Genomic DNA, 104,058 nt, shown 5'->3' on the forward strand with positions numbered 1-104,058 from the left:
ATCTCTCCTTGTTTTTTTTTTGGGGGGGGAGTGGAAGTTTCCTCTTAGGTTTATTTAGATTATTCTGTATTTCTGCAAAAATTGGGGTAATGACATTTAGAGATAACAAAATCTAATTTTATTCAAGCACTGTGTTGAAGGCTGATCCATTAAATGCCTGAGGGATGCATTAAAAACCTGATCCATTAAAAGCTAGCGCATGTAGGTTATGAATCAAAATAGATTTTTTTTTGTCAAACAGAGTAAGCCTTGGATACTGTTTACTGGCTGGAAAATAATGGGAGTTTTATCCTGTTGTTTCTTTCTTTTTTCCTTAGAATGGTTCTGTTTTGATGATAAATCCCCCCCCCCAGCTCTTATCAAAACTCATGTACAGAGATATCTGTGGGATAGTGCAGTGATTAATAGACCATGTTCAAACAGTCATCACACATATCGTAGTCCTTTTTATTGTTTTCATAAGAAAAACCTGTATCAAGTCTTAGCTATTATCATATCCAGATAAAGCTACAGTGCAAATCTATACATAATTGTTGAGAAGTTCATAAAAATCACAGGCCTAGCTCATACATAATGCTAGACATTTTTTTTTGTTAAACCATGGCTGAGTGTTATGTGAAAATTCTGCCCAGCGGCTTAATTATAATTTGTTTACTGCTAACAAAGCACAATCTTAAGCCATGATTTGTTATTAGCTTATAAATCTTGGTTTGTTAAACTGTGGCTTGATCATATGTATGAAACCAGCACTTCCTAGAATCATGGGTTGTTTTTTTTCTAACCATCACCCTCAAATGTTTACCCCACTACAAAGGCACAAGGCAAGAGTAACTGGAAAACAATTCAAACTCTTGAAACAGCCATGGCTTGTTTAATAATCTGTGGGACAATTTATGGTTAAACAAACCATGGCTTAGTGTTATGGTAAACCAGATCACAGTGTAATAATCCAGTGTTATCGCCATTTCTAGTGGTATAGGCTTCAATGAGTCACATTTTATTCCAGAAAGACTAGGGAAGAATACCGTTATAAATCAGACCCTCAAATTTGCACGTAAACATCCCTGAGAAATTCAGCCTTTAAGACAAGTTCTTTCTTTCTTTCTTCTTTCCATAACCTGTATATTACTTTACACAAACGGCACATTTAATCTTCTATACAGGAGCAGATGAATCAAGTCCTCTTTTTCTGAGCAATTATGTAATCAAATTTAAAGTGACAAGTTTCAAGATTAATAGAAAATGAAAAGCAGCACTAGGGACTGTCCTATTGCAACATCTCTCTTGGGGACTATAGATGAGAGTAGCAGCGAAGACACAAGATCCCTGGCTCCTATCAGGATTCAAATTAAGCTGCTTCTTCCTGTCAAGTGTACACCCATTGAAGGAAGAGAGAATTGATAGGACATCCAGAAAACAATGCACTTCAGAAGTGAAAATGAAGAGGCACGTAAATCAGGCTGTGAGTAGAACAAAAGAACTTTAATCCAGTGAAATACATCTCTCTAAGGGTGCTTCCAGGCTGGGACAAGGCCTCTCCTCATTTCAGAGGGGAGGAGTTGTGAGCCGTTTCCCGTGCTTGCAGGGGGCGTGTTCGGCCCCCTGCCTTAGCCCCTCCTTCTGGCTGTGCCAAGCCCCATAGCCAGCCAATAGGCCTGGATGGGGGGCGGTGTCTGGCTGCATTCAAGCAGCTCAGAAACACCATCTTGCTCATTCTTCTCCCTGCTCGCAATCATTGCTGTTCTGCTTTAGGCTGGAAGTGGAACAGCAACTCTGCTTCTAGACTTCTAACACTCTTTAGCTAACTGGTCCCCCCCTTTCCCCAGACCCAAATGTTTGGAACACCATTGTGTAGGGGAATGGTAAATTAACTCCTTCACTGCACTCTGGATCATAGCCCCCTGTTCCACAGCTGCCATTTAGGGCAGGCATAGGCAACCTTGGCCCTCCAGATGTTTTGGGACTACAATTCCCATCATCCCTAACCACTGGTTCTGTTAGCTAGGGATCATGGGAGTTGTAGGCCAAAAACATCAGGAGGGCCAAGGCTGCCTATGCCTGATTTAGGGAAATGGAAGGAAAAAAGGATATAAAGGCAATGGTATTTGGAAGGGGGAGGGTTAAAGTGATTCCTTTTTCACAGAAGCAAGGGACAGGCAGGCAGAGATTGACAGGAATAGCAGCACAATATTACTCTGCAAAAGAATCTCCATAGAATCTCTCAAGATTGATAACTCACTTAGAATCGCAGAACTGTAGAGTTGGAAGGTACTATTAGGATGATCTAGTCCAACCCCCTGCGATGCAGGAATCTTTTGCCCTCTTTACAGAGAACAGCTCTACCTTCCATTTAAGGGAACAGTGCAATAATCTTTAGGATGTAAACTTTATACAACAATAAGATTTTCTGGGCTCCAATACCTGCAGTAGTGGCCTGCAGGTGGCAACAGTGAGGCTGCATTGCTCTCCTGGCTTCCCAACGGCATGGATTGCTGCTGCTTACTGACAGGAAAAGGGGTGAGGCATGGAGAGATTGGTGTGCGGCAGCTAAGCCAATCTGATGCTCCTGCCACCATACTCTGCTTCCCTCTTCCCTTTGGTAAGTGGCAGTGCCCCATGCTGTTGGGAAGCTGGGGAAGCAACACAATACCACCCACACAGCCCACTACTGAATACAACATAGCATAAATTCAATATGTTCATTTTGAGCCAAAGTGATTTGTTCTACGCTTGCTTTTATATTTCACAACTGCTTGGAGTGTGGTACAATAGTCATGCGACTTTAAATTTGTATGCCATGTTTCAAAACTGACAGCAACATGGAACGTTGCGTTTTTGTGCAATTCTGATTCCTAGTAATGCTCACAGAAGCCTTCCTATTTTGTTTTTACAACTCATGGTTTGCATGTGTCTCTGTGGATTGGCTGATATCCGAATTTTGAATCAGTTGGAAGATAAATTGCACTTGCTTTTCATAACCTTCAATAGATATCCGTTCATTCAACCCGTGGAACCTGATTGGGGGGGGGGGAAAGAGAGAAGCAGCTATGGGGTTAAGGTTACAATAGGTAAATACCGTAATTGTGTAACAGGGATATTGTATTATGCTCTACAAAAGACTGAAACATGCTACAATCCCTTACAAGGTCTTTTCTAGCCACAAAGTTATATGTGATATGACTCCTGTTCATCAGAAGGATGCTTACTCCAAGATATTAGATGGTCCATAAGTCAGCTGGACTTAGACTGGTAGCTTTTGAAAAACAAACAAGAGAGTAGAAAGTTGGAATGCATATCAGCCCACGGACCAGGAATCCTAGCCAAGAAGCCAAGGAGATATGTTTGGGTTTACTAAAGCATATAGATGAAACTGATTTGTTACTTCATTCCCTTTTACCGTGTACCTATGAAGTATGGCTGAAATGAACTAACCACATATAAAACTTGTTGTGAGAGATTAGAAAAACAAATATTTTAATACTTTATACCTGTCTAGTCTTGAGTTTCTACATTATTAATAAAAGACTCGATCGCAGCTCAGTTCTGAATATTACCTATTAGGGGAGTTCTAAAGGAAATCCTAACATGATTGGGATATTCATTCATTCATGCATTCAATCAATCATTCATTCATTCATAAATAAATGGTTGCCTATTATATAGGAGCCCTATTTCCAACTACAGCCAGGAAGTGTTACATATCTGCAGCCCAGGCAATGTCATAACAGAAATGAGGTCTTAAAGAGATGCTTCAATTCCAACCTGCTTTTTATAAGGACAGGTACAGGATCTAGCCCTCCCTCTATTTGTTCTGACTAGTAGGAAAACACTATGGGCATCATCCAAAGCTTTTAGAAGTACTGCTCTCTGTCAAGTTTCAGTTGCCATGTCTATTCATTTTGCTAGTTCTCATCTGGTGTTTTCACTAGGAAGAAATTGTCAAGTAGAATACAGTACTGTACCTTGGCAAATCTTTGGGTTTAAAGATCACTGGGTTAAATCGATAAATAGCATTTGTAAGGCTGCCATAGTGTCTGCTGTCAGTGTTACCAACACATATACCTAGAGGAGAAATCAGTATTTTGAAAAATTAAAACTGGTAGTGTTGAAGTTAATATTGCATTAGCATCACAGACTTCAGGAATTAGATTCCTAGCTTCCTTTGAGTGGCACTGGAAGCTACCTGCCTTACTTTTCCTTAGGAGGTTTTGAAAATTCCGCCTTTTATTTATTGGAGCAATGGAAGACAGCTCAATATTTCAGAAAAACTGTGCCCATTGTCATGTTTAAATGTTAACTCTTTACACAAGCAGTCATTTTGAAACAGACTGGAAGGCTAATTAGTAGCTTTGAATTGGATCAGAATGAAGTTATTAAGGACAGTCCAACAACTGAGCTGCTCTAAATGAAGAAAATATATAGCCTGGTTTCAGCTCTATGTAAACCTGAAAAACTGCATGCATGAACTGAGAGATTAAACTCGAGGTACACTGATTACCAGTTTCCTGTTGACTTTTTTTTTTTTTAATGACCACCATCTTAGGTCAGAAAGAGAAGAAAACAACCGTTTCCAGTCATTAATAGTGAGTGTGTGTACGCACGTACCTGGTGACGGGGATAAGATAGAAAGAGAATACTCAGAAAATGGAAACAAAGTAGAGGTTGCTGGGTGGAAACAGAAGGGGAAAACAGTAATAATGCATTTGCCAGTACCTGGAGCTACACTGCCAACATCTGGGAAAACATCCTGGATGGTCTGGCGGAAAACCTGCACTCCAAAGGTCTGGTCGTCCCAGGGGCTCACTGGGAGTGGATCAAAGGCACTTTCCATTTCTATCTTTACTCTCTTGTCATCAATTGTTTTGTCTATTATGCCCAGGACCTAAGAACACACCCAAAGGAACAAAGAAGCTAATGTAGCAAGGTGACTTCCATTATGGTTCCAGTTACAGGTGGGTAGCCGTGTTGGTCTGCCATAGTCGAAACAAAATAGGAAACAAAATAGGAAATTCTTTCCAGTAGCACCTTAGAGACCAACTGAGTTTGTTCTTGGTATGAGCTTTCGTGTGCATGCACACGAAAGCTCATACCAAGAACAAACTCAGTTGGTCTCTAAGGTGCTACTGGAAAGAATTTCCTATTTTGTTTCCTATTTTGTTTCCATTATGGTATTAGCACAGATTGCAAACTCTTAAGCAACACATTGCAAACCAACTAAAGATGCACAATCAAGACAGGAGCCTTTTGGGACCTCATTGTGGAGGTTTGCTTTCCTGTTACACAATGGGATAGGTAGAGATACAAAGCATTCAGTTTGGGGTTACTGCCTCAAAAGACCTTCCTTTAGGCCGCTTCAACAAAGGTACACCCCCAATCTACCAATCACTTTTGAGGTATTAAATAAATCCAGAAAAAAGATGACAAGCCAGTTCAGAAGTTTCTTGAATGGGAAACCAGGTTTAACTGCAAAAAGGAACACAACCACGGACACACCAATTATTAAACCTTCTGAAGTCCCCTGGCCAAACATGAGGGCCAGGGTGGGGGTAGGAAGAGAAACAATAACCTGTTAATTTAACAAACTTTTCAGAATAAATAAAATACCTCATCAACTGTTTGTGACGAATGGATGCGGAAATTCACAGTTGCATTTGCAGATGGGGGAATAACGTTTGACTGGAGAGGGGAGAAAAAGAGAGGGCTTCAACATGTGACAACAAACCACAATCTAAAATATGAGCTTCAGAACCAAAGTAATTTCACCAGTAATTTCTGAAGCCAATGCACAGTCCTCAATATGAATTCATCCTTGAAAAATTATATTTATGGGAATGTAATTGTTGCCTGAAGTGTCACTGTTCATGTTCTTTGCTTAAGCCACTGTGCTGACACTGAATGAAGGTCTGCTTTTCCTCCTTGGCAACCTAGGGATCCATTAGAGATGCATGCATTTGTTGCAGCACTGACCTATGATGTGTGGCAGTGAAAGGCTCACTTATTTTTGAAAAAGGTGGGCAGGCCCGAGCTTTACTCAGTTCATCCATGCATGGACCCAAGTGCCTGCTGAAATGAGTACAGCTTGCCGATCAGGTCAGCAGTTCGAATCCCTGCAGATCTGTCTCTTTAAACATGGGTCTGATCTAATCATGCATAAAATAGGGGAGATGTGGTTTTAAGGTGCACATGCAGGTGCACTTTCCTCCTCAGTTCACCCCTCCACCACCCAAAGTTATTATTTTCCACCTTCCAGATTCCAATATCACAAGTGAGCCCACCTGAGAGTAAAGCAGTTGGGAAGAAGGGATTTGGGTTCAGCCACATCCTCATGCACCCCTTTGTGATTTAACAAAAACACCCACATTCCACACATGATTGAGCCAGACCTCCATTTAAAGACACAGCTTTGTCACCAACATGTGTTGTTTGGGAGACAGTTTTAAAGCAACAGAAAAATGATAAAAGCAAAGCCTACTGTATCTCAGTCTACCTCTGGGTGTCACTCTTTAACTATCACACCAAGTAAAAGCCACTAACAAACCACTTTCACTGTTCTGGCAAGCTCAGGAGCTCTTCCTATGCTACATTTTTGTAGGCCTCATGTGCAAGTTTTTTAAGGTTACACCTATTAATGCTAAGTGTGAATGTTACAAATAACAGTTTCAATTACAGTACAGAAACATTTTTAAAGAGAACATTGACTGGCTGGGCGATGTGCACCCAACAGCTAACCAGGGTCTCTTGCTATGAAATGTATGGAATGGCTCTCTCACCAACTTGCCATAGGAGCTAAAATACTGTGATCATGAAATTCTATTTTAGTAATACTCTCCTCTTGCAGGGACTGACTGAAGCGAAAGCTTTCTGTTCTACTAGTTCTAGAAACTATGTTCATAGAAACTATGTTAAACAACAGATCGACAGAGCCAGACTGATACCCAGAGAGAACTTGCTGCAAGACAGACCCAAAAAAGAAAATAACAGAACAACACTAGTCATCACATACAGCTCCCAAGTTAAAACAGTACAACGCATCATCAGAGATCTACAACCTCTCCTAGACAATGACAGTTCTCTTTCTCAAGCTCTGGGAGGAAGACCCTTCATCGCATACAAACAGCCACCCAATTTCAAACAGCTCCTCACCCACAATAATACAAAAACAGGACTCAACATGGACACTGGTACCAGAGCCTGCAATAAACCCAGATGCCAACTTTGCTGCCACATAAACCCGGATAACACCATTACTGGTCCCAACAACATCAAACACACCATCTCAGGACTATTTAATTGCTCATCTTCCAACATTGTGTATGCAATCAAATGCCAACAGTGCCCTTCAGCTCTCTATATTGGACAAACAGGCCAAACCCTACGCCAAAGGATAAATGGACATAAATCTGATATCAGGAATCACAAGACAGAGAAACCAGTAGGAGAACACTTCAATCTCCCAGGACATTCTATAAAAGATCTCAAAGTAGCTGTCTTAATACAAAGAAATTTCAGAAATAGACTGGAAAGAGAAGTGGCTGAATTGCAACTAATCACCAAACTTAAAACCATGGAGAAACCTGGTTTGAACAAAGACATTGGATTCTTATCTCATTATACATAACAAAGCCATCTTTAGCCATCTCACCCCTTGCCTTTCCCTGCAAGACTAATTGCAGCCGTTTAGAGTCGTCAACAGGTTTTCCACACTTATCAGCCCATCACCCATTCCCACCACCCTTCTGAGTAATACCCCTCCCCACTCCCCCACTATATTTAAGGATCTGGTGACTTCTGTTTCAGTGTATCTGAAGAAGTGTGCATGCACACGAAAGCTCATACCAGGAACAAACTCAGTTGGTCTCTAAGGTGCCACTAGAAAGAATTTTCGATTTTGTTTTGTCTAGAAACTATGTCATTCTGAGGACAAGCCACCATCAATAATGAATCCCATACTAAGAGGGCATGAATCAAATTGACATTCTTAGTTCATGGGACGATGCCAACAGTGAATATTCAGCATGGGAGGAGAATTTACCATTCAAGGGGAAAAGAAACGGATTTGTTTTCCTATAATTCACTGGTACTAGTAATATTGAAAGCTGGAAATGTAGTTCTGAGAAATTTAGACCCTCATTACACTTTATGAAAAAATCCAATGAATTTGTACTACAGTACCTTGACTCCTGCATGAAACATAGTGATTGCAGTGGTAGTCCGAACTAAGGCATTAGTGGAAGGTGTCTGTTCAAGAAATCTATGTAAAGATTTAGATGACACAGAGTTCTTAGAGATCAGAAGTAAATTAATGTAGGATTCTGCATTCCACAAGGCAATACCAATATTTTAAATCAATAAATGTACATTTGTTTCTCATTTTTTGTGCACTGTCTTGCCATCTTCCCTTGCGGTTGCATTTAATAGTATGGTTGCATTTTAACCACCGTCTATTCATTTCTTTGCAATTGCTTCATGAAGTGGGCACTTTACTGAATATTGTTTGTGTTTGTGATATGTGCCTCCCCACACCCTCGTGGACGTAATATTTTGCAAACTTTTTAAGAAAAATGCTTTTTAAAATTGTGTAGTGGCAGCATGCTTTCCTGTGGTATCCCAGCATAAGAAAGCTCTTGTTGCTGTAATAAAAACGTGACGAAATATCATGTTTCTTTCTTACCTTCCAACAAGTGGTCCAAACAACCACAAATTTGACATAATGATATTTAGAGGGAAGCTGAACTGAAAAGCAAAGGGGAGAAAAGTAGTACACATCAGCAAGTCTGGATCAAGAGAATGGTTTCTTCTGATTTAACATTTTTTTAAAAAAACCAACCATGCTGAAGTAGTGCACGTTAGAAATTTCCTGTATGCAGGAGACAGGCCACTGGAAGAGCTATGTGGGTAGGGGGCAGGAAGAGAACTGTGCACATAGAAGCAACACATAGGAGAAGGGGAAAGTTTGTGAAGTTCTGGATCAAACAAATAACTCTACAAGGATAGGGTTGCAAGCACAGCCCATCAGAGATCTAGGCTTCCAAGGCGCGTTTCTCAATTTCCCCCACTGAACTTGCTGACAACCCTTTGATCCTCGGTTTTCAAATGTTTTGGAAGTCGAACGGACTTCTGGAACGGATTACATTCGAAAACCGAGGTTCCCCCACAATAGTTTGATGGCTCAGATAACTGTGGTTTGATCAAAGTAGGATGAAACTGAAGAAAATGTGTGTGACTGTGGGAGTACGTGAGAACTATAATTGTAAATGAGGCTTTGCTGTTATGTCTGAACTGAGCCGCTGTGGCAGAATGAAACCTGTTGGACGGGGGGGGGGGGAATGGAAAGTTTCTATGAACTCTGTCAATTGGGAATGACTCTGAAAATTTTAAAACTCTGACTAGCAACAAGTTTGGAAAATCATAAGAAATCTAATGTTAACACTGAAAATTTAAGGTCGCTTCACTGAAATCACATGAAAGAGTACATATTGTTGAATACTTACATCTGGTGCCAATTGCTCAAACATCAGGATTTCAGGCCCATGACCAAACAGATTGGGCATAGGATGCTGCTCCAACCTATAACAACAAACAGCTATCTGATTGTAACAATCAAATGCAAGACAAAAAATAAACAGGCTCCACTCCTATTACTTTGATTCATGAATTTAGGCAGAAGTGTGCAATGTCTTAGTCATCTTAAAATTGCTAGTTTAGTTACTGCTACAGATAAGTATAATGATGATGTTAGATTTCAAAACAGAAGCAGAGTCAGTGATAATTTGAAAGAGGGATGACATTATCAGGAAGATGTGCTATAAGTCTGATTTATTTTGTGTTTAAAATCTGAATGGAGGGCAAAAGATCACTGCAGTGCGTCTTCAACTTTATGTGAGGAACTGTTTTCTTACTGTTCGTTTCCCATGCAAAACCAACACTTATCCATATACCAGGGAACAGGAATGGTCTTAAGCAAACAGAATGTGTGGCGAGATGCTGGAAGGTGCGCCATAGCTGGATCTAAATGTGCAACAGTTCCAGCATCATCACAAGTGCTGGTGGTAAGTTTTCTAAAAATCAAACTAACCCCCTTCCCCACTATATCATCAGTATGTATTATAAAACCATACATACACTTTCTACTGCAACAGGTTTCTAAACATGCTTCTAAAAAGCATTTGCATTGCCTCCTAAGAGTCTGTAGGCACCGGCAGTTTTTGTTTGGGAGGGAGCTCCATAACACTTGGGCTACAGCAAAAGAAGCACCATTTAACATTATGGCAGATTTCAACAAACAGGTTTGTCTCCTCAGATGATTTGCACACTTAAATAAGGAGAACATGTGACTTAAATATGCATGGCCTAGGCCAGGCTTCCTCAAACTTGGCCCTCCAGATGTTTTGAGACTACTATTACCATCATCCCTGACCACTGGTCCTGCTAGCTAGGAATCATGGGAGTTGTAGGCCAAAAACATCTGGAGGGCCGAGTTTGAGGAAGCCTGGCCTAGGCAATTAAGGGTTCTCTAGTTCAAACGTAGAAGTTTGTGACCAGAAGCTAAGGAAAATCAGAGGTTTAATATGGCTTCATTCTCCTATTCCCAACATGAGGCAGGTAACTATGTCTCTATCACTTTAACTCAGTCAAGTTGGGAAGAAGGCAAATTCACTTTTCCATCTAACTGCAACAGGGCACAGGCTGGTGGACTGAGCTGAAGGCTTAATGGAAAAGCCTTCTTTTTGTTCATACCTCTTTTCCATCCCCCATCCCAAAGTCACCTGAAAAGGGGGGCGGGGGGAATGATAGGAAGGAAAATGAGAATTACAAAAAAAGAGGGAAGAGAAAAGATGAGATCATTTCTCCTCTTGCTAGTGACTTACGGGTAAACAACTGTGGACTTAGCTTGCACCCTCCAGTGATCTAGATACCATCCAGAGGCTGCAAATTATGACTCTCCGTTTTAGAAAATAACAGCATAAAATGGAACAGAATGAATGGATGTCCCTTATTTCAGAAAACCTCAGTCCAAAATAGTGTTGTATAACCATTAGTGTTCCTTATTTCTGAAATATTGAACTGGCAGCACTTCAGAGCAAAATAATTTACGCAACATCTCTAGGCTACAATCAGAATGGAGCTTATTTTTAACTAGACGGGTATAGGATTTCACTATTACCAGGAAAGGAAAATACTCACTTGGCTAATGCTTCAGAAAGAATACCAATACTTGTCCTCTTAGGTGGTGCAGAAGAATGACCAGGCTCTGATGTCACAGTGAAATTTGCTGTAATTGCACCCTTTTCTGTGATACCTATTCTGATAAGTTGGGGGGAATCAATTAATGAGATTCAGGATGCAAGAAATAATACTTTCCCCCTATCTTCTAGTTAGACAACCATGCAGCACAGTAGGATCCCATGCCAATGCCCCTTTGGCTCCCTCAGCTCTGGAAAACCCCACACCTACCCAAGATCAATTTTCTCCATAGCCCAGCTACCATTCCCCTTTCAGCAACAGTCCTGTGCCCAGGAAGAGGAAGTAGTAACAATCCTAAACTAGGACCTGTTTACTACCATTGCACATACTACTCTATAGCTGGGAGGTATTCCAATGAGACACTCACATTACAGAGGTTAATTAGTTATACTGACCCTAAAAGAAGATGGGGTGTAATATACTTTTGTAATACTCAAGAGCACGGATAGGCAAAACTTAGGTCAAGATTTACTTACAGATTGTTGATTCCACACACTCCAAGTAGATCAGGAACAATGTTTGACTCCCAATAGTTTAACAAGTGCAACACTTGCATTTATTGTGGCAAGTTCTCATCATTTCTTACTTACGAAGCTACTGGTTTCTCTATTCCAGTGACAATACCATCGAAGATGAAGCTTCCTTCATCAAGCAAGAAAGAAAGTTGAATTCCTCTAGATTCCAATTCAGCCACAATCTTCATGGCTCCTTTTCGACCCCCCACCTGAAAAGCCCACAACAAAGTCATCTCACCAAATGTCATCTCATTCTGTCTCAGGCAGCAATAAGCATCCAGTGCTTCAGTGGAAAAAGACAATTGCAATACAGGTTTTATATATACAAACACACTTCTATTGGTTTTATATATACAAACACACTTCTATTTCAACATACCTTCTATTATTACATCACAAGTTCAAATTGTAAACGCAGTGAAGACAAGTTCCTAACCCTCAAAACTTTTTTTTTAATACAGATACAGAACTCTAATGCTAAACAACACAAAAGATATACATTCTTCCCCCTATGCAAAGCAAAATCCACATTCCTATGCTGTTGACAGTTGACTAGTCAATAGGCACCTACCACTGCAGTGCATGGAAAACATTTTATCAGGACAGCACAACACTATTAAGGAGTCTCCAGGTAAAAAGAGCAGCAGGCTGACCCACTCAAGTTCAGTATCTACTGTTTCAGCCTTTGGGATGAGCTCTAAATCTAAAATAAATAAATAAATAAATAAATAAATAAATACAGGGGAAATTAAAGACACATAGAATACCTCTTCATCATGCCCAAGGCCAATATAGAAAGACCTGTGAGGTCTGTAATTTCGTCTCAGTAAGAATTCTAGAGCATGCAGAATCCCCTGAGGAATAAAAAATAAAATGTTAAACACTGTCTATTTTGCACCTTGGCTACAGAACCTGTTCCATATTAATAGCAACTATTGTGGGGCTGGATGAAGGACTGGTTTTGCCCAAGATCTGAGGGTGTGATTTGAGAATCCAATGGTGTTGAACTAACCTATGATTGAACCAAAACACTATTTAATTGCATGAAACTTAACTTTGTCAGTTGACTGGGAGGGGATTATAGATCAAGGTGGGAAGGTCTAAATCACAGAGCTAAAAAAAGAAATAACGCTTTCGAAAAATTCCATGTAGGAGCTTAGCAGCATCTATTTAGCCTGTTCTTTGGAAGAAAATGGAGGAAACTGTCTTGTGGAAATGCCTGTGACTTGGAAAGTGCTTTACTGGATTAAAGTAGTGCACACTGAACTTTCTGTATGAGCTCTGGTAGTCAGTTCTTGCTCTGCTTGCTGACTTTCAAGCTGCAGCACTTTATCCAGCTGGCTGCTCCCTCTGGAACCAGTCTCCAGGTTCCTATCATCTTCTGAATTTCCAATTGTCAGGGGCAGCAACCCACTGGCCTTTTGTACCTCCTTCCTTCTCTCCCCACTTTCAGGACAACCATTTGGCCCAATGGTGTCCACAGAAATAGTGTACTAAGTAGCCAATTTAAAGCAAAGCAAAACACACTGATATGGCTAAAAGGTTCTTTTTAAAGTGCATTGATTTAGGTTTACCTTGCAAAATAATAATAATAATAATAATAATAATAATAATAATAATAGTATGTGAATGCTTCTCCTCATGCTGTGAACAGAAAGCAGTGAACCATCATTAATGGGGCATGCCAAACTTTATGGGACAAACACTTTGCACCCCACCTAGCCTGCAAAAGGAGGTACATTTACAAAATACATATACCATAACAGAGTTTTTGTTATCGAGTGTTCCTCTTCCATATATAAACCCATCACGTTCCTCAGCAGAGAAAGGGTCACTGACGTCCCATCCGTCTGGAGAAGCTGGAACAACATCTATATGTGCAATCAGCATGTAGGGTTGCAGCTGAGCGTTAGACCCTTGGATGGTGAATAGGTGGCTATATTCCCCAATAACTTCATGTTTAATGAATGCTGCAGAAAACACTGCAGGAAAGGCTTCAGGGAAGAAAAACATAAGGGAAAGAAAATTAGCAAGGGTTCCTCCCAAGTTTGAGGTTAAGGATTGGACAAATCAACGGGGACATATTAACCTTTGGTATTCCGTGCAACAGTTGGTATATTATAATGGCTGGTATATTTCAGGAAATGGGTAACTGAAGGATGAGGAAAGGCATAGCATACATCTCTTGCTGGTCCCACCACCCTATGGGGTGGAGGAACAGAGTTTAAAGCAAACAAAAGGATAAAGTAAACAATAACAACAACAACAACAACACTGTATTCAAATTGTTAAACAAGCAAGCAAGCAAACAAAAAAACAACAGAAACAATGAAAGGCACTCTTCATATAATTTCAATCTTTTCTGTAAACCCAGTGATTTTGCCTGTTTGACCGGTATTGACCATGATACACATGAAGGCCAAAACCATACTACTGTAGCTCCTGCATTTATTACCATACTAAGTGTGTATGTCAAGTGCTCAAAGGTCTTCACAATGGGGACAGAGGTCTTTCCCAGGCCTACACACCACTAGGGTTTGTACTGGCACGTTCCGTAAGCAAAGCACACTCTGCCATTGAGATGCAATCCTTTTGTGTAATTTATCACAAAGAGATAAATACTTTTTTAAAAAAGAAGGATTTATTTACAATTGTAGAAACCTGTATTTAAAAGTTCCACAGCTGCTTCGGTTCATTAACTTGCATTCTACTCAATAATAAATCACATTTTTGTCAGCTTAGTACTTTAGTTAGCGGCCTGCGAGCAGCTCGGGGCAACCCGCCCCGCGGAACGCCGGCGCCCCAGAGAACAAGAAGGGACGCCACGCTCCCGCTGCCACCGCTGTTGCGAGCAGAACCCCAAAGACCAGCGGCCCAGAACAGCCCGTCGACGCTCCGGGGACCAAACAGGGAGGCCACGCTCCCGCGGCGGCCGCAACCACCGTCAAGCTCGAGGCCCCAAGGCCTAGTGGCCTAGATCAGCCTGCCCCGCGGAGTGCCGACACTCCGGGGGGCCGAAGAAAAGCTTAGTACTTTAGTTTTGTTGAGAAAGACTCTTCTTTTATGACGCAAAGATTAGATATTCTATTAAGTTAATGCCAATTTGCTAGTTAAAATAAGGAATTTAAGTTCAAATACCTTTACGAATATATGGCTCAAATTCTGCCAGGGCTGTTGTATTTTGATCATTTGCTGAGAAGGAAACTGTTTGCATTCTGATGGCACCTTACATAAAACATAAGAGAAGAGATTTCGTGACTTTCTCAGACAGGCAATTATTAAAACAACAGTGCAATTTGATAAACTCTCCTTCCCTGCAAAATAATGTAAAGGCTGTCAAGATGCCTATTCAAAGGATTAGAAGTGCCATTACCAGTGGGCTGACAGAGCCTGCAAATGTCATTTCCAAGAAGACAGTTACAATATTTCTGAGAATATTGTGAATGGCAGGTGTGTATGGAGTCTGTTGCATTGCTGAATGATGTGCAGGATCACAAATTTAGATGTGCAAATGGTGCCCCTGATCAAGTGGCTAAGTGAGACTCCAATAAGCAAGAAGATATCTGTACATCTTGCATCATGTTTCATTTTCATATAGACAGTAATACAAATGTATGAATGAATGAATGAAGTGAAGTCTGCACCCTATCCCCACCCCCAATCCACATGATTTCATTGGCAGGGTCTTGGATCATATGCACCTATATATGAGATCTACATGAAACCACTGAGTGGGGTCATCCGGAGTTTTGGAGTACGTTATCAGCTGTATGCTGTTTTACTTCTCATTTACATCTGCAGGTGAGGCAGTGGATGTGCTGGACCGATGTCTTGCCTTGGTAATGGACTGAATGAGAGCCAACAAACTGAAGCTCAATCCAGATAAACTAAGGCACAGTTAGTGGGTGGTTACTTAGACCGGATGGATGGGAGGTTGCTTGTTCTTGATGGGGTTACACTTCCTCTGAAGGAGTGGGTATACAGCTTGGGGGTACTTCTGGATCCTCTGCTGTTGCTTGAGACTCAGGTGGCCTCAGTGGCACAGAGTACCTTCCATCAGTTTTGGCTGGTGGCCCAGCTGCACCTCTATCTGGACAGGGATACCCTAACTTACGTTGTCTATGCTCTGGTATCCTCTAGGTTAGATTACTGCAAGGTGTTATAAATGGGGCTGCCTCTGAAGACGGTTCAGAAACTTCAGCTGGTGCAGAATTTAGCAGCCAGGTTGCTCACTGGGGCAAGATGGTTTGAGCATATAATGCCAACCCTGGCCTGACTAGATTGGCTGCCTATTAGTTTCCGGGCCCAATTCAAAGTGCTGGTTTTGACCTATAAAGCCTTAAACAGCTCAGAACTGCAATATCTCAAGGACCACCTCTCCCCATGTGAACTGACTCATATGCAAGGTTTTCCCATTGTGGAAATAAATTTTAAAGCCTTGATTACTGGGAAAGGCAAGCTGAGTGTGCTGGCTCCAGAAGGTTGGAGATGTCTGTGGGTGGTTCCAAGGGTTTGAGTAAACATGTTTTTGTGTATACGCAGAACTCTTGGAACCGAACCCCTGCATAAGAGGCTATTGTACTGTAATTGGTTTTAACATTGATACCTTGTTGTAAGTTGCTTTGGCTCACTTCTGTGAATAAAGTGACTAATAAATAACAACAACAATAAAAATACATTATATATTAACTGATTGATGTGAACAAAATTAATATGTTTTTGGCAGACATTCAAAGAGCAAATAAACGGAGAACAGTGCTGTATGACAGGCAGCCAGAAAAGTAGAAGCACCAAATTTGAGTGAGCAACAAAGAAAAAGGCTAAAGGCTAAAGTCACAAAATGCAGACAGGCTATAATTTTGCTCTCCAGAATTACCATCAGTGACTCTCTATGAAGAAGCCTGAGACAGAAACATTTACTTTGAAGAAATGAATACCTTTTCTACCTGATTTCATCATTGCATTTGTGACTTCAGAAACTAACTTGTTTTCCCACAATTACATGGTATAAATTCTACGTCCACGGCTCAACAAATCAACATTCTTCAAAGGTACTTAAATACAGGAAGATCAGGAACTATAAAATGCCATCTTATTATTTATTATGTGTTTAAAATTCCACTGACTACTACACAATAAATAAAATAGACAGGGAGCTGCCAGAAAGGTTTATAATCTAGTAGACATACTGACGCTGCACAAATTGAAGACAATTTGATAGAGAGAGAAAAAAAGGGGGGGACTTTAATGCTTAAACAGCTGTGGAACAGAGTATCCAAAGAAATCATTTTTCCTATATGAAAATGCCCACATGAACTTGCCCAAATCTGCATTTGAGTCCAAGCTCCAGGTGCCTTCACATTCAGAAGCTAGTTAGATGTTGACTTGGAAAATGGGTTTTCAGTGGCTATGACGTGTGTGAGACATCCTTGTCAGACAGATCCATGAGGCACCACCATCATCATCATTTAGATAGCACATTTACAACTAAAAAGCTCCAACGTTTTTAATATGCGATCTGTAGTTCTGACTTTTTGTCTCATTTTGATCTGATCTGTATTTCATTCTGTTTCTACCAACTGCGGTTGATTATTTAAATTGCACATATTTATTCTTTTAGCTAGTTGGATTTTTAGTAAGTGACTTTGGATTTGCAAAATTCTTAAATAGCATATGAATATTCAAAATAAATAAAACCTCTAGAGTTCTGGTATATTCACAGCATAATGACCAGATTGAACTTATTGACACTGGGAGTAGATAATAAAGGTACCTTGACTAAAAAGATAAGCTTATCATTAAGAACAAGAGAACTAGAAATATCAAGGATTGGCTAAACAGAAAAGGCACACGTCCTCACTATCAGGCTGCTCCCACATGGCTATTTCCCATACAGAAACCGTATGTATACTGCAAACAAGCCTCCTAAGTTGTTTTCTTGCAACCGTAAGATAGACTGAAGGATAACATATTGTTTACACAATCCAATGTCATTGCAACAAACTGTATGAAGATAAAATCAAGCCTTTAAAAGAAACACTTCTCAGACGTGAACCAGAAATCTATTGATTTCATGTTATAGACATGGCAAATACCCAATATGCCCAATGATCATGTACTGCTGTGCAAGAAAGCACAATGGATAGTCCAACTAAGGATTCGTCCACAGTCCCGTGCCTAGAAAGCACAAGTCTGAGAAGTTTTCTGCTTGTATGGTGTTTTCTACACACAAGTCCAAGCAGTTTTTAGTTTTCCCTGCTATTTTCCCTGGGAAAACCTGCTGTTAACCACTGAATTGGAACAAATGTCAATTTGCAGAAAAACCGACTGATGTTTGTTCCAATCCAGCAGTAAACAGTAGATTTTCCTGGGGGAAAGGCCTTAAGTAGCATCCCACAACTGGGTATAATGGAATGCATTATTACAGAAAGTGATGGATGCACAATTTTTACAATGCACCGCATTGGGTTGTAGCTCATGCTAATCCTATCCAGAGAACTCTCACTGAAATTAAAAAAAACCTAAGTTAGCCATGTCTATTAATTTCAATGGGTCTACTTTATAGAACCCTATGATCTAATAAATACCGGTAAATCTATGAGAATTCAGGTAAGTAGAATCTATGCAGATGCAATTAAAGCACATATAAAAGTAGTGTACTGCTAAGGAATGCTGCTGCATTCTTAAGCCACACACGCTTCTGTTGGTTGAAACTGGGGCAAATAAAGGATATCGAAAGAAATACATTGTAGATTACCCTACAATGGTATGCAAACCTTCCTATGTATATTCATAAGTTTGTCCCATTGAGCTTAATGAGACTTACTCTCAGATAAGTGAAGGCGTAGCTGAATGTGGAGGGGGGAAGCCTCACAGAACTGTAGAGTTGGAAGAGACGCTGAGGGTCATCTAGTCCAACCCCCTACAATGCAATCATCATGAACTCCTATGAGTATAGCATCAGAGGGTAACCTCGAAATAACAATGCACACGCACACCCTTCCCGGACCCCCTTAGTTAGTTGAAGAAAAGGCTGTTTCCCCATAAATATGATAACCGAATCATAACCGGAAGCTAAAACGAGGCTGCAATCCTAAACGTGCTTTATTTGGAAGGGTTACTCCCATTACAAAACGAGCAAAGAGAAAAGTTTAGAATGGGCTGTCCATGTGAAACATGCCGTCATTCCTCTTTCAGAAATCTCACAAAAACTTGCCCCACCCTGAAACGCCGTTTTGTTCCAATGGTGCAACTGAGGTTTAGATTTGACAGGGAGAAATGGGGCAGACCCACTAAACTCAAACTCCCAGCAGCCCCGGTCAGCGAGGAAAGCTGCTCAGCAACGATGGGAACCGTAATCCCGCAGCGACCCCTGGAGCCCCAGGCTCCCATGTTTCAGACTTTTATTACTTAAAAATGAGGCAGTGTGCAGCCCAGCTACGTTTGGCGACCCTTCTTCTCATTCTGCCGAACTGTGCGCTCTGGCCTTGTGCCCCAAAGTCCGAACCAAACGGCAACGCTGCTTTGCCCCTCCTGCACCCTCTTCCTTAGGAGACCGTGCAACTTTTACTCCGAGGGAAGCAGCTCCCGCCGCCGTCACTACTTCTTCGGCCCCTCGACCCGTTTTATTGACTTGTGTTTGGTTTACCTTGCAGCGCCTCTTTGAGCTCCCGCCGCTCTTGGGGACTAAACGCGGGCTCCAGGCGCTGCTGCCGACTCCTCCGCGCCCAGAGCTCCGGAGCCGGCGCGGAGCTTCGCGGGGCGTAGGTCCGGACCAGGACGACGGCCAGCAGGGCCAGCGCAGTCCCGCACAGCGCCAGTAAAGCCACCCACAGAGCCCCTCGCGCCCGACCGCTCAGCGCCGCCATCTTGGCGCCTTCTGGCCGCCGCTTGGGGCCCCTTGGAGATCGGCGCGTCTCCCTGCCAATCATTAATGGAGCTGGTTACTCATCACAAGACTCCCCGGCGGTCTGGGCTCGAAGCGTTTACCGAGTTCCCCGAGATTTCAGTGGGACTCTGCTCCCTCCTAAAATAAAAAATAAATAAAAATGGCTAGGCAGGCACACGCTTGTGTGAGGTCGGCCGCGCTGGGGCTGCAGCAGCTCTTCTTGGTGTTTGAAAAATGGGGAAGGAGAGCAGTATGTTGCAATCCTAAGCCTAAGGCTGCTGCCATTCACTGTTACCTGGGAATAAGCCCCATTGAACACAATGGGGCAGGCCAGGCCCTCTTATGAGGCAAGGTGAGGTGACTGCCGTGGGGGTGGGGCCGACAGGATTCCCAGGCGCAGCAGATCCGGCCTCCCAAGGAATGCATCACATGGAGTTCTTCACTTGCTGCCTGCTCCTGATGTAGGGCTCAGTACTCCTCTTCCTGGCAGGGGACACAAGACTATGTTTGCCAAAATGTATTGGGCTGGCCGTGGTGTGGTGCTTGCTTCTGACTGAGTAATCGTGGCTTGCGCTGCCCAATAAAGAGTGAAAATAGCTGTGTGGGTCCATGGGGGGGGGGTGTTCCAAAGAAACAAAGTTGTTCATATCTTTATGAGGACCATAAAAAATACTAGAGAGTAGCAAATGAGATTTCTAGAACCCCAGAACTTCTGGAACTAGGGGGTTGCGGGATGGAGGTGTTCCTGGGCATGGTGAAAAACCAGGTCTGCACATTGTTTGGAATGGATGAGGTATTCAACATGTCTTTATCAGCAAGGTTGGAGATTATTTTCAGGCAATGGTGTAGGTAAAGAGCTGGTATTACCTAGTACTTGGAGGGATTGTATCCCTAATATTCAGAGTCCTACCTATGCCCAAATAATTGGGCAAAAGAGAACTACAGTAAATTCAACTAGGGCTTACTTTCAAGAACCAATGCTTACACCCAGTCTACTGAGGTGCTAGCTGGGATGGAAACAAGAATGTACATTTCAAGTGCAAATATTTCTTGTACCATGACAACAGATTGGGCAGCCTGTTAATGACTGCATAGATTGGGTAAACATTGTTTCCCCCTAAATGGATATGATCTAATATGGGGTGGGGACAGGTAGGCTTCATACCTGATGGCTTGTATAGAATGGTTCTTTTTTAAAAGAATCTACTGCTATGCTGTAACTGTTGTTGTAGAGTATACAGACATCTTCCCTGCAGGTCTTGCCTTCAATGTGGGGACATTTAAGCTTTTCCCAATGCAGACTGATGTTGATGGGAAAATACAGTTCTCTTGCTCCATGGCAGATAGTATTCAGATACCTTGGATGGTGTGAGGCAACACCCTCGTCAAAATGTGTAATTATTATTTTAAACTCGTATTTTTATTATTCTTTAAAGGATACCTAGGACTGTCTCAATCCATATGAACCTACCTAGATTTTAAGATTATCATCCCAGGCTCTGCTCTGTGGTTTATATTTAAATCAGACCTGTTGGGTGAGTACTAAAAACACAGACTTTTATCCGGCATCACTAAGATTGTGGAATACCTACCTGGAGAAATATTCTAAGTCTCCTCATGGGGTGGAGTTAAATGTGTTTTTATACTGGAAGTCTTTTAATTATCATTTTCTGTGTATGCTGACTTGTTTATACCATTTTAAGCTGAGCTGCTTTTAATGCATTTTGGTGGGGGGGGGGGGTTGATCTGTCCCATAATGATGCTCTTGGTTAAGTTTCCAGCCAGCCTGAAACTGGAGTTTTGTAGTGCTGTTTAGGGTGCTTGTGGGGGAGATTGAGGAGGTGTGGAAGGGGAAAATAAAATTTTCTCCCTTCTAAATCCTACCTCCCCCTTTTTTAGTGCTATAGTACTTGAGGGCTCTGGTTTGGGACTGACTGATCATCCCAGACCTGAACATGTAATTGCTGGATGTAGGAAATTGTGGCTTTGGAGATTGAGAAAGAGAAATGGACCGTTCTCAATGGAGGAATGAAGAAAGTGGAGGCCGCTAAGGGTCAGTATTGGGATATGGGCACCTTAACTTATTCATAAATAGGTTAGAGTTCAGGGTGAGCAGTAAGGTAGCCAAGTTAGTGGATGATATCAAATTGTTAAAAGTGTGAAGAGCTCTAAAAGTATCTATACAAACTAAATTATAGGCAATAAAATGGCAAATGCTATTCAGTATGGACAAGTGTAACACATTGGGACAAAAATAAATAAATCTTAATTTCACATATGGGGTCTGAATTGGCAGTGACTGACCAGGAATCATAGTGGATAGCTTATGAAGATGTATAGATACTTATGAAGATGTCAACCCAGTGTGCAACAGCTGTTAAAGAGACGAATTGCATGCTAGGAATCATTAGGAATGGAAATGCAAAATAAAACTGTTAATATCATAACGACATTATACAAACCTAATTGTGCAATCACACTTGGAACACTGTGTGGCTGCCTCACCTCAAAAAGGATATCGTAGAGTAGGAAAAGGTTCCGAAAAAGGCAACACAAATAATCAAGGGGATGGAGCAACTCCCCTGTGAGAAAAGCTTGTAACGTTTGGGGCTTCTTAGTTGAAAGAAAAAGTAAGAGGAGACATCGCAGAGGTTTATTAAATGATGCATAGAGAAAGTGGAGGGAGAGACACTAGAATTTGTGGACACCCAGTGAAGCTGAACGTTGAAAGATTTCGTTCAGAAGAAAGGACTTACATAGCACATAGTATAAACTATGTACTTTGCTCCCACAAAAACTTGTTGTTGTTGTTCAGTCGTTCAGTCGTGTCCGACTCTTCGTGACCCCATGGACCAGAGCACGCCAGGCACGCCTATCCTTCACTGCCTCCCGCAGTTTGGCCAAACTCATGTTAGTAGCTTTGAGAATACTGTCCAACCATCTCATCCTTTGTCGTCCCCTTCTCCTTGTGCCCTCCATCTTTCCCAACATCAGGGTCTTTTCCAGGGAGTCTTCTCTTCTCATGAGGTGGCCAAAGTACTGGAGCCTCAACTTCAGGATCTGTCCTTCTAGTGAGCACTCAGGGCCGATTTCCTTGAGAATGGATAGGTTTGATCTTCTTGCAGTCCATGGGACTCTCAAGAGTCTCCTCCAGCACCATAATTCAAAAGCATCAATTCTTCGGCGATCAGCCTTCTTGATGGTCCAGCTCTCACTTCCGTACATTACTACTGGGAAAACCATAGCTTTAACTATACGGACCTTTGTTGGCAAGGTGATGTCTTTGCTTTTTAAGATGCTGTCTAGGTTTGTCATTGCTTTTCTCCCAAGAAGCAGGCGTCTTCTAATTTCGTGACTGCTGTCACCATCTGCAGTGATCATGGAACCCAAGAAAGTGAAATCTCTCACTGCCTCCATTTCTTCCCCTTCTATTTGCCAGGAGGTGATGGGACCAGTGGCCATGATCTTAGTTTTTTTGATGTTGAGCTTCAGACCATATTTTGCGCTTTCCTCTTTCACCCTCATTAAAAGGTTCTTCAATTCCTCCTCACTTTCTGCCATCAAGGTTGTATCATCAGCATATCTGAGGTTGTTGATATTTTTTCCGGCAATCTTAATTCCGGTTTGGGATTCATCCAGCCCAGCCTTTCGCATGATGAATTCTGCATATAAGTTAAATAAGCAGGGAGACAATATACAGCCTTGTCGTACTCCTTTCCCAATTTTGAACCAATCAGTTGTTCCATATCCAGTTCTAACTGTAGCTTCTTGTCCCACATAGAGATTTCTCAGGAGACGGATGAGGTGATCAGGCACTCCCATTTCTTTAAGAACTTTCCATAGTTTGCTGTGGTCGACACAGTCAAATGCTTTTGCGTAGTCAATGAAGCAGAAGTAGATGTTTTTCTGGAACTCTCTAGCTTTCTCCATAATCCAGCGCATGTTTGCAATTTGGTCTCTGGTTCCTCTGCCCCTTCGAAATCCAGCTTGCACTTCTGGGAGTTCTCGGTCCACGTACTGTTTAAGCCTGCCTTGTAGAATTTTAAGCATAACCTTGCTAGCGTGTGAAATGAGTGCAATTGTGCGGTAGTTAGAGCATTCTTTGGCACTGCCCTTCTTTGGGATTGGGATGTAAACTGATCTTCTCCAATCCTCTGGCCACTGCTGAGTTTTCCAAACTTGTTGGCATATTGAATGTAGCACCTTAACAGCATCATCTTTTAGGATTTTAAATAGTTCAGCTGGAATATCATCACTTCCACTGGCCTTGTTGTTTGCAAGGCTTTCTAAGGCCCATTTGACTTCACTCTCCAGGATGTCTGGCTCAAGGTCAGCAACCACACTACCTGGGGTGTATGAGACCTCTATATCTTTCTGGTATAGTTCCTCTGTGTATTCTTGCCACCTCTTCTTGATGTCTTCTGCTTCTGTTAGGTCCTTTCCACTTTTGTCCTTAATTGTGGTAATCTTTGTACGAAATGTTCCTTTCATATCTCCAATTTTCTTGAACAGATCTCTGGTTTTTCCCATTCTGTTATTTTCCTCTATTTCTTTGCATTGTTCGTTTAGAAAGGCCCTCTTGTCTCTCCTTGCTATTCTTTGGAAATCTGCATTCAATTTCCTGTATCTTTCACTATCTCCCTCGCATTTTGCTTGCCTTCTCTCCCCCGCTATTTTTAAGGCCTCATTGGACAGCCACTTTGCTTTCTTGCATTTCTTTTTCATTGGGATGGTTTTCGTTGCTGCCTCCTGTATAATGTTACGAGCCTCCATCCACAGTTCTTCAGGCACTCTATCCACCAAATCTAAGTCCTTAAACCTGTTTTTCACTTCAACTGTGTATTCATAAGGAATTTGATTTAGATTGTATCTTACTGGCCCAGTGGTTTTTCCTACTTTCTTCAGTTTAAGCTGGAATTTTGCTATAAGAAGCTGATGATCAGAGCCACAGTCAGCTCCAGGTCTTGTTTTTGCTGAGTGTATAGAGCTTCTCCATCTTTGGCTGCAGAGAATATAATCAATCTGATTTCGATGTTGCCCATCTGGTGATGTCCATGTGTAGAGTCGTCTCTTGTGTTGTTGGAAAAGAGTGTTTGTGATGACCAGCTTGTTCTCTTGACAGAACTCTATTAGCCTTTGCCCTGCTTCATTTTGAACTCCAAGGCCAAACTTGCCAGTTGTTCCTTTTATCTCTTGACTCCCTACTTTAGCATTCCAATCCCCTATAATGAGAAGAACATCCTTCTTTGGTGTCATTTCTATAAGGTGTTGTAAGTCTTCATAGAATTGGTCAATTTCAGTTTCTTCAGCACTGGAAGTTGGTGCATAAACTTGGATTACTGTGATGTTAAAAGGACTGCCTTGGATTCGTATCGAGATCAATCTATCATTTTTGAAATTGCATCCCAGTACAGCTTTCGCCACTCTTTTGTTGACTATGAGAGCCACTCCATTTCTTTTACGGGATTCCTGCCCGCAGTAGTAGATATGATAGTCATCTGAACTGAATTCGCCCATTCCCGTCCATTTTAGTTCACTGATGCCTAGGATGTCAATGTTTATTCTTGCCATCTCATTTTTGACCACATCCAGCTTACCAAGGTTCATGGTTCTTACATTCCAGGTTCCTATGCAATACTTTTCTTTACAGCATTGGACTTTCCTTTCGCTTCCAGGCATATCCGCAACCGAGCGTCCTTTCGGCTTTGGCCCAGCCGCTTCATCAGCTCTGGATCTACTTGTACTTGTCCTCCGCTCTTCCCCAGTAGCATGTTGGACGCCTTCCGACCTGAGGGGCTCATCTTCCAGCGTCATAACTTTTATATGCCTGTTGTCTTTGTCCATGGAGTTTTCTTGGCAGGGATACTGGAGTGGGTTGCCAGTTCCTCCTCCAGGTGGATCACGTTTGGTCCAAACACTCCACTATGACCTGTCCATCTTGGGTGGCCCTGCACGGCATAGCTCATAGCTTCCCTGAGTAATTCAAGCCCCTTCGCCACGACAAGGCAGTGATCCACAAAAACTAGTGATGGCCATAAACTGGAATGGCTTTGAAATATTATACAAATTCATTGGTGATAAGACTATCAACCTAGCAGTTCGAAAGCACGTCAAAGTGCAAGTAGATAAATAGGTACTGCTCTGGCAGAAGGTAAATGGCGTTTCCGTGCGCTGCTCTGGTTCACCAGAAGTGGCTTAGTCATGCTGGCCACATGACCCAGAATCTGTCTGCAGACAAATGCCTGCTCCCTCGGCCTATAGAGTGAGATGAGCGCCACAACCCTAGAGTCATCTGCGACTGGACCTAACGGTCAGGGGTACCTTTACCTTTACCTTAAGGCTATCAATGGCTACTAGCCACAATGGCTATGTTCTACTTCCACTATCAGAGCGGATGCCAATTGCCAGGAATCACAAGTGAGGAGATGGCTGTTGCACTCGGGTCCTTCTTGCAGGCTTCCAACAGGCATTCCCAGCAGACTTTATGTTTTTATGTAGACAGTATTGCATCATTATTATTGCCTGCAAGCAATATACTTTTGCTTCATTGGTGGCACAGCAGGTGCAGGAGAGGAGCTTTCACTATAGTTTGTTTTAAACTGTGGTTTAATGTGGCCTTTGACTGGACCTGGCTTCAAACAAACAAACAAACAAACAAACAAACCCCACCTCCTCTGTTTGGACATGCCTATGAGGATGTGTTATTATGCAGAATCAAACTAAGGAAACTTGGATGTTGTAATCCAAGATATTTTTGCCCACAGTAGATGATTCATGAAGTTCTGTTTTCTTTGCAAGCTGGGCACCATTTATCTGGAAGCTACAATGCAGCTGCATTATCTTATTGTTTAACACAATTATAAGAATTAAACAAACACTTGGATGCAGTTTTAAAACAATATATTTTTAAAGTTCCAAAATGATCTACATTAAGCACACATTTGAAATCTCTGTGATTTCCCACTAGTTAGAACAATGTAGCTGGGGGGATGACGATTATAATTTTATTTCTGTTTCAAGTTATTTTCACTTCCAGTTCTTAATTTTTATTTTCTTTGGAAAGTCCTAGAGTGGTTTGATTGCACCCCCACCCCTCAGCTGGTTCACATGTCACACTAAGTCAAACCACATCTCAGTGTGCATGCCCAAGTGTGTGTGTGGCCTTTGGAAGAGAAGACTGCAGTTGCTTTGCTCCTTTCTTGTTGTTTTGCTGCTGCGCTGTGCTGAGTTAAGCCATAGTTTGTCTTAGCGTATTGTCTTAACCTGGGCTTGTGATTTAGCTATGGCAGACAAAACACAAGCAGTAAACCATAGGACAAGCTTTGGATGCAACTGATGGTTAAACCGTGAGTCTAGGTCAGAAGACGTGATGAGCCAAACTATGGCTTATTTCAGCACAGTGCAGCATCATAAAGGTCAACCTTTTATTTGGTTTGTTTTTTCGTGTTCTTTGGCTTGTGCTGTATATCTTAGGCTTAGCATTCACTTTAGAACATTTAACCTTAAGTCATAGGCACTACATATTCAACACCTTGGGGCTGCAAGAAGGAATTACAACAGAAAACTAAAACATTGATTGCATCATTCACATTTTTATATAAAAATTAATTCGCATTTACAAAATAAAATTTAAAAAGACAACTTTTTCTAAGTTAACTAGTTAGGCAGGTCTGCCTGAGAGGTAGATTCTCCCCATCTGTGACACACGTTAAAGAAAATCCACGGGAATGTTTGCATAGATTAAAACAGCTTGAGAGGGAATCAAATAATAAACCAAATGCTGTCCTTGAACTTTGTCCTGTAAATCATTTTAGAGTCCTCCAATCAAAATTGCGTCTGAGGTGAACTCTAAGCATTGATTAGACTGCAATCGTGAGTATTTTCAATATAGTGTTTAAGAGGTACAATTTATCCTTTTATCCCATACAGAATATGTATGGGAATGGCAAACAGGTCCAGGAAAATTGGTCCCTTCAGAAGCTTTGTTTATTTCTCAATATGAACTGAAGCTGAATGTTTTCTAAATGTTTAGTTATTGAGAACAGGAAACCAAAGCACCAAAATACTGTGCAACTAGCTATTATCTTGCAGTTTCTAGACACAAGGTAGAAGCAGTAGTCAAAAGACAGTTACAGCTTTTGGATTCAAAGCACTCTGAAAGGGTCTCTCTATGCATGTAGTTCCTATGGAAAGTAATTCACACACTCTCTCACACACACATACACACCCCTGAACAGAACTGTTCTTTAAAAAGGGGAAGTTGCAATAGAGAATACAACATTACTTCTAGGCAGTAGTTTGATATGACTCAGTACCACAGCAAATACAGCACGTGTTTCAAGAAATGATGGATGGTCACTAAACATACTGGTGATGCATTTAGACCATAGAAACAAAGAGTGCTGTATTAGGCTGTAGTGATGAAAGCAGAGGAATAATTGGGCAACATCTTCAGAGGCATGCTTAATTTTAGTGTGAACTCTATAAAATCAGTTCACACTTTGGAAGCAAACATCCCCTTTACAAACCCCAAATAACTACACCTCATAAGAGTTATGTCTGTTGATCAAACACAATATTCTCTGTGTTCCCTCATATTTCTCTTAATAAAAACAAGGGTGATGACTGAGAGTTCCTTGGTATTTGTGTATGCTAGATACATCCTTAAGGGTTCATAAGAATTGCTTGAAGTGCAGAACGAGGCCTAGAGAGAAGTCATTATAGTCCTGCTATTCTTCTGCTTCTTCTAGATAGATGAAGAATATTCCCTGAGTTTCTCCTTCTGTCACCCATGCCAACTGCTTCAAGAATCACTTGCTCTGCATTTCAATAACCAGAGATGAATGGAGGGAGAAGAGATCATCAGGTCAGAAGCCTCTGTGCTGCAAAAGCATCAATGGTCCCATTCCAAAAATGCACAAAGGCCATTTTCCTTGCTATTCAGACACAGGGACATCTCTTCATAAAGTAATGTCTTGGTCAATAAGTTTGCCATCACATGAGTGTTTCTCATGAGCTCACAGTGCTGTCTGTGCATCCGAATGAAAAATGCTCCCAAACATTTCCTAGGAGTAAAAAGGATTTGGGTTAGAGTAACTGATGCTGAGAATACTAGTAACAGGCCAAGAATGAGTGCTCAGACATTTCACTTATTACCACATTTTTCTTTTAACTTACCTCTTCTAAGTTTTGGAATTCAGCACTGCTGTCTTCCAGTGATTCATCAGAGATAGAGACTTCTATCTGACTTGACCTCTGTATGGAAGCATGACAAATCACCAGTTATTGTTTGCAAGCTAAAAAACATGATAATGTTGCTAGTCAGCCATTTCTTTGTTTAAAACCAAAGGTCAGCACAAGACTATAAAAGATTTAATTACCAATACAAATACTAGCAAGGGGGACAGCTCAATATATATTTATTTAAGATGATCTCCCCAATGTGATGCAGTAATAGACAGTACATAGAGCAACTGTTGTGTACTTTTTAAGCTGCTGCTGCTGCAAACATTGTGGTCATGTAGGACACAAACGTAATAATTGGAAGATAATCTGTGGAGCTGCTGGTGCAGCTGAATGCTAATATGGAATTCCTTTTAACTTGGTTCTGAACTTAAATAGGAAATATATTAGCTCATGTTTTATGTTTGTGCCAATATACAATTTATATGTATTATTAAGAACACAAGAAGAGGCTGCTGGATCAGGCCAATGATCCATCTAGTCAGCATCCTGTTCTCACAGTGGCCAACCAGATGCTTGTGGGAAGCATGCAAGCAGGATCCAAGCTCCTGTAGTTTCCAATTGTGTTCTCCCCTATGGCTACAAGCAACAAATATTTATTGTATTGTAACATGGGGGTATAAATTACAGGTAGGTAGCAGTGTTGGTCTGCCATAGTCAAAACAAAATTAAAAAATTACTTCCAGTAGCACCTAAACTTAGTTGGTCTCTAAGGTGCTACTGGAAGGAATCTCTTTATTTTTTATTTTGTTTTGACCATGGGGTATAAATGTTACTTGTAGGCACTGTAACATGTTTGTAGTGTCTTGTTATACTGTGGTGGCACTAGATCTACATGTCAGCAAGTTGCACAAACATTTTCTAGATTGTATAAAGAACAGTTTATTCTACACAAATTCTTTAAACAGTAATATTCCCACACACAAACCCTTATGGTTGGCATATACCATGCATGTATTTTGTTGTGTTAATGTATTCATTCCCAAGTACTAAAAGACTTGTAAGAATGAAACATCAGTTCTGTGAATAGTTTGGTTTCAGTGGAGTTTGGATGATGCGATGGCACTTCAACTTGGAAGGATCAATGCATTCAAATAGCATTTGTTAAGGGTGTGAGTGGAGTGGCAATTGTTGGAAGTTTGAAAAATAAAATGTACACAAACATCTTTCATGAATGTTGTAGAAACAAATATCTGTGTGTGGCTTCTAAAAATATTGTCCAGCCCCCACATATCTGTCTCCTATCATGCCTTAGGAATTAGACCCAGCCTCACAGTGGAACAAGGACTTAGTCCTTTGCCCCATATCCAAATGATAACCAGATGGTTTCACCTTCAACAAATCTCTTAGGAGCAAATAACAGTTGCCATACAGCAATGATTAGGTGTTCCATCATGTCAGCTGAAGGCTGGGTCAACAAGTCCTTTATCAAGCAAAGAAATGCAAATAAGGAAACTGAGACCATTACTACCCCATGAGCTTAACAGCTGGACATAAAATGATGGGGTGGTTTTTTTAAAAAATGTCTCTGTGTTAATTTGTTGCATGCAACACAGGTTTGTTTGCAGACTGACTCACACATGCATGATTATAACTTGATAAGTGCAGCATCAAATGGCATTTTTGCAAGTCTGAATGAGCCATTTCACCACTGATCAAAACCAAGTTTTCATCTTTCCTCTCTTTATATACAATGTTTTTGTAGAATCAGTTCATACATTCAGCTGCAAGTTAATAGAGTGAGGTGTCATCAATATGCTTATGACACCCAGCTCTATTTCTCCTTTTAACCAGATTCATTGAGGTGGCAGGCATGCTGAATCAGAGTTTGAGTTTAGTAATGGCCAATAAGCTAAAGCTCAGTCCGTATGAGATAAAGTTATTTGTTGGTAGTGAGTTTATTTGATCTGGGAGGCCACTTAATATTTTTATCTCCACAAGAGTTAGCAGAATCAATTGCTGATCTTTATTTGGGGCTCTTTCCCCACAATTCCAAAGGAATTTTTAAAAAGCCAACCTGTGAAGGCTTCTAGAGAGAAAGAAGCACAAAACCAGAATGACCTCTGCAACTTGCCTGTCTTCCCAGACAGCATTTCATTTAGATGAACCACTGAACTATAGATTTGCTGTCTATATCTGTGCATGAACACACAGAACTGAGATATGGGGCAATTTAACATGCCACCATGTCTAGTCCTTGCTTTCTGCCACCCACTATACTTAATATTTCTTTATTTGCACCTATCCAAATCAAAACAGATTTTGCCCATTACATTTAGCCTGGAATGCTAACAAATTCATGTTTTGTTTTTCATTTTTCAAACTTAGTCATCTGTGATAGGTTTCCAGGAAGAGCAGACCACTATCTTCTCTCAAGACTCAGGCTGGATAAAATGAGTCCAGAATGGAAAAGTAGTCAGGGCAGCTTGCAGCCCTTGTCCCCAAAAGTAGCACACCAACACACACCCATTGACCAGACACTTAGCTATGCCTTTCTAATGACTAAAAGGAGCTGTTATCTCATTCCCCTCAAGCTTCCTCTTCAGAGTCTGTTGTGGCAGAAAAAATATTAGCATTTTTCTTTTTTTAAAAAAGTTGCTAACAGATGCAAAGCTAGGCTTGAAAATGGGTGTACAGTATCTGATGATTGGAGGAGCAATTGATTATAGGATCTCCAGTCGTGAGGTGTAGGGCTGTGAGTCTGTTAGTGGTGGTGAACAATAGGAAGAGGGGAGAAGGTTTGGTTGCATTCATACATACTATACTGGTGTAGGACTAAAACTGCAGAGACACAAGTTCAAATCTCCCCTCAGTCACTGGGTGACTTTGGGCCAGTCAACAACTCTCAGCCTAACCTACTTAACAGGGTTGTTATAAAGAGTGGAGGACTGTGTATGCCGTCTTGAGCTTCTTGGCGAAAAGGCAGGATCAAAGTGTAAGAAAAGTAAAAGCCAATCTGATTAATAACCACTAAGCCAATCTGATTAATAACCACTAAGGCAATGTCTGAAAGGAAAGCAGAAGAGTATGAAACACACATGCACAGAGCTGCACGTATATGACAAAAAGAGTGAAGAGACAGTGAATCATCTATACCTGCTCTAAGCCAGGACGCTGTGTGGCTCTGTTTCCATTCATTGTTGCAAACAAAACAGCATCATGGATGGTCACGAAGAGATGACTGGGCTCCAGACCTCCTTCTTCAAAGACTCCCCCCGTGCGGATATCATCATACACTTGGGCTAACGAAGGAGACAAAGTTATATAGACTAAACCAGTGTTTTTCAACCTTTTTTGGGCAAAGGCACACTTGTTTCATGAAAAAAATCACGAGGCACACCACCATTAGAAAATGTTAAAAAAAATAACTCTGTGCCTATATTGATTATATATAAAGTAATTCTCTTGAATTTTTCAATTTTTCCCACGGCACACCAGGCAACATCTCGCGGCACACTAGTGTGCCGCGGAACAGTGGTTGAAAAACACTGGACTAAACTGCAAGCAGGAGCTGTGTGCTGGAAAATTAAATTTGTGTCAGGGCATTTCCTATACACTAGATTTGTGAGCGAGAATAATAGGTAGAAGGCCTATGTAATGCAAAATGATAATACTTAAAGCCCATAGGGCCTGTTGCAATTGTTAAGAATCAGACACAAGTATATGGAACTAGGATGACGCCCGATTACTGTTTGAATTTGAAGCTCAAAATGTTAATGGATAGAGCAAGAGGACTAAGGGGGACTGCAGGTTCTTTGTTTGGAAATGCCCCCCCCCAGCTGTACACTTGGAAGCAGCTGGCTCATGTCATGTGTTGGCAAAATATTTTTTCTAGGACAAGAAGTGGTATAGAAAGAGTAACTGTGTCATTAAACCCCTAAGATCTGGAGACTCACATTATTTAGAACCCTGTTCCAAGCTCCAATATGTAGAGTTATTTATTAATTTCACCACCATTATCGTAACACTCTTAAGGAAATCTCATAATTCTTGAATCTTTGTGGGATAACAAGGCTGTTTTAGGGTTGTGAGACACCCCTATTCCACTGGAGGCAGAAGCCCACATGATTTCATATGTTTATTTACCGGTAGTTAAAATGTGGGTTGAATTGCAATCATGAAAAAAATACCCTATACTTTTGCCTCAGTAGAACTCCCATCCCTCCTCTGTCTTTCCAGCTTTCTTCCAGCTTTAAGCTGCTTTGGCATATCAATTGCATGGTATTTCCAAGAACAATCAAGTTCAAGAAATCTGAGGTATAATCGTACCTCTTATGGTTAAGTAAAGTCACACATTTACAACCATTAGCAATGTCTAATGATTTCAGAAACACACAACCCTGAATCTAAAATTAATGCAGTGAAGCAGAATAAAACACCAACCCCTTAATCATCTAAGTCTTATACCTGCCTCTTCATATGCTGTTGTGTGATTTATTTATTTTAAAGCATTGTGTGTCTTTTCTGCTGGCTACAAATAGGCCTTGTTATGAATTGTCATGCCCTGAACCCTTTAGCTGGCTAAAGCAGCCACAATGGAACAAGGAGTTTACACCAGGAAACTGATACAAAACCAATTCACATTGGATATTTAATACTACTAGAGGGACAGAAACTACATGCAACAATCAGTTTCAGTTGTGTGATTCTTCCCCTGATTTGTAGAGCCTGTTTAACCCTTCCACTTACGGCCATATGTCTTTTTATAACCACCCCTCCAGCTGTTTTGCCAACCATGGGGGAGATGGGGTGTACGAGTATCTTTTCACCCACAGCAAGAAAAGCAGATTGGTGAAAGCAATTTTTTGAAGTGACAAATAGCCTGGCAGCCTCCGAGGCTACTTTCCATATACCTGTATATAAAAAGTCGAAGGGCGTTGCTCAGTGATGTTTGAACTTGATTTGTGTTATTGCTGCGTTATTAAATACAGTACCTACTTAGTCCCCACGCTACACTACAGAACAGCACTTGTAGATTTGTACAGTACCTAGATTTTTGCAATTAATATGAAGATGGTAATGTGTTTCACATGCAATGTATTCATTTGCTTCTAGCAGTTATTCTACCCATTTTCAAGGCCCTTAAAATGGAAGATAGAGGGAAATATGGTACAAAGCAATAGACCTACCTTGTACATTTGCCAGAAATACTTGAATCCCAATCCTCTGATAGTTGGTGCACAGCTATATGAGGAGACCGGGAGTGGGGGGGGGGGGGGAGAGAGTACATTATTAGCTTTTGCAACACAAAATCTGAGAGTCCATGAATTTAGGATGCACTACAAATTCAAGACATGGTACATTAGCATAATGACACTTCCAGTGTCATGGGAGGGGACACACCAAACAATATGTAGCACTGCATTTTCAAAAGTGCTTTGCTCAGGTGATAGTAATGCAATGTGTAACCCTGGAACAGCAATGGGAAGCACCAAGTGTTCAGGCTCAGTAAACAATGGCTGAGCTTTGAGTAGCGCAGCAGAAGGAGATCTGTAGGAAGAGTGCAAGGGTCACAATCTGTTTCTGGGAACTGACCTGTGTTCCTTGGATTCAGCATCTCATTCTGATTGCTTATCTGTCAGCGTTAACAACTGGCTGAAACGAGCCTAACGCTACCAACATTGTGCCTGCCACCTTTTCTTAAAAATAAGACTATTGCAGCTCTTGTTATTAAAACTCCTTAACAGAGCTCAATGGGAAGTTTTAAAGAGAACAAATTCAGTAGGCAATACAGCGTCACAGGAATAAACTGGACCGTGGAACCAAGAGGAAAACTGACCTTTCCCAAAGCTTTCGTGCCCATCAGGTCCACAAAGCAAACGCCACTCATATCCAATATAATTGTGTGGAAGTTGACAAATGGGGGTGCTGTGGTCATGGGGTCAATGTTCGATTCTGGGATAGCACTGCAGGTGCTGCTGCGATGACTGGCGATGGTTCCCTGTTCACAGGAGGCATTGGCCTGCTTTTCAGATGGGTTGAAGTTAATGTAGGAGACGCTTTTACCATTTGCGGAGGTCTGGTTATTGTTGGTATCTGTCGGAGACATGCTTCCAAAATCCTTCTGGAGCTCTTGCAGAGACATAGTCTGTAGCAAAGGAAGGGGTACCACATTCAAGTTCATATTTATTCTAATTTATTTTCATTGCTGTTGATCGTATTTATTGTGAGTTGCTTTGGGTTGCATTGGCAAAGAAACAAACAAACCGTGACGAATGAGTTTAATAAATAAATAAATAAAATATTTGTTTCATATATTATATGTTGATTATATACACATAGAATCATAGAATTGGAGAGTTGGAAGGGTCCCTGAGAATTATCTAGCAGCTGTCCCATATGAGGATCAAACCTGCGACATGCATGCATGCTTATGCACATAAACCACATTTCTACCATGGTTGGTATCTGAAGTGGTTGGCAAAATATCAGAAAATTCCATTAAAAAAAGCAACCAGCCATCAAATACATTAATACAAACTTTTATATGATATCATTTAAATATTGGCTTGAAATACTAAAAAAGGCTCTCCTGAGAGTCAGAGTACTCTCCTGAATGAGGTGAGACTGAGGGATTTCAGCATTAATCATAAGCAGCAGTGCTAGCTGTTGGTTGTTTATCTACTGCTTCTTTTTGTAAACAGCTTTGAGGGTTGTTGGTTGGTTGGGGTTTTTGTTTTTTTACAATCAAGTGGTATATAAATTTTATGAAATAAACAAAATAATTCCCAAGAAAGACAGTAATAGATTATTTAAAAAACAAAACAAAAAAGTGGCGCATGAAGGGCAAAGGAAGGAAGGGCCCAACAATTCCCAATTTTAGCAACAATTCATACATTTTCTTCACATGTTTCACTGTAGAATTCAGTAGCTTTCACTGGATTTGCAACAAATAACTGATGAATACTCTTTGCCTTATAATGATAAAACTAAAAGGAAAAAATCCAGTCTGGTCCAACATTTATTGGACCAGTTTGGCCCAATATTACAACAACAACAACAATTTGCATGCAAGTACCATTATCCAGTCCCTGATCTAACCTGCAGCTTCCTGTGGTCTATAGGTGCATGCATTGTTAGGTCGGTTTGTTTCCATACACCCTGTGTTTGTGGCAGAATCAACTTGCAAACATCTTGCTAATCAAGTAATTCCTGTTTCATATGTGGCAAATTAGCTGTGTATTTTTTTTTTAAAATATTGTCCTTCCAGTTGGCAAGGAATTAGGTCAGAGTTTTCAAAACAGTGACACTTGGGATAAATAGCGATTTTTAAATTATGCATCTCATTTTCATTTAAATTATGGGCAGAGCCACTGTATGGAAGTTGGTGTGTGTGGTGATGGTGGTGGGGAGATCACTATTCCCTAAGTTCTGCCAGGCTTGCACCAACCAGGTGAAGAAAGGAATGTGGTTTTTTTTCCCCCTTTACCTATTCTGGTAAAAAAAAATATGTTTTAAATCCCTCCCATTGACCATACTACATTTTGCATTATCTATTCTGACCAGCAACTGCTCTCCACAGTGACCCAAGGCAACTCACAAAAAATGTTACACTTGTTTTCAATATTTTTGGGAAAGGAATTTATTTCCCTTCCCCCTAGTTAGTGCATTAGTTGCAGTAGTGGGTGGAGAACAAAATGTGGTACATGAAAGTTACGGGCATCTATTGGATAGTGCCTATGAAGTCACACATGATGAATGACTTACCCATATCATTACGTGAACTTTTTTTTAAAAAAGAAGTTTATTTAATTTTAAAAAAATTATATGGAGGCTGACTGCTCTTCCACTGTCCCTGTCAGGTTTAGGAGTGGCCATGAAGGCTTGGTGAAATCTCTCCCCAAAGTGGCAAGCAAATGCTACCCCATAATCTAGCAGCAACAACAGTTCTTTTTAGGTTGTTGGTAGCCTCTTTCCACTGTTGCAGCACACAGATCCACATCTTTTTTTAAAAGGCCAGAATACCGGTAAGTAGGGCTCTCTTCCCATCCCCAACAAAGCTGCCCTCTGGCGCTCCAACAAGGTTAACCTCTTCATGTATCACGCCTAGAAAGGATCTCTCACAACTAGGAAAATTGCTAAATTACCGGTACCTTGTTTTTCCTGAAGAGAGATTTTAGTTTGCTTGTTTTCTCTGATGTTGCCCTTGCCTTTTCTTGATTCTTCACATACTTTTTCCTCGCCAAGTAGACTTTGATGGGATCCACACCAGTCTGTTCAAATAAAAGACAGTAAGCCAGGTTGTTCTCAACTCCTACGTGTAACAAACTGGCCGCCATGTTCAACGACCCTGTCCTGCAAGTGAAAGCTCTGAAAACTGATGGTGCAGAAAGCCAAGTGGTATGAATTTTTATTTTTTTATTTACTCCCAACATTTCTCAGTGAACTACCAGTAAGTGAGAGAACTAAACTGGTCCAATATACACATTTGTTTGCAAGACATTTGCTGTTGCTTAGTGAGGAAAACTGTACACCACGATGAAGAAATGGTTTTGGCATGAGGTGGTAAATATCTGCTCCTGAAATGCGAAAAATGGTTAATCATCGCCTACACAATAGATTTGTATTTTATTTTTTTACCTTGGCAATAACTTTCTCCCTGAATATCTCTGAATTAGCAAAGTAAAGAGGAGAGCAGTAGGTAACAATTTTAATTCCTTCAATTTCTTGGACCTGCAAAGAAAGTGAAAAGTTCTCAGGGTTCAATTTGTACTTGCAGTTCTTTGAGATGTTTAAAAGAAGAAGGAAGATTGAGTAAAGAACCCTTTTCTTATACTTGTCTAAGGAGAAATAAATGTGGGCGGTAATGGCTGCACTGTGGCTCCTTCAGATCTACGGTATACATTTTTGGTGGGTAAATGCATCTCAGATGAGGGATACAATTCAATCCAGCACAAGCTTTCACCTAAACAGCTGGCTGGCAGAATCCTAGGCTATATGTGCCCTGTTGCAGGACTGAATATGTAGCACCTGTTAACATGTGGATTTTCCCCAATTTGCTAGTCTGCTTCCTGAAAGTGGTGTCAACTTTGGTAAGAGTTACTACTTTCCACTAACCCAGCCAGATGGGCGGGGTATAAATTATCATCATCATCATCATCATCATCATCATCATCATCTCTGTTCTTGCTAGGGAAAGGAACATAGCAAGAGAGTACGTTTTTGTTTTCCTAATCTTGCACACTTTACACCCTTTGCAAAATTTAATTTAAGTTCCTTCCCAGATAGTATTGGCTCTTCAGTGTAGCCAAGGTCATGTGGCAGCATGGCTAAGCCACTTCTGGCGAACCAGAGCAGTGCACAGAAGCACCGTTTACCTTCCCGCCGGAGCGGTACCTATTTATCTACTTGCACTTTGACGTGCTTTTGAACTGCTAGGTGGGCAGGAGCTGGGACCGAGCAACGGGAGCTCACCCCATCGCGGGGATTCGAACCAGCAACCTTCTGATCGGCAAGCCCTAGGCTCTGTGCTTTAACCCACAGCGCCACCCACATCCCCTGGCCATCAATACTATGAGCTAAATTTGCACAACAAATAGATGCTCAGACGCAAATCGCAAATCCCATCGGATGAGAGAGCAAACATCTCACTTGTGTATTGATGGCAAAAACAGGAGGAAGCGGAGGGTTATTTTCTGACCCATTTACCTTGTTGTAGACTTTTGGATTTTTGTATATATCAGTAGCAGCTACAGGACCAATGACACAACCATTGCGACTGTGAAGGAAAATGGAAAGAAATGTCAAAATATAGGCAGGCTTAAAAAAAAAAGAAAAGGCAGTTTCGCTGAAGTTCATGTTAATACAGTTCAATGATGCAAGTAAAATAGAATAGAAAGGATTGTGTGCTTAACTTCATTATAAGTCATTATATAGCTTTAGGCGCCAGGCAAAAATTTCCCTCTTTAACTACCTGTGGCTGTCACTGCTATGTTCCAAAACATCCCTGTTTAGGGAAGTTTTTTAATGTTTAATGCTGTATTGTGTTTTTAATATTCGGTTGGAAGCTGCCCAGAGTGGCTGGGGAAACCCAGCCAGATGGGCAGGGAATAAATAAATAAATAAATAAATAATTTTTATTATTATACCAGATCTATCCAAATTAGGAGAGAGATTATGAAACCAATCTACACTCTTCATCCCAATAAGAGAGATGTTGGGAGGGGAGAAAATCACTCTAGAAGTAGTGATGTCCACAGTTGGAGGAAATAAAATAAAAGGGGCAGGCCAGTAGAGCTTTGTATTTGAACACACCACAAATATCAATAAATTTATCTATGGTCCCCATTTCACTGGGCCCATGGAGGAAATCTCTTGAAAACGCAGCAGTGGCTCTAATCTTGCTAAACAAAACAGAGTAGCTTCATTAGTCTAGCAATATGTAACAGAGTTTGTGAGGCCCCATTTGCTATTCTCCTTCACCACCATCCTAACTTGATGACAGAGGGTGTGAAGAAAGGAAGAGTGTGTCTTCTGGATCAATTGTGTCATATATACATTAAAAAGTAAATTGGGTTTCTTCTTTTTCCTGGATGTGTTTCACAACGTTCAAAAGAGCGGAAAACTGCTGTGTTGTGAACATGGTAGACAATTAAGTTTTCCACAGTTGATTTTTTTTTGTCATGAATGTGCCCCCATGTGGTGACAATTGGTAGCACACCAGGGAGCAGTCTAGTCTAGACCAGTGTTTTTCAACTACTGTTCCGCGGCACACTAGTGTGCCGCGAGATGTTGCCTGGTGTGCCGTGGGAAAAATTCCAGCCAGAATATCAGCTTTGTGTTCAGCCAAACAGGCCCTGGTTGTGCACTGAATAAAGTATTTTATAATTTTTCATATTTCTGTTTACTTACTATTTCATAATAAAGTAATTATAAAATACTTTCTTTGTGTTTATTTGATTCCTATTCAAGAGAATTACTTTATATATAGTCAATATAGGCACAGAGTTAAAATTTTTAACATTTTCTAATGGTGGTGTGCCTCGTGATTTTTTTCATGAAACAAGTGTGCCTTTGCCCAAAAAAGGTTGAAAAACACTGGTCTAGACCATTGAAAAAGCAAATGGGGGAATGAGACTAAGGGGTGTGCCTTTACAAGTGGTTCCTCAAGAGCCCTTGCAAGATCAGAGTTCTACGATGGGGAAATAAATGCTGATTCACACATTGCCTTCATGGCATGGAGTTCTCTGAGGCCCGAATTTGCAAGGCCGATATGGGCAAGAAAGTCTGGGGATTCCTCCTAGCCCTTACAGGAGAGATTGCCTGTCCAAGCTAGGCATGAGCAGAGCAAAGGAAGAAAAGGTCCAGTGGGAGACTCAGCCTTTGCTGCCTTCTCTTCGGCACTCCCTACATGGATGCGTGGGGTAGAGGAGGCAAGTGGAGGTTGCTCAAAGTAGCTGCAGAGCCCACTGTACACACACTGCTCCATATAGACAGTGACAGTGAGAAGGAAGCAAGGAAGTGGCTCTCCTGGTTTGCTGGTTCCTTCCTGAAGATGCCTTCTCTTTGCTTAGTTTACCCAATCTGGCTTCAGCAAACAAGCAGTGGCTAGGGATAGTGTCCGTCAGTTGCTTGCCCTCTGTTTGTCCAGCCACAGAAAGGCAACGGAGAGCATGGGCCCACAACATTCTGCTTCTATATTCCTATCTACATTGCAGGCAAGGGAGATAACAAGGTGAGTCCCGCAAGCATCTTCCGCAGTCTACACTGACGCAAGGTCGTTCCTATGTGGGAAGCATTTCTGAAGAGCAATTTATTTATTTTTATTATTTTTCTGAGATGGTGAAAGACCTGACCTGGTGGACACCTTATTGGTATGAAAAGAGAAACCAAGAAAAGCAGAGGTCCTTGTACTTTAGCCCTTTCCTACCATGATGAAACAGTTGTATCCAAATATGCTCCCTAAAGATAAAGCATTTCCTCCAACTGCTGCCAACGGGGATGGGAGGGAGTTGACTTGGGACTGTGAAGGAGTGGAGGCTGGGGAGGGAAGCCTTTAACAATTTGTTCCTGCCCTAGTCCCAATTGGAATTGACCCTGCTGTTCACATGGAGAGGAAAATGCTCACTGATGCCAACAAGAGCTTTCCTCCCATCATGAATAGAGGTGGGATATGTGTGGTTCAAATCAGGACCCCAGCAGGGACAATGGGTTAAAGATTCCCTCTGCAATGCCACATTCTCAATCCGTTTTAGTTCTCCCCACCAGCTATTTGGTGGTGGTGGTTGTTTTTAAATTAACTGCACAACTACATGATCTAGTTTCACCTTGACTTTCTCTCTGGGTCAAGCTACCGCAAGAAATATCGGCATAGCCCAGCATCACATTTATCTCTTATACTGAGAGTTTAGTGAGTAATGCGTGGGAGTTCCCTTGTATCTATAATGGATTTGAGAGAAGGAGGATACGTGCCACAGGTGTTTCTAAGCGCGACGTAAATAACTTTCATATTTATACCAGCCTTGGAATATATTTATGGGAATGGCAGATTAGCTAGCAGTTATCTGAAACTGACATCATTGTTTACTAACAGGGACTGGTACTTTCATGTTCCACGTGCTGGGAGTAGCACCTGCCTTTGAAATTTTGACCCAAATGATGGAAAATGTCCCTCCTTGGGCATTTCTATTACAGGCCACACCAGGAAAATACTTACAACTGGGTATGGAAAACCACCACAAGGATGGAAAAACCCACTCCCACAGCGAGTCCAAAGGGCAAGCCCAGGAAGAAAGCCGACAGGAAGCTCACCACCCAGACCACCTGTGGAAAGACATAAAACACAGCCGGTCACTTCCTTGCACTGGGAATGGGGAAGGGAATGTGGATACAGTACTTGGGTGAAGTGGATGGGCCTGGGATTTTAAATATATCTGCCAAGCTAAAGCTGGGATATTGTAGCCTGGAGTTAAGTTGTTGCCTCCTTAGACACTTCCATTCAAGTGAATGTGGACAAATTTGCTTTGCTCAACTCAAATTGCCATTAAGACACTTGGTTTATTGTTGCCTATTAAATCTCTTGTTCTGTTTGGAAAAACTGAGGATCTCAGCTAAGATAATGGAGTATCTACAGCAAGCATTGGGCCAAGATGGACAATTATATATCTGGTTCAGTAGTTTCCCATACAGTTCTTCCGAGAGTGTTTAAACTGGTGCATTTTTGGTGAAGTGGTTGTGTGTTGACTTTTTGCCAGCACGTATCTGCTGGTTCTGTGGGATCTACACCAGTTGCACCAATCGAGTGCAATTATTTGTGTGACTGTATTCCTAAGGTCTATTTGCTCAGGTGCTATTTAAGGCCCCTGCTTTTCCTTTGTTGACTCTTCTGCCATACTGGGGCAGGAAAAACAAGATGCAGCCTAGATTACGCTTATCTTGCAGTGGTTGATATTAGTTGAATATTTGATCTGACATCCCCACCCCAATATGTTTATTGAGCACTCAGACTAGCTTCAGCATGTACACATTTACCTGGGAGTAAGCCCTATTGAACTCCATGGGGTTTACTACTGAACAGGAATGATTTGTTGATAAAATTTATATTCCCTCCTTTTTGTATACGGTTTACTCAAGGGTATGTGGCTGTGAAGCTGTTCCAAACTAACTACGTGTGCAGGTGCGTCACTGAGTCAGGTGTTTTGCCCAGCATATTTCAAGACTGAATTCAAGTGCATTGTTGTGTAATTCCATATTCCTAACTTCAAAGCAATATCTCCCTTGGCTTCTATTTGAACAGCATTTTAAGAAAACTGTCGATGTCTGTGACTGAACGATTTGGATTATTCTTTTCACTGATAAAGCAGTTTCTGGAGAACACACATTGGCACAATTTACACTAATTTAGTTTACTGTTGTAAATCTTGTTCAAACAAAATATCCAACAACCAAACCTTTATAAAGCTCACTTGTTTTTTTCCATGGTACTCATGCCAGTAAGTTTTACATCAGCTAATGACTGGAACCCTTATCTCTTTTTTTGTGTGTGAAGGACTTTCCTTCCCTGGAGGGCCATTACTGTATCTAAGAGTTTCAAGGCACAATTTATAGATATTGGATCGCACCAACAAAGGAAGCTCCTTTGTACTAGGTTGAACTAGACTAGACCAGTATTAATTGTTAAGAGATTTCCAGGGTCTCTTTCCCATGTCAGAGATTGAACTTGAGTCATTTTGCATGGGAGTCATATGTTCCCCTCCACCAGTATTATTAATGTTGGCAACAGGCTCTAAAAGGCAGCTCACATCATAGCAATAGACTTTGGCTGTGCTCTTCCATCAAAATAAACCATGCTATGAAAGCACAGGTTATGAAGCTGACTTCTTTCAAACAAACCATAGTTAAGATTAAATCATAGTTAAATTTAGGACTCAAATGTAATGCAAAATGGCAGTTAATTAGAAAGCAGAAACAAAAGCTTCCATAATGGTTGCATTATAGAGGGAGGAAGCAGTTGACATGTCTAAGGTTCATTCCCATCATGATAAGCAGTGGCATCCATTTGTAGCCTTTGTCATGACAGCTCAGGTCTGTATATTGCATACACTAACCATTTGAACGTTTAGTTCAGAAGTTATGTTTATTGGGCTCTGTTCATAAACATTCATTTAAAATATATTCCTATGTATTCATAAACTCCAGCAAGAAAATGTAATTATATGCCAAGAAAATAGAAATCTTGTTATCAGAATAAATATGCAATACAACTTATTCAAGGGTGACTCCTGCATTGTTTTATTTGGAATTAAGCACTTGGAGTTCTAATGGAATATTTGTTCTGGTTTATCATTGAGAGAAATGGCTGAAATATATCTCCATAGCTATGCTGGCTAGATTCTTTAGGGGAAAAGTGCCTGATATTCTTAGCAATCCAGATTTTATTAGGAACTCCAAGGGGATTTTATTCCATGTGGAAATGCAAAAGCCAATCACCCCTGGTTTCACCTTCTCATTGAATACTCTAGGCTTCTTGCTGGTGGTGATTTACAAAGGAGTGACTTAACCCATACCAAACAATAGGTTCGGACTCCCCCCTTCTCTCCCAAGCCATTTAAAAAGGGGCACTCACACAGTCCAGCTTGCTTTTTTTCCAGAGGTAGTAAGGATCAGTCAATTGCTTGAGAGAATTCTTCAGGTTCACAGCTATCAAGGCTCCCAACACAGCCTGCAATAAAGATCACACAACATTAAATAGATAACAAAAAGCCTCAAGAATATAACAGACTTTTGCTTCCCTAGTGTGATTCCTGTTTCTGCCACAATGGCTACATTTGCTTGATAGGTCAGAGTATGCTGTAAGTCAGATATTGCAGCACATTGCCAAATAAATCATTAATATACTATGGAGTGGTTGTCCTTTTCCAACACAATGCCTGCCCAAGTAGGCCCAAACTGTCTTGTAGATCAATTTCTACTAGAATCAGGTCACAGGCAAAATAAATTAGCAGCAGAAGTAAGTCTGTTTTCAATAGGACTTGCTCCCAGGAAAGTGTGCATAGGAATGTAGCCTCAGTGGCAGAATTGTGCAGCCTCATAAGAAGTCAGCCCTGCCACATGCCTGGCTGCTGCTAGCCCTCCCGCCTGTCCCGCCCAAGCCTGGCCAGCGCCCCCTCCATTTTGGCACCCTAGGCAATTGCCTAGTTTGCCTTAATGGATGTGCCGGCCCTGGGTATATGCAATTCTCTGATCCCTAGGTCACCTCAGAAAATACAATTTCCGGGGTTATCTGGGGAAAGGGAATGACTATTAAGACAGTATAAGCCTGTGGTGTAACAACAGCAGAAGATAAGTCTGAACTACACAGTCTGGAAGCATGTCTTCATGCTCAGTGGTAAATTTTTTACCTTAGGAAGAGGGCCAAGGTAGATTCCCAAGGACAACATGGTTATCATCACAACCACTGCCACACAAAAGCTTGCCATCTGAGGAGAGAAAAGTAACGTATCACGAAAAGGACCTGCAATTTATATTATGCTATCTGTCAGTAGTAGAAGCAAGAAGCAATCTAAGTCAGTAGTCTGGTAGCTGAGGGAGATTGGTGGGATAGAAAGATGGCTTCTCGTCCTGCTCCACCCCTTGCTTGCAACAGAGCCTTGAATTATTTGTTGTCTTTATATGAGAGGCCAAGTTATTAGTAACTACATTGTTAATCACGGGAGGGGGGGAGTTACATATAATAGCACTGCATTTAATTGGAGAAACTGGCCATTTTTATAATTGTGCACTTTCAAATTATGTCAAAGTGCTTCTGGTTAGCCTATAGATCAGGGGTGGGAAATCTTTGTCCCTCCAGATGTTGCTGGACTATAAATGCGATCATCCAGATTATTGGCCATGTTGTTTGGGACCGATGGGAGAGGCCAACAACATCGGGAAGGTCACAGGTTCCCTATACCTGAGACAGTTCCTTGCTGCACAATTTTTAGTTTGTTGCCTTTTATTTAAAGGACAGGCACCTCTGGATAAGCCTGAGGTGTTCTGGATCCCCTGTGAAAAGTTCAGAACAGCACCAAGCAAGGGCTCTGTTGATTTATAAAGCCAGGTAAGGCAGAACAGAATGGATCTGCTCCTTTTGTTTAATGGAGGATTGCATTTGAGATTCCATAGAGTGTCTTGTGGCACTTTCAAGACCAAAAGACGTGCTGTAATACAATGCATTTGATTAAGTGGACTGTGGACCCCAAAAGCTTATGCTGTAATAAATTCATTGGTATTGAATATGCCACGAGACTCTTGGATGCAACAAGCTAAGATGGCTACCACTCTGGAAATTGAGATACAGTGATGCAAAGTCCTGTTTTCCCATCATCATGCAAAGCCACATGTTAGTATTGCGTATTTGGGGGGCTGGTGCGCTGTAGTGGTGGTGAAAATGGAGCTCCAAATCAGGATGTTCCTGGTACAAATCTCACTTCAGTCATGAATTCACTAGGTCAGCAAACTTTTTCAGCAGGGGGCCGGTCCACTGTCCCTCAGACCTTGTGGGGGGGGGCGGACTATATTTTTTTGGGAGGGAAATGAATTAATTCCTATGCCCCACAAATAACCCAGAGATGCATTTTAAATAAAAGCACACATTCTACTCATGTAAAAACATCAGGCAGGCCCCACAAATAACCCAGAGATGCATTTTAAATAAAAGGACACATTCTACTCATGTAAAAACACACTGATTGCCGGACCATCCGTGGGCCAGATTTAGAAGGCAATTGGGCCGCATCTGGCTCCCGGGCCTTAGTTTGCCTACCCATGCACTACATGGCCTTAGACAAGCCACTTTTTCCTCAACCTCCACTCTCTGCCCCATATAGGGGAATTGAGCCACCTTTAAAGGGTTGTAAGGATTACAACAAGATGGTGTTTCTGAAGTGTTGTAAACATTTGAAAGTACTATGTGAATGCCAATGGTTACCATTTGGATCAGCTTTCGGAGATCCACTCATCATGTGGCCAATTCTGTTCTAATAACAGAACAACAGGTTGGTTATCTACCTGCAGTATAAAGGAGTCATTTGCTTTCATTTGAAAGCCATGTCATTCTGGAAATTTGTGTTTGGAGGCGATGCGGTGTATTAACTGTTTTAGATCCCAAGCCCTCCTCACATTATTTCCCCAAGGAAAAGAATGTTCAGCTAGTTCAAGTTAATCCATGATCTAGAAATGCTCAGAGCTCATCTTACAAAGTCTCCTACTTTGAGGGGAGAGATGGGCTAAACAAACCAATAAATTAATAACCTGAGATTTTCCTCCCGCTCCATCCACAGCTAAGGTCACAGAAAGGGCACAGCAAATTACGTGGATTTTGAAAAAGGATCCAAAAAAGTTGCTGCAGCCGAGGGCCAGCATTTCCTATGGAAACAAGGATAATGGACTAATCAGTTTAGGTGGCAGCATTAACAAACAAGATGACGTTTCTCTTACAGTTACATTGGCAGCTATTGCTGGGATGCAAAAAGTAGGTCAAGCAGTCATATAGCTCCAAGATTCTTCCTTCACATGTGAGGGCGGCGTTATTTATACAAAAGACTGCTGTCATAACTGCAATCGCATCACCCGAGGCTCTTTCACACCCCATGAAAATTGCTTCTTCTCACTTCAGAAACATCCCAGGATTCTCTGACTCTCTTGCAAACCCTCAAAGCAGGAAAATTATTGCAGGCTTCCCTTAACCGCAACTCTAATCTGAGACTCTCATCCCTGATGAATCATCCAGCAAGCAATCCAGAAAGGTCCTGCAGGAGTAACCTGTAGCACACTTGGCTGCATCTGTTGTTTTAAAAAGCCGTGGTTGTGCAAGTGCTAGCGAGGGAGGACACATTCCACAGCCATGTGATGCACACAAGGCATTTTCAGAAGACACAGTTTCTGAGCTGCTCTTTGGAGAAGCCTCTTTAATCTGACTGAGAGGTCTTAGGAACTAATTGCTTGAACTAATTGCTAAATATCCAACAAATAGTCTCCATGTGTGTGTGTGTGCTCCAGATTCTTCTCTGAGTCAGGGGCCAGTTCGCAGTAGAGTTATCAAGCAGCAACAGGCCAGCACGACCTGAAATGTACAGGAGCTATTTAAAACAATGGCATTGAGATTTGCACAAAGTATGCTTACTGCTGGGGTTCATATAGTTGTGAAATATCATATCCTGTTTTGTTTTGCTTATTTGTCAATAGGCACTCAGAGTAGCTTTGACAAAAAAACAAGTAAAAAATTGTTCTGTTAAAAATAACATTAGAAACAACTAATCATGTCAAGCTGCAGTTGTGATAGCCACTACAGCTGGCAACTGCCTCCTTAAGGAAGAATCAAGGAACCCGTGGCCAGGGCCAGCTCACGCATGAGGTAAGGTGAGCAGATTGCCTTGGGCGGCTGGATCCACAGGGGCAGCAGATCCCAATGTACTGTAGATCTTCATTTCCCCTTGTTCCTGATGCACATCTTCACTCACCCCTTCTTCCCTTGTGGGGAGGGGGACACCATTTCTGGTTTGCCTCAGGTGTCAAAATGTTGTGGGCCAGTCCTGCTCAAGGCAGCACCAACTTAGGAAGGCTACGAACAGAGGGGCGTCCCGGGGAGAGGGGTCTGCATCTCCCCCACAGGGCCATCAGGCAGAGTGAGGCAGTTGCCTTAGGTGTGGAATCCAAGGGGTGCTGCCTCTTGGGAAATGGCTTCCAGCAAGATGTCAGAATCTCTCACCATGCGACCCCAGTAAGCGAGACTGCGGCAGGGGTGACACTTTCCTGTTTTGCCTCAATGGGTGAAACAGGATAGGCCTCCCCTGCCTGTGGCCCTCCAGATGTTACTGGATTCCAACCCACCAGCCTCAGCCAGTAGGTCAGGGATGAGTCTATTAATACCTGGTGGGCCACAAGTTCCCCACTGCTCCCATAAGACTGCTCCTTCATGTGGAGCAGGTGTTATCTCCTCTTCGTGTGTTTCCTGCTCTGCCCAGGATTGGACTAGATGACCCATTCGGTTCCTTCCAACTCTATGATTCTATTATTTTCTCTCCCTAGTTTTTTTTTATGTGTTGAGAAAATTGCCAAGCCCGCTAAGGCAAGCAGTTGCACACCCAATGCCTCACTGCTTGGAGACTATTGTAATTCGGCCTCCATTGGATCCTCTTTGATGGCAACTTTTATACTGGATAATCCGTCCATGGTGTGTGTTGCAGTTACTAAGAGGAGTCTGAAGGGGAACTCTCCATAGCAGTGTTTGAATTACAAGGAGGTCCTTTTATTTGTTGCGATGGCTCTCTTAGGTACTATTGTTAGAAGAGTAAGGGGAGTGAACAGACTAAAACTGGGGGGAGTCAGGGGAAGGGATTGGAAATATCATTAAGAGTCCCCTACTTTTCCTCCTATAAATCTAGCACTGTCTCTCTGAGGACAAGTCACTAGACTCCAACCCTGGAAATGGCCAACTTTGGGGTGAGTGATTTTTCTCTTTCTGTAAAGAGCCACTAAATGTTACCTGGTTAGGGTCCACATCATAGCCATGCTTGGTTCCAAGAGTTCTGCCCATGGCCAGGTTGATCACATAGCCCACGATGGCAAGTGAGAAAGCTGTGCCAACCATGTCCTTCCACTTGCCCACCTCGGGAAGAGTAGCAGATGGAAATCTAGCATCAAAGGAACAAAATCAAGCAGACAGGATAAGAAAACAAGTAGCTGGAGATGAAACCAGTGGACCAGAGAGATGCTGGTGCCGTGTGTGTGTGTGTGTGTGTGTGTGTGTGTGTGTGTGTGATGTAGAAGCAAGTTTCAGTTCTGCCCAGTTTCCCCCCAAAGAAGTAATGCATGAGTTGGTCTTAATGTATAATGGATTCAAGCCATTTCACACAAACATAGTAATAGCATAGAAGGCAGTACTGTCCCCCCACCCCCAAAACCCTTGTTTATTCCTTCAGCGCAGGAATGTTGACATGTGCAAACCTTATAATAGTCACAGCAGCATAGAATGAATGGTAAAGTTTTATACCACAATGGTTATTATCCACTTTGCAATTATACTGTGCTTGTAATTCATTAAACAACTGACTCATATAAATCAAGGCTTGCAGACACTGTCCACTTTAAGCTTGCCCTACTTTCCATTCCATTTAGAAATGTTGAAACACATCCAGCTACTGCAAGCTCTGTTTCAACTTGTTTTCAGAAGGGCCCACAGTTTTATCTATTCTTGCCCTCACCTTCAACATGGCTGGTTGTTAATTCTGAGAGCTGGTGGGAAAGTGGGGGGGGGGGAGAGATTGCAGCAGAGTGGGAGTAAAAAAAGCTTTCCACTGCTCACCTTGCTGCAAACTCTCCAAGTTTTCTTATTTTTAGTTCATGGATCTTCCATATCATGTTCTGGCTCAGCCCTTATTCCAGAATATATTCATTATTAAATACAGTGGGTGGGATTCATGGATTGGCATCATTAGGATATCCCTTTTCTGGAAGAGAAGGAACTCTGGGAAAGAGAATAATCCAGTGCATTGACTCACCCCATATTAATATGGCCAACAATGGGCATGTCATATTTATCAGGCATATCAAAGCTTCCAGAAATTGCAGTAGCTACAATGACCTGAAATCAAAGCATAAAAAGGCTTTAGGCTAGCAGCACATTTTTCGGTTTCGTACAAGCTAAATTTGTTAACATATTCCTTCAGCAGAGAACTGGACTCAGTTTGTATAAATTTTGATTTGCATTAAGTGGGGAGAAATCCATTGAGAGTAGTTTTCCTGTAGATAGTGAATGACTGACTGAATGAATGAATGAATGTAGAAGTTAGTCCTGCATTATCATATCTACCAGCTTTGTTTAAATTCGTGGATGCATTGGACTGCTCCATTTATTGTCAGGACACTCCATTTAAAGTCTCTTTTGTATCAAGAAGATGGTGACTACTGGGTAGATCAAAGTATATAATTGGGAATTCTCAGAGTATGCAAGACGAGTTCTTTCTGGAGTCGCAGGTCTGTCTTAGAGCTAACCACTGTAATAAAACCGATAAGTCAGAGAAAGTTTTATTCAGGCATTCTGCCATGGTTCACATGGATTCCTGTTCTCACGGCATCTTTCCTGCACATTTCAGTTTTTGAAACTTGAGTAAATTCTGCTTTTTCTGCTATCCTCTCTCCATTCAAAACCAGAGTAAAGTGGATGTAACACATTCCTATATTAGAACAGCAAGCTTCATTTCACACTGCTGCAATAGCAAACTTTGGAGTGATTGCAAATTGAAACTAAAGACAACGTCTGCCCAAATCTTTGCATTTCCCACAGCTCTAATTACACAAATGCTCCCTGGGTGTCGGCACGTACATTGGCCTCCTGCCTCCCTGATCACCTGAGGCATGTAAGCATCTTACTACAGCTTCCTGTCTTATCATGTTTCAATACTTTGGAATACAACTACATTATCTGCATGGACATTTCCTGCTATATAGTCCGAGGATGTTTTCACCCAGACTCATTGAAGCACGAGTCAAGGTCAAGATGGCCATATCAGCACATTTTTCTTCAGTGACCTTGGCTGACCAAACACCTGAGAGTGCAAGTTTGCATTGCTGTTTAAATTGGTGGGATGTGTAGGTCAATGATGCAGTTAGTATCAGCAACAGGTTTGTGAGCCTGAAGATGAATAATAGTTTAGCATTTTTAATCTCTGACTTCTGCATGGACCAGTTTGTCACAGCAGGTGTGCAAAAGGGGCACAGACTAAGGACTGGTTTGAAGCTGCCTTGCTTAGCAAATAACTGTTGTTATAAACCACGACTCCCAGTTCATAAGTAATGCTAAAAAGAGCTTTGTTGAAAGTGAAACTAAACTTGGCATAAGTCCTCCTCCTAAGAAAGCGGAAGGAGAAAGCCTGCTTCACGCAGACTTGTGGCCTCTCATCCATATAGTACCAAGCTGAACTGTAGCTTAGCATGGTTTATGAACCAGGAAATTGTCCAAGAGTTGGGAAAGCATGTTATTATTAAAACAACAGAAGCATTATCTCGAATGAAGATGGTTGAATTCCCTGTATCAAATTACAGAGGGGCAGTTGTGGCAATAAAAACAGCCAAGTCTTGCAAAATCTTAACAAATTCATTTGGGAAGGATTTCATCCATTTAATCAGATATGGTGGACTCTTGTGCACAAATAACTGGACATTTATTGTGCAAAGGGGGGGGGGGTGAGAATCCAAACATTTGGAAAGGACTCAGAAGACCTCTAGCACAACCAGAAACATGCCAGCTTCCTTATCTCAAATCAGAAAACTTGAGTGTAATACTTCACCCAGAAGTGAATTATTGCATCAATTTCCTCCTTGGGTGTATTTTTGACCACTCTGTTAGCTGAATAGTCAACAGCTCTTTTATAAATTTATCTCTGCATCTGAAGAGAAGGGAGGACAGGCACTGACTACAATGGAGGTTCTAATGCCCTCTAACCACTTTGGTAAAAAAAGCAGGGGAAAGAAAGAACTCAGGTTCTACTACTTACTATAACAATCTCCATGGGAATGGGGACTCGAATCTTCTTCATGTATTTCATATTCAGCTCCTTCACGATAATCAGAAGCACAGTGCTGATCAATGCAAAGACGAGGGATGCTATATTGGTCTTGGGCAAGTTTTTGCAAATATCAATAAAAGTCTAGAAAAAAGAAAAGAAGGATGAAACAAGAAAAGGGCAGGATGTGCATTTTTCAGCATGACTGGGAGATATGCCACGGTGTTTGCTTTCCAAGACATGAAGACATCAGTGGCCATTATTTAGCCTTGTAGTCTGCTGTTGAGACTTGCTAGCACTCAAAGCAGCACAGTCCATGCAGTAGCCAGCTATGGATTAATTATAGGGTCAGTAAGCAGGGCCTGACCAGACAGGATGCATTTAATCTGACTTCTTGTTTCCAACAACGGCATCCAGCTGGGAATTCAGAGAAAGGTTCAAGAGGCACACAGCAGGTCACTGCAGCCTCCATAACTCCACAAACACTTTTTTCTAATCCCTTATAATTAAAATGTGGAAGAATTAATGGTAACTCTGATACTTATGTGCACATTTCCTAGAATTACAGGACCCCAAGAGTACTCCTGTACCTTTGAAGAGTTATCTAGAAGGGAAAATTTACCGAGTGCAGCTTTTCCTGCCATGCAGCACCACGCCAAGCAAAATTCTGCCTTCTGTGCAAGATTTGGGAGACTTTGCAAGCTTGCTATTCTCTCTTGAAATATCTCTGCTTTCCTGACCTCATGCTTTCTTCTGTCCAGTTGATCACATTTTCTTTCATAAATATATGGTTTAATAATCTATTTTATTTTATTATTTTCATTCTTGCATTTTAAGGCAAAGAGAAGAAAACCTCGGCCACTCATTATTGCATTTATACAGCAAGCCAACTCTCCCAGGGCCCAGTCAGTTTACTAGGGAAATTAATCATTAATATCATTTGTCACAATCAGGCAGGTTAGGGCAATAACCATCATATCATCCTCTGGTAACTGACTTACATAAACAATGGCAAGGGGTCCTGTGTAGGAGTCAATCTTCAGGCCAAAGATATACTTGAGCACAGAGATGAGGATCTGCAGGCCAGCTGCTGTCATGAACCCCCTGATGAAGGATTCTGAGAGGTAGATCGCGACGAAGCCAAACTGCACAAATCCTAGGCATATCTATGGACAGACAGACAGTCAGGCATGCCAGATGGAATAGTGAGCACAGCTTCTCAGAAGGATACCCCAAAGTTCAAACTATATTCCACAGGAATCTTGGATAGCGAAGAAATTCAGTTCAGTTTGCAAATTGGCTCTTTCCAAATCAGCATGGGAACCAAAGTACAGCCATCCTTCAAAGTTCACACTTATATGAGTTTTGCAACGCAGTTCCCCAACCAACCACTGTTTATAAAAATACATATAACAGGGGGAAACGGGCAGAAAAATGAATATAGCAAGCGAACATAACAAACTAAAATGTGTTGCATTAGGAGGAATCACTTGCAAAAATGTATAGCTTAGTCAAAATTGCACACTGAAACGCTGAAGAACTTTTATGAGGATTTGAAAATAATAATTGCTGCAGAAAGGGGAAGAACTGAAGATAACTGGAATTGAGAGCTCCTTTCATCCCTAGTCTCTGGGGTGTGGAAATGAATAAGATAACTGTTCCAGGAGGAATTTCCTCCAGTGTAGGAGTATGGCACCGACCCAATATATGTGACCCATCCCTGGCGCAGGAGAGATGAGGTAACAGCAGATGAGGTGGAGCACAGATCTTTCTGAGCCACACCAATATTTAGCTGTAGGCTTACTACCTATAAAGAGTATTGCTGCTACATCTGGGCATCAATGTAAAGGCAGCTCCACATATGTTATGCAAACATAGTATACCAGTGTTTCATGTAGGAAACACTTGAAGTATCGATGCAACACATGCATCAGATGTCCTGGCACAGTTAGAGTTTCTAGATGTGTATAAAGGCGCATGTTCATCCATACAGCTCAAGTAGCCATCTTTGTTTTCTACATTGGCTTCCAAATAGTAGTCATCCCCTTGCTTTCCCTTCTGTTCAATACATGAGCAGTTAATGCCAAACTCTATGCACGGCTGCCTTCTGCACAGTTCTGAATACAGGGCATCCTTACCTGGATTATGGCTGTCAGGCAAGCCAAGGTGGCAGAGATCTCCAGTCTGGCTGCTTCCATGGCTGTGTTGTTAATCATCATCTCATTGGCTGTGTGGTTAAAGTACTGGAAGTCGGAATCAGGAGCCAACTCATGACAGACGTTCCCCACAATAATACTGATGACTGCAAAAGTGCCTGTGGGACAAGCACACAAAGGTTGGCTTACACTCATGCAGAGCATCTTCTCATGTATGCAGTGACAGTTAGTGCTTAAGGTGGCTGAAGACTGCAAAAATATATAGATCAATGGGCCAGGCTGGGCTACCTTTCTGCTTAATTTCATCTACGTAGCTGGCAGTAGTGTAAGGCAGCTGATTGGTACATGACTGATGACAGCACAAAATGAATTATGGATCTCTTTCCTCCAGCCTTGCAACTAGTTTATGAAACAGGTTTTGTGGCATGGCATTCCCCTTACTCTTTGTTCCTCCCCAACACCAAGAATAAGAGACATGTCAACTAATATTTGAGTGAGATCAGGCCACAATTTTATTGACAGCAGATGTTCCCCACCTCTGCCCTTCAGCAATTTCTTTAATGCATTAGTGCAAACTTCCAGTTTATGTACTAAAGCTTGAGGATGTGCACTTAATTCGGTCACTATAGTGGAATAGAAGACCTCACCTGGGACCATTTGATGAACACCTCCTAGCAAGAAATAGGCTATCAGAGGGAAGAAAGATGAGTAGAGCCCATTGATCGGAGGTAGGTTGGCCAACAGAGCAAAGGCCATACCTAAAAAACACAAGTGAAAAGCAGATCAGACCTTCCATCCTAACTATGCTCAACTCTGCCTTATGAAAACAAGATGCCACACACCATGGCAGATTCTACAGCAGGTCTCCTCTCATATCCAATCCATTTTTAAAGGTGCTACAGCCCTGCACATAAGCTAATCATAACAGTTGATCCAACATGGCACCATCAGAAAGGTTAGGTAACAAAGACAATACTAGATGTTTGGGGTGCTCAGCAAGCAGGCTAAGGGTGACATTAATGTTCTGTCATTATTGCTGAGGTTTACACAACCAAGATGCCAGTGCAGATCCATGGTCCAGTTAAAAATTCCCCACATAGTGCAGTCCCATCCTTATAAATGCATTGGGATAGGAATGTTTGATATAGGGCACACACACAGATACCCAGTCCCAAGAAGAGCCTGCTTATCCTCACTTTTTGGAGAAAATGAACTTTGTGACATATTTCAAGAGTATTGTGTCAATGATGACACCCTGGTTCATATGCTACTTCTCCCCATGGCTGTGGTGTGAGGTGCCTAAACATTAGGGAGGGATGGTTTATAAAAGTATGGACCAGAGCAAAGTAAATAGACATTTCTTTAAAAGTTGCATCTTCATTTCACTGATCATAACTAAAGTGGGCCATAAGCTGAAATCTATTACCTGCCACAGTTTAGCTAATGTGTTACACCAAGATATATACACATTTCCTCATGGTGAAACTACTCATGTTTGGTAGTAATATGGAAAGGGCAAAGTTCTCTCACCTTGAGGCACCTGAATAGTCCCAGCACTGATTCCACCAAGGACATCGGGCACAATATAATCTTTGATTTTATATTTTGGAAGCCATACAAGGATAGGAAACAGGCTGTACAGGATGAGTTTGAATCTGGATGGTGAACACCTAGTGAGAAAGGAGAAAGAAGGCACTGAATTTAATAGGAGACTTTTCCATTGTTAGATATTTCGTGAATGATTATAAGGAGACTGACTGAACCCAGCACCTCATGCAGGCAGGGCAAAGAGCTGCTGTTTTGGTCTCATGGTTTTCTATGCCCACACAGTGCTGGCACGAAGTATAGAACACATAATGGAAAAAATGTTCCATTCCTATTATTCATAATTAGTCTTTCATTGTGTTTAATGCAGTAATGGGTCAGCTCCCCATTATCCCAGCCTCCATCAAACTCTGGAGAACAAGATGCCCAGCTGAATTCTGTGGTGGGTGTTTGCTCAGGCTTCTTGTTAATGACACATCAAAATCAAGATCCTTTGTCAAACCAAACAAAATTTCAGCAAAATCAATGGGGGTTGTTACTGGGTGGCTGAACACAATGAGGGTAATAAGCCATCACATTATTAATTCAAGCAGCCCTGATACAGCCTGCTCAGTGGATTACCGTATTTTTCTGTGAACAAGACAACGCTTTCCCTGCCAAGATGGTCTTGGGTGAGCTGGCAGCTCCTGCCGGCTGGAGAGGCGAGGTGGTGCCGTGGCGAGGAAGGAGCTTGGCTTGGAGATTGAGCGTAGAATTGCTCAGAAAAAGCTCCACAACTTTTTTGGCCGATTTCCCCCAAAAGCTGAACAATGGAAAAATACTGTTTTATTAATTTTGGGCTCCCAAAAGTAGGGGTCGTCTTATACATGGAAAAATACGGTAGTTAACAGAACAAAGAAAGCGTGTGTGACCTGCTTCAGCAATGGGACATGAGAAATCAACAGGATACAACTGCACAGTTAAGCACTGACTTAGAACCTATGAATGTTTACTCCAAAGATAGTCCTACTGCTTCAGTGGAACTTCCTCCCAGAGCTGTTTTGTATTGAATCAGGTCACTGGCCCATCTAGCTTGGTGCTGCCTAATCCTGATTGGCTGCAGCTGCCCAGAGAGACTCAGGCAGAGGCGCCAACTTGAATAAAATATCCGTGGGGGGCAATTATGCATGCTGTGACACACAGGGGCTGGGAGGAGCCAGGGGGTGCAGCTGAGCCCTGTGGTGGCAGCTGGAAGGGCTTCAGTCTTCAGTGGTGGCTCCTTCATCCTTTTAAGCTGCCCTCTCTTTCCACCTCCATCCTCAGCCTCTTTGGTCCCACTCACATGCAGGACTCCATGGGATTAGCACGGCCTTTGTTCTCTAGATCCACTTTTAATTGTTCTCTGACACATGGAGGGGAGAAAATGAGAAGATAGAGGATGCAATGAAGACGGCCAGTTGGTGGCCAGAGGGCTGGTGGCACAAGTCTCAAGGTGAAATTGACCCAACATGTATAAGCATGCCTACCATTTGGTGGCAGCAGGGAAGCAAGCTTACTTCTTCACCACTGTTGTGTCCTCTGTGAGCTGTCTTGTGAGCATTGTTTTATTTATAAAGGAGTGAGTGGTAAAGTCAGAGACAGTTAAACACTCAGAAGTTTGCTGTGATAAATTTGCAAAGCATTTTGTGGGTTAAAGTTGCTTGCATTCACTCTGAACTTGATGCCACAGTTGATATCAGTCCAGTGGAAATGTCTAGGGCATTGTTATTGCACCCTAAGATTAGGCTGACCACGTGCTCTGTTTACCCTTGCCTATAATGGCTTGCAAGATCTATCGGAGAAGGCTTGGCTAGGTAGGTCCAGGGAACAGATTGCGGCTTCTTGCTATGTCTTTTCTTCCTACCATTATTATTGCACTTTTGACACTGCAGCTGAGAGTCACCACTCACACAACCACTAGGCCAAATGCAGAAAAACACAGGCAAAAGGCAGTCCAAGCTGAAAAGCATTGACAGCACACCAGCTAAGGCAAAGAAGAGGCAAGAATCAGCTCTCAGTTGCACTGACACCTTGTAGCAGACTGCTCAGTTCAATGTGAAAAGCCTCAAGCCCCGTTTAATTTGCAGTTTTCATGTTATAGTGACTGGCTTTAACATCAGCTCCACTTTTGTTGTAGTTACAGGTAGGTAGCCGTGTTGGTCTGCCATAGTCGAAACAAAATAAAAAATAAAAAATTCCTTCCAGTACCACCTTAGAGACCAACTGAGTTTGTTCTTGGTATGAGCTTTCGTGTGCATGCACACTTCTTCAGATACACTGAAACAGAAGTCACCAGATCCTTAAATATAGTGAGGGAGTGGGGAGGGGTATTACTCAGAAGGGTGGTGGGAATGGGTGATCAGCTGATAGGTGTGGAAAACCTGTTGACTCTTAACGGCTGCAATTACCATCTCAGGACTATTTAATTGCTCATCTTCCAACATTGTGTATGCAATCAAATGCCAACAGTGCCCTTCAGCTCTCTATATTGGACAAACAGGCCAAACCCTACGCCAAAGGATAAATGGACATAAATCTGATATCAGGAATCACAAGACAGAGAAACCAGTAGGAGAACACTTCAATCTCCCAGGACATTCTATAAAAGATCTCAACGTAGCTGTCTTAATACAAAGAAATTTCAGAAATAGACTGGAAAGAGAAGTGGCTGAATTGCAACTAATCACCAAACTTAAAACCATGGAGAAACCTGGTCTGAACAAAGACATTGGATTCTTATCTCATTATACATAACAAAGCTATATTTAGCCATCTCACCCCTTGCCTTTCCCTGCAAGACTAATTGCAGCCACTCCCTCACTATATTTAAGGATCTGGTGACTTCTGTTTCAGTGTATCTGAAGAAGTGTGCATGCACACGAAAGCTCATACCAAGAACAAACTCAGTTGGTCTCTAAGGTGCTACTGGAAAGAATTTTTTATTTTGTTTCGACTTTTGTTGTACTTGAGCTTATGCCCTGACCAAAAGAAAAAAAGACCTATACTTTTATAATAAGTGGCAACGGTTATGATATTGCTACTCTTCATCAAGCATTGATGTATCCCAGAAAAGATGAATGTGCTGCATTTGCAACTGAACCAGATTGCTTTGAATTAGGAATCTAAAATAGCTATGTCTGTACTTATTTTTTCTCCCCTAGGTGGCACTCTTCTGGGCATCTGTGAAGTCACTCAGAGAGCAGCTATTCCTTTGGCATGATTCCACAGCTCTGTCTACTTAAGAGACCATTCAGTCACGCTGGGTGCCACCCAAATCTAAAGTCAACATCATTGTGTAATCCAAAGTAATGCATCCAGTTTACTTAATTAATGCTTGCTTGGCAATGCCTTCACCCAGTCGACATCTAGAGAATGGCCATCCACCCAAAGTCCTGCAGTGCAGTACAAACACATACTGTGGAGAAAATGAATGTTCTGGATCCAACACCTGGTTGAAAGTTGCTTATTTCCTGTGCATGGCTTGTGCTTTTATGTGTTCACACACCTTACTCTACTAATGCTGAGTGGTCTCTGTGCTCCTTTTGTCTGCATCTAAGCAAGTCCCTTAAGTAGAATGGGTAGGGGTAGATGGACCTGTCAGTTTTGATTCAGCTTTTCATTTTCACAGTCTTAAATCCAGTTCTCCACATTTCCTCAGAATTTTTTTTTAATAAATTGAAAATTCTCATGGAAATTCATTAGCATTTCTCTTCAAATTTCTCACATCTTTTGGCTGCAATTTTGCCTTATGTACACATTTCTGCAGAGCCATTTCCCCATATATAATGCATTTTTGTATGTTATCTTCACTAATATGTGCATTTCTATAATTTTTTGGCCAAACCAATGCAATACAAAATTCAGAAAAGGGTGAATTTCAAAGGAGAAGTGCGTTTCAGTTTGCATATTGATTTGGAATTTGGCAGTTTGGTGGGCTTATCTTTAAATGTGAACTCATTAACACACACACACACACACACACACACAACCCCATTTCTAAGCATGGGGTGTGAATTTCAAGCAAAGCACTGACTGATGTGGGTAACATTATCTGGGAACTGTTTGGATGGGCGGGGTATAAATAATAATAATAATAATAATAATAATAATAATAATAATAATAATAATAAATGTGTTCCATGATATGACAGAGGAGGTTCAACCATTTCCTAAAGGAATGATCCATTGCCCAAAGAGAGGTGCACCATGCCTGTTTTTTCTAACCATATCCGCAGGACCAAATGACTGTGTGAACTGTTTCTATGTGTGGATGCATCTCCATTAATGTCTCTGTGAGAAAGGGGGGAGGGTGTGTGACATGAGAATCGCAGAGCAGCATAAGAAAGACCCCAAAAATTGTTTCATCTCTCCCCGCCACCTGCAACCTCCTACCAAACACACACACACACCTGTTAAGGGCACACTCTGCTGAGGGACTGATCAAACACAAAACAAACAGAAAACCGTGAAAAACAACAATGAAAAATATTGAATATATTATAACAAAAGTATAAAAGGAGATAACAATTGTCAATTCAATGGCTATAGCCTGATGCATACATTGTGTTTTGTGTTTGGTTATAATTTCCGTGATTGTCTGTTTGCTATTGGATAGAGGGACTGATCAAAGCTCACTTCTCCCTCTGACATTTTCTAACTGACCTCAGACCTCTGTTTTCCCCTTGACTCCTTCCTTTCTGATGTGTGTCTAGTCTGTTAGACTGTAAGCCTCAGGGCAGGGCCTGTCATTCATTTAATTTTATGTACCACACCTTGTTTCTTTAGGTGAACGAGAAATAATCCATGTAATACCAAGAAGGAATAATATGGCATCTAGGAAACACTGTTGCATAAACCAAGTCTTCACTGTTATTTTGACCTCTTTTTGAAAAAGGGTGATCTCCCATCTAGAGCCCCAATGCATCACTGTATAAAGTGATCTTAAATTTGCTTTAAAGCAATGAAGGACCAACAATGTAATTACAAAATAAATGAGTGACAGGATGGGGAACCCATGGCCTTTCAGATGTTGCTGGACTACAGCTCCCATCATCCTTGATGACTCTTGGTCATGCTGGCAGAAGTTAATGAAAACTGAGTCCAACAACAACCGAAGTGCCACAAATGCACTATCACTGGGCGAAGATGAGAAAACTAGGAAGATGGCTGGCACAAATGCCTTCATCACAATCATTTTATTCTTTTCAAATACTCCTAATATGCATTGGGGTTGGGTGGGTTTCTTAGAGCATGGGTATCAATATTATTGCTCTCTCCTTCCTGGAAAAAATATATTTATTCAAGAGTGAGTAAAGCCAACAAGCCAGCAATGGTGGCAATGAATCGGTACAAGTTCCCTTATGCTTTTCTGATGGCTAGTGTCAGAAAAGTTGTTTGGCCTTCTACATTTTGTACAGTTTGCTTACTCTAATCTCTCTTGGCTGTGGCAGTGGAAACATATTTGTCTGCTGTTAAACAATTAGCAACAATCTTTAACACTGAAAAAGAGAAAAAACTGAGAATGAGGTGTTTATTATTCTCCACTTCACTTTGATACCTGATAAGGTTTGGATATTTGGCGCTGCCTTAACCAACTCTGCACCACTGCTTGGGTTGCAAATTCTGTAGGAGAATTTGTTGGAAAATCACAAAAGTGAATCATAAAGGTGGGAAGTACCTCAAAGATAATCTGGTCCAGCCCCACAACACGCAGCATTTCTGATGGGTGAACATCCAGCTTCTGCTTTAAAACCTCAGTTCAGTTTTATGGGAGTGCTGGGATTAAGATCACCTCTTTGCTCCTGGTTTGTGCAAAACACCCTCAATAATGGAATTCGCAATCTCTCATTAAAAGTTTCAATTGGACTGCCTACCATCACAAATCTAGACAGCATGTGGACATTATTGTATTTAATTTTCTTTCATATAATTTATATAGTGCTTGATTGTAAAAACAAAAACAAAAAACTCAAAGTGGTTACAACACTAACGTATGGCGTTCAACATACCTGAAAAGATTCTTTATTTTCTCCCCAAGTGGGTAACTTCTACTTTTTCTCTCAAACTCTTCATCAAAGTAGTTGCTAGAATAAGCTGGACGGTTGATGACGTAACGGGGCCGGGCTTCGTTCATCTTTGCGCCACTAAATCCTTCACCCAGAAATGAAATGTAAGGAAGCTGGAGTGAGAAGTGAGCATCACCAATGCAAGGTCCTTTAATAAGGCAGCCAGTTCCTCTTATCCTCATCCCAATAAGCCTGCCTTTCAAATTTCCTTCCAAAGCCCCGCCCCTTTCCACTCCCCTTCCTTCAGAAGGAAAGATGGTTCTCTTCTGGAGGCATCGATGCCTCGTGGCAGGCTGCGTGAGATTTTAGTAATCAGCTACTTTATAATGATGCAGGAGTTGGCGCAAGTTCAAGAAACCTACACGTGGCCAAGTGTCGGTCAGTTGCAGGCTGTGATCACAGCACTTGCCTCTGTATTGTTATTTAGCCTTGGGCCGGTCACTTAGGAATGGTCTGCCATGAAGAAAATGAGGTTAGGAATTTCTGCAAGGCTGAATCAGCACCCTCATTCAAAGACGTATTGTGTTGTGGCAAAAGTTCACCCACATTCTAGAAATCTCTTGAAGTTTCTGATACAGTGCCTTGTGGACCTCTTTAGCATCCTGTAGTTTCACCTATGTGATGTATATATTTGGAAATTCTGCCCTGAGTGCTTCTACATCTGTGATCTATAACTCAGCAAATACACTGTAGAAAGGACAACTCAGAAATGTAACAATTTGACCTATTTTAATTATAATAATGCCAACCATTCCTGTTCAACCAGTCCTACGCAGTATCAAGGTGTTTCCAGAGGCAGGTAATAAATAAACTCCTTGAGGTGCAGGCCTTAGTATAAACAAGACTACCAAAGGAAGGGGGAAAGAACACTTTTGCAAGATGATAAGTCTGGGGGTGGGGTGGAAGAATATGCAGAAATAGAACAAGGATGTGGATCATTATTTTAGCATTGTGCTTAAGCACTTAGGTGTTGATCAAGTGGGCAAATGAACAGAGAATGAATCATTATAAAAGATAGACAGAGATTAAGAAGCAATTGTGGGTGTTGTTACATGGTTCTTTTATTTAGAGCACATTAAGCCCATGGGGAAAATCCATCAAGAGAGTGATAATGCATCAGGTTAGAATTGTTTTGATCTGATAACTAAATACGAGCAAAAAAAACAAAACAAAAAAAACAAATTCAAATAATGCCATTTCAGACTTGGAAAATGTTGTCAATTTTTGGAACTGAAATGTACAGTATCACATTTTAAAACAACCCTCAGTTATTTTGCTGCTGCTTGCATTGTAAATTTTTTTTTAAAAAAAAACACTACATTCATTGATCGCAGCGAAACAACAACACGGAAACAAAACACGGCCCAATTTTTTTCCAAGTAAAATAAATATTAAAGAACATAACATAAAAATAGCTGAAAAGGAAATATATAATTTATAATAATAATAATAATAATGTATTACTTATACCCCACCCATCTGGCTGGGTTTCCCCAGCCACTCTGGGCGGCTTCCAACAAGAGATTAAAAATACATGGGATTGCTCATCATTTCAGAGTCCCCAAAAAGGTGTCAAATCAATTTAGAATATTTACTTGAGTTAACTAGTTTGACATATATCTTTGAAGATCTACATGTATTCAAGGTCCAATCTGAGTAATTTTAAAAGGAAATAGTAACTCAAGTGAATCTTGTGAAACTCCATTTCAGTGAGAGAACCCAACCACGTATTTGATTCTATCTGGTTCCAGCCTCATGATAATGGATTTCTACTCTGTGAGGGCTAGAGGGAGGAAATACATGGCTTTGGAGTGATCCATCATTGTTGTTGTTGTTCAGTCGTTCAGTCGTGTCCGACTCTTCGTGACCCCATGGACCAGAGCATGCCAGGCACCCCTATCCTCCACTGCCTCCCGCAGTTTGGCCAAACTCATACCAGTTGCTTCGAGAACACTGTCCAACCATCTCATCCTCTGTCGTCCCCTTCTCCTTGTGCCCTCCATCTTTTCCAACATCAGGGTCTTTTCCAGGGAGTCTTCTCTTCTCATGAGGTGGCCAGAGTACTGGAGCCTCAACTTCAGGATCTGCCCTTCCAGTGAGAACTCAGGGCTGATTTCTTTAAGGATGGATAAGTTCTAGCTGACTTTGGTACTGTAAGGATGCATCCCAGGCTCACGGTGGTATTTATTTTTCAGCATTCATGCTTATGGTCTCACTGCATGACTCTCATTGATGGAGAACATTTTTTTTTTTTTGGTCTCTTTATCCAAAACTCTGGGCTCACTTGGATGAAAGACTTCACCTTATGACCCTTTTCTAAATTGTTTTTTTTTTAAAACTAGCTGCCAGGTATATGTAAAGTTCCTAATATAAGCTGGTAGTTAATAACAGGTGGCCTCCTGCACCCCACCCTGAGACCGCCTAAGGGAAGCAGAGGGTGAGAAAGGGGCAGCAGAGGTTGCCAGGGGGGAGACAAGTTTCTGCTAAAACTTTATAAAATGGGTAAGTAATCATTTCTGTCAATAGAGGAATTTTGCCCTTGTCACTCATTTTAGAATTCACACTGCAGATCCTTTCTCAGGAGAATGTAACAAAGAGTTACTCATGGATCAGGCCCACTTGCTGGGCTCCACGTCTCCGCCTGGAGCATGTGTAAAAGGCAGCACAGCTCCTTGATTTAGAAGAGGCTGCAGCTGCCCTGGAGTGCAGAGGTCCAAAGGGAGGACAAAATCAGATCAAGCTGGTCCTCCACTTAGAAACATAGGAAACTCAATCAGACCATTGGCTCATCTAGGTCAGAGTTGTCTACACACTGATGAACAATAGCTCTCTAGGGGTCCAGATACAAAATTTTTCCCAATTTTTACTGGATATGCTGGGGACTGAACCCAGGAACTTCCACAAGCAGAGCATGTGCTCTTTCCATTGAGCTACTGTGCTTGACCACTATGTCTTCCAGTCCAGACCCAATTCAAGATGCTGGTTTTAAATTGCAGGTCCCTCAATACTTTTGGGTCCCATATATCTAAAAGCGAACTTGCCAGATAGGTAGTGGATGCATGTTAAAAGTGTGGTATTGTGCTCTTTGAAAACGCAGAAGTTGCCTAACCCTGTTTGATAACCCAGATTGTTAACTATCATCTGTGCAAGCTATAAGGTGCTCAGGGCTATGCAAATGTTATACAAACTTGTCTTGCGGTTCTGTGCTTTGAGCCTTCCCACTTGATTTCCTGGACCAGTGGCCTTAAGTAGGAGGAAAAAGGAAGTGGAGTGGTTAGGCCTGACTCAGCTATGTCCGCGTGAAAAGAATGATGATAGGTCTGCCAGAAAAGAAGTAGGATGGCATCCCACCAAGTCCCTCCCCACTTCAAGCATTGCCTTACTCATATGCTTTCGAAAGTTGAGAAGGAACTGTTGGCTGGTTATATAATGGAGAGCCAAAGCCATGAAATGGATAGTGCTTTTGGTTTGGGTCAGAGGCAACTGGGTTCAGATCTCTGATCATCTGTGATGTTGCATGGGTGGTCTTGAGCAAATCACTATCTCTTAACCCAGGGTTAGGCCCATGTGGTGGCATCCAGATGTTGTTGGACTATAACTCCCATAATCTCTGACCACAGGTCATGCTGGGGAGGACTGATATGAGTCATTGCTTTAACATCAGGTGGGTGCCATGTTGTCTACCCCCATCTCACAGGGTTGTGGGGATGTAAAACGCAGTAGGCTCCATGTGCACTATCCTGAGCTCCCCAGGCAAAGGGTCAGGTGGAAATGCAATAAACAAATTGGCCTCAGCTTGGGAAATTTTATTTGATTTCCATTTGAATATTTCCTGCAGCTTCAAGCAGTGGTAGTTTCCACACTTGATCAATCCTTGTTCCCTCCCCTGCAGTGAACCTCCCAAATCATAACTGCCTTGTTTGAGTGCAATACACTCTTTGATGGCAATCTAGCTGGGTAATTTGCACATATGCCCTGAGGGATAGATGTTGAACCTTTAGTGCAAATATATGCATTGCCTCGCGCAAGGAGATGTGCTATTTGCGTGGCCAGGCGGAGTCCCCCGAACCCCGGGCAGCCCCTGAGGGGAATAACGACACGTGACAACGTTCTATGGGATTAAATTGACCACAACTTTATTAATACAGTATTCAGATGTAGGGAGACCTTGGCTCAGGCCTTGGGCGTTTATCCTTCCCAGGCGCCCAGCTGGGGTTCTGGGTAATTTCAGGGTTATCCAGCATGTGTGGGGATTGGGCTAGCTCTGGAGAACATATGTTCAAGCAGATAGCCCACCCCCCTGTTTGCCGCCGCTGGAAGGGGAGGGCAATGACGACCTCTGGGCATATGGCCAAGGCCTTCCCCTAAGACCCCTTTAACGGGAACCCTGTTATCGCCGTAGCAATGGGGCGGGGGTCGCCGCCCCACGCCCCCCCCCCCATATTGGTAGATGACTAAAGATTCTGTCCAAGGCCTGCAACCGCCAAAGTTGTGATGAATTGCTACGGGAAAGGCGAAACCTGCCAATGCAGGGAAAGTCCTTTCCGGCCCTTCAACAGCGACCTTGACATAGCAGCGCCTGCGTGCATGTGTGGCTGTGGAAAATAAAATGGTTAACCTGCACAATAAATGTCAAATTGAGGGAGTGGAGGGTGGGGAAGCTCTGAATCCAACGACCGCTTCCCAAGAATGACTCAACTCCTGTTGTGTGTACTGTATAATCCCTCCTTCTGCCTGGCCAATCCCCCCGGCAACACCTCCCCAGCCGGGATTGGGCGGCTGTTGGAATAGGTGGAAACCTCAGGTATCCAACCTGGGAAGGTGGTGCCAGACCCAACTGCCAGGAGCTGCACTGTGATCCCAGGAGGCTACTTGCGACCACACAAAATGCGTACCCCATTTGATGTGGGGAATGGTTATTCCCACTTCAAAGTATTATGTATTTATTTAATGCATTTATATCCCATGCTTTTCTCCAAGGAGCTCAAAGGTGGCATGCGTGGTTGTTCCATTCCTCAATCCATCCCCACAACAATCCTGTGAGGTAGGTTAAGAAACCAAAGTATTTTGTTAGGAAAATGCCACACTTCCCTCCTAGCTCCCACATAAGGCACCAAGTCCAGCAGTGAATACAGTGGCACCTAGGTTGTCGAACAGCTTGGCTCCCAAACAAATCGGCTCCCGAACACTGCAAACTTGGAAGTGAGTGTTCTGGTTTGCAAATGTTTTTGGGAAGCCGAACATCAGACGTGGCTTCCACGGCTTCCGATTGAATGCAGGAAGCTCCTGCAGGCAATCAGTTTTTGAACGGTTCCGAGAGTCGAACAGACTCCCAAAACGGATTAAGTTTGACAACCAAGGTACCACTGTAGCCTACAGTGTGAAATGTAAGTTTGCATGTGTCAGTGGGATAACTCCTCTCCATCATGCTCTCACTGTTTGTAACTTTTAAACATGTGCTTCAATTTATTGGCTCCCATAGCAATAGTAGGTGAGGAGTGCCCTGAAAAAAATGTTTTATGTGTTCCTGTTCCAAGCAGCTACTAGGATGATGGCCTATACTTGTTCCCTGTTAAGATGTAACCTCCTCTGGGGATGGAGCTTTGATTATTGTAACAGTGCCTGGTAGAGCAGAGCAGGAAGTAATGGATGCATCAGAGAGGTGACTCTGCTGAGGAATATAGGTCAGCTAGCTAAATAATTACCCCAATGGAAATAGAGTCAGGAAATCAGCACAACAATCAAATCCAACATGTCATGGAAACTTTAATGATCCCCTGCAGTTGGAGATGCCAGTTTTTTAAAGGCCAATTCCTATCCACACTGACTGGAAAGCTGGGCTGAAAAATTCCTGAACATCCTAGACACTAACTAGTAGGAATGAGTCATTTAAGTACTAGTTAAATGTGACAATCACCACCAACATTTCCTGTGAGGTGATATTACTATTATGGTTTTCTTCACCTTTGTTATTCTATGGAGCCCATGGAGGTCACTGCTGAGGATCTAATGGTATATGGGGTGGGGGTGGGGGTGGGGAGAGATAGCACGTGTGATAGAACACAAGGTTTGCGAGGCCCAAGATCCAATCCCTAACATCACTGATTAAGGTATCTTAAGCAGTAAATCCGGTTAAGATCTCAGCTATAGACCCAATCAGAGTCGACAACAGTGGTGCCTTCTGAGGAATTTTGCTAGAGACTACCTCTGTCAACCACAGAACACTACTACCTGGTGGAAGGATAAAAGAAGCAGTGGCAGAGCCACTATTCAGATACTGAGTGGGTAGCAGGGCTCAGCATAGATGTTGGCCCATGCCGGATGCAGCTACCAATCATCTGCATGATGCTGAGTTAACACTCCTTCTATTTCTCCTCTGGCTCTTTCTGATGTTCACTGGAAAGGGTTCCAGGTCCCTCTTCACCATATGGTGGTGCTTGGCAGCATAAAATGGTAGCCTCCACTGAACTACCCCATCCCATTGAGCTGTCCTCATTCCATTGAGGCACCACTGACAAAAATAACTTGGCTAGATAGACCAGTGGTCTGAATCATGTATAAGACAGCTTCATATGGGACAATAAATACCGAACAGAATGAGGGAGAAGTTAGAAGGATGTTGCTCAACATCCAAAAAACCAAAGTGCTGCACCAACAAGCACAAAACAATTCCACCGCAGCACCACAAATCCAACTCAATGGTGTAACGTTGGGAAGTGTTGGTCACTTCTCCTACCTGGGCAGTTATCTTTCAACAAGGACCAACATTGATGCTGAAATCGAGCATTGTCTGAGCTTTGCGAGTACAGCTTTCTCCCAATTGAAGCGCAGAGTATTTGAGCACGAGGACATTCCCAGGGAAATCAAAATGCTTGTTTACAAAGCTATTGTACTATGAACCTTACTTTATACTTGTGAAACATGGACCACTTATAAACGCCATCTCCAACTCCTCAAAAGATTCCATCAATTGTGTCTCCAAAAAAAATTAGCTATCACTTGGGAAGACAGATGAACTAATGCCAGTGTACTGGAAGAAGCAAAGATCACCAGTGTGGAAGCAATGATTCTTCAACATCAACTTCATTGGATGTTGCTCAGATGCCTGATTATCATCTTCTATCCCAAACTTAAAAATGGAAAATGTAATGCTGGTAGTCAACAAAAGAGGTTTAAAGACTCTCTCAAGGCAAATCTTTAAAAAGTACAGTGGTGCCCCGCTAGACGAAAATAATTCGTCCTGCGAGTTTTTTCGTCTAGCGGGTTTTTCGTCTAGCGAAGCGGCAATGTAAACCGCGGTTTTTGCTAGACGAAAAAAAAATCGGAAATTTTTTCGTCTTGCGAGGCAGCCCCATAGACAAATTCGTCTTGCGGGGCAGTCTTCCGCTAGACGAATGCCTTCATCTAGCGAGTTTTTCGTCTAGTGAGGCATTCGTCTAGCGGGGCACAACTGTAGTATAAACATCGACAATTGGGAGACTCTGACCTGCGAGCTCTCCAATTGGAGAACAGCATTTACCGAATGTTTCATGGACTTTGAAGACGCTCAAACTCAGGACAAAAGGGAGAAACGTGCTAAGAGGAAAGCACACTTGGCAAAACCTCACCATGATCAACTCCCACCTGGAAACCTATGTCCCCACTGTGGAAGGACGTGTGGATCCAGAATTGGCCTCCATAGTCACTTATGGACTCACTGTTAAGACCGTTTTCATGGAATACAATCTTACTTGGCAATGGTCAAAGGTAAAGGGACCCCTGACCATTAGGTCCAGCCGTGTCCGTCTCTGGGGTTGCGGCTCATCTCGCATTACGCCGTTTACCATCCCACTGGAGCAGTACCTATTTATCTACTTGCACTTTGACGTGCTTTCGAACTGCTAGGTGGGCAGGAGCTGGGACCGAGCAATGGGAGCTCACCCTGTCGCGGAGATTTGAACCGCCGACCTTCTGATCAGCAAGCCCTAGGCTCTGTGGTTTAACCCACAGCGCCACCTGCGTCCCTTGGCAATGAACGATCGCCAAAGAAGAAGACTCATTGATAGTGTGATATAAGATCTCTGATGTCATGTCATTACATGGCAAGTTTCTCCTTAGTAGGGATGGGAGAGAAATTGGATTCAGTTCATATTTAAAGGTGAATGTACTTCAACTGCACTTTCTGAAACAATACACAAGGAATGTTATTCTCCAGTCAAGTAATGTGTACAAAAATGCACATACAAGAGTAAAATGTGCAAAACAATGTATATATTAGTGAAAATGGCATACAGAAATGCATTATATTAGGGTACATTGGGTAAACTTAACAGTTCCACTACTGTAAGGAATTTGAGCTTTACATTGACACTTGGACGAATGCAGCTTCTCCATCCTTTTTTTACAGCCTGATCCCTACTACACCGAAGGAAATGTGACTCAACTCAGTGTGACTTCTTCCCAAGTTGGTGCACATGAATTTGCAGCCTTAGATTCCCAGATTTTCAAAGCTTGATCCAGAAACTTGATCAAGGATATGGTCAGGATTTGAACTCTGCTGAAAACTCTGACACACATGCACCCTCTCCGGTTTCAACTTTCTGAACAGCATGCTGTGGTTTTATTGTTACAGGCTTAGGTGTGTTGAGCTTTTTCTCTTTATATCTTTCCTGCTGAGCGAAAGTGCCAGCAGACACTCTCACAAATCAGGAACAAAGCAAGGAGGGTTGAGGGAAGGCAAGAGTCAGAAGGACAAAAGAAGTCCCATGATTAAAATTCCACCTAAAACAAACAGGCCAATGATGTCAACATCAGCAAGAGTCAAGTTTTTGAGATGGCGTTATCGATGGCCTTGCCCTAGATCAAACACAAGTGGAAACTTTTCTGATTTCAGAACTTAAGAGTTGAGAGCCTTAGAAAAGAAGGCACGAGACAGAAGGCAAAAGCGGCTCTCGAGACCTTTTCAGGTGTGGAGACATGTAACACATAGCGCGGAGGTGGCATCGCGGTGGCAGCCTTGTGCCCCCCAGCTAGTACACTTTCATTTCAGATTTCAAAATGAATGTGCACAGTTTGGAGGCAGAGTTGGATGCCATGTCTCTGCCTATGTGTGTCCATTTCTCCATAGTGCCATCTGAAAAGGGCTCCGGTGTGAGCCGAAGAAGTCCAACAGAGACTCCGAACATTAGAATTAAAGTTTTTTTATGGTAGGAGTGGGGAAACTCAGGCCTGGGGGCCCAAGTGTGGCCTTCAAGTCCTGTCTCCCCAGACTGGATCCTCTCCTCAGCCACATCCCTTACTGGCGCTGCTTCACACACTCCCTGAGTGTTAATGCCTCTTACTGGACAAGCTAGTCTAGTGTGTAAAGGGAAGATTTACGTTCATTGCTCTGCCCATTCTTGCCTCTGGCTCTCCTCACCACTTTCATGTGGGCCTTTGGAAGGTTGCCCAGAATGGAATGTGGCTGAAAAGGGGTCACTCACCCTTGCATCGTGGTGACAAAGAACTATGCAATTATTTCTTAGAAATGGGCCATAACAAAAGAGATATAAGCCTTTTCCATTGCGCTAGCGACATTGCGGGAAATTAATATGGTTGTGTTCTGCACTGCCTCACAGCGGTCACCAATGTGGTGCCCATGGGCATAAATGTACCTGCACAGGCCTTCCCTGATGCCAACAGGCTCCCTTCTCCTGCTTAAATTAGTCTTGAAGTAAGCATTCTAGTGTAGCCAACAGAATACATTGCAATCCTTGCTTTATTGCGGAGTATGTGGGGTGCCCACAGCAATTTTTCAGGCTTGCAAATGTGGCCATGGGCCAAGAGAGGTGGGTGACCCCTACTTTATGAGGAAAGCCAGAATGTCTTAGCTCTTAGCACAGGGTTGCCAGCTATTATTATTATTTTATTTATTTGATAGTAAAATAACTTTGCTCAATTTCAACAAAATCTGTAGAGCTACATTCTTATACCAACCACATAGAAGAAGAAAATTGCGCAAAGACACTGTCAAATAACTGAATAATTGAATACAGTGCCAAGACTTTGACTACCCATGACATAGCCTTTCCATAAGTAAGCATGAGTGGCTAGAGGTCTAACATTAACGTCACTTCCATTTACATAGCTGATATGTGGGGACAATACCTTATCAAAATGACTGTGCTTAGTCTTGCCTCTAGCAACCCTTCTGCGTTGTGTTATATCCTGTGGTGAGTTTGAGAATGAAATCCGATATTTGGAAACAGCCAGATCCCAGACTTTCCCTTTCTGTCCCATCAGAGATGGACCTTTGAGGTCTTTCCAAGGGAAGGTGATCTCTAAATGGACAGAGGCAAACAACATGACACTTAGGTCCTTATGTATAAGGGTGCCGGTGGGGGAGGGGGTTAGAATGACATCTAGTGACAGTAGGGCCTGAGCAGGGTTTGGGTTCAATGGTTGAACTATAATATTAGAAACAAGATCAAAAAATGCTTTGCCAAAACCCAGTAGGCTCATCACATGCATGAGGCGCCCTCTCTTGTTACAGCTTCACCAACACTGGAAAGAGTAAATAAACTGCAGGGCAGTACATCAACCCATCAGCTTCTCAGCCAGGATCTGTGTCGCCAATGCTTTTAGATGTTTGGATTTTTTTTTGGGGGGGGGGTGATGTAGGCACCAGCCCTTCTGGTCACTTCTCTCCCAACTCTCCCAAGATCAGCCCCTATTGTTGATGCCAATAGAAGCACTTGGGCCTGCAAAATTTCCCCAGAGGTCGGAGCAATCCTAGGCCATTAAGAAGGGACAATTTTCAGTTACGTTGCACAAGTCATTACCCTTATAATGTAAGTTAGCTGCCCTGGCATTGTATTGTAAAAACAAATAGTTTAGTTCGGGAATGAGACCTGGTTTGTGCTTATGGTCTCAGTAGGCAGGTAGACTCAGCCAGCCAGTGCTCTGAACGGAGCTTGGACTGCTGTTGCTCTCCATTGCTGGTCTATGGATGGAGGAAATGGACCACCAAAGGGCACTTTACTCCATGGTCTGCTCAAAACTGGAACCAGCCCTGAATAGCAGACCCCTTCTATATCCAGCTGAGGCTCATGGATGCTCATCCAGGACCTACCGACTTGATTGGATGTATCTTTGCTGCAGATGGGGATGCACAGCTAGGACAACTAGTTGTTGTGTGCAACTCATTGCCTGCAATTAGAGCTCGATTTTTAGAGAGTTTAGGATCAGATCATGAAAGCTGGAAAACCAAGTCCTGAGAAGAACAAGGGAATAACATGTAAAGCATTAAGAGAGAGTATAGAGATAACAGGTAAAAGATGGTCCCGCATCTCTGCTAGTAATAAGGAGCAGGAAGAGGGTAGGATTTGTAGGAAACTTGGTACTATTCCTCCTGGAGAAAACTTTGATTAAACATGGAGGTCCTTGATCTCAAACTGGGATTATGCTTAAAAATACATACTAACTAAATGGAAGTGAAATGTGAGCCTCTCTTTCAGTTATTACTTAAAAGTGGGGGAAAGAGGCTTTGTGTTTGACCATGAATGAGGCCCTTCATAAGCAAAATTCAGGGGGAAAAGATCAGGTGAGTGTAAACTGGAGATGAAACAGACTCAAATACAGCATATTGGACATACTACAATCATGAAGGACAGCATGCCTCACCACAGCAGGCACATTTGTTCTGGGGCTCATAGTGACCTTTGATAGTGTCAAATATTGTTGCAGAGAATTTGAAGAAACGACCATATGATGATGTTGCTCACTAGGCAACCTTTCAGTCCTCTGCTTTTCTACCTTGATTCCCATGGGGAGCCCTTTCTAGCTCTATGTGCTGAGTTGCGATAATTACTGCATGCTGATTTCTAGGTTAAGCAATGTGGTTATGGGATCACCACCTAGTTTTAAGGAATCTTTGGAATTGTGCCCAGAATTGTTTGGAATGAAAGAACAGCAAAACTCAAGTTAAATGACAGCAGACAGCAGGTATCAAATGTCACCTTCCTGAATGCCAGCAAGGGGTTATAGGCTAGGAAAGATGATGATGATGATGATGATGAAGATGAAGATGATGAAGATGATGTATTGAATTTATATACTGCCCTATACCCGGGGGTCTCAGGGCGGTTCACAGAATCAAGATATAAAACCACAAAATACCTAATAAAAATAAAAATAACAACCCATTAGCCCTCCCCCAACAAAAAACACATCTTAAAATGGCATAGGATGTAAATCAGATCACCCAAAGGCCTGGTTGAAAAGGAACGCTTTTGTCTGGCTCCTAAAGGTGTATAATGAAGGCGCCAGGCGAACTTCCCTGGAGAGAGCATTCCAGATGGGGAGCCACTGCAGAGAAGGCCCGTTCTCGTGTTGCTTCCCTCCAGACCTCTCGAGGAGAAGGCACACGAAGGAGGGCCTCAGAAGATGATCTCAGGGTCCGGGTAGGTTCATATGGAAAGAGGCGGTCATTGAGGCATTGCAGTCCTGAGCTGTTTAAGGGTGTATAGGTCAAAACCAGCACTTTGAATTAGGCCCAGAAACTAATTGGTAGCCAGTGCAGTCGGACCAGGATTGGTGTAATATGCTCAAATCGTCTTGCTCTGGTGAGCAACCTGACTGCTGAATTCTGCACCAGCTGACGTTTCCAAGGGGAAGGGTTAGGTAACAAAGGAGATCAGATTTTCAGAATTGCCCATCACAGTTATGCAGGACACTCTGTGGTTGCAAGATGTTCAATTCAGCCTCAAAAGAGGGTGAGGCAGAGGAAGTTAAATTGATTCTGCAGTCTGTCACAGTGCCCCATAAAACTCTATGAGAATAAATTAGCTAGTATAGACAGCAGGAGAATGTGGAGATGGACAAGCTAATGGCTGAAGTGTTTTACTTCAGGAGGGTAGAACAGGTGAAATACTATTAATGTCATATGCCTTCAGAATGCAAAACTTATGCAGCACTGCAGAACCATATAATTGTATGTGTGATGTAAATGAATCATGAGCATTTTGAAAGAAGCATGTTTGGAGGCAGAAGTATTTGCATTCTAGATCTTGTGCCTCAGGAGACAATGGCTGCAATCCTAGGCAGATTTAATGCCCCAATTAACGCAGTGGGACTCATTGTAAGTAAACATTCACAGGACCAATCTGTCTGTACTCAAGCTTTTCTCTGAAACTAGGAGGCAAATCAATCCATAATTTCAGATCTACAAGCCTTTAACAATCCCCAGCACCAAAGGTCATCTGAGACAAAGGGCATTTTCACACAAGATCATTCAATCCTGTTTTGCATTTCCCGGGATCATTATGCAACTCTAAAATCTACACTGAACATTTGATTTCTCAATGACATTCTTCTAAAGTGTGCTCTACTTTCCATTCAAATCATGTTCGCATACACAAGAAACTCAGGGGCACTTTTAGCATCCTGTACAGCTACATCCTGCAGGGTAAGGCTACAGGCCTGCTCAAATTCCCCACTGCCTTGCTAGTATAATGGTTGAATCCTCCACATCCTCTACAGATGAGAGTTACGTTTCAGAAAAAAAATGAAAGTCACATTGACGTTCCTGGCTGGTACTGACTAATCATAACTTTGTCAGGTCATAACTTGACCTGTTCAGATAACTTGGTGCACACAGTCTGCTGAACAGGCAGTTGATGGGCAACTTCCAGGCCCCTGCTGTCCCTTCTTAGGATTCTTTATCTTTAAAATATACTTGGCCCAGGCAGCCCTTCAAATAGAGGACTTCACTCCGCAAAACAGAACGAGTGCAGATTCTTCACCATCTCTCCCATGCTTTAGGCAGTAACTGGGATTTTTTTTTTTTTAATAATGAACACCTGGCATTCTTAACCAGTCAAATGTTTATTTGACTGAGCCCTTTTTGTAAATAAATAACTCTAATAGTTTGCTGCAGGCAATACTATAGGCTTGAGGGTTTCTTGGAGGCATCTGGTTGGCCACAGAGGACGCTGGACTGGATGGGCCTTTCATCTGATCCTGTGAAGTTCCCCATCCCTCTTGTAAAGATGACTGACATTGCACACGTACTTTGAGCATATAAGAAAAACACCATAAATATGCATAAACAACAACAACAACTATAGTGTGCCATGTCAGTTGTTCAAACGGTTGAATTTTTGCCGGCTTCCATGTATGTCATAACAGACTGTGACTTTTTGTCCCTGATTTATGGACTATGGATTAAGCTAACTATCACGAGCTCTGCATGAACAATCACTAATGGGAATTTCAATCCCAGCTCCAATTATAAGCACACACTCCAGAGGCCCCCAAACCCCCATCTCTCTGCTTCTCATTAGGATCCATTTTTGTTCAGGAGCAATTAATTTGTATTGGATGCTCTTGAGTGCAAGAAGTAATTCTCTTGTATCTCCCTGGAGCAAGTGGTGTTATTTTAATTAATTACTTTTCCAATGGCAGAATTCGGCAAGATGGAGGCATCAAGCAACGTAACCTGATGTGGGCAATCCTACTCAGTTTCTGGAGAAGTGCCTGTCATAAATATGTACTAGCTCCAGAGCTGAAAGCAGTAAGCCTCTGACTACCCATTGCTGGGAATCACAAGTAGACAGGGGGTGGTGTGCTTAGGTCCTGCTTGCAGACTTCACATAGACTTGAGAGAACAGCCAGGAATCTTCAGGGACGTTCTTAACATGCTTTGCCCCTGCTGCTGCTTTCTAGTGCCATCTAGAGGTCTCAGTCAGGATCAGGAAGCATTGTGCTAGGCTCTGTACAATATGAGATAGTTGAGGAGCTTGAAATGTCATGGCCTCTTTTGACAAGCCCATGTGGGAGGACGGAGTAGATGTTCAAATGAGGTGCTAATGGATGGCACGCAGATTTCAGGTTGTGATATGTTTAGGTTGACTGTGTGTTGGGGTTTTTCTCGTGGGCCAAAATGGCTACCTTTACTTTTTGTTTGACTTGGAAAATACCACATTTAGCTAGATACAGCAGCGGGATCTTAGCTTAGAGGAAGAGGGTCTTCTGTTCAGTGGCAAACCCAGGGGCGGGGTGTTGCTCCATAGCGCGCATGTGCAATGCTGCTATGTATGATGCATGCGTCGCTACGTAGCGATGCTGCGCATGCATGTTATGGAGCAGTGGCACTGGCAAACCACGAGCAAGCCACGCTCGGCGGCTTGCTCGCAAACCTGCTTGGTGCGCGCTTTGCTATTTCTGGCTCCGGCGGAGGCGAGGGGCGGGCCAGGGAGGGGCGTCAGCGGCCGCCCGAGCCGGAAAAAGCAAAGCGCGCGCCTAGCAGGTTTGCAAGCCCTGCCGCCGAGCATGGCTTTTTACCGGGCGGTGGGGCTCAGCTTGGGTGTCGCGGGGGGCGGGCGCCCAGAGTGTCCCCCTCTCCAGGGTGGCACCCAGGGCGCACCGCCCCCAACGCACCCCCCTTGCTCCACCTCTGCTTCTGTTACCTGAGTTTGGGACTTCATTCTCTGAGGGGACATTCCCTCCAACTGCTTGGTAAGCCATTTGGCTTCTATTTACTTTTTTAAAAAAATTATAGCTCAACCACCTCAATTTAAGCTCTACCGTTGTTAATATAAATACTGCCTAGTTTCTTTTTATTTCTGTTCTTCACCTACCAATAAACCTATGTGTTTCACCTAAAAATGGAGTCAGACCTGAATAACAGCTGCTTTGTGCATTTCCAGTTATGGGGAATCTGCCATTATGGGTTTCTCCTCCCCAAGGGGCCTGGGTGCAACCTGAGACCTGCAGAGCACCTGAAGGAACCTTTTAAAAATGTCCCCTGCTTCCTCTCACACTCCCATCTTAAGACTCTTACCAGGTGAAGACACGGATGCCTTGCATGAATATAATCAGGCAACCTTTTTTCACCCTTCCTTGCGTTGCTTACACTCAGTTCTGGAGAATATGATGGATATTTTGTGACATTTTTGGGGTATACACAGATATGGTTAGAAAACATGCAGATAAAACAACAATAGCAATGAAATGAAAACGAAAATTTAAAATGATACCGGTATTATTAAAAAGCAGCAAGCGACAAAGTAATTCTCCCTCTCGAAGAGAGTTAGAAAAATAAAAATAAAGGTGTGTTTTCCCGTTTTAATTTTCCTTTCTCTATCCTCTGCATGCCTTTTAAAATGCTCTTAAATTCCCCTCCCAAAGTAATATACCCAAATAAAGCTCCCTGTTTTTCACCAACCCTCTTGACTCCCTAGCTGAATGTCAATGTTTTCTTTTGCTTAAATTAAATATTTGGGAGCATTTCTGGATTATTTTCATAGGCAGATGGTCCTTTAAAGTGAAAGAAGTAGCCAGCAGCCATTCACAGGTCCTGCACTCTTCACTGCTGCTGAGCCTGTGCCAATGTTTAATGTACCACTTCACATAAGTTTCAAACCAAACTAACTACGCACTTGGCAACCAGAATGAGGCACCTGGCAGCCACTACAAGCAAAGAGCCTGAAGCAATTGAGTTAAAATAGAGATGCTTATTCCTTCCCTCCTTCTGGAGTCCAAGACTACGAACTGGAAATGAAGCTAGCTGAAAAAATGCATAGCATTTGGCACACTTTACTTCTTCATACAACCCGAGATTTCATTCTTTGTGTAGAAAATTTGCTTGTGCTAAAGTAAAAATTCTTGGAACTTCCCAAATTATTGGATCACCTGATGCCTTTATTCCTAACTCTTATCTGGAGAGACTCATCCCAGCTTTGTATTTTGCCAGGTACAGGGTTAAAAACCCATCTTTTCTGCTGAATTTTAGGTGGGTGATGGGTTAACGCACATTTATGGTGTTTTATGATAGGCCTATTTATGTAATCTATGATAATTATTTCAAAGATTTTGGTTATTCTGTATTATGCTTGTATTCTTCATTTGTTTGTTTGTGGATTTTCCCATGACCATTTTTGGTGAAGGCTGGTAAAAAAATCTAATAAATAAACTAGAACACACACAAACAAAAGAATGATGTGGAACCTAGAGAGCATATCTACCAGTACTTTAAATCAAGTCATTCCTTTGGCTTATCTATCCCAGTATTATCTATGCTGACTGGCAGAAGAAACTAGCAGGGCTTTTCCACACCCCTGTTGGGCTGAGATCCTCTGGATCAGGGATGGGGAGACTATCCAGATGTTGCTGGCCTCCAACTCCCACCAGCCCCACCCAGAATGGCCGATGTGATCAGAGACTGTGGGAATTGCAACCCAACAGCAATCTGTAGGGCCCCATGCTCCCCATCCCTGCTTTAAAAGAAGAAGGCAGGTGTTGAACCCAGAACCTTATTCATTTCATTTGACAATATCCCACTTTCCCTCCAAGGAGCTCAGATGAGATCTCCTCCACATTTTAGCGCCAGCCTGAGTGATAGCGACTGGCCCAAAGTCACACACTGAACTTCAGGGCCAAGCAGAGATTTGAACCTGGGTCTGTCCCATTCATGTCTATCACTCTAACCACTACACCACACAGTCTCATTATACATGACAAAGCTATCTTTAGCCATCTCACCCCTTGCCTTTCCTTGCAAGACCAATTGCAGCCGTTAAGAGTCGTCAGCAGGGTTTCCACCCCTATCAGCTGATAACCCATTCCCACCACCCTTCTGAGTAATACTCCTCCCCACTCTCTCACTATATTTAAGGGTCTGGTGACTTCCGTTTCAGTGTATCCGAAGAAGTGTGCATGCACACGAAAGCTCATACCAAGAACAAACTTAATCGGTCTCTAAGGTGCTACTGGAAAGAATTTTTTATTTTGTTTTGTTTTGACTATGGCAGACCAACACGGCTACCCACCTGTAACCACACAGTCTGCCAGTGATCAATTTCAGAGCTAGAAGCCCTTCAAATAAAGGGAACGCCAAGTATTCCCTTCACTTTTGAGTTAAGCACATCCACTCACGCAAAAAGAGAGATGGAAGTCTCAAGGTGGACAGGAATAGGCATTTAAAAGCAAAGCGTGTTTTAAAGATATTCTCCCTCAGGGACACTTAGATATGCCACACTGTGCCCTCTGCCATGCTTTGTGACCAACCGAAACTTGCAATTAATTTCTAATTTTGTGTGGGCACCATCTCATAAGCAATTCCCAATTTTCTAGACTATGTCCAGATAACTGTAATTTTAAAAAAATCGGAGGCTGTTCCAACACTTGAAGTGGGTTGTTGTTGTTTTTTTAGTGAGTAAAATAGATGATGTCCAATTTTATAATGAAGGTCCCAAACCAGGAACAAAAGGGAAAAGGAAAGAAAGCACCAATACTGGGTTGAAGGGAAGAGTTAAGAGACTTTGTGACAAAACGAATGGCCATTATTGATGCGACAGTATTGTACACTTGCTTGCTGCTGAGGAAGAATATATTCCAAACACTTTGGACCATTAAATCCTTATTTTTGTTCACCTTTGAAACACTGGCCATATTCACACCATCCCATTAAAGCACATTTATACCACTTCCCCCAAAGAATCCTGAGAAGTATCATTTACCTCTCACAGAATTATGATTCAAAGCATCCATAACAAACTACAATTCCCAGGATTTTGGGGAGGGGGTGCAGCCATGACATCAAAGTGGTATAAGAGTGCTTTAAATTAACACTACAGTTGTAACTGCTGTTTCCTTTTTCATATGATGCTGCTCCTCTCTTTCTTTTCTTTTTAAAATAAGCACTCTATTCTCAGAGCTGAATCAACAGTTTACATCACGTCATCCCAATCAAGCAAAAGTCCCAATGAAACCATTGCAAATGTTAGTCATGATGTGAGTTCAAGTTCCATCTTAACTGTGTCATTCTTGTGGCACTGAAGCCCTGTCAACAACAGTGCATGCATCATAGAGAAAGGGCACAGGAGGCACCCAAGAGAGTAGGAAACGGGTAACAGAAAGGAGACGAAACAGAGAAACCCTCCCAGTGTGCCCTGATTGGGTGTCAACAAGGAAGGGGTGTATACATGGGTGCTGCAATTTACTAGCTAAATAACTGATAACTCTTGAGAGTCCCATGGACTGCAAGAAGATCAAACCTATCCATTCTCAAAGAAATCAGCCCTGAGTGCTCACTAGAAGGACAGATCCTGAAGTTGAGGCTCCAGTACTTTGGCCACCTCATGAGAAGAGAAGACTCCCTAGAAAAGACCCTGATGCTGGGAAAGATGGAGGGCACATGGAGAAGGGGACGACAGAGGATGAGATGGTTGGACAGTGTTCTCGAAGCTACTAACATGAGTTTGGCCAAACTGTGAGAGGCAGTGGAGGATAGGGGTGCCTGGCGTGCTCTGGTCCATGGGGTCACGAAGAGTTGGACACGACTGAACGACTGAACAACAAGTTGTTTTCAATAGAGCTTAGTCATACAACTGACTTCTGGTGAATCAGGGCCCGGGTGTAGTGGATCTTTTGAAATGTTTGCCACCTCCTCTTCCTTATGGACAATGCCTTTCCATGTGGGGTGCCAGTTTAGATTTCAACACAGAAAAACAAAGACGTTTCATGGAAAGAAGATATTCAGCAAGGCTGAATTCATTGTTTTTGCACATTGCAGATTACATCCCAGGGAAGCAGTGTATTATAAGAGCTTGTGCTTACTTTTTTTGATGCTTCAGAATAACAAAAACGCCTGTTACTTCCTAGACAAGGGCTGTAGATCAGTGATGGAACACTTGCTTTGTGTTCAGAAGGTCCAGGTTTAATCCCTGGCGTCTCCAGGTCAGGGTGGGAAAGCTCTTGAGGGCAGCTGCCAGTTGGTGGATAGCTAGGTGGACCACTGACCTGACTCTGTTCAAGGCAGCTTGCTTTTAAAACAGCAACCAAAGCCTTTGTCATTGTTATGCATACTTTGTCTATAAGTTCATTCAGCTATAAATAGCTGCCTTAGTCAAGCCTGGCATCAGCTGTTCTGGTGCCAACACCCAGCAGGGCCCACCAGCACTCTGTGTCAGCCTCAGCATCAGTATTACCAAGTTTCCACTTTAAATTTCTCACAGTGTTCCAGAGGGATGCCATGTCAGGGCATTGTGGGTGATTAAAATGACTGCTGATTTGCAGCTACCTGCCACAGATCAGAGCACTGCCACCACCACCATAGATAAGCTCAAATCCAGAGGTCAAATCGCATATAGTCATAATAAGGTACATGTTTGGCAGAAGCAGACAAAAAAGCAGGGGGGGACCCTGATCTCCCTAAATGCTATCTCAGAATTTTGGAGGACGAGTGACAAATGAATTAATGTTTTCAGTCCAAGTGATCCTGAATGTATTTGGAAATAAATCCAGAGACGTCCTTCCTAGTGAATATTTAGAACTGCGAGCTGAAAAGAAAGAGGACTGGCTGATAACATTTCCTTGAACTACCGGTAGTAATCACTTGCTTGCCAAATGTTTCCCTGACATTCCAACTGCTATTGCTCTTTGAAAAAGAAAAAGCACACGGCCAATGAAACGTCTTAGGGAATTAGAAAGTTTGCAGACTGAGGCATTCCTTTTGCACCTGAGAACACTCTTGTGCAGACTGCCTGCTGGGAGCTCTAATGCACACTCTCCTTCCTGCTCTCCCCCTCCCTCCCTTGCTGCTAGAGTACGAAGCATTAGAGAAGGACAAACATGTTCAAGTCATCTACTCTGTCCACCCATGAGACTGTTTCGTTGCTTGGATAGGCTTAACCCCAGGGCAGGAATGGGGAACCTCAGTTCCAGGGGCTGAATGCAACCTTCCAGGTCTCTGTAGCTGCCTCTTGCGACTCCCCTTTGGCCACACTCCCCAGACATCTCCCATCTCCCCAGTACTTTTGCCTGGCTGGAAAGTGTCCTTGAACTGGGATAAAGCCTCTTGCTTGTTTGGATACGGAGGTGTGGGGGGGAAAGCCTCTGACTTTTGCAGAGATAGAACGTAGCCTGTTATGCACAGGTAGGTTTCCCAACTGTTGCTTTGCCCATGTTTGATTATGGCCACACACACTACTGCCTTGTGGCCCCTAGAAGCTTTCCTGTGAGGGAATGTGGCCCTGCGGCTGAAAAGGTTCTTCAATGCTGCCCAGGGGCATCGCTATCACAGCAGCATCTCCTCACTTTCCCAGCTTCCTATCAACAACCAAACATCTTATAATAAAATTGTCTCCATCCAAAACTCAATGACAATGTAGACAATCTGAAACTCCCTGTGTTTTGCTCAAGTCAGTTAAGACTATATAATTTCAGCCCCGAACATATATTTCCCACCCCCTTCAAGTTATTTTTGTTAGAAAATTTAGCAATCTTTATAAATTAAATGAATATATGTATCTGTATGACGCAGGTGGTGCTGTGGGTTAAACCACAGAGCCTAGCGCTTGCTGATCAGAAGGAACCGCAATGGGGTGAGCTCCCATTGCTTGGTCCCAGTTCCTGCCCACCTAGCAGTTCAAAAGCACGTCAAAGTGCAAGTAGATAAATAGGTACCACTCCGGCGGGGTAAACGGTGTTTCCGTGCGCTGCTCTGGTTTGCCAGAAGCGGCTTAGTCATGCTGGCCACATGACCCGGAAGCTGTATGCTGGCTCCCTCGGCCAGTAATGCGAGATGAGCGCTGCAACTCCAGAGTTGGACACGACTGGACCTAATGATCAGGGGTCCCTTTACCTTTATCTGTATGGCAATCATAAACTGTAACCTTAAAAAAAATAAATACGGCAGCCTAATGATCACAGCAAATTTTGACATGTGCCATATCTGAAGATGCTTTACTTTTCCAGTGTTTGGTAAATTAAAACCAAATTCGAACAAACTTTTTGCAAAAGCTTGTGTTGTTTATCACATTTATATCATGAGATAGTTTAGGCATCACAGTGTATTCACATATTTCATTTCCCTATTCAGAAATAGAGAGAATAGACTGCTGTCCCATAGTTAGCATAACCCGTTGGTATAATATGAGTTTCATTCTAGCAGAGATGGAAACTGAATGTGACCTACACAGGCCAAATTAGTGAAAATGCAAAATGTGATTGAGTGGTTTGAGGTATAGTTGCTTTTGAATCCTCTGTGTACATACTGATGGTATCACTGCATGCTTTGATCTCAGTTGACCACACCGCAAAACATGGCTGCATTACTGCTTTATGCAACCACCACCCTCTTGTCCAGGTCATTCACTCAGCTCCTACATCACATTTAAACAAACATGCTAATCAGGTAGTGCTTGTTGCACACATCTCACAGCTTGTGCAAACACTATGTTCTTCTGGCATGTGCTTATATATGGTAGTTTGTGCCAGGAGAAGAAAAGTAGTTGAAGAGGAGTTTCCTTGGGTAAATGGTCCTCCACTCCTATGCCACAGTCCCAAATCTAATTTGCAACTGCTGTTTGTAAGAGTTTCTAGAGGCAGGGATGTATCCACACATCTCTGCTCCCTATCACATCTTACTTGAGTCTTAGGACAGCTTTGGATGTAAAGCATTAGCATCTGGGTAGGTATTCCTCCCTTTGGGTTCTGTGTCTCATCCAAAGGTAGGGGAAAAGACACGTTCTCCCCCTATATTAAGAGAATACACACCTTGCTCCTTTAGATAAGACCCAGAAATGTGGGGTGGCAAAGCCCAAATCACTTGTAGTTCCTCTCTTGCTACCCCTTTTTAAGCACTTTGCTCTTCATTAAACCCAGGAAAGTAGCAAGCTGCCCCCGCAATTACAGTAGAGAGAGGCTACAATTACTCTCCAGTTGAGTAGGAAATTGCTTCTACCTACTTCTTAGGAACAGACTTGCCACTACCTAGAGATAAATGGCAGAAATTGCCTCCTGGAACAGTAGCCGCAAGATGAAACACCATCAGTGCACAAGCCCTTGGTAAATTAGAAGTAGATTACAGCGACCTATAGGTTGATATTACAAGGGATACAACCCAGTGTCCCCAGTCTACAGAAGCTCAAACTCAGCAGAAAGTTGTTGCAGCTGAGAATCCCCCTTCCCAGAAACAGCACTGTAAGTTTTTCAGTGCCGTGTGTGTGTGTGTGTGTGTGTGTGTGTGTGTGTAGATAAAGAGAGAAACTAGACTTTCTCCACCACTTGCATGCACATAAACATTTATTACAACACTCTTTGTGCAAATGGAAATGTGGTCCAGTTGTGGATCTAAATTGTTGGATCAGAGCAAATGAACAAATGAGACACCAAGGGTTCTGACCAACTGATGCCCTCGCAGTCTGGCACCTGCTAGCACAACAGCCAAGTTTCTGACAACTCCCATTTTCTCCAAACCTAAGAAAGTGCAGAGCTACAATATCTCTTTTTCTTCAATGTGGGGAAAAGTAGAAGCACAGGTTCTTTTAAAAGCCTGCCCAAAGTCACACTCAAAACCTACATATCTGCTTATCTGTGGCAGGTAAAAGCTTTGACCTTGGAACTTCCAAGTCTCAAATGGTCGCCCTCATATGAAGAAAGGATCCCTTCTTCCTCATTAATATGTGTGTGGATATACAAATTGTTCCCTCACTGGGGGTATTCTCCTGACCTCTCCTCCTCTTCAATGCTCAAGCTGTAAAAGAATTTGGAAGCAAGGACCTGTTATTTGAAATGCTTAGGTATAAAAACCCAGTACTTTTTGTTGAGCGGAGTTGACTGATCATAATTTAGGAATACACCCCTCTGCCATTAGGCAAATTTTCAGGGCGTTTGCTGGAAATTTAACACTGGATAGAAAGGGCTTTGCTTCTATAAGACTGAACATGCATCTTGCCATATTTTCCTTCATAAATCATTATTGAGCAATTCCTGGGTAAATTTGCATTGTAAAAAGAAGGAAATGGTTGTTTTTTAAAAAAATAAATAAATAAGGTCTCATAATATTTAAGTTCACACCCAGTGGTATTTGTAAGCTCAGGAGTGCAAAATCTCCCTCTTCGCCCCCTCCCTCCCTATGCCCACCTTGAACAAAGAGCACAATTGTGTTGGGAACAAGGCTTACCTTCGCTCTGAAGCAGAGGAGAAAGGGACTGATTCTGGGAGGTGAGTGAGCTGCAGAAAGTGACAGGAGGCAGAAAGCTTCTCAAGGAAAGAGCTCTGTGCTCAGCAGAGCCCAATGAGTCATATATAAGTGACCAGTCAAGGGGACAGAGGGCTGAGCTTCGAGTCTGATTGGCTTGCTGGGAAGCAAATGCTAGCAAGTATACCCAGGCAAAGATAGGAAAAGGAGATAAGCAGCTTTTTTGTGCGTATGTTATGTGTATATGCCTTCCCCTCCCCACACTCCCCTCTTTAGAATCAGGTTTGTTTGATCCCTTTGACATAGCTGGCCACTCCTAGACAATACATCACATTCAGTGTCCGGCAGGGTCCCTTCACCATCCCTCCGCTCCCAATGTTTGGACTTTTGGGGGTTGCTTTTGTTGACCTGTTCTATGGTTTCATGATGGACCGGACAGTGTCTCCAGCCTGCCTTTGTGTCTTCTTGATGGCTTCTCCACATCAGTAAAGGACAATGAGACTCATTGTACCAGCTCTTGAACTCCCACAAGTTGGGCTTTGAAGATGGGATGTTCAAGGGAGAGCACTTCCTTTCTTACTTCCAGGTTTAAAAAAGGATGAGATGAAAGAGATGGAAAGAAAACAAAGAGAAGACCTCCTCAAAAGTGGCAATTAATTCTACATCCTCTGCATTGAGCTATGAAAAAGAGATGGGGGTAATCAATTTTTACTGTGATGCACATACACAGATCACTTGAAGCCATCTCTTCTAATGAGCTCATTTGAGCATCAAAATTAAGGCAACTTACATCTTTTAAATATGCTGTTTCTTCTTTGTCTATTTTGGTCCTTGTGTATGGCAGAAGTGAGAGGTGTTAAGGAGTAAGTACTGTCTATTTGAAAAATCTTGCAGAATGTCTACTCAAGCTTCAGTTCCTTATGGAGAAAAACTCTCTGCCTTGTATAGTGATCACTTTAAGGCGCCATAACGTTGATGCGCCAAATATGTGTCCGATGACAAGTCATGCTTTTATAATGCTTATTAAAACATTTTGCAATAGATGGTGATAGGCAAGCCACCGAGGACCCTCCAGGCTGGTGTTTTATTGTGAGGGAATCTGCAATAAGTTTTTGCCACAATAACAGTGAACTCGTGGTAGATTTATTCTGCTTTAGTTTATGCCACAATGTTTGCCCAATGCTGCCACATTATTGCTGTCTGGAGAGGTTGTGGCGCAACAAAAACAGAACAAAAACAAACCAGAACATTTGTGGTATAGAAATTTACAGGATTAGCAGGATGTTACAGGGTATGCACTGATTGTAAATGAAGCAGTGTGGCAACCCCAAAATCCTTGCAGGTGCAAACAGTACTAAAAGCAGAATTGTGTATGACTCCTCTGATAGTATCGTGAGCCAAAAAAAAAAAAAACCCACTATAAATGTACAATAAAAAGAACATTGGGAGGAGCCCTCTATTTTTGTTTTAGTTTTCCTCTAATTTGAGACCAGTTCACCATAGTTCTTTTCAGGCCATTTGGAAGGGTAATGCTTTTAAATTTTGACTTTTGGAGATGGCCCTTAGGCACACACAAAAAGCATAAGCCATCGATCACCCTTGGTGTAACGCATTCTAATCATCATTCAGAAATTCACAGCATTCCTATAGCCAGTTGGAAGAAACCAGGGCATTCCAATAGCCGTTCCCATTATTTGTTTTAGTCACTCTGAAGACATGTTTTTCTTCATGCAAATGTCAGGGTTTTCATTGGAAGGTGGCCTGTGCCTTTCGCACCCAACCCCGAATCTGCCAACAGTTGTGACTGTGGGGGAGCTGAGCACAAGGACTCAGTTGGGGCCGGTGGGGGAGAGAGAAGGAGCCTTTTTTCTTTTAAATTCAACAAAGGCAAGCAGACAGCTGAACTGAACTGCCACGGCTGGCTCAGGTTCACTGTTGCTTGCTGCCAATTGAAACGTCAGAAAACCCCAATAGGAACAGAAACAATGTCCCTTCCATTTCCTTTCCAAGGGATGTTGCGCAGAAAATAGAAATGGCTGCCCAAACGTTATTTCTCTTCCTAGAAGCTTCTGAAGTTTAATTTGATGCATGCGACACAGCAGCAAGTCAGCTTTTGAATTAAACAAGTAAGAGATTAGGAGAGTGGGGAGAAGTAAGTACTCTGATTTATTTCTGCACAGGAGACTCAATGCATGTAAATATATGCAGGTGGGTGCTCATTTTTGCAACAGCCTCTATCCAAATTCTCACATTATCCCCATGGCTATGCTGCTTTCTTCATGCCATTTGCTCTCAGTCATCTTGGTCTTACTGAAGGGTTTTGTGCCTGCTCTCCTCATAGACAGATCTTTCACCACAACCTCTTCCCAGAGACACATTTAAAGGCTATAGAATATTAATCAGCCGAAGGCCTGGTTGAAGAGGAACATTTTCGCCTGGCACCTAAAAATATATACAGTAATGAAGGCACCAGGCGAACCTCCCTGGAGAGAGCACTCCACAAATGGGGCGCCACTGCAGAAAAAGCCTGTTCTCGTGTTGCCACCCTGACCTCTCATGGAGTAGGCCTGCAAAGACGGGCCTCAGAGGATGATCTCAGGGTCCGGGACGGTTCATATGGAGAGCCACCAGATTCTGCACCAGCTGGAGCTTCCAAACTGTCTTCAGAGGCAGCCTTACATACAAATAGTCTTTTAAAGTTCCACTTCGAGCGGAGGTTGGGAAACTCTCTGGATGTTGTTGGTTCCTCCCAGCCAGCATAGGCAACAGTTAAGAAGGGTGGAAGTTATAGTCCAACAACAGCTGGACTATATTTCCCATCCATGAGCCAGGCTTATGTTTCTGACAGAATCAACTGCCTAAGAACAGGTGAGAAATGTAACTCAATTCACATTTTAAGGAAAACTTACCCAGTTTCCATAACAATGTGTGAACAAAAGCATAGCCACCCTTCAGAATTCCCACTTACCTGGATTTTGCAATGGAGCTCTCCAGCCAAGTAAGGCGCACCAATTGTATATATTTAAGTGTGCATATAAATGCATATGTAAGTAAAAATAATATTAAAATGCATTATAGTTCAGGAAATAGCCTTGTAAAAACGTGTACATTATGTGAAATTGTGTATAAAAATGTGTATAGTAGCAGAAATTTTCACAAAAATGCTGTAGAATTTTCATAAGAACTTAAAAAAAAAATCACAAGCTGACATGGAAATATGTATTTTTTTAACCCCTGAGGTTGCTATGACCAAGGTAGCATTAGCTATAGGTACCAGGAGGTGCCTGGCAGTATGCAGGAGAATATTCTTCATGATTTTGATACACAGCCATTGTGAAGCAGCAGAGCAGGCGGAAGTCGGGCGAGGAATAAAGGAGGCAGTGAGAGTAGAAATATTGGGGTGGAGGTTACAATCTAAAAATAGAAGGTTGAGGAAGGAAGAAGCAGCCGCTGACAAGTTCCCAGGAATTCACTTTCTGGCCTTGGGAAAACAATTTTGATATATTGTTTATTCCAACTGAGGTGCTCAGAAAGTGTCAGTAATTTTTCATCATTAAGAATCATTAATACAAGGAAGTTATCACAGTAGCCGAAGGGAAAAGATAGCCACATAACACACAATACCTGTTTGGTGTTTCAGTTTAAAGCAGAAGTGTAACTGATTGTTTCTGGGAGATAAGAGGAAATAGTGCCCAATTGTTCTCCTGTAAATATAATTAATTATCTCTATCACTTGATGTTAAAAGGGTAGCTTGATATGAAACTCCAGAGTCCTCGGAAACAGGAAACTTGCAGGGGGTGCTGTACCTGTAACAAGCCACCATCAGGCCTAACACCCTACATTCTAGCAGAGATGATGGCTTTTGATAGAGTCTTCCCAGCATTACAGAGTGCGACGGCTGAGATCGAGGAGCATATTCTCAAGTCCATTATTATCAGTTTGCCCAGCAAATGTACCAGAAGCTCCAGACTCTCTCCCCGCCCCCTTTGTAAGCTACAGGAACCCACCTGCTGGGAAGCTAGCATAGCTGCTGTCCCTCACACAGTCAACAATCTCTGAAGCATGTGCTCCAGTACATTTTTGAGCACAATTCAAAGTGTTGGTGCTGACCTTTAAATCCATAAACAGCCTTGGCCCACTGCACCTGAAGGAGCTTCTCCATCCCCATTGTTCAGCCTGGACACTGAGGTCCAGCGCCGAGGGCCTTCTGGCGGTTTCCTCACTGCGAGAAATGAAGTTACAGGGAACCAGGCAGAGGGCCTTCTCAGTTGTGGCGCCCGCCCTGTGGAACGCCCTCCCATCAGATGTCAAGGAAATAAACAACTCTCTGACTTTTAGAAGACATCTGAAGGCAGCCCTGTTAACGAAAAAATTTAATGTTCGATGTTTTATCATGTTTTTAATATTCTGTTGGGAGCTGCCCACAGTGGCTGGGGAAACCCACCCAGATGGGCAGGGTATAAACAATAAATTATTATTATTATTATTATTATTATTATTATTATTATTATTATTATTAACACGCTTAAATTACAGCACCATCATGACTACCCAGAATAAAGTGGGGTTTGTTTCTGTTTCCCTGAGGTGAAACTAATTTACTTGACAATAAAACACCGTTTTTCTATGGAAAATAATAACACATTTTAAAAGTATAAACAAAAATAAAATGAGCACCTGTAACCATCTAGTTCAGATTCTAATTAGCCAGCACCTCAGGGTCCTTCCATAGTCTAGTTAGAGGTACCGGTATTTTAGCCTCATCTCAATATACTGTGGCTTATCAATCACGATGGGAATGAGACTAAACTCCCCCTGCGACTTATACACTCTCGATTCCCACCTCCTCCTCCTCTTGTGTGGCTGTGAGGAGGAAAAGGGAAACATTTTTGTAAATGTTTCACAAACCACAACAATATAACAGTATAAAAAATCATTAGGATCCTTCTCACAGGGCAGTTGGTGGTAGAATGGGAGAAAGTGAGAAGAGGGAGTAGCCCAGTCCAGAGGTATGTTTGGAGGTGATGTCCACCTGATTCCTTTTCTCTCTCCTGGTACCTCCCGTATTACAGTGCAGTGTCTACTTTTGCTCTTTCTCTTTTAATATGGCATTTGCAGACAATTGTCTTGTTGGGGCAATAGATGCATTTACCTAGAATTCATTTCAAGCATTTGTCTTAGCATAAGGAAATTGTACTTTCTCAGTACCCAGGCTGCCAACAATCAATCAATCTTTATTACACTCAAAGACCAGACAACATTTGAACTGCAAACCGATTCTCACTGGAAAAATGCGCTGGGGTTACATGGAAACTCCCTGTGCTATTTAGAAGTATCCCTACTGCAGAAGTTCCTCTTCAGCACATAAGAGGTATGTAAAACTGAGGACACACCATACATTTAAGGCACACTTAAAGAACACCCCACCCCCACCCCCCAAGAATCTTGGGAAGTGCAGCTTGTTAAAAGTGTTGGGAGTTGCACCCCTGTAAGGGGTAAACCCCAGTTCCCAGGATTATTGAGGTGAAAGCAAGGTGCTCTGAATATATTGTGTGTACACAGGAGACAAGTCCAAGAAGCCTTGCTCTTCCCCCTCACAGCACTGTAATTGTGTGTATGTGTGTATGGAATGCCTAAATACAGCTCTTTTCTATCTAAAATGCAGCGAACAGACTAGCTTTTCTCCCCTCTGCAACATGGCAGGCCCCTTTCAACATTGTACATTATGTCATAAAACTAAGCTTCACCCCTTAACCCTCCTACCTTGTTTTCGTTAGCAGCCTGAGACACCACACAAAATTAAGCTTGTTTTGACCTGTCAAGAAATCATGGGAAAGGCTTCACATATTAAATTTCTGTGTTGTCAAGCTGCTATGCTAATAGACAAGGCTGGGCTAAGACCTCCCCCCCCACCGCCTGAGGCAAAAGACAAGATGGCACCCCTCCTCCCCGCCTTGACACTGAGCCCCACCTCCTAGCATCTGCCTCATTCTGCCTGATGGCAGGGCCAGCCTTGAGCCAGTTTTGAAAAATGGCAACCCTACATTTAGCTCCTTTCTACTGGCTCCCACTCCCAGGAGAAGGGCAGAGCTGTGTTTATTTCCCTCAGGACAGGAATTCATCCCTGGGCAAAGAAAAGACTGAAGTGGTGATTTTAAAGCTATGTACAGAGATACTTATTTCTAGATCTGGTGACTATTGTTTCTGGGAACAAAACAAAAAAAAAAAAAAAACCTGAGAAAGAGGAAATGGGGTTATCCTGATCTGGACCACAGTGTTCCCTACATGGGTGTACAATGTAACTGTTTTATCTCTTGCCATGATAACACCATGGTAACAGAAGGCTTATTTCCAGGCACTTAATATTACCAGATTGATTGCTCTTGACTGGACAATAATTTAGAACGAATTTATTGCCCTGAGCCCATTGAACTGAACCTTGGAGAGCTCCAGATGGCAGCTTGTGTGATCTGAAGTGGTCTTTGGGATCAAAGGCCAAAATGTGCTCTTGGACCAACAGAGGTGTTCTCCTGGCAGTGGTGGTGCTGCATTTGCCGAGATGGGAATGGGGTAGGGCAGAGAGTGGTGAGATTGGGGGAGCTCTGGGTTGGCCATAGTGGCCTCCCACAGCTACACACTACTGTCTCACACCACCCTGCCCTGGCAAGTGTAGCACTGGTGGCGGGACGGCGCCACTGCCACTGTCCCCCTGCCCAGACACCACGGCAGCTGGAGACCATTGGGGGTTGCTTCCTAGTTCTTAGTGTTGCATGCTGAACACTTGAAGAGAAGGATATATAAATATTTATCCGTTTACTTTCACAATGAGAACAACCAGCTGGTTCAGGTTCACTGGCTTTGATCCAATGAAAGAAAAAGCAGAGATTTAAAAGTTGTTGCTGTTCCTGACGTATTTAAATCAATGCGAAGGAAAGCTTCACCTGTTATATTTCTACCTTCTGCGTTGCTTTTATAGGCACAGGAGCAGTAAGTTTTCTGGTTTGTGTGTGTGTGTTGTTGTTGTTGTTGTTATTGAAGTTCTAGTGGTTTGCCATGCTTTAGAGTTGCCAACTTTTTAACTGCTTCCTGTAGCTGTGCCTTAACAGTAGCTTGAATATGGTCTATTTCATGGCATAGAGAGACATGAAGTCGCCTACTAAGTGCTGCCTTTTTTTCTTGGAAATGTTTGTTGTTTTTGTTTGTCTGTTTCCCCAAATGGATTTCTGGAGTTAATGCCAAAGAGTTCTTCAAGTGAGTGTCAAATGAGTATTTGCGGGATTAACCTCAAGATGCTCCTCAAGAGAGAAACTACTGCTTTTTTCTTTTTTTTTACGTGAACTCAGCATTGTCAAAGTTTCAGCCACCAAGTGGCCTCATGTTATATTTTTAGCTCAGATAAATCCCCTTGTGTTCACTCAAATGCCATATGCTTGTCTGAGCTGGCGCAGGAAGGGGGAGCTTTATCCATGCAGGAATGAGGAACCGAAATTAGAGAGAGAAGGAGGGAGTGAGGAGGAAAAGAGAAGGGTTTGGGAGGAGAACGGGAAAAAAACAAGCCAGGAAGTTTAAAGAACCAAAGGGAGAAATACAGATTTGGAAGTTTCGCTTGTGTTTCTACTTGCATTACGAAAAGGGGTGGGAAACTTAATCTAGCCCATAGGCCTAATCAGGCCTAGAACAAGGTGCCGTTTTGGTTTTCCTGGGCTGTGTTCCCCAACCCATGGCCACCTGCCCACACATCTGAGGTCATATGTGACATCAAATGTGGACAAAAGAGCAATTTAGAGTTTAAAGTGAGCCCTTAATTGGTTTATTGCAAGTGGAGCTCATTGGGAACTCCCTGGTACAGACAGTGGGGCTCACTGTCACTTGCCAATGAGTTCCATTTGTTTCCATCTACAGTTTGCTGTAACTGCCAATCCACATCTTTGAACTTTGACAGGTGAGCAACCCTGCACACCTGTCTAAGTTAGCCTATGGCAGAGGGAGACTTTTGGATCCAGCCCACTGGCTGGATCTGGTTCCCTACCCCTTCTTTATAACATTAGGAAAAAATTTATGAAGGCTATACCTGTAGTTGGACTGCCATGTCCTAGCACAAAGTTCAAATGTATATGTTACAAATAAATCTCAGGTGAATCAGGAGAAAAGCTGCAGGCGTGTCACTAGGGAGGCCAGATTCTAAAGAGGGAATGGCTTTTGCCCTTTTGATTGTTGTGTAGAAGAGCATGTGGTGTAGCTTGCCACACACCTTAGGAGAGCATCTGAACAAATACCCTCAGAAATTACTGCAATGCGTTATACATAGGGCAGCTTCTGAAGAAAGTTCGGGAACTGGTGCAGAATTTGGTGCAAGGTAAGGTAAAAAGGTAAATGACCCCTGGACAGTTACGTCCAGTCAAAGGTGACTGTCTGGTGCAACGCTCATCTCGCTTTCAGGCTGAGGGAGCCACCATTTGTCCACAGACAGCTTTCTGGGTCATGTGGCCAGCATGACTAAACCACTTCTGGCGCAACGGAACACCATGACGGAAACCAGAGCACATGGAAACGCCGTTTACCTTCCTGCCATAGCAGTACCTATCTACTTGCACTCGCATGCCATAGCAGTACCTATCTACTTGCACTCACAGGAGCTGGGACAGAGCAACGAGAACTCACCCCGTCGCGGGGGGATTCGAACCACTGATCTTCTGATTGGCAAGCCCAAAAGGCTCAGTGGTTTAGACCACAGCACCACCCTTTATGTTGCACAAGGACAAGGAGGCCAAGAATGGATCTCACCTTTAGAATTTAGTGCATTGGTTAATTAACAGATTACTTAATCCTATTGAATCTACTCCTTCTGGATCTTAATGGATTGCTCATAATAACCATGATAACATAGGAGTAGTTTTACCCAGAACATACCATAGGTGAATGACAGTTTGATTTGTATTGAGACCACAATGGGGGGGGCAAGGGGCTTTCCCTTCCCCCCTCAGAGACTCACACATCATGGTCCTGATGTGGGTTAAAATGAAGGGGACCTTCAGTTTTAATCTAGAGCAGGGGCGTCCAAACTTTTTTGAAAGAGGGCCAGATTTGATGAAGTGAACATGTGTGAGAGCCGAACAAAGGGCAGACCAAAGTTGTTTTTTTTAGGATTGACGTTGTTGAGCTTTTTCCCCAAGTTAGAAATGCAGAGTTTATGAAAGCAATCTGCCTTATGCTATTTTGGTTCTTGAATATTTCAGGAAATGCATAATTATATGGCACTAAGAGATGGTTTATGATGTCATTTTTACACACCGTGATTAGCCAGCTTCTGTGCAGGCTACAGATAAAAATGTGCTCATGATAAGATAAGGCAGGTTTCAGGCAAAGGGATTTTATACTGCAGAAGTCAGGAAGCATATAGAACCTGAGGCTGGTATGAATGGTTTCTCACGCAAATCCTTTTCTCACACATTGCTATTTGTATACATCAACATGAAGTCTTCCCTGTATGTTGCACAAGGACAAGGAGACCAATAATGAATCTCACATTACAAGGAGATCTGAGAAGCATGGTGGCCCTTAATTCCTTTGTAGTCAGCTCACCTCCCCAAACACAATACTCCAATGTGATGGCAAACTAGAGATAGAGGGGTCTTGATTTTCTCCCCCAGGAATGCTGATGAAGAGTGACTTGCACCACTTAAACTACTGTGTTATATAGTCAGATGCTTTGAAAAGGCAGATTCTATTAACCTTCACTCTGCTTCTTTTTAGTAATTCCTTTAGTGCTTTTTTTGCATATTCCCTTGATTTCAAATACTTCTAGAAAAACACAATTTACACCAAAAATGTGGGCCCATGTGAAAAATGGTGGTACTACACTTGATCTTAGCCAAAAGGCTGAGAAGCAGCAGTAAATAAAATTTGCTCTCCCATATTCTATGATTTAAATAGCCTAGATAGCAGGGTCAACTATGTTACTAAACTAATAATACCAGCCCAACGTAGGGCATTTATGTTGGCCCGACTGAATATCTTTCCTTCGGCATTTGTCAGGGGTAGATATCAGAATATTCCCAGAAACAAGAGATACTGCAGATGTTCCCTGAATGTCCCGGACACTGTAGAGCATATTCTCTTTTATTGTCCACTACACAGTACACTGTGTGAACGCGTGTTGTCCCCCCTTTTGGACGGTTTGAAACCGCAGCAGGTTGGAAGTGTTGGATTCTGTCTCTCTGACATTGACCAAGGGGTGACTGCGGGGGTAGCCGAGTTTTTGGCAGCAGTGCTTCAAGGAGTACTTTAACAGGAGGAAATTCTAGTGCCCACAGCCAATGCACACCCATACTCAGTGCCGTCTTAAAGGGATCGGCCGCCCTGGCGCGATGATCCCTCGGCGCCCCCCGGTGGGCCGCCTCTCCGCCCACCTCCCTCCCACGCTGGCCACCCCTCGGGAGGGGGGTGGGCGAGCGGGAGATGAGGGGCATGGCACCGGAGCCCCAGCTGGAGCGCTGGGAAGGGCGCGCAAAGCTCTGCGCCGCTCCAGCACCACACCCCTCATCCCCCACTCGCCCACCTCCCTCCCACGCTGGCCACCCCTCGGGGGATGAGGGGCATGGCGCTGGAGCGGCACGGGGCTTTGCGCGCCCTTACCAGCACTCCAGCTGGGGCTCCGGAGGGCAGCCGGCTTGAAGCTCGCCCACTGGCGCGCGAGCGCCCGCCCGCCCACCCGCCCATGGGGGCGGGCGTGGGTTGGGGAGGGGGCGCCTGGTATGCTGGTGGGCTCGCGGGGGCGCCCTTGGGGCACCACGCCACCCAGCCCCTATGATGAGACGGCCCTGCCCATACTAAATGCTACTCTCATGCAATTAAAAAGCAATAACCCCACTTGCCCTTGGGTGGGGGAGGTATTTATGTAAAAGTCAAAGGTGCACTTGAGGCTAGCAGGTATTGCTGACTTCAGCAAATCCCAAGCTTGGTCAGAGGAGCAGCCACATCCCTGTAATCCTTTTTACATGCTGATTTAAAACAAAAAATGAAAACAATGTGTAAATTAGTGGTGTTAGTGTAATCTAATTCTTTACACATTCCAGGGCTAGAAATGAATCACAATCTGCCTTAAAGTCCAGGGTAGAACATAGATATGCCTTACACACACACACCCCAAGAGTTTTTGTAATATACAATATTCAGGCTTCAATAAATACATTTTACTCACCATGCTATTTTATTATTGTGTATGTCCAGTGTTTCATTTTCAAGAAAAATAGGTGACAGAACTCACCATGATGTTGCTACAATAAGTCGCCAGACAACTTGGGACAGCCCTGCACTGATTTTGGATTTACAACAGCCGCGTTCACCACCCACAGAGGTGCTAAAAACCTTGGCAAGCTGTCTTCCTAGTTGGTTTGGGGGTTGCCCCCGTTCTCATGCGGGTCAAATAAATGTGCCCCCACCCACCTCCCTCATTCTCTTAGATTTAGGCAGATGGCTAGGGCAGCTCAGAAGGGCTCTCACGCAAATGCACACATGTGCAATGGTAGAGGTCTGGCTGGAAAGCTTAAAGCCCGCTGCTGCTACATGAGAGATGGATTGAAGAATGGGAAATACAAATTGGCCTTGTCCCGTAACTTGACCAATAGCAGGTAGGAACCAGTGGCGGAGGAAGCCGCTTGGCCACCCGGGGCGGCAAACGGAGGCACCCCCTGGGGGCGGGGTGTCCTGACGCTTGCGTTGTGACGTCACAACGCATGCACAGTCCTCCGTGCTGGTGCTGCTGCTCCCATGGCGACCTTGCAAGCCGCCGAGTGATCGGTTGCTCATGGGGCTGCCCCGTCTGTGCTGCTTTTCATGCTCAGCAGCTCGCAAGGTTGCTGCGGGAGCAGCAGCGCCAGCCTGGAGTGCGCATGTGCCCCGTCCGGGCCGTCGCTGCTGCTCCCGCAGCAACCTGACGAAGCACTGCTGCACGGACAGGGTGCCGGACAGCGGGGTTCGGCTTGGGGAGTGGTGGGAGGGGCCGGCGAGTTTCACCCCTCCTCTGGAACATGGGGCACCTCGCCCCCCATCGCCCCCACCTTCTTACACCACTGCTAGGAACCGCCAGGAGCTAGGTGGAATCATAGATCTAAAAAAAAATGTATAGACTCACACATGATGTTTTGACTTGAAACATTTGTTTTGGGCTTCTCAGAAGTACATAAAGGCAAGAAGCAGGTGCAGGGAGTTTTGGCCTGCAATGGTGCCCACCTGAGAGGTGCCCAAACTGTGCTCTGGCATGCTCTGGCCAAAAAAACACAGTATGTGTTCTTTAAAAAAACAACAACCAGAGTGGCCTAGGAATCATCCAGATACAGTGGTGCCTCGCAAGACGAAATTAATTCGTTCTGCGAGTGCTGTTGTATAGCGAAAATTTCGTCTTGCGAAGCACCAACGGGGGAAGAGCAGTTTGACGGGGGGGGGGGGGGGGAATCGGAAATTTTTTCGTCTTGCGAGGCAAGCCCATTGAAAAATTCGTCTTGCGAGACAGCCTTCCGCTAGCGAATGCCTTTCGTCTAGCGAGTTTTTCGTCTAGTGAGGCATTCGTCTAGCGGGGCCCCACTGTAATCAGATCGGAGGCAAATTTAGGGGTATGTGACCATTTTAGTTGCACTGGTGCCAAGCCTCAGTGGTGCCACAGGTAACACCACAACTATGATTTATAATGAAGCACAAGAGGAAGGGGGGCGCTGCTGATATTTGAGACTCCAAGGTCCACCACTGATCAGACTATAAATACTTTGAGGGAACAAGAGTGGTTCTTACACATAGTTACCATATTATGGGTCCACCTATCAGAGACAGATGAGGTACGTGACTTCAGGAAACCAGGAGCTTGGAATAATAAGCAATCTACTGTAATTGATTAATGGATAGAAATGTTGACCTAGGGAAGTCCTTTGACAGACTTCAAGCAGAAAGGACAGATTCGTGAATACCACACACTCTTGTATTTAATGTCAATGAGATAAAACCAATTTATTTCCCATTAATCTTTAGGTGCTGTGCCCATTCTCCTTAGGCATAGTGACAGGGGAGTGATCATCCCAGCTGGGTGCTTGACTAGAAAAGCCATTGTGGGTCCAACAGATATGGGTCTTAAGTGGAAGCATAAATATTTATTGCAAACAGGAGAATATTTCAATAGGGCACAGATTATGCATGATATACAGTACTTCTTATTTGGTTTTAGAAATGAGATGCATATCCCTAGGATACCAATCCTCTTATGAATTATGTCCAGCTGAGCACCTTGCTTCTTGATGGTAGTTGGACTGGAAGAACACAGAAAAATAAACAAGGGAGGGATCCTGATAATAAATCAGCTGGATGTAAGCACCTGCATTCAATGCACAGAAGTGGGGTGTTCTAACCAGAGCTCCTTATCCACAAGGCACTGAACTAAATAATATTTTCCCCAACTCCTCAAAAGATTCCATCAACAGTGTCTCCGAATTTTTTTTACACATCCCTTGGGAAGATAGGTGAACTAATGTCAGTGTACTAGAAGAAGCAAAGATCACCAGTGTCAAAGCGATGATTCTTCAACATCAACTTTGTTTGACTGGTCATGTTGTTTGGGTGCCTGATTATCATCTTCCAAAGCAAGTTAAGAATGGAAAGTGAAATACCAGTGGACAACAAAAGAGGTTTAAAGATGCTCTCAAGGCAGACCTTTAAAATGTAGTATAAGCACTGATTGGGAAACACTGGCCTGCAAGTGCTCGAATTGGAGAACAGCCTTACCAAAGGTGTAATGGACTTAGAAGAAGCACGAAATCAGGGAGGAAAAGTGCTAAGAGGAAGGCACACTTGGCAAACCCTCACCATGATCAACTCCTGCCCAGAAACCTACGTCCCCACTGTGGAAGGACTTGTGGATCCAGAATTGGCCTCCACAGTCACTCACAGACTCACTGTTAAGTCCATTTTCATGGGAGACAATTTTTTGCAACTACGAGTGATCGCCAAAGATTTTCTTGTGTCCATTGGTGCTTTCTGTATGGCTAGCTATCCCGATACTCTATGGAAGGGGAAGCAAAATGTGTGTTGGGTCTCCAGCTAGCTAGGCGGAGAACAGACTTCCATTTATTGCATGCAATTGGGATCGTAAGAACTTGAATCCTTTAATCATGACTGTAGAGTCTTAGCGTTGGCTTTTATGGAGTCAAGTGGGAGGAGCTGTCTCCCTCCTCTAAAGCTGCATTTCGGTAATATTGATTTATTTATAAGATGTCTTACCAGTCCTTCACCAAAAGATCCACAAGGTAATACAGTTTGAAGAGCTTTAAACATTAGAGCGGGATTATTCTAGGCCTTTGTGCTACCCTAAAAGTTCCATTTACAAATTGTTTTGACAGGATTTAAGAGGTTTGAAGTTTAGCTTCATGAACATGGTTATGCCCCTCTGTAACATCCATCAAAACAGTTAAAAACCTTGGCTATAAAGAGGCAACATCTACTTTGTGGATAGGATCGCAAAATGCAAAACTTTCCCCAACATCAGAGAGAACGGAGCACTTCCTGTGAAAGTTTGTGAGCATCAGAGCCCCATGGAAGTCAGGATGGTGAAACATGTAAGGTGTAGGAGTCTGTGTAAAAAAAATTGTAAGTGGATTAACAAATTAGTGAGGCATCTGGCAAACACATGTTAATCCTTCATAAGCCCCTTACACATTATGGAACCATTCCAGGTGTGTCTGTTTGCCTATTTCATTCTTTTGAGATGACTGTTCCCTTCTTTTTTCCCTTCAATTTTGAATGTTTTCTTTCCACATAAAATCCAAACTATTGTAACTCATCACACATACCCTTTTCTTCTTTTCTTTTTTGTTATGGGAGAAAAATAAAGAAAAACATAATAAATATTACTATTATTATTATTAACAACAATTTATTATTTGTACCCTGCCCATCTGGCTGAGTTTCCCCAGTGTGCTGGTCCAAGGGAAATCCAAGAGGCGAGGTCCAAGTCCAGTCCAAAGTCTAAGGAGTCACGAGGGGTCAGTCCGATGAAGCTGAGGCAGGGTGCAGGGCAGGAAACTAGGCGAGGTCAGGAACAGGTACACGGGCAGGATCTGGCATGTGTGCGCTGCGATTTGGCGCTTGTGCGCATGCGAGAAGTGTGATTTAGTACTACTGCGCATGCGCGAGCAGTGAAACCCAGAAGTAGCCCTTTCTGGTACTTCCGGGTCAGCATGGGACACAACCTGAAAAAACGCAACACGAAGCGGACGTAACCTGAGGTATGACTGCATATATTTTAACCTTTCAGATTGTTGCAGATATAATGTATTCCCTCCTTTTAATGGGATTGGAGCATATGGTGTGTTATTTTATGGTTTTTAAGATTCTGGGAATGTTTGAAATATATGCTGTGGCAAATAAACAATTTTTAAATGGAAAAAATGCTGCTGTTTTGTTGCTATTTGTTTTATAAACACGCACACACACACACACACACACACATTTATAGAACATTTATATATTTCTTATTCATATAAGGTGCGGAGGTATGCAGTGATAAGGTTTTTGTTAGCTTGCTGAATGAAGCCATCCTGTCTGGATTCCCCCCTCCCTCTTTAACCATTTTAGCCTATGAGTTCACCACCTGTTTCTAGGCTGAAGAAAGCCATGCTGCCCTAGGCCTTTTTTTTTTTTTTTTGCATTGCAAAAATTATGTTCCTTTTCTATCTCAGCAGTGTTTTTGGTAGCATGATCTGCATTGCAAAAATTATGTTCCTTTTCCATCTCAGCAGCATTTTTGGAAGCTAGCATGATCTGGATTGCAAATATTATGCACCTTTTCTATCTCAGCAGTGTTCTTGGTTGCATGTGTAAATTTCATGCATCTGCTTATGATGGGTGCCTCGTGCTATGCTTGTGTCGGTGTCACTTGTGTGAAGTGCCTCCTTTAATTATTTATTGCTGTTGCCAATAGGTAGAATAAAGCAACAAATTGTTTTTCACAGGGTATTACTTGTGCTGGCCACTTATTTAGCAGGTGGGAGGGGAGAAAGAAATCAGTTGGGGCAGGGGGGTATGTGGCTGGCAGATCCATCGTTCTCTGCTTCAGTTTTGTTGTTCCTGCAGGAAGGCAGAATAGTCTTGGTACCAGAGATATTCTCAATCACATCACAGTTCTTAGCTCACAATAACATGGGAAGAGGAAAATGTAGACCAGGCAAAGGCAAACTCCGGCCCTCCCGATGTTTGGGACTACAATTCCCATCATCCCTAGCTAACAGGAACAGTAGTCAGGGATGATGGGAATTGTAGTCCCAAACATCTGAAGGGCCAGAGTTTGCCTATGCCTGGTGTAGACTTTTAAAATTAATAGAAAATAAATCCAATTACAGGTGGGTAGCCGTGTTGGTCTGCCATAGTCGAAACAAAATAGAAAATTCTTTCCAGTAGCACCTTAGGGACCAACTGAGTTTGTTCTTGGTATGAGCTTTCGTGTGCATGCACACTTCTTCAGATACACTGAAACAGAAGTCACCAGATCCTTAAATATAGTGAGGGAGTGGGGAGGGGTATTACTCAGAAGGGTGGTGGGAATGGGTGATCAGCTGATAGGTGTGGAAAACCTGTTGACGACTCTTAACGGCTGCAATTAGTCTTGCAGGGAAAGGCAAGGGATGAGATGGCTAAAGATGGCTTTGTTATGTATAATGAGATAAGAATCCAATGTCTTTGTTCAGACCAGGTTTCTCCATGGTTTTAAGTTTGGTGATTAGTTGCAATTCAGCTACTTCTCTTTCCAGTCTATTTCTGAAATTTCTTTGTATTAAGACAGCTACGTTGAGATCTTTTATAGAATGTCCTGGGAGATTGAAGTGTTCTCCTACTGGTTTCTCTGTCTTGTGATTCCTGATATCAGATTTATGTCCATTTATCCTTTGGCGTAGGGTTTGGCCTGTTTGTCCAATATAGAGAGCTGAAGGGCACTGTTGGCATTTGATTGCATACACAATGTTGGAAGATGAGCAATTAAATAGTCCTGAGATGGTAATTGCAGCCGTTAAGAGTCGTCAACAGGTTTTCCACACCTATCAGCTAATCACCCATTCCCACCACCCTTCTGAGTAATACCCCTCCCCACTCCCTCACTATATTTAAGGATCTGGTGACTTCTGTTTCAGTGTATCTGAAGAAGTGTGCATGCACACAAAAGCTCATACCAAGAACAAACTCAGTTGGTCTCTAAGGTGCTACTGGAAAGAATTTTCTATTTTGTTTAGAAAATAAATGGTAGCAGTGGGTGGACAATGAATACATTTTTTGAGTGTGTGTTTCATGCCAGAAAGGAGATTCTGGAAAGAGTGTTCGAGGGCATGAGAGTGGAAGCACTTTTGACAGCTGTGTTTTGGTCCTGTGTGACACAGCTGGGGACAACTAGCAGCATTGCTCTGTATCATGTTGACAACCATCTTTGGCCCTTATGATCAGGGTCAGCCCGAGACATTTTGGCTCCTGTGGCAGACCACAAAATAGCGCTCCACTCCCCGACAGGGGAAAAGGGGTGAGGGAAGATCTACATCAAGGTGGGGGAGGAGGAAAAATCAACATCGGGATCTGCTGCCCTGTTGGGTCATTAGTGGCAGTGTCCCAGGCAGGGCAGCTGCAGGTAAACAGGCAGAAACCAGGTGCACAAACAGAAACTGAAGAAGCACAGGTGATTCCCAGTAATGCCTTGCTGCATGGAAAGCAGCATGCAAAGCATTTCAGCATAAACAACCATGCAAAACCTTACAACATCTTTCTCCCTTAATGCCCTCTTCCCAAAAAAATCTGTTTTAGGACTGTAATTGGTGGGGATGCTCCAGGGCAGCTGTTCTCAACCTTGGGTTCTGATAGGTTGTTGGACCACAACTCCCATCATTCCTAGCTAGCAGGACTAATGGTCAGGGATGATGGAAGCTGAAGTTCAACAATATCTGGGGAGCCAAGGCTGCTCCAGAGGGAGGATTCTCGAGGGCTGAGACAATTGCCCAGCCTTACAGGGAGGACACATTACTTTGCACTTGTAAAAGGCCAAAAGTCCTATATGTCAAGCTGCTCCTTCGGGAGAGAAACCCGGCAAAAGACAGAAGCCATTGCAGGTTTTCTGTGGAGGACACAGGCTTTCGCAACAAGTGCAATAAAGGCAAGGACTTCCTCTGGAATTCTTGCAGCTCAGGGTTAAATCTCCCGTCCCTGGATCATACAGGGACCTTGTGTATGGAACAATCTAGCAACCAGCAGTTTAAATGCATAATAAGAAAACAGGTGAGAAAGGACTAATTGCAATGTATGACACAGCCCTTGGAATATCCTCTGTAGGTCATATGGGCAGCCAATCCTGCTATGCAAGTTAATGAAAGTTTTGATGGCTGCAAAATGTAGAGTAGCATTGGTATAGTTTGCTGTCATGGTGGCTAAAGTGGCTTATGCATGA

At 42.7% G+C, this 104,058-nt stretch overlaps 2 protein-coding genes and 1 long non-coding RNA gene across 6 annotated transcripts; 1 reads left to right on the plus strand and 2 right to left on the minus strand.

Annotated features, from left to right (window-relative positions):
- Positions 1-2,372: 2,372 nt before the first annotated feature.
- PM20D1 (peptidase M20 domain containing 1) lies at positions 2,373-19,777 on the minus strand. 4 transcript variants are annotated; one of them, XM_033152854.1, is made up of 13 exons: positions 19,408-19,773; positions 14,898-14,984; positions 13,518-13,753; positions 12,527-12,613; positions 11,835-11,968; positions 11,185-11,304; positions 9,492-9,567; positions 8,672-8,733; positions 8,173-8,251; positions 5,605-5,676; positions 4,714-4,882; positions 3,963-4,062; positions 2,373-3,014 (listed from the first exon to the last, which is right to left on the minus strand). In XM_033152854.1, the coding sequence occupies exons 1-13, from the start codon at positions 19,688-19,690 to the stop codon at positions 2,888-2,890; spliced, it is 1,632 nt and encodes a 543-aa protein (XP_033008745.1). In that variant the 5' UTR covers positions 19,691-19,773; the 3' UTR covers positions 2,373-2,887. The 4 variants fall into 4 exon arrangements, with proteins under 4 accessions (XP_033008745.1, XP_033008747.1, XP_033008746.1 ...); XM_033152856.1 differs by lacking the exon at positions 4,714-4,882 and having other exon boundaries at positions 2,888-3,014; positions 19,408-19,775; XM_033152855.1 differs by lacking the exon at positions 3,963-4,062 and having other exon boundaries at positions 2,895-3,014; positions 19,408-19,774.
- A 1,312-nt stretch (positions 19,778-21,089) lies between these two features.
- On the plus strand, positions 21,090-28,630 carry LOC117048699. Its single transcript, XR_004426867.1, has 2 exons — positions 21,090-21,182; positions 28,398-28,630. It is a non-coding gene; the product is annotated as an uncharacterized LOC117048699 (long non-coding RNA).
- Positions 27,884-61,865, minus strand: SLC26A9 (solute carrier family 26 member 9). The gene is made up of 20 exons (XM_033152858.1): positions 61,600-61,865; positions 55,559-55,698; positions 54,676-54,786; positions 54,011-54,186; positions 52,874-53,038; positions 51,864-52,016; positions 49,869-49,951; positions 48,854-49,001; positions 46,621-46,734; positions 44,730-44,807; positions 43,955-44,050; positions 41,546-41,652; positions 38,539-38,608; positions 37,471-37,563; positions 36,984-37,103; positions 34,670-34,978; positions 34,020-34,074; positions 31,987-32,132; positions 28,825-28,902; positions 27,884-28,712 (listed from the first exon to the last, which is right to left on the minus strand). The coding sequence occupies exons 1-20, from the start codon at positions 61,836-61,838 to the stop codon at positions 28,665-28,667; spliced, it is 2,529 nt and encodes an 842-aa protein (XP_033008749.1). The 5' UTR covers positions 61,839-61,865; the 3' UTR covers positions 27,884-28,664.
- Between the last annotated feature and the right edge of the window lie 42,193 nt (positions 61,866-104,058).

This window comes from Lacerta agilis, chromosome 6, assembly GCF_009819535.1.
Source record: "Lacerta agilis isolate rLacAgi1 chromosome 6, rLacAgi1.pri, whole genome shotgun sequence".
Taxonomy (NCBI): domain Eukaryota; kingdom Metazoa; phylum Chordata; class Lepidosauria; order Squamata; family Lacertidae; genus Lacerta; species Lacerta agilis.

Coding starts and splice junctions, on each gene's coding strand:
- SLC26A9 (XM_033152858.1), bottom strand. CDS start 61,838: ATGAGGATAAGAGGAACTGGCTGCCTTATTAAAGGACCTTGCATTGGT. Junction 44,808..46,620: donor GAGCGGGAGGAAAATCTCAG/GTTATTAATTTA, acceptor TTCTCTCCTCAG/ATGGCAAGCTTTTGTGTGGC. Junction 38,609..41,545: donor GTGGTTTTCCATACCCAGTT/GTAAGTATTTTC, acceptor TTTCCTTCACAG/TCGCAATGGTTGTGTCATTG.
- PM20D1 (XM_033152853.1), bottom strand. CDS start 19,690: ATGATTGGCAGGGAGACGCGCCGATCTCCAAGGGGCCCCAAGCGGCGG. Junction 11,305..11,834: donor ATAGAGAAACCAGTAGCTTC/GTAAGTAAGAAA, acceptor CCAACTTATCAG/AATAGGTATCACAGAAAAGG. Junction 5,677..8,172: donor TGTTTCATGCAGGAGTCAAG/GTACTGTAGTAC, acceptor TCCCCTCTCCAG/TCAAACGTTATTCCCCCATC.